General features: G+C 53.6%; 4 protein-coding genes across 4 annotated transcripts; 2 read left to right on the top strand and 2 right to left on the bottom strand.

Moving 5' to 3' along the window:
* Positions 1 to 43,144: 43,144 nt before the first annotated feature.
* TEKT1 (tektin 1) lies at positions 43,145 to 56,470 on the top strand. Its single transcript, XM_004594879.2, has 8 exons — positions 43,145 to 43,302; positions 44,573 to 44,779; positions 45,580 to 45,745; positions 48,402 to 48,530; positions 48,742 to 48,885; positions 50,431 to 50,653; positions 54,779 to 54,975; positions 56,221 to 56,470. Exons 2-8 carry the CDS (start codon positions 44,590 to 44,592, stop codon positions 56,426 to 56,428), a joined length of 1,257 nt encoding a protein of 418 aa, XP_004594936.2. The 5' UTR covers positions 43,145 to 43,302; positions 44,573 to 44,589; the 3' UTR covers positions 56,429 to 56,470.
* A 12,200-nt stretch (positions 56,471 to 68,670) lies between these two features.
* On the bottom strand, positions 68,671 to 71,466 carry FBXO39 (F-box protein 39). Its single transcript, XM_004594878.3, has 3 exons — positions 70,339 to 71,466; positions 69,278 to 69,454; positions 68,671 to 68,823 (listed from the first exon to the last, which is right to left on the bottom strand). Exons 1-3 carry the CDS (start codon positions 71,362 to 71,364, stop codon positions 68,695 to 68,697), a joined length of 1,332 nt encoding a protein of 443 aa, XP_004594935.2. The 5' UTR covers positions 71,365 to 71,466; the 3' UTR covers positions 68,671 to 68,694.
* Positions 71,467 to 74,792: 3,326 nt separating this feature from the next.
* Positions 74,793 to 84,028, bottom strand: XAF1 (XIAP associated factor 1). Its single transcript, XM_012929714.2, has 6 exons — positions 83,946 to 84,028; positions 82,373 to 82,505; positions 80,890 to 81,109; positions 79,676 to 79,761; positions 77,328 to 77,642; positions 74,793 to 74,945 (listed from the first exon to the last, which is right to left on the bottom strand). Exons 1-6 carry the CDS (start codon positions 83,984 to 83,986, stop codon positions 74,889 to 74,891), a joined length of 852 nt encoding a protein of 283 aa, XP_012785168.2. The 5' UTR covers positions 83,987 to 84,028; the 3' UTR covers positions 74,793 to 74,888.
* A 22,917-nt stretch (positions 84,029 to 106,945) lies between these two features.
* SLC13A5 (solute carrier family 13 member 5) lies at positions 106,946 to 131,595 on the top strand. Its single transcript, XM_004594876.2, has 12 exons — positions 106,946 to 107,251; positions 115,018 to 115,146; positions 115,405 to 115,541; positions 116,093 to 116,280; positions 117,269 to 117,437; positions 118,713 to 118,835; positions 122,651 to 122,866; positions 124,925 to 125,025; positions 126,210 to 126,328; positions 127,190 to 127,351; positions 130,018 to 130,155; positions 131,284 to 131,595. Exons 1-12 carry the CDS (start codon positions 107,150 to 107,152, stop codon positions 131,413 to 131,415), a joined length of 1,716 nt encoding a protein of 571 aa, XP_004594933.1. The 5' UTR covers positions 106,946 to 107,149; the 3' UTR covers positions 131,416 to 131,595.
* The last annotated feature ends 679 nt before the right edge of the window (positions 131,596 to 132,274 follow it).

The following is a 132,274-nucleotide window of genomic DNA, read 5'->3' as shown; positions in this document are numbered from 1 at the left end:
GGGGACAGGGCACAATGGCACAGGGGGACATGAGCACAGGGGCACAGTGGGCAAGGGGACAGGGGGACGGGGACAAGGGGACAGTGGACAAGGGGACTGGTCACAGGGTGACATGGGCACAGGGTTCAGGGGAAAGGAGGTAAGAGAAACAGGGGGACAGAGTGACGGGGGACAGGGACACAGGGGGACTGAAGACGGGACAGCGGGCAGGGGGACAGGGGGTCAGAGGGACAGGGGCACAGAGGGACAGTTTACAGAGAGTCAGGGGCACAGGAGCACAGGGGGACGGGGCACAGCGGGTCAGAGGGACAGTGGGACAGGGTGACGGGGACAGGGGAACAGGGGCTCAGGGGACAGGGGACTGGGGACAGGGGCAGAGGGTCATGGGACAGGGCGACAGGGGGACAGGGGAGAGGGGAGAGGGAGTCGGGGAGACAAAGGGCAGGGGGACAGCGGCACAGGGGACAGGAGGTCAGGGGACAGAGTGACAGGGGGACAGGGGCACAGGGGGACAGGGTCAGGGAGTCAGGGCGACAGGGGGACAGGGGGACAGGATTATGGGGACTGGGGAGAGGTCTCAGGGGGACAGGATCACAGCGTCACAGGGGGACAGAGGACAGGGGGACAGGGGGTCAGATGACAGGGAAACAGTGACAGGGCGACAGGGGCAGAGAGGGACAGGGGGACAGGGGACAGGGGAAGGGGACAGGGGACAGGGGGAAGGGGACAGGGGACAGGGATGGGGGAAAGAATGACAGGGGGACAGGGGGACATGGGACAGGGGGACAGGGGGACATGGGACGGGGGACAGGGGCACGGGGGACGGGGAAGAGGGGCACACAGGACAGGGGACAGAGGCCAGGGGACAGGGGCACCAGGGGCTAAGGGGCTCAGAGGGAAGGGAGGACAGGGGACAGGGGGACGGGGAGACGGGCACAGCAAGACAGAGGACAGGGGAACAGGGGACACAGGGGGACAGAGGGACAGGGGACAGTGACAGGGGGACAGGAGCACAGGGGACAGGGGACATGGGACAGGGGCTCAGAGGGATGGGGCAGTGACAAGGGGACAGGGGCACAGGGGGACTGGGGACATGGGACAGGGGATGGGGAGACAGGGTGTCAGTGGGACAGGGGGACGGGGACAGCTCACAGTGGGACATGGGCACAGGGGGGACGGGGGACAGGGGTCAGAGGGATGGGGGACAGTGAGACGGGCACAGTCGGAAAGGGAGACGGGGATAAGAGGAACAGGGGGATAGAGTGACAGGGGGACAGGAGCACAGGGGGACAGTGGACAAGGGGACGGGGACAGGGGACAGTGGGACAGGAGGACAGTGGGACAGGGGGGACAGGGGGACAGGGGCAGAGGGGGACAGGGGCACAGGGTGTCAGGGGACAGGTGGTCAGAGGGATATAGGACAGGAGTACAGGCGGACAGGGGGGACAGGGACAGGGGCACAGGGCGACAGGGGCACAGGGCGACAGGGGCACAGTGGGACAGGGGACAGGGGAGAGGGGCACAGGGGACTGGAACACAGGCGGACCTGGGCACAGGGGGTCAGAGTAACAGGGGGATAGGGGCACAGCGGGACAGGGGGAACAGGGGGACAGGAGCACAGGGGGACAGGGAACAGAGGAACAGGGGAACAAGTGGACAGGGATCAGGTGGACAGGTGTACAGGGGGACAGGGAGACAGGGGCACAGGGACAGGGGACAGGGGCCCATGGCACAGGGGGACAGGGGGACAGTGGGACAGGGGGACAGGGGGACAATTGGACAGTGGGACAGGGCGACAGAGGACACCCCGCTCCTGCCCCGCTGGAACAAGCCTCCTCAGCTTCCTCTTTGCGCCCTCTGTTTTCAGCTCAGGGTGAAGAAGGAGCCCACTGGGAGGAGAAGCGCGAGATTACATCGCAGCCTTGTGCGGACAAAAACTCTAACCTGTTTAAAACGACGAAGGCGCCTGAGCCCTCGAGTGCCAGCGCAGGGGTAGAGAGGATGGCTGCGTGTGCCAGCTCGTGTGCAGGGACTTAGGCCCCGAAAGCTCTTCCTGTGCAGGGCCTGAGGCTCCCCGGCCTCCGTCGAAGCCCTCAGAGGCTCCCCAGCCTCCGTCACAGGCCCAGAGACTCCCCAGCCTCAGTCACAGGCCACACAGGCTCCCTGCCTCCCTCACAGACCTCAGAGATGCCCCAGCCTCCCTCATAGGCCCCACAGACTCTCCGAACTCCCTCACAGGCCTCAGAGGCTCCCTGGCCTCCGTGATACCTGCTCATGACTTCTGCCTCCTGAAGTACAAGGTCCCAAGGTCCCAAGTGTGCTCCAAAGCCCTGACCATCTCCTCGCATTGCAACACGGACAAAGCATGGCAAGCTGGCTCAGCTATCCCTGCTCGGCTCCGCTCGCCATGCTCGGCTCCGCTCGGCTGTGCTCGGCCGTGCTCGGTCCTGTTCGGCTCTGCTCGACTATGCGTACCTGCCCAGATGCCTCCCAGCACGGCAGAGGAAAGCCGAGTGCTGTATCACACTAACTGCCATCCCACACAAGCACAAACACACTAAGGCCTCTCCACAGCCCACCGTGAGCTGCTGCACTGGGTAAACAAAGCCCAGGCCTTGCCCCTCAGTTGCTCTGTGAGGAACGGGGGTAGTGGAAAGGTTTCCGGGGACCTCATCTGCAAAAGATCAGTGCTAGTCATCCGGTGTGTAACTCCAGCTCCCAGAGGGCCTGTGGGGATATTGACTTGGGACTTAAACTCCCAGGGTTCTTTCGGTTCCCTGACATTGTGCCCTGCTCTTAAAGGCACCCTGACAATTCCTATCACAGAAGCCCAGGCCGATGCTCGGTCCCAAGGGTCCTCCTTCCCTCCCGGGCCTTGGTATGAGGCCGTCCGGCCCTGGAGCCCTGATCTTCCAACCACATGTGTCCAGGATCACTGTCCGGGAACCCCACCTGAGCTTAGGACGGCTTGGGCTGGGCTGCTGGAGCTCAAAGGCCTGAGCCATCAAAGGTGGCGCCGTCTTGTGGCCACCAGCACTCACTGCAGGACGCTCAACCAGACTTTCAAAATCAGGGAAGCAGCCAGGCCCAGAGAGGCATTCTCTCTCAAGAACACACTTTTTAGAGCTTGCACACGAGTCCCATTACAGAAACCCTACCCACGCCCTGGGGGTCTGCATGGGCAGACAAAGCAGTCCAAGGCCACAGCACAGCACAGCACACAGCACACAGCACACTACCTCCCTCGCAGCAGGCCAGCAGCTTTCTCTTTCTTTCTGTATCTTCCTACCTGCCTGCCTGTCTCTCTCTGTCCTATTTGCTTGGAAGCACAGAGGAACAGAGAGGGAGAGACAGCAATTTTTCTGGCATCTGCTGGCTCACTTCCCCAAGGACCACCACCAGAGACAGCTGTGGCTGTGCCAGGATAAGCCTAGGAACCAGGAGCTTCCTCCAGATCTCCCACAGGGCCACAGGGCCACAGGGGCACAGGGGCACAAGCCTCTAACCAAGACCAGAACCCCTAACCCTAACCAAGATCCTAAACAAGACCCAGACATATTACCAAACTCTAAATCCTATACTAAAATTTAACCAATAAAACACTTACCTAAACCCTAACCCCTAAATAGCGCACACCCACCCGCCATCCCAGAACCCACTTACCTTGTCATGTGCCCGGGTCTCCAGCCATTTGTACCAGCGAGTCGGCCAACGTGGGGCTTGAACTTGCAGAGGTCCTTGCAGGCAGGGTGACTTCATGTGGCAAAGCCCCTGGGTGTGCCCAGCACAGACACACACTGACACCACCCATGACCCGTCACACCGCCCTTTGCCCACATCCGGCCTCAGCTTCCCCCAATCACAGAGGACAGGGCCGACAGCAACGCCCCGATAGTGGGATGGGGTTTGCACAACACCCGTCGAGATCACACAGCTCCAGCTACAGGATTTTCATGTGATGCGTAAAAATCAACCAACACTGAGGACACAAGCCTGCATGAGACAGTCAAGACCATCTGGCCACAGTGCGATGTCAGGAACAGGCACCTGGGCCCGGCGCCGTAGCCTAGCGGCTAAAGTCCTTGCCTTGCATGCCCGGGATTCCATATGGGCACCAGTTCTAATCCTGGCAGCTCCACTTCCCATCCAGCTCCCTGCCTGTGGCCTGGGAAAGCAGTCGAGGATGGCCCAAAGCCTTGGGACCCTGCACCCTCGAGGGAGACCTGGAGGAGGTTCCTGGTTCCTGGCTTTGGATCGGCTCAGGTCCAGCCGTTGGGGCTCAGTTGGGGAGTGAATGATCGGATGGAAGATCTTCCTCTCTGTCTCTCCTTGTCTCTGTATATCTGACTTTGTAATAAAATAAATAAATCTTTAAAAAAGAAAAGAAAAACAGGAACGCGGCATGAAGGTTCAGCCCGAGCCATAAGTCAATCACAAAACACAAGAAAATGAACTGGAAAAAGATAGCTGAGTCAGAAACGAGGAGGCCAGAAGCGGGACAAGGCACAGGGGGACAGGAGGCTCCTGACCCCCGTCACAGGCCTAGAGGCTCCCCGGTCTCCCTCACAGGCCTAGAGGCTCCCCGGTCTCCCTCGCAGGCCTAGAGGCTCCCCGGTCTCCCTCACAGGCCTAGAGGCTCCCCGGTCTCCCTCACAGGCCTAGAGGCTCCCCGACCCCTGTCACAGGCCTAGAGGCTCCCCAGTCTCCCTCACAGGCCTAGAGGCTCCCCGACCCCCGTCACAGGCCTAGAGGCTCCCCGGTCTCCCTCACAGGCCTAGAGGCTCCCTGACCCCCGTCACAGGCCTGGAGGCTCCCCGGTCTCCCTCACAGGCCTAAAGGCTCCCCGACCCCTGTCACAGGCCTAGAGGCTCCCCGGTCTCCATCACAGGCCTAGAGGCTCCCCGGTCTCCCTCACAGGCCTAGAGGCTCCACGGGGCCTGTGACGGGAGTCGGGGAGCCTCTAAGGCCTGTGCTCACCACCCTGGGCGAAAGGAGCCTCCCCCGCCCCTCATCTGGGGCCCCTCTGCCTGAGGAGGGGATGAGGGTTTGGGGTGCTGCAAAGAGGCCATCGCTGCTGTTTCCAACCCAGCTTTCTTGGGGAGCAACATTCTTAAAGAAAGGGGAAAAAACCAAGATGAATTCTACGGAGGGTCGTGGGAGAGGGCAGGAGGGAGCAAGCTCGCAATCTCAAAAGGTCAAGGGGAGAAAAAAAACATAAAAAGCACACATAGAAACACAGTAACTGCAGCTCGGGCTGGGGCGTGGTGTTCCAGGTCTGCTACTCACCTTGCAACCTCTCTCTAGGTTCTAAATGCTCTCCCAAGCCAAGAGCCTCAGCCCACGTGGCTGTGCACACGTGTAATTTGTTCAGGCACCCTTGAAAGGCGAGACACGGGATCCAGGAGGCGAGCCTTGGAAACCCAGGCCCTGAGCTGGGGTAAGCAGGTGAAGCAGAAGCAACAACGCACACAGGCCCGGGCTCAGAGCAGCCAGGCAGAGTCTGCGGGGGTGAAGAGGGCAACTGGAAGGCTAGGAGAGCAACCATGACCTCCACAATCCTGCGAATTCAAGGGACCTGCTACCCCAGGCCTAGAGGCTCCCCGACCCCCATCACAGGCCTAGAGGCTCCCCAGCGCCCCCATCACGGGCCTCAGAGGCTCCCCGGCCCCCGTCACGGGCCTACAGGCTCCCCAGCCCCCGTCACGGGCCTCAGAGGCTCCCCGGCCCCCGTCACGGGCCTACAGGCTCCCCAGCCCCCGTCACGGGCCTCAGAGGCTCCCCGGCCCCCGTCACGGGCCTCAGAGGCTCCCCGGCCCCCGTCACGGGCCTCAGAGGCTCCCCAACCCCCGTCACGGGCCTCAGAGGCTCCCCGGCCCCCGTCACGGGCCTCAGAGGCTCCCCGGCCCCCGTCACGGGCCTCAGAGGCTCCCCGGCCCCCGTCACGGGCCTCAGAGGCTCCCCGGCCCCCGTCACGGGCCTCAGAGGCTCCCCGGCCCCCGTCACGGGCCTCAGAGGCTCCCCGGCCCCCGTCACGGGCCTCAGAGGCTCCCCGGCCCCCGTCACGGGCCTCAGAGGCTCCCCGGCCCCCGTCACGGGCCTCAGAGGCTCCCCAACCCCCGTCACGGGCCTCAGAGGCTCCCCGGCCCCCGTCACGGGCCTACAGGCTCCCCGGCCCCTGTCACCGGCCTCAGAGGCTCCCCGGCCCCCGTCACGGGCCTCAGAAGCTCCCAGGCCCCCGTCACACACCTCAGAGGCTCCCCGGCCTCTGTCTTACCTGCTCATGACTTCTGCCTCCTGCAGTACAATGTCCCAAGTTCCCAAGTGTGCTCCAAAAGCCGGACCATCTCCTCGCACTGCAACACGGACATAGCACTGCCAGCCGGCTCAGCTGTGCCTGCTTATCTCTGCTTGTCTCTGCTCGGCTGTGCTCGGCTGTGCTCGTCTCTGCTCGTCTCTGCTCGTCTCTGCTCGGCTGTACTCGTCTCTGCTCGGCTGTACTCGTCTCTGCTCGGCCCTGCTCGGTCTCTGCTTGTCTCTGCTAGTCTCTGCTCGGCTGTACTAGTCTCTGCTCGGCCCTGCTGGGTCTCTGCTCACGTCTGCTTGTCTCTGCTCAGCTGTGCTTGTCTCTGCTCGTCTCTGCTCGGCTGTACTCGTCTCTGCTCGGCCCTGCTCGGTCTCTGCTCGTCTCTACTCGGCTGTGCTCGTCTCTGCTCGGCTTTGCTCGGCTGTGTATACCGGCCCAGACGCCTCCCAGGACGGCAGAGGAAGGCCGAGTGCTGTATCACACGAACTGCCACCCCACACATGCAGAAATACATGGAGGCCTCTCCACTGGGTGAGATGTTCCACTGGGTAAACAAAGCCCAGGCCCTGCCCCTCAGTTGCTCTGTGAGGAACGGGGGTAGTGGAAAGGTTTCCGGGAACCTCAACTGCAGAATATCAGTGCTAGTCATCCGGTGTGTAACTCCAGCTCCCAGAGGGCCTGTTGACTTGGGACTTAAACTCCCAGGGTTCTTTCGGTTCCCTGACATTGTACCCTGCTCTTAAAGGCACCCTGACAATTCCTATCACAGAAGCCCAGGCCGATGCTCGGTCCCAAGGGCCCTCCTTCCCTCCCGGGCCTTAGTATGCGGCCGTCCGGCCTTGGAGCCCTGATCTTCCAACCACACGTGTCCAGGATCACTGTCTGGGAACCCCACCTGAGCTTAGGACGGCTTGGGCTGGGCTGCCTGGAGCTCAAAGGCTTGAGCCATCAAAGGTGGCGCCGTCTTGTGGCCACCAGCACTCACTGCAGGACGCTCAACGAGACTCTCAAAATCAAGGGAAGCAGCCAGGCCCAGAGAGGCATTCTCTCTCAAGGACACACTATTTAGAGCTTGCACACGAGTCCCATTACGGAAATCCTACCCACGCTCTGGGAGTCCGCATGGGCAGACAAAGCAGTCCAGAGCCTCAGCACAGCACAGCACACAGCGCACAGCACACTACCTCCCAGCAGGCCGGCAGCTTTCTCTTTCTTTCTTTCTCTTCCTACCTGCCTGCCTGTCTCTCTCTGTCCTATTTGCTTGGAAGCACAGAGGAACAGAGAGGGAGAGACAGCAATTTTTCTGGCATCTGCTGGCTCACTTCCCCAAGGACCACCACCAGAGACAGCTGTGGCTGGGTCAGGACAAGCCCAGGAACCAGGAACTTAGTCCAGCTCTCCCACAGGGCCACAGGGCCACAAGGGCACAGGGGCACAAGCCTCTAACCAAGACCAGAACCCCTAACCCTAACCAAAACCCTAAACAAGACCCAGACATATTACCAAACTCGCCATCCCAGAACCCACTTACCTTGTCATGTGCCCGGGTCTCCAGCCATTTGCACCAGCGAGTCGGCCAACGTGGGGCTTGAACTTGCGGAGGTCCTTGCAGGCAGGGTGACTTCATGCTGACCTGGCAACGCCCCTGGGCGTGCATAGCACAGACACACACACTGACACCACCCGTGACCCGTCACACCGCCCTTTGCCCACATCCGGCCTCAGCTTCCCCCAATCACAGAGGACAGGGCCGACAGCAGCGCCCCGAAGAGGGACGGGGTTTGCACAACACCCGTCGAGATCACACAGCTCCAGCTACGGGGTTTTCACATGATGTGTAAAAACCAACCAACACTGAGGACACAGCCCTGCATGAGACAGTCAAGGCCATCTGGCAACAGTGCAATGTCAGGAACAGGCACCTGGGCCCGGCGCCGTAGCCTAGCGGCTAAAGTCCTCACCTTGAACACACTGGGATCCCATATGGGCACCGGTTCTACTCCTGGCAGCTCCACTTCCCATCCAGCTCCCTGCTTGTGGCCTGGGAAAGCAGTCGAAGATGGCCCAAAGCTTTGGGACCCTGCACCCTTGTGGGAGACCCAGAAGAAGTTCCAGGTTCCCGGCTTTGGATCGGCAAGCACCGGCCGTTGCGGCTCGGTTGGGGAGTGAATCATCAGATGGAAGATCTTCCTCTCTGTCTCTTCTCCTCTCTGTATATCTGACTTTGTAATGAAATAAATAAATCTGCTAAAAAAAAAAAAAAAAAAAAAAAAAAAAAAAAAAAAAACAGGGCAGCTTTGCGCGCCCTCTCGTGGCCACCAGCACTCACTGCAGGACGCTCATCCCAGGCTCTCCTGCCAAATCAAGGGAAGCAGCCCAGCTCCAGCTCAGAGAGGCATTCGCTCTCAAGGACACTCTTTTTAGAGTTTGCACACAAGACCCATGACCGGAAGCCCTACGCACGCCCTGGCGGTCTGCATTGACAGACAAAAGCAGTCTAGAGCCACAGCACAGCACAGCACACAGCACACAGCATGCTCCCTCGCAGGAGGCCGGCAGCTTTCTGTCTTTTCCTTCCTCCCTCCTGCCTCCCTCTGCCCTCTTTTCTTGCAAGCACACAGGAACAGAGAGGGAGAGACAGCAAGCTTTCTGGCATCTGCTGGCTCACTTCCCCAAGGACCACCACCAGAGACAGCTGTGGCTGGGTCAGGACAAGCCCAGGAACCAGGAGCTTCCTCCAGATCTCCCACAGGGCCACAGGGCCACAGGGGTACAGCGGCCACAGGGGCACAAGCCCTGGCAGCATCCTCCGTTGCTCTCCCAGGAGGATCGGCAAGCAGCTGGACTGCAGGGCAAGCACCCAGGATTCGAAGCAGTACCCATAAAGGCCATCCGCCTGGCAGGCTGAGGCTTGACCCATTCGGACAATACCCCGCACCAACACACCACACCACACCACACCACACCACACCACACCAACCCTTGCTGGACCCTTCAGCAGCTCCTTCACCAGGCTGCTGAAGGTGCCTGTCCCCATGGCTTGCACAACTTATGCCGTTGCGTGCTGTGAGAGCAGCCGCTACAGACGAGGGATCCAGGCATGTTGCTACTCTACCTGTCCTGGGGAGAAGGACCTCTGTGAAAAACAGACGTCAGCTGTTGGGATGTCTTGTGGAAGGTGGCACATCAGCGGCGGCCAACGGTCCACAGCTGACCAGCAGGAGAAAGAGTCTTGAATCCAGAAGGATCCCTGCTGAACAAGAGGGCAGCAGCATCTGGCTGGAGGCTGTGAGGCCAAATTCCTGCCTCCAAAGCACATGACAGGGATGGCTGACCCCTCAAGTGCTAGCTGGAGGTAGAAAGGGCAGCTTTGTGCACCCTGTCGTGTGCAGGCAGCACAGGCCCTGAAAGCCTTCCCTTGTGCGGGCCTTGGTGGCTCCCTGGCCATCATCAGATGTGCTGGGCAGCCTGGCTGCATGGTGCAGGGTGCTCTCCGCAGCAGCTAGGGCCTGGGACTTCCTATTGCAGATGGCTGCTGACCTCTGGTGCCTACTTCTCCATCCACCTGCTCCTGGCTTAGGAGCCCACATGCCCAGACACCACCCAGCTAGGCCGAGGAAGGCCGAGTAGTGTATCACATCACCCTAACCGCCACCCCACACATGCAAAAATACATGGAGCCGGGGCCCATCAGCGTGGCCTAGTGGCTGTCCGGCCTTGGAGCCCTGATCTTCCAACAACACGTGCCCCGGAATACTGTCCGGGACCCCCACACGACGCTAGGATGGCTCGGGTTGGGCTGTCTAGAGCTCAGAAGGCCTGAGCCAACCAGGGATAGAAAGGGCAGCTTGGGGCCCGGCGCCGTAGCCTAGCGGCTAAAGTCCTCACCTTGAACTCGCCGGGATCCCATATGGGCACTAGTCCTAAACCCGGCGGCTCCACTTCCCATCCAGCTCCCTGCTTGTGGCCTGGGAAAGCAGTCGAGGACGACCCAAAGCTTTGGGACCCTGCACCCTCGTGGGAGACCCAGAAGAGGTTCCAGGTTCCCGGCTTTGGATCGGCACGCACCGGCCGTTGCGGCTCGGTTGGGGAGTGAATCATCGGATGGAAGATCTTCCTCTCTGTCTCTCCTCCTCTCTGTATATCTGACTTTGAATTAAAAAAAAAAAAATCCATGAAGCCCTCTTGGCAGCCCATCGTGGAGCTGCTCCACTTGCCAAAGAACTCCCGGAGCTTGCATCTCAGGGTGCTCTTCGACGAATGGGGGTGGCGGTAAGGTTTCCCGGGACCTGATCTGGCAAAGTACAACCCCAGTCGGCTTGTGTAACACCAGCTCCCAGAGGGCCTCTGGGGACGCAGGCATGGGACTCCAACTCCCAGAGGGCCTCTGGGTACGTTGACGTAGGACTCCAACTCCCAGAGGGCATCTGGGGACGCTGACGTAGGACTCCAACTCCCAGAGGGCATCTGGGGCACACTGACGTAGGACTCCAGAGCCCAGAGGGCCTGTGGGCACGCTGACTTAGGACTCCAGCCCCCAGAGGGCCTGTGGGCACGCTGACGTGGTATTCCACCTCCCAGGCTTCTTTAAGTACCATGCTATTAAAGGCACCCTGACACTTCCTATCTCACAGGCCCACGCTGATGCTAGGCGCCAATCTACCTCCTCCCCTCCCAGGCCTTGGTATGTGGGCTGTTCAGCATTGGAGCCCTGATCTTCCAACAACACGTGCCCCGGAATACTGTTCAGGACCCCCACACGACGCTAGGATGGCTCGGGTTGGGCTGTCTAGAGCTCAGAGGGCCTGAGCCGACCAGGGGTAGAAAGGGCAGCTTGGGGCCCGGCGCCGTAGCCTAGCGGCTAAAGTCCTCACCTTGAACACACTGGGATCCCATATGGGCACCGGTTCTACTCCTGGCAGCTCCACTTCCCATCCAGCTCCCTGCTTGTGGCCTGGGAAAGCAGTCGAGGATGGCCCAAAGCTTTGCAACCCTGCACCCTTGTGGGAGACCCAGAAGAAGTTCCAGGTTCCCGGCTTTGGATCGGCAAGCACCAGCCGTTGCGGCTCGGTTGGGGAGTGAATCATCAGATGGAAGATCTTCCTCTCTGTCTCTTCTCCTCTCTGTATATCTGACTTTGTAATGAAATAAATAAATCTGCTAAAAAAAACAAAACAAAAACAAAAACAAACAAACAAAAAAAACAGGGCAGCTTTGCGCGCCCTCTCGTGGCCACCAGCACTCACTGCAGGACGCTCATCCCAGGCTCTCCTGCCAAATCAAGGGAAGCAGCCCAGCTCCAGCTCAGAGAGGCATTCGCTCTCAAGGACACTCTTTTTAGAGTTTGCACACAAGACCCATGACCGGAAGCCCTATGCACGCCCTGGCGGTCTGCATTGACAGACAAAAGCAGTCTAGAGCCACAGCACAGCACACAGCACACAGCATGCTCCCTCGCAGGAGGCCGGCAGCTTTCTGTCTTTTCTTTCCTCCCTCCTGCCTCCCTCTGCCCTCTTTTCTTGCAAGCACACAGGAACAGAGAGGGAGAGACAGCAAGCTTTCTGGCATCTGCTGGCTCACTTCCCCAAGGACCACCACCAGAGACAGCTGTGGCTGGGTCAGGACAAGCCCAGGAACCAGGAGCTTCCTCTAGATCTCCCATAGGGCCACAGGGCCACAGGGGCACAAGCCCTGGCAGCATCCTCCGCTGCTCTCCCAGGAGGATCGGCAAGCAGCTGGACTGCAGGGCAAGCACCCAGGATTCGAAGCAGCACCCATAAAGGCCATCCGCCTGGCAGGCTGAGGCTTGACCCATTCGGACAATACCCCGCACGAACACACCACACCACACCACACCACACCACACCAACCCTTGCTGGACCCTTCAGCAGCTCCTTCACCAGGCTGCTGAAGGTGCCTGTCCCCATGGCTTGCACAACTTATGCCGTTGCGTGCTGTGAGAGCAGCCGCTACAGACGAGGGATCCAGGCATGTTGCTACTCTACCTGTCCTGGGGAGAAGGACCTCCGTGAAGAACAGATGTCAGCTGTTGGGATGTCTTGTGGAAGGTGGCACATCAGCGGCGGCCAACGGTCCACAGCTGACCAGCAGGAGAAAGAGTCTTGAATCCAGAAGGATCCCTGGAGGAGGGTGAAGTACTCCCTGGTGAACAAGAGGGCAGCAGCATCTGGCTGGAGGCTGTGAGGCCAAATTCCTGCCTCCAAAGCACATGACAGGGATGGCTGACCCCTCAAGTGCTAGCTGGAGGTAGAAAGGGCAGCTTTGTGCACCCTGTCGTGTGCAGGCAGCACAGGCCCTGAAAGCCCTCCCTTGTGCGGGCCTTGGTGGCTCCCTGGCCATCATCAGATGTGCTGGGCAGCAGGGCTGCATGGTGCAGGGTGCTCTCTGCAGCAGCTAGGGCCTGGGACTTCCTATTGCAGATGGCTGCTGACCTCTGGTGCCTACTTCTCCATCCACCTGCTCCTGGCTTAGGAGCCCACATGCCCAGACACCACCCAGCTAGGCCGAGGAAGGCCGAGTAGTGTATCACATCACCCTAACCGCCACCCCACACATGCAAAAATACATGGAGCCGGGGCCCATCAGCGTGGCCTAGCGGCTGTCCGGCCTTGGAGCCCTGATCTTCCAACAACACGTGCCCCGGAATACTGTTCGGGACCCCCACACGACGCTAGGATGGCTCGGGTTGGGCTGTCTAGAGCTCAGAAGGCCTGAGCCGACCAGGGGTAGAAAGGGCAGCTTGGGGCCCGGCGCCATAGCCTAGCGGCTAAAGTCCTCACCTTGAACGCACTGGGATCCCATATGGGCACCGGTTCTACTCCCGGCAGCTCCACTTCCCATCCAGCTCCCTGCTTGTGGCCTGGGAAAGCAGTCGAGGACGGCCCAAAGCTTTGGGACCCTGCACCCTTGTGGGAGACCCAGAAGAAGTTCCAGGTTCCCGGCTTTGGATCGGCAAGCACCAGCCGTTGCGGCTCGGTTGGGGAGTGAATCATCAGATGGAAGATCTTCCTCTCTGTCTCTTCTCCTCTCTGTATATCTGACTTTGTAATGAAATAAATAAATCTGTTAGAAAAAAAAAAACAAAACAAAACAGGGCAGCTTTGCGCGCCCTCTCGTGGCCACCAGCACTCACTGCAGGACGCTCATCCCAGGCTCTCCTGCCAAATCAAGGGAAGCAGCCCAGCTCCAGCTCAGAGAGGCATTCGCTCTCAAGGACACTCTTTTTAGAGCTTGCACACGAGAACCATGACCGGAAGCCCTACGCACGCCCTGGCGGTCTGCATTGACAGACAAAAGCAGTCTAGAGCCACAGCACAGCACACAGCACACAGCATGCTCCCTCGCAGGAGGCCGGCAGCTTTCTGTCTTTTCCTTCCTCCCTCCTGCCTCCCTCTGCCCTCTTTTCTTGCAAGCACACAGGAACAGAGAGGGAGAGACAGCAAGCTTTCTGGCATCTGCTGGCTCACTTCCCCAAGGACCACCACCAGAGACAGCTGTGGCTGGGTCAGGACAAGCCCAGGAACCAGGAGCTTCCTCCAGATCTCCCACAGGGCCACAGGGCCACAGGGGTACAGCGGCAAAGGGGCACAAGCCCTGGCAGCATCCTCCGCTGCTCTCCCAGGAGGATCGGCAAGCAGCTGGACTGCAGGGCAAGCACCCAGGATTCAAAGCAGTACCCATAAAGGCCATCCGCCTGGCAGGCTGAGGCTTGACCCATTCGGACAATACCCCGCACCAACACACCACACCACACCACACCACACCACACCACACCACACCACACCAACCCTTGCTGGACCCTTCAGCAGCTCCTTCACCAGGCTGCTGAAGGTGCCTGTCCCCATGGCTTGCACAACTTATGCTGTTGCGTGCTGTGAGAGCGGCCGCTACAGACGAGGGATCCAGGCATGTTGCTACTCTACCTGTCCTGGGGAGAAGGACCTCTGTGAAAAACAGACGTCAGCTGTTGGGATGTCTTGTGGAAGGTGGCACATCAGCGGCGGCCAACGGTCCACAGCTGACCAGCAGGAGAAAGAGTCTTGAATCCAGAAGGATCCCTGGAGGAGGGTGAAGTACTCCCTGGTGAACAAGAGGGCAGCAGCATCTGGCTGGAGGCTGTGAGGCCAAATTCCTGCCTCCAAAGCACATGACAGGGATGGCTGACCCCTCAAGTGCTAGCTGGAGGTAGAAAGGGCAGCTTTGTGCACCCTGTCGTGTGCAGGCAGCACAGGCCCTGAAAGCCTTCCCTTGTGCGGGCCTTGGTGGCTCCCTGGCCATCATCAGATGTGCTGGGCAGCAGGGCTGCATGGTGCAGGGTGCTCTCCGCAGCAGCTAGGGCCTGGGACTTCCTATTGCAGATGGCTGCTGACCTCTGGTGCCTACTTCTCCATCCACCTGCTCCTGGCTTAGGAGCCCACATGCCCAGACACCACCCAGCTAGGCCGAGGAAGGCCGAGTAGTGTATCACATCACCCTAACCGCCACCCCACACATGCAAAAATACATGGAGCCGGGGCCCATCAGCGTGGCCTAGCGGCTGTCCGGCCTTGGAGCCCTGATCTTCCAACAACACGTGCCCCGGAATACTGTCCGGGACCCCCACACGACGCTAGGATGGCTCGGGTTGGGCTGTCTAGAGCTCAGAAGGCCTGAGCCAACCAGGGGTAGAAAGGGCAGCTTGGGGCCCGGCGCCGTAGCCTAGCGGCTAAAGTCCTCACCTTGAACTCGCCGGGATCCCATATGGGCACTAGTCCTAAACCCGGCGGCTCCACTTCCCATCCAGCTCCCTGCTTGTGGCCTGGGAAAGCAGTCGAGGACGACCCAAAGCTTTGGGACCCTGCACCCTCGTGGGAGACCCAGAAGAGGTTCCAGGTTCCCGGCTTTGGATCGGCACGCACCGGCTGTTGCGGCTCGGTTGGGGAGTGAATCATCGGATGGAAGATCTTCCTCTCTGTCTCTCCTCCTCTCTGTATATCTGACTTTGAATTAAAAAAAAAAAAAATCCATGAAGCCCTCTTGGCAGCCCATCGTGGAGCTGCTCCACTTGCCAAAGAACTCCCGGAGCTTGCATCTCAGGGTGCTCTTCGACGAATGGGGGTGGCGGTAAGGTTTCCCGGGACCTGATCTGGCAAAGTACAACCCCAGTCGGCTTGTGTAACACCAGCTCCCAGAGGGCCTCTGGGGACGCAGGCATGGGACTCCAACTCCCAGAGGGCCTCTGGGTACGTTGACGTAGGACTCCAACTCCCAGAGGGCATCTGGGGACGCTGACGTAGGACTCCAACTCCCAGAGGGCCTCTGGGGCACGCTGACGTAGGACTCCAGAGCCCAGAGGGCCTGTGGGCACGCTGACTTAGGACTCCAGCCCCCAGAGGGCCTGTGGGCACGCTGACGTGGTATTCCACCTCCCAGGCTTCTTTAAGTACCCTGCTATTAAAGGCACCCTGACACTTCCTATCTCACATGCCCACGCTGATGCTAGGCGCCAATCTACCTCCTCCCCTCCCAGGCCTTGGTATGTGGGCTGTTCAGCATTGGAACCCTGATCTTCCAACAACACGTGCCCCGGAATACTGTTCAGGACCCCCACACGACGCTAGGATGGCTCGGGTTGGGCTGTCTAGAGCTCAGAGGGCCTGAGCCGACCAGGGGTAGAAAGGGCAGCTTGGGGCCCGGCGCCGTAGCCTAGCGGCTAAAGTCCTCACCTTGAACACACTGGGATCCCATATGGGCACCGGTTCTACTCCTGGCAGCTCCACTTCCCATCCAGCTCCCTGCTTGTGGCCTGGGAAAGCAGTCGAGGACGGCCCAAAGCTTTGGGACCCTGCACCCTTGTGGGAGACCCAGAAGAAGTTCCAGGTTCCAGGCTTTGGATCGGCAAGCACCGGCCGTTGCGGCTCGGTTGGGGAGCGAATCATCAGATGGAAGATCTTCCTCTCTGTCTCTTCTCCTCTCTGTATATCTGACTTTGTAATGAAATAAATAAATCTGCTAAAAAAAAAAAAAAAAAAAAAAAGGGCAGCTTTGCGCGCCCTCTCGTGGCCACCAGCACTCACTGCAGGACGCTCATCCCAGGCTCCCCTGCCAAATCAAGGGAAGCAGCCCAGCTCCAGCTCAGAGAGGTATTCGCTCTCAAGGACACTCTTTTTAGAGTTTGCACACAAGACCCATGACCGGAAGCCCTACACACGCCCTGGCGGTCTGCATTGACAGACAAAAGCAGTCTAGAGCCACAGCACAGCACACAGCACACAGCATGCTCCCTCGCAGGAGGCCGGCAGCTTTCTGTCTTTTCCTTCCTCCCTCCTGCCTCCCTCTGCCCTCTTTTCTTGCAAGCACACAGGAACAGAGAGGGAGAGACAGCAAGCTTTCTGGCATCTGCTGACTCACTTCCCCAAGGACCACCACCAGAGACAGCTGTGGCTGGGTCAGGACAAGCCCAGGAACCAGGAGCTTCCTCCAGATCTCCCACAGGGCCACAGGGCCACAGGGGTACGGCGGCAAAGGGGCACAAGCCCTGGCAGCATCCTCCGCTGCTCTCCCAGGAGGATCGGCAAGCAGCTGGACTGCAGGGCAAGCACCCAGGATTCAAAGCAGTACCCATAAAGGCCATCCGCCTGGCAGGCTGAGGCTTGACCCATTCGGACAATACCCCGCACCAACACACCACACCACACCACACCACACCACACCACACCACACCACACCACACCACACCACACCACACCAACCCTTGCTGGACCCTTCAGCAGCTCCTTCACCAGGCTGCTGAAGGTGCCTGTCCCCATGGCTTGCACAACTTATGCCGTTGCGTGCTGTGAGAGCAGCCGCTACAGATGAGGGATCCAGGCATGTTGCTACTCTACCTGTCCTGGGGAGAAGGACCTCCGTGAAGAACAGATGTCAGCTGTTGGGATGTCTTATGGAAGGTGGCACATCAGCGGCGGCCAACAGTCCACAGCTGACCAGCAGGAGAAAGAGTCTTGAATCCAGAAGGATCCCTGGAGGAGGGTGAAGTACTCCCTGGTGAACAAGAGGGCTGCAGCATCTGGCTGGAGGCTGTGAGGCCAAATTCCTGCCTCCAAAGCACATGACAGGGATGGCTGACCCCTCAAGTGCTAGCTGGAGGTAGAAAGGGCAGCTTTGTGCACCCTGTCGTGTGCAGGCAGCACAGGCCCTGAAAGCCTTCCCTTGTGCGGGCCTTGGTGGCTCCCTGGCCATCATCAGATGTGCTGGGCAGCAGGGCTGCATGGTGCAGGGTGCTCTCTGCAGCAGCTAGGGCCTGGGACTTCCTATTGCAGATGGCTGCTGACCTCTGGTGCCTACTTCTCCATCCACCTGCTCCTGGCTTAGGAGCCCACATGCCCAGACACCACCCAGCTAGGCCGAGGAAGGCCGAGTAGTGTATCACATCACCCTAACCGCCACCCCACACATGCAAAAATACATGGAGCCGGGGCCCATCAGCGTGGCCTAGCGGCTGTCCGGCCTTGGAGCCCTGATCTTCCAACAACACGTGCCCCGGAATACTCTCTGGGACCCCCACACGACGCTAGGATGGCTCGGGTTGGGCTGTCTAGAGCTCAGAGGGCCTGAGCCGACCAGGGGTAGAAAGGGCAGCTTGGGGCCCGGCGCCGTAGCCTAGCGGCTAAAGTCCTCACCTTGAACGCACTGGGATCCCATATGGGCACCGGTTCTACTCCTGGCAGCTCCACTTCCCATCCAGCTCCCTGCTTGTGGCCTGGGAAAGCAGTCGAGGACGGCCCAAAGCTTTGGGACCCTGCACCCTTGTGGGAGACCTGGAAGAAGTTCCAGGTTCCCGGCTTTGGATCGGCAAGCACCGGCCGTTGCGGCTCGGTTGGGGAGTGAATCATCAGATGGAAGATCTTCCTCTCTGTCTCTTCTCCTCTCTGTATATCTGACTTTGTAATGAAATAAATAAATCTGCTAAAAAAAAAAAAAAAAAAAAAAAAAAACAGGGCAGCTTTGCGCGCCCTCTCGTGGCCACCAGCACTCACTGCAGGACGCTCATCCCAGGCTCTCCTGCCAAATCAAGGGAAGCAGCCCAGCTCCAGCTCAGAGAGGCATTCACTCTCAAGGACACTCTTTTTAGAGTTTGCACACAAGACCCATGACCGGAAGCCCTACGCACGCCCTGGCGGTCTGCATTGACAGACAAAAGCAGTCTAGAGCCACAGCACAGCACACAGCACACAGCATGCTCCCTCGCAGGAGGCCGGCAGCTTTCTGTCTTTTCCTTCCTCCCTCCTGCCTCCCTCTGCCCTCTTTTCTTGCAAGCACACAGGAACAGAGAGGGAGAGACAGCAAGCTTTCTGGCATCTGCTGGCTCACTTCCCCAAGGACCACCACCAGAGACAGCTGTGGCTGGGTCAGGACAAGCCCAGGAACCAGGAGCTTCCTCCAGATCTCCCACAGGGCCACAGGGCCACAGGGGTACGGCGGCAAAGGGGAACAAGCCCTGGCAGCATCCTCCGCTGCTCTCCCAGGAGGATCGGCAAGCAGCTGGACTGCAGGGCAAGCACCCAGGATTCAAAGCAGTACCCATAAAGGCCATCCGCCTGGCAGGCTGAGGCTTGACCCATTCGGACAATACCCCGCACCAACACACCACACCACACCACACCACACCACACCACACCACACCACACCACACCAACCCTTGCTGGACCCTTCAGCAGCTCCTTCACCAGGCTGCTGAAGGTGCCTGTCCCCATGGCTTGCACAACTTATGCTGTTGCGTGCTGTGAGAGCGGCCGCTACAGACGAGGGATCCAGGCATGTTGCTACTCTACCTGTCCTGGGGAGAAGGACCTCTGTGAAAAACAGACGTCAGCTGTTGGGATGTCTTGTGGAAGGTGGCACATCAGCGGCGGCCAACGGTCCACAGCTGACCAGCAGGAGAAAGAGTCTTGAATCCAGAAGGATCCCTGGAGGAGGGTGAAGTACTCCCTGGTGAACAAGAGGGCAGCAGCATCTGGCTGGAGGCTGTGAGGCCAAATTCCTGCCTCCAAAGCACATGACAGGGATGGCTGACCCCTCAAGTGCTAGCTGGAGGTAGAAAGGGCAGCTTTGTGCACCCTGTCGTGTGCAGGCAGCACAGGCCCTGAAAGCCTTCCCTTGTGCGGGCCTTGGTGGCTCCCTGGCCATCATCAGATGTGCTGGGCAGCAGGGCTGCATGGTGCAGGGTGCTCTCCGCAGCAGCTAGGGCCTGGGACTTCCTATTGCAGATGGCTGCTGACCTCTGGTGCCTACTTCTCCATCCACCTGCTCCTGGCTTAGGAGCCCACATGCCCAGACACCACCCAGCTAGGCCGAGGAAGGCCGAGTAGTGTATCACATCACCCTAACCGCCACCCCACACATGCAAAAATACATGGAGCCGGGGCCCATCAGCGTGGCCTAGCGGCTGTCTGGCCTTGGAGCCCTGATCTTCCAACAACACGTGCCCCGGAATACTGTCCGGGACCCCCACACGACGCTAGGTTGGCTCGGGTTGGGCTGTCTAGAGCTCAGAAGGCCTGAGCCAACCAGGGGTAGAAAGGGCAGCTTGGGGCCCGGCGCCGTAGCCTAGCGGCTAAAGTCCTCACCTTGAACTCGCCGGGATCCCATATGGGCACTAGTCCTAAATCCGGCGGCTCCACTTCCCATCCAGCTCCCTGCTTGTGGCCTGGGAAAGCAGTCGAGGACGACCCAAAGCTTTGGGACCCTGCACCCTCGTGGGAGACCCAGAAGAGGTTCCAGGTTCCCGGCTTTGGATCGGCAAGCACCGGCCGTTGCGGCTCGGTTGGGGAGTGAATCATCGGATGGAAGATCTTCCTCTCTGTCTCTCCTCCTCTCTGTATATCTGACTTTGAATTAAAAAAAAAAAAATCCATGAAGCCCTCTTGGCAGCCCATCGTGGAGCTGCTCCACTTGCCAAAGAACTCCCGGAGCTTTCATCTCAGGGTGCTCTTCGACGAATGGGGGTGGCGGTAAGGTTTCCCGGGACCTGATCTGGCAAAGTACAACCCCAGTCGGCTTGTGTAACACCAGCTCCCAGAGGGCCTCTGGGGACGCAGGCATGGGACTCCAACTCCCAGAGGGCCTCTGGGTACGTTGACGTAGGACTCCAACTCCCAGAGGGCATCTGGGGACGCTGACGTAGGACTCCAACTCCCAGAGGGCCTCTGGGGCACGCTGACGTAGGACTCCAGAGCCCAGAGGGCCTGTGGGCACGCTGACTTAGGACTCCAGCCCCCAGAGGGCCTGTGGGCACGCTGACGTGGTATTCCACCTCCCAGGCTTCTTTAAGTACCCTGCTATTAAAGGCACCCTGACACTTCCTATCTCACAGGCCCACGCTGATGCTAGGCGCCAATCTACCTCCTCCCCTCCCAGGCCTTGGTATGTGGGCTGTTCAGCATTGGAGCCCTGATCTTCCAACAACACGTGCCCCGGAATACTGTTCAGGACCCCCACACGACGCTAGGATGGCTCGGGTTGGGCTGTCTAGCGCTCAGAGGGCCTGAGCCGACCAGGGGTAGAAAGGGCAGCTTGGGGCCCGGCGCCGTAGCCTAGCGGCTAAAGTCCTCACCTTGAACACACTGGGATCCCATATGGGCACCGGTTCTACTCCTGGAAGCTCCACTTCCCATCCAGCTCCCTGCTTGTGGCCTGGGAAAGCAGTCGAGGACGGCCCAAAGCTTTGGGACCCTGCACCCTTGTGGGAGACCCAGAAGAAGTTCCAGGTTCCCGGCTTTGGATCGGCAAGCACCGGCCGTTGCGGCTCGGTTGGGGAGCGAATCATCAGATGGAAGATCTTCCTCTCTGTCTCTTCTCCTCTCTGTATATCTGACTTTGTAATGAAATAAATAAATCTGCTAAAAAAAAAAAAAAACAGGGCAGCTTTGCGCGCCCTCTCGTGGCCACCAGCACTCACTGCAGGACGCTCATCCCAGGCTCTCCTGCCAAATCAAGGGAAGCAGCCCAGCTCCAGCTCAGAGAGGCATTCACTCTCAAGGACACTCTTTTTAGAGTTTGCACACAAGACCCATGACCGGAAGCCCTACGCACGCCCTGGCGGTCTGCATTGACAGACAAAAGCAGTCTAGAGCCACAGCACAGCACACAGCACACAGCATGCTCCCTCGCAGGAGGCCGGCAGCTTTCTGTCTTTTCCTTCCTCCCTCCTGCCTCCCTCTGCCCTCTTTTCTTGCAAGCACACAGGAACAGAGAGGGAGAGACAGCAAGCTTTCTGGCATCTGCTGGCTCACTTCCCCAAGGACCACCACCAGAGACAGCTGTGGCTGGGTCAGGACAAGCCCAGGAACCAGGAGCTTCCTCCAGATCTCCCACAGGGCCACAGGGCCACAGGGGTACGGCGGCAAAGGGGCACAAGCCCTGGCAGCATCCTCCGCTGCTCTCCCAGGAGGATCGGCAAGCAGCTGGACTGCAGGGCAAGCACCCAGGATTCAAAGCAGTACCCATAAAGGCCATCCGCCTGGCAGGCTGAGGCTTGACCCATTCGGACAATACCCCGCACCAACACACCACACCACACCACACCACACCACACCACACCACACCACACCACACCAACCCTTGCTGGACCCTTCAGCAGCTCCTTCACCAGGCTGCTGAAGGTGCCTGTCCCCATGGCTTGCACAACTTATGCTGTTGCGTGCTGTGAGAGCGGCCGCTACAGACGAGGGATCCAGGCATGTTGCTACTCTACCTGTCCTGGGGAGAAGGACCTCTGTGAAAAACAGACGTCAGCTGTTGGGATGTCTTGTGGAAGGTGGCACATCAGCGGCGGCCAACGGTCCACAGCTGACCAGCAGGAGAAAGAGTCTTGAATCCAGAAGGATCCCTGGAGGAGGGTGAAGTACTCCCTGGTGAACAAGAGGGCAGCAGCATCTGGCTGGAGGCTGTGAGGCCAAATTCCTGCCTCCAAAGCACATGACAGGGATGGCTGACCCCTCAAGTGCTAGCTGGAGGTAGAAAGGGCAGCTTTGTGCACCCTGTCGTGTGCAGGCAGCACAGGCCCTGAAAGCCTTCCCTTGTGCGGGCCTTGGTGGCTCCCTGGCCATCATCAGATGTGCTGGGCAGCAGGGCTGCATGGTGCAGGGTGCTCTCCGCAGCAGCTAGGGCCTGGGACTTCCTATTGCAGATGGCTGCTGACCTCTGGTGCCTACTTCTCCATCCACCTGCTCCTGGCTTAGGAGCCCACATGCCCAGACACCACCCAGCTAGGCCGAGGAAGGCCGAGTAGTGTATCACATCACCCTAACCGCCACCCCACACATGCAAAAATACATGGAGCCGGGGCCCATCAGCGTGGCCTAGCGGCTGTCTGGCCTTGGAGCCCTGATCTTCCAACAACACGTGCCCCGGAATACTGTCCGGGACCCCCACACGACGCTAGGTTGGCTCGGGTTGGGCTGTCTAGAGCTCAGAAGGCCTGAGCCAACCAGGGGTAGAAAGGGCAGCTTGGGGCCCGGCGCCGTAGCCTAGCGGCTAAAGTCCTCACCTTGAACTCGCCGGGATCCCATATGGGCACTAGTCCTAAATCCGGCGGCTCCACTTCCCATCCAGCTCCCTGCTTGTGGCCTGGGAAAGCAGTCGAGGACGACCCAAAGCTTTGGGACCCTGCACCCTCGTGGGAGACCCAGAAGAGGTTCCAGGTTCCCGGCTTTGGATCGGCAAGCACCGGCCGTTGCGGCTCGGTTGGGGAGTGAATCATCGGATGGAAGATCTTCCTCTCTGTCTCTCCTCCTCTCTGTATATCTGACTTTGAATTAAAAAAAAAAAAATCCATGAAGCCCTCTTGGCAGCCCATCGTGGAGCTGCTCCACTTGCCAAAGAACTCCCGGAGCTTTCATCTCAGGGTGCTCTTCGACGAATGGGGGTGGCGGTAAGGTTTCCCGGGACCTGATCTGGCAAAGTACAACCCCAGTCGGCTTGTGTAACACCAGCTCCCAGAGGGCCTCTGGGGACGCAGGCATGGGACTCCAACTCCCAGAGGGCCTCTGGGTACGTTGACGTAGGACTCCAACTCCCAGAGGGCATCTGGGGACGCTGACGTAGGACTCCAACTCCCAGAGGGCCTCTGGGGCACGCTGACGTAGGACTCCAGAGCCCAGAGGGCCTGTGGGCACGCTGACTTAGGACTCCAGCCCCCAGAGGGCCTGTGGGCACGCTGACGTGGTATTCCACCTCCCAGGCTTCTTTAAGTACCCTGCTATTAAAGGCACCCTGACACTTCCTATCTCACAGGCCCACGCTGATGCTACGCGCCAATCTACCTCCTCCCCTCCCAGGCCTTGGTATGTGGGCTGTTCAGCCTTGGAGCCCTGATCTTCCAACAACACGTGCCCCGGAATACTGTTCAGGACCCCCACATGACGCTAGGATGGCTCGGGTTGGGCTGTCTAGAGCTCAGAGGGCCTGAGCCGACCAGGGGTAGAAAGGGCAGCTTGGGGCCCGGCGCCGTAGCCTAGCGGCTAAAGTCCTCACCTTGAACGCACTGGGATCCCATATGGGCACCGGTTCTACTCCTGGCAGCTCCACTTCCCATCCAGCTCCCTGCTTGTGGCCTGGGAAAGCAGTCGAGGACGGCCCAAAGCTTTGGGACCCTGCACCCTTGTGGGAGACCCAGAAGAAGTTCCAGGTTCCCGGCTTTGGATCGGCAAGCACCGGCCGTTGCGGCTCGGTTGGGGAGTGAATCATCAGATGGAAGATCTTCCTCTCTGTCTCTTCTCCTCTCTGTATATCTGACTTTGTAATGAAATAAAAAAAAAAAAAAAAAAAACAGGGCAGCTTTGCGCGCCCTCTCGTGGCCACCAGCACTCACTGCAGGACGCTCATCCCAGGCTCTCCTGCCAAATCAAGGGAAGCAGCCCAGCTCCAGCTCAGAGAGGCATTCGCTCTCAAGGACACTCTTTTTAGAGTTTGCACACAAGACCCATGACCGGAAGCCCTACACACGCCCTGGCGGTCTGCATTGACAGACAAAAGCAGTCTAGAGCCACAGCACAGCACAGCACACAGCATGCTCCCTCGCAGGAGGCCGGCAGCTTTCTGTCTTTTCCTTCCTCCCTCCTGCCTCCCTCTGCCCTCTTTTCTTGCAAGCACACAGGAACAGAGAGGGAGAGACAGCAAGCTTTCTGGCATCTGCTGGCTCACTTCCCCAAGGACCACCACCAGAGACAGCTGTGGCTGGGTCAGGACAAGCCCAGGAACCAGGAGCTTCCTCCAGATCTCCCACAGGGCCACAGGGCCACAGGGGTACAGCGGCAAAGGGGCACAAGCCCTGGCAGCATCCTCCGCTGCTCTCCCAGGAGGATCGGCAAGCAGCTGGACTGCAGGGCAAGCACCCAGGATTCAAAGCAGTACCCATAAAGGCCATCCGCCTGGCAGGCTGAGGCTTGACCCATTCGGACAATACCCCGCACCAACACACCACACCACACCACACCACACCACACCACACCACACCACACCACACCAACCCTTGCTGGACCCTTCAGCAGCTCCTTCACCAGGCTGCTGAAGGTGCCTGTCCCCATGGCTTGCACAACTTATGCCGTTGCGTGCTGTGAGAGCAGCCGCTACAGACGAGGGATCCAGGCATGTTGCTACTCTACCTGTCCTGGGGAGAAGGACCTCCGTGAAGAACAGATGTCAGCTGTTGGGATGTCTTATGGAAGGTGGCACATCAGCGGCGGCCAACAGTCCACAGCTGACCAGCAGGAGAAAGAGTCTTGAATCCAGAAGGATCCCTGGAGGAGGGTGAAGTACTCCCTGGTGAACAAGAGGGCTGCAGCATCTGGCTGGAGGCTGTGAGGCCAAATTCCTGCCTCCAAAGCACATGACAGGGATGGCTGACCCCTCAAGTGCTAGCTGGAGGTAGAAAGGGCAGCTTTGTGCACCCTGTCGTGTGCAGGCAGCACAGGCCCTGAAAGCCCTCCCTTGTGCGGGCCTTGGTGGCTCCCTGGCCATCATCAGATGTGCTGGGCAGCAGGGCTGCATGGTGCAGGGTGCTCTCTGCAGCAGCTAGGGCCTGGGACTTCCTATTGCAGATGGCTGCTGACCTCTGGTGCCTACTTCTCCATCCACCTGCTCCTGGCTTAGGAGCCCACATGCCCAGACACCACCCAGCTAGGCCGAGGAAGGCCGAGTAGTGTATCACATCACCCTAATCGCCACCCCACACATGCAAAAATACATGGAGCCGGGGCCCATCAGCGTGGCCTAGCGGCTGTCCGGCCTTGGAGCCCTGATCTTCCAACAACACGTGCCCCGGAATACTGTCCGGGACCCCCACACGACGCTAGGATGGCTCGGGTTGGGCTGTCTAGAGCTCAGAGGGCCTGAGCCGACCAGGGGTAGAAAGGGCAGCTTGGGGCCCGGCGCCGTAGCCTAGCGGCTAAAGTCCTCACCTTGAACGCACTGGGATCCCATATGGGCACCGGTTCTACTCCTGGCAGCTCCACTTCCCATCCAGCTCCCTGCTTGTGGCCTGGGAAAGCAGTCGAGGACGGCCCAAAGCTTTGGGACCCTGCACCCTTGTGGGAGACCCAGAAGAAGTTCCAGGTTCCCGGCTTTGGATCGGCAAGCACCGGCCGTTGCGGCTCGGTTGGGGAGTGAATCATCAGATGGAAGATCTTCCTCTCTGTCTCTTCTCCTCTCTGTATATCTGACTTTGTAATGAAATAAATAAATCTGCTAAAAAAAAAAAAAACAGGGCAGCTTTGCGCGCCCTCTCGTGGCCACCAGCACTCACTGCAGGACGCTCATCCCAGGCTCTCCTGCCAAATCAAGGGAAGCAGCCCAGCTCCAGCTCAGAGAGGCATTCGCTCTCAAGGACACTCTTTTTAGAGTTTGCACACAAGACCCATGACCGGAAGCCCTACACACGCCCTGGCGGTCTGCATTGACAGACAAAAGCAGTCTAGAGCCACAGCACAGCACACAGCACACAGCATGCTCCCTCGCAGGAGGCCGGCAGCTTTCTGTCTTTTCCTTCCTCCCTCCTGCCTCCCTCTGCCCTCTTTTCTTGCAAGCACACAGGAACAGAGAGGGAGAGACAGCAAGCTTCCTGGCATCTGCTGGCTCACTTCCCCAAGGACCACCACCAGAGACAGCTGTGGCTGGGTCAGGACAAGCCCAGGAACCAGGAGCTTCCTCCAGATCTCCCACAGGGCCACAGGGCCACAGGGGTACGGCGGCAAAGGGGAACAAGCCCTGGCAGCATCCTCCGCTGCTCTCCCAGGAGGATCGGCAGGCAGCTGGACTGCAGGGCAAGCACCCAGGATTCAAAGCAGTACCCATAAAGGCCATCCGCCTGGCAGGCTGAGGCTTGACCCATTCGGACAATACCCCGCACCAACACACCACACCACACCACACCACACCACACCACACCACACCACACCAACCCTTGCTGGACCCTTCAGCAGCTCCTTCACCAGGCTGCTGAAGGTGCCTGTCCCCATGGCTTGCACAACTTATGCTGTTGCGTGCTGTGAGAGCGGCCGCTACAGACGAGGGATCCAGGCATGTTGCTACTCTACCTGTCCTGGGGAGAAGGACCTCTGTGAAAAACAGACGTCAGCTGTTGGGATGTCTTGTGGAAGGTGGCACATCAGCGGCGGCCAACGGTCCACAGCTGACCAGCAGGAGAAAGAGTCTTGAATCCAGAAGGATCCCTGGAGGAGGGTGAAGTACTCCCTGGTGAACAAGAGGGCTGCAGCATCTGGCTGGAGGCTGTGAGGCCAAATTCCTGCCTCCAAAGCACATGACAGGGATGGCTGACCCCTCAAGTGCTAGCTGGAGGTAGAAAGGGCAGCTTTGTGCACCCTGTCGTGTGCAGGCAGCACAGGCCCTGAAAGCCCTCCCTTGTGCGGGCCTTGGTGGCTCCCTGGCCATCATCAGATGTGCTGGGCAGCAGGGCTGCATGGTGCAGGGTGCTCTCTGCAGCAGCTAGGGCCTGGGACTTCCTATTGCAGATGGCTGCTGACCTCTGGTGCCTACTTCTCCATCCACCTGCTCCTGGCTTAGGAGCCCACATGCCCAGACACCACCCAGCTAGGCCGAGGAAGGCCGAGTAGTGTATCACATCACCCTAACCGCCACCCCACACATGCAAAAATACATGGAGCCGGGGCCCATCAGCGTGGCCTAGCGGCTGTCCGGCCTTGGAGCCCTGATCTTCCAACAACACGTGCCCCGGAATACTGTCCGGGACCCCCACACGACGCTAGGATGGCTCGGGTTGGGCTGTCTAGAGCTCAGAGGGCCTGAGCCGACCAGGGGTAGAAAGGGCAGCTTGGGGCCCGGCGCCGTAGCCTAGCGGCTAAAGTCCTCACCTTGAACTCGCCGGGATCCCATATGGGCACTAGTCCTAAACCCGGCGGCTCCACTTCCCATCCAGCTCCCTGCTTGTGGCCTGGGAAAGCAGTCGAGGACGACCCAAAGCTTTGGGACCCTGCACCCTCGTGGGAGACCCAGAAGAGGTTCCAGGTTCCCGGCTTTGGATCGGCAAGCACCGGCCGTTGCGGCTCAGTTGGGGAGTGAATCATCGGATGGAAGATCTTCCTCTCTGTCTCTCCTCCTCTCTGTATATCTGACTTTGAATTAAAAAAAAAAAATCCATGAAGCCCTCTTGGCAGCCCATCGTGGAGCTGCTCCACTTGCCAAAGAACTCCCGGAGCTTTCATCTCAGGGTGCTCTTCGACGAATGGGGGTGGCGGTAAGGTTTCCCGGGACCTGATCTGGCAAAGTACAACCCCAGTCGGCTTGTGTAACACCAGCTCCCAGAGGGCCTCTGGGGACGCAGGCATGGGACTCCAACTCCCAGAGGGCCTCTGGGTACGTTGACGTAGGACTCCAACTCCCAGAGGGCATCTGGGGACGCTGACGTAGGACTCCAACTCCCAGAGGGCCTCTGGGGCACGCTGACGTAGGACTCCAACTCCCAGAGGGCCTGTGGGCACGCTGACTTAGGACTCCAGCCCCCAGAGGGCCTGTGGGCACGCTGACGTGGTATTCCACCTCCCAGGCTTCTTTAAGTACCCTGCTATTAAAGGCACCCTGACACTTCCTATCTCACAGGCCCACGCTGATGCTAGGCGCCAATCTACCTCCTCCCCTCCCAGGCCTTGGTATGTGGGCTGTTCAGCATTGGAGCCCTGATCTTCCAACAACACGTGCCCCGGAATACTGTTCAGGACCCCCACACGACGCTAGGATGGCTCGGGTTGGGCTGTCTAGCGCTCAGAGGGCCTGAGCCGACCAGGGGTAGAAAGGGCAGCTTGGGGCCCAGCGCCGTAGCCTAGCGGCTAAAGTCCTCACCTTGAACACACTGGGATCCCATATGGGCACCGGTTCTACTCCTGGCAGCTCCACTTCCCATCCAGCTCCCTGCTTGTGGCCTGGGAAAGCAGTCGAGGACGGCCCAAAGCTTTGGGACCCTGCACCCTTGTGGGAGACCTGGAAGAAGTTCCAGGTTCCCGGCTTTGGATCGGCAAGCACCGGCCGTTGCGGCTCGGTTGGGGAGTGAATCATCAGATGGAAGATCTTCCTCTCTGTCTCTTCTCCTCTCTGTATATCTGACTTTGTAATGAAATAAATAAATCTGCTAAAAAAAAAAAAAAACAGGGCAGCTTTGCGCGCCCTCTCGTGGCCACCAGCACTCACTGCAGGACGCTCATCCCAGGCTCTCCTGCCAAATCAAGGGAAGCAGCCCAGCTCCAGCTCAGAGAGGCATTCGCTCTCAAGGACACTCTTTTTAGAGTTTGCACACAAGACCCATGACCGGAAGCCCTACGCACGCCCTGGCGGTCTGCATTGACAGACAAAAGCAGTCTAGAGCCACAGCACAGCACACAGCACACAGCATGCTCCCTCGCAGGAGGCCGGCAGCTTTCTGTCTTTTCCTTCCTCCCTCCTGCCTCCCTCTGCCCTCTTTTCTTGCAAGCACACAGGAACAGAGAGGGAGAGACAGCAAGCTTCCTGGCATCTGCTGGCTCACTTCCCCAAGGACCACCACCAGAGACAGCTGTGGCTGGGTCAGGACAAGCCCAGGAACCAGGAGCTTCCTCCAGATCTCCCACAGGGCCACAGGGCCACAGGGGTACAGCGGCAAAGGGGCACAAGCCCTGGCAGCATCCTCCGCTGCTCTCCCAGGAGGATCGGCAAGCAGCTGGACTGCAGGGCAAGCACCCAGGATTCAAAGCAGTACCCATAAAGGCCATCCGCCTGGCAGGCTGAGGCTTGACCCATTCGGACAATACCCCGCACCAACACACCACACCACACCACATCACACCACACCACACCACACCAACCCTTGCTGGACCCTTCAGCAGCTCCTTCACCAGGCTGCTGAAGGTGCCTGTCCCCATGGCTTGCACAACTTATGCCGTTGCGTGCTGTGAGAGCAGCCGCTACAGATGAGGGATCCAGGCATGTTGCTACTCTACCTGTCCTGGGGAGAAGGACCTCCGTGAAGAACAGATGTCAGCTGTTGGGATGTCTTATGGAAGGTGGCACATCAGCGGCGGCCAACAGTCCACAGCTGACCAGCAGGAGAAAGAGTCTTGAATCCAGAAGGATCCCTGGAGGAGGGTGAAGTACTCCCTGGTGAACAAGAGGGCTGCAGCATCTGGCTGGAGGCTGTGAGGCCAAATTCCTGCCTCCAAAGCACATGACAGGGATGGCTGACCCCTCAAGTGCTAGCTGGAGGTAGAAAGGGCAGCTTTGTGCACCCTGTCGTGTGCAGGCAGCACAGGCCCTGAAAGCCCTCCCTTGTGCGGGCCTTGGTGGCTCCCTGGCCATCATCAGATGTGCTGGGCAGCAGGGCTGCATGGTGCAGGGTGCTCTCTGCAGCAGCTAGGGCCTGGGACTTCCTATTGCAGATGGCTGCTGACCTCTGGTGCCTACTTCTCCATCCACCTGCTCCTGGCTTAGGAGCCCACATGCCCAGACACCACCCAGCTAGGCCGAGGAAGGCCGAGTAGTGTATCACATCACCCTAACCGCCACCCCACACATGCAAAAATACATGGAGCCGGGGCCCATCAGCGTGGCCTAGCGGCTGTCCGGCCTTGGAGCCCTGATCTTCCAACAACACGTGCCCCGGAATACTGTCCGGGACCCCCACACGACGCTAGGATGGCTCGGGTTGGGCTGTCTAGAGCTCAGAGGGCCTGAGCCGACCAGGGGTAGAAAGGGCAGCTTGGGGCCCGGCGCCGTAGCCTAGCGGCTAAAGTCCTCACCTTGAACGCACTGGGATCCCATATGGGCACCGGTTCTACTCCTGGCAGCTCCACTTCCCATCCAGCTCCCTGCTTGTGGCCTGGGAAAGCAGTCGAGGACGGCCCAAAGCTTTGGGACCCTGCACCCTTGTGGGAGACCTGGAAGAAGTTCCAGGTTCCCGGCTTTGGATCGGCAAGCACCGGCCGTTGCGGCTCGGTTGGGGAGTGAATCATCAGATGGAAGATCTTCCTCTCTGTCTCTTCTCCTCTCTGTATATCTGACTTTGTAATGAAATAAATAAATCTGCTAAAAAAAAAAAAAAAACAGGGCAGCTTTGCGCGCCCTCTCGTGGCCACCAGCACTCACTGCAGGACGCTCATCCCAGGCTCTCCTGCCAAATCAAGGGAAGCAGCCCAGCTCCAGCTCAGAGAGGCATTCGCTCTCAAGGACACTCTTTTTAGAGTTTGCACACAAGACCCATGACCGGAAGCCCTACACACGCCCTGGCGGTCTGCATTGACAGACAAAAGCAGTCTAGAGCCACAGCACAGCACACAGCACACAGCATGCTCCCTCGCAGGAGGCCGGCAGCTTTCTGTCTTTTCCTTCCTCCCTCCTGCCTCCCTCTGCCCTCTTTTCTTGCAAGCACACAGGAACAGAGAGGGAGAGACAGCAAGCTTTCTGGCATCTGCTGGCTCACTTCCCCAAGGACCACCACCAGAGACAGCTGTGGCTGGGTCAGGACAAGCCCAGGAACCAGGAGCTTCCTCCAGATCTCCCACAGGGCCACAGGGCCACAGGGGTACAGCGGCCACAGGGGCACAAGCCCTGGCAGCATCCTCCGCTGCTCTCCCAGGAGGATCGGCAAGCAGCTGGACTGCAGGGCAAGCACCCAGGATTCAAAGCAGTACCCATACAGGCCATCCGCCTGGCAGGCTGAGGATTGACCCATTCGGACAATACCCTGCACCAACACACCACACCACACCACACCACACCACACCACACCACACCACACCACACCACACCAACCCTTGCTGGACCCTTCAGCAGCTCCTTCACCAGGCTGCTGAAGGTGCCTGTCCCCATGGCTTGCACAACTTATGCCGTTGCGTGCTGTGAGAGCAGCCGCTACAGATGAGGGATCCAGGCATGTTGCTACTCTACCTGTCCTGGGGAGAAGGACCTCTGTGAAAAACAGACGTCAGCTGTTGGGATGTCTTGTGGAAGGTGGCACATCAGCGGCGGCCAACGGTCCACAGCTGACCAGCAGGAGAAAGAGTCTTGAATCCAGAAGGATCCCTGCTGAACAAGAGGGCAGCAGCATCTGGCTGGAGGCTGTGAGGCCAAATTCCTGCCTCCAAAGCACATGACAGAGATGGCTGACCCCTCAAGTGCTAGCTGGAGGTAGAAAGGGCAGCTTTGTGCACCCTGTCGTGTGCAGGCAGCACAGGCCCTGAAAGCCTTCCCTTGTGCGGGCCTTGGTGGCTCCCTGGCCATTATCAGATGTGCTAGGCAGCAGGGCTGCATGGTGCAGGGTGCTCTCCGCAGCAGCTAGGGCCTGGGACTTCCTATTGCAGATGGCTGCTGACCTCTGGTGCCTACTTCTCCATCCACCTGCTCCTGGCTTAGGAGCCCACATGCCCAGACACCACCCAGCTAGGCCGAGGAAGGCCGAGTAGTGTATCACATCACCCTAACCGCCACCCCACACATGCAAAAATACATGGAGCCGGGGCCCATCAGCGTGGCCTAGCAGCTGTCCGGCCTTGGAGCCCTGATCTTCCAACAACACGTGCCCCGGAATACTGTCCGGGACCCCCACGAGACGCTAGAATGGCTCGGGTTGGGCTGTCTAGAGCTCAGAAGGCCTGAGCCAACCAGGGGTAGAAAGGGCAGCTTGGGGCCCGGCGCCGTAGCCTAGCGGCTAAAGTCCTCACCTTGAACTCGCCGGGATCCCATATGGGCACTAGTCCTAAACCCGGCGGCTCCACTTCCCATCCAGCTCCCTGCTTGTGGCCTGGGAAAGCAGTCGAGGACGACCCAAAGCTTTGGGACCCTGCACCCTTGTGGGAGACCCAGAAGAGGTTCCAGGTTCCCGGCTTTGGATCGGCACGCACCGGCCGTTGCGGCTCGGTTGGGGAGTGAATCATCGGATGGAAGATCTTCCTCTCTGTCTCTCCTCCTCTCTGTATAACTGACTTTGAATTAAAAAAAAAAAAATCCATGAAGCCCTCTTGGCAGCCCATCGTGGAGCTGCTCCACTTGCCAAAGAACTCCCGGAGCTTGCATCTCAGGGTGCTCTTCGAGGAATGGGGGTGGCGGTAAGGTTTCCCGGGACCTGATCTGGCAAAGTACAACCCCAGTCGGCTTGTGTAACACCAGCTCCCAGAGGGCCTCTGGGGACGCAGGCATGGGACTCCAACTCCCAGAGGGCCTCTGGGTACGTTGACGTAGGACTCCAACTCCCAGAGGGCCTGTGGGCACGCTGACTTAGGACTCCAACTCCCAGAGGGCCTCTTGGGCACGCTGACGTAGGACTCCAGAGCCCAGAGGGCCTGTGGGCACGCTGACTTAGGACTCCAGCCCCCAGAGGGCCTGTGGGCACGCTGACGTGGTATTCCACCTCCCAGGCTTCTTTAAGTACCCTGCTATTAAAGGCACCCTGACACTTCCTATCTCACAGGCCCACGCTGATGCTAGGCGCCAATCTACCTCCTCCCCTCCCAGGCCTTGGTATGTGGGCTGTTCAGCATTGGAGCCCTGATCTTCCAACAACACGTGCCCCGGAATACTGTTCAGGACCCCCACACGACGCTAGGATGGCTCGGGTTGGGCTGTCTAGCGCTCAGAGGGCCTGAGCCGACCAGGGGTAGAAAGGGCAGCTTGGGGCCCGGCGCCGTAGCCTAGCGGCTAAAGTCCTCACCTTGAACACACTGGGATCCCATATGGGCACCGGTTCTACTCCTGGCAGCTCCACTTCCCATCCAGCTCCCTGCTTGTGGCCTGGGAAAGCAGTCGAGGACGGCCCAAAGCTTTGGGACCCTGCACCCTTGTGGGAGACCCGGAAGAAGTTCCAGGTTCCAGGCTTTGGATCGGCAAGCACCGGCCGTTGCGGCTCGGTTGGGGAGTGAATCATCAGATGGAAGATCTTCCTCTCTGTCTCTTCTCCTCTCTGTATATCTGACTTTGTAATGAAATAAATAAATCTGCTAAAAAAAAAAAAAAAAAAAAAAAAAAAAAAAAAAAAACAGGGCAGCTTTGCGCGCCCTCTCGTGGCCACCAGCACTCACTGCAGGACGCTCATCCCAGGCTCTCCTGCCAAATCAAGGGAAGCAGCCCAGCTCCAGCTCAGAGAGGCATTCGCTCTCAAGGACACTCTTTTTAGAGTTTGCACACAAGACCCATGACCGGAAGCCCTACGCACGCCCTGGCGGTCTGCATTGACAGACAAAAGCAGTCTAGAGCCACAGCACAGCACACAGCACACAGCATGCTCCCTCGCAGGAGGCCGGCAGCTTTCTGTCTTTTCCTTCCTCCCTCCTGCCTCCCTCTGCCCTCTTTTCTTGCAAGCACACAGGAACAGAGAGGGAGAGACAGCAAGCTTCCTGGCATCTGCTGGCTCACTTCCCCAAGGACCACCACCCGAGCCAGCTGAGGCTGGGTCAGGACAAGCCCAGGAACCAGGAGCTTCCTCTAGATCTCCCATAGGGCCACAGGGCCACAGGGGCACAAGCCCTGGCAGCATCCTCCGCTGCTCTCCCAGGAGGATCGGCAAGCAGCTGGACCGCAGGGCAAGCACCCAGGATTCGAAGCAGCACCCATAAAGGCCATCCGCCTGGCAGGCTGAGGCTTGACCCATTCGGACAATACCCCGCACCAACACACCACACCACACCACACCACACCACACCACACCACACCACACCAACCCTTGCTGGACCCTTCAGCAGCTCCTTCACCAGGCTGCTGAAGGTGCCTGTCCCCATGGCTTGCACAACTTATGCCGTTGCGTGCTGTGAGAGCAGCCGCTACAGACGAGGGATCCAGGCATGTTGCGGACTCTACCTGTCCTGGGGAGAAGGACCTCCGTGAAGAACAGATGTCAGCTGTTGGGATGTCTTGTGGAAGGTGGCACATCAGCGGCGGCCAACGGTCCACAGCTGACCAGCAGGAGAAAGAGTCTTGAATCCAGAAGGATCCCTGGTGAACAAGAGGGTGAAGTACTCCCTGGTGAACAAGAGGGCAGCAGCATCTGGCTGGAGGCTGTGAGGCCAAATTCCTGCCTCCAAAGCACATGACAGGGATGGCTGACCCCTCAAGTGCTAGCTGGAGGTAGAAAGGGCAGCTTTGTGCACCCTGTCGTGTGCAGGCAGCACAGGCCCTGAAAGCCCTCCCTTGTGCGGGCCTTGGTGGCTCCCTGGCCATCATCAGATGTGCTGGGCAGCAGGGCTGCATGGTGCAGGGTGCTCTCCGCAGCAGCTAGGGCCTGGGACTTCCTATTGCAGATGGCTGCTGACCTCTGGTGCCTACTTCTCCATCCACCGGCTCCTGGCTTAGGAGCCCACATGCCCAGACACCACCTAGCTAGGGCGAGGAAGGCCGAGTAGTGTATCACATCACCCTAACCGCCACCCCACACATGCAAAAATACATGGAGCCGGGGCCCATCAGCGTGGCCTAGCGGCTGTCCGGCCTTGGAGCCCTGATCTTCCAACAACACGTGCCCCGGAATACTGTCCGGGACCCCCACACGACGCTAGGATGACTCGGGTTGGGCTGTCTAGAGCTCAGAGGGCCTGAGCCGACCAGGGGTAGAAAGGGCAGCTTGGGGCCCGGCGCCGTAGCCTAGCGGCTAAAGTCCTCACCTTGAACGCACTGGGATCCCATATGGGCACCGGTTCTACTCCCGGCAGCTCCACTTCCCATCCAGCTCCCTGCTTGTGGCCTGGGAAAGCAGTCGAGGACGGCCCAAAGCTTTGGGACCCTGCACCCTTGTGGGAGACCCAGAAGAAGTTCCAGGTTCCCGGCTTTGGATCGGCAAGCACCGGCTGTTGCGGCTCGGTTGGGGAGCGAATCATCAGATGGAAGATCTTCCTCTCTGTCTCTTCTCCTCTCTGTATATCTGACTTTGTAATGAAATAAATAAATCTGCTAAAAAAAAAAAAAAAAAAAAAAAAAAAACAAAAAAAAAACAGGGCAGCTTTGCGCCCTCTCGTGGCCACCAGCACTCACTGCAGGACGCTCATCCCAGGCTCTCCTGCCAAATCAAGGGAAGCAGCCCAGCTCCAGCTCAGAGAGGCATTCGCTCTCAAGGACACTCTTTTTAGAGTTTGCACACAAGACCCATGACCGGAAGCCCTACGCACGCCCTGGCGGTCTGCATTGACAGACAAAAGCAGTCTAGAGCCACAGCACAGCACACAGCACACAGCATGCTCCCTCGCAGGAGGCCGGCAGCTTTCTGTCTTTTCCTTCCTCCCTCCTGCCTCCCTCTGCCCTCTTTTCTTGCAAGCACACAGGAACAGAGAGGGAGAGACAGCAAGCTTCCTGGCATCTGCTGGCTCACTTCCCCAAGGACCACCACCAGAGACAGCTGTGGCTGGGTCAGGACAAGCCCAGGAACCAGGAGCTTCCTCCAGATCTCCCACAGGGCCACAGGGCCACAGGGGTACAGCGGCAAAGGGGCACAAGCCCTGGCAGCATCCTCCGCTGCTCTCCCAGGAGGATCGGCAAGCAGCTGGACTGCAGGGCAAGCACCCAGGATTCGAAGCAGCACCCATAAAGGCCATCCGCCTGGCAGGCTGAGGCTTGACCCACTCGGACAATACCCCGCACCAACACACCACACCACACCACACCACACCACACCAACCCTTGCTGGACCCTTCAGCAGCTCCTTCACCAGGCTGCTGAAGGTGCCTGTCCCCATGGCTTGCACAACTTATGCCGTTGCTTGCTGTGAGAGCGGCTGCTACAGACGAGGGATCCAGGCATGTTGCTACTCTACCTGTCCTGGGGAGAAGGACCTCTGTGAAAAACAGACGTCAGCTCTTGGGATGTCTTGTGGAAGGTGGCACATCAGCGGCGGCCGACGGTCCATAGCTGACCAGCAGGAGAAAGAGTCTTGAATCCAGAAGGATCCCTGGTGAACAAGAGGGCAGCAGCATCTGGCTGGAGGCTGTGAGGCCAAATTCCTGCCTCCAAAGCACATGACAGGGATGGCTGACCCCTCAAGTGCTAGCTGGAGGTAGAAAGGGCAGCTTTGTGCACCCTGTCGTGTGCAGGCAGCACAGGCCCTGAAAGCCCTCCCTTGTGCGGGCCTTGGTGGCTCCCTGGCCATCATCAGATGTGCTGGGCAGCAGGGCTGCATGGTGCAGGGTGCTCTCCGCAGCAACTGGGGCCTGGGACTTCCTATTGCAGATGGCTGCTGACCTCTGGTGCCTACTTCTCCATCCACCTGCTCCTGGCTTAGGAGCCCACATGCCCAGACACCACCCAGCTAGGCCTCTGTGAAGCCTCAAGCCCCTTCCTTGAATTTATACCCCAGATAAGTCACTGATTGTTTGCAGATCTGTGCCTTCTTTGCACTGGCCTGATAACCCAATCTCCCCAACTCTTCAAACAAGTCTCTAGTAGCCCTCTGGCAATCTTCCAGAGTGGTGAGGAGTAAATCATCTACATATTGCAGCAGGATCACTGCGGGGTGAGCCTGCCCATATGGTTCTGGGTCTTGGCTAAGTGCCTCATTAAAAATGGTCGGCGAGCATTTGAATCCTTGGGGGAGCCGAGTCCAGGTAAGCTGATCAGTCTTGCCTACTTCGCACCACTCAAAAGCGAATATTGGCTGGCTTAGTGGGGCCAAGACTATACTGAAGAATCATCCTTCAGATCAAGAGTTGTATACCAAACATGTGAAGGAGGGAGGCGGCTTAGAAGAGTATATGGATTAGGCCCTGTGGGATGGATATCTTCCACTCTCTCATTCACTCTCCTCAAATCTTGGACTGGGCGATAGTCCTGCCCATTTGGCTTTTTCACCGGGAGCAGTGGCGTGTTCCATGGAGAGTGGCAGGCCTTAAGAATACCAGTTGCTATCAGCCGGTGAATGTGGGGCGCAATGCCTTGGCGAGCTTCATCTGGCATGGGGTACTGCTTTACCCGTATGGGTTGTGCATTGGCTTTAAGTTCTACCACCACTGGGGGCCGGTGTGCTGCCAATCCTACTCCTGCAATCTCGGCCCAGACCTGGGGGCAGGCCCTAAGCCAGTAGTCCATGTCCTTATCCCAGGCTGCAGGGGTCTTGGAAAAGAGGCGGGAGCACCCAGAGACACAGTGAGTACATGGAGCGGCTGCCCCTGTCAGTCACCTCTATTCCATTTGGCTCTAAGTGAATGCGAGCCCCAATCTTGGTGAGCAGGTCTCTGCCCAGTAGTGGTGCCGGGCTCTCTGGGACCACCAGGAACGAATGCGTGACCTGATGCTTTCCTAGGTCCACCTTTCTATTGCTTGTCCATGAACAAACTTTCGTCCCTGTTGCTCCTTGTACTATGCTAGTCTTATCAGTGAGGGAGCCTTCGGCTTGGTTAAGTACAGAGTACTGGGCTCCCGTGTCCACCATAAACCCTATTGGTTTCCCCTCCACATATAAAGTTACCCAAGGTGCAGGGAGGGGATCCGAGCCCCGACTTTCCTAGTCTTCCCCTGCCAGCATTACTCGGGCTGTGTTCACTGCCTCAGCCCTCTCCCTCTCTCTGATTCCTTCTGAGCTGTGGGCATTCCTTCTCCCAATGTCCCAACCCACGGCAGTGGAAGCATTGTTCTCTGTTGAACCTGGACTTGTTCCGGCGGGGGCTCCCTCCCCTCTCCTGGGATCTAGGAGGTCTCAGCCCATCCCTGACCTCAGCCAAAAAGATTCTTGCCATTTCCTTCTGCTGCTTCCTATTTTCTCTGCTTTGGAACTCGTGATCTTCCTTCCTGATTCTTTCTGCTTTTTCTTCAGGGGTTTCTCTGCTATAGAAGACTTTCTCTGCTACCTTCATTACATCCCTAATACTCATCCCCCCAGCTCTTCCTGCTTGTAAAGTTTTCTTCTGACATCTGGAGCTGCCTGGTGGGTAAAGGACATAATTACTGCTGACTGGTTTTCTTCAGCCATGGGGTCTAAGGGAGTATACTGCCTATAAGCTTCATAAAGGCGTTCAAGGAAAGCGGCCGGGCTTTCATTTTCTCCCTGCATGATAGCTTTTACCTTGGCCAAATCCGTGGGTCGGAGTGCCGCCGCCCTGAGACCTGCCACAAGAGTCTGGCGATAAACTCCCTACCTTCCAGGGTCCCCAAGTCCCAATCCGGCCGCCGCAAGGGGAAGGCATTGTTAATGATATTCTGGAGGGTCGTGGGTCTGCCATTTTCCCCGTTCACATTTTTCCGGGCTTCATTTAGGATCCGTTCCCTCTCTTCTGTGGTGAAAAGCGTCTTGAGCAGCTGCTGGCAATCATCCATGTGGGTCTGTGAGTGTTCATAATCGATTCCACCAGGTCAGTTAACGCTCTGGGGTCTTCAGAAAATGGGGGGTTCTGAGTTTTCCAGTTATAGAGATCACTGGAGGAAAAGAGTCAATACTGATAAGTTAGGGCTCCTCCAGGGCCAGTCTGCCCAATGGTGTGCACAGGCAACAGTGGAACAGAATCTCCCGAACAGCTGGGCCGCTCCTCTCTCTGGCGGCGAGGTCTCAAATTCCTCCCAAGATCTAGTGGCGGCGCCAGGGGTGGCGCGGCTGCTCCTGCAGCTGGCTGCGTCAGGAGGAGCTCTCGGTTGCCATGCGCAGCAGCCCATGCGGGGAGTGCGGGTTCGCAGGGGGCCCAGGCTAAGCAGTGGGACTGCATATGGGGGAGGATTCTCTCCCCCTGGGCTGACATTAAAATCCAAGTCTATTAGGGAAGGATATAGTCCGGGGTCCTCCTGAAAGACTGGCTTCTTTTGGGCAGCAGCCTGCCCCTCCTTCTTGGCCTCACCCTGTGAGTCCTGGACAACTAAGGCTGGAAGCACCGAGGTCGGCACTCCCCCGTCCGGGGATCCTGGAAGGAAATGTCTAAGCCAATTAGGAGGGTCCTCTACTAAATCCTGCCACAAGAAAATATACGGAGTCTGGTCCGGATGTCCTGCTCTCCCCGATCTGGTTATAACTGCCTTGACTTCAGAAACGGGGACCAGCCAACCCCAAATTTGGGCCATTCCACAGAGCAGAGGGAATTCAACTTACCCTTCTTGATCTCCAAGCCCATGCCGCGAGCCCTCTTCTTGATCTCTGAAAAATGGCTCAGGAGGAGAGACTTGGGGGTGACTAAACTCTGCCCCATATTTTTCCCTAATACAATTAATCAAGACAGGTAGAAAAACGTAGAACACAACCAGCAATATAGCGAGCCCACAAAGTTTCACAACAATTCAACTCTCACTCGGACCAGTCCTTTCATGCACTCCTACACACACACTCACCACTCTCCTGATCCAGATCCTTACTCGGAAGTACTCCAAGGCGTCCACTTGGACTGCCAACGATCAGTGAGCTCAATGCCTTCTGCCAGGAGTAATCCTGCTCCTGCCCTGCAGGTCCTTTCTTACGTTACTTACTTACTCGGGATGGCCAAGACCCGCCTGCGGTCACCGGAGCCTGGCTTGCTCCCCTGAAGCCTCCCTGGCTTCCCTGGCTTCCCTGGAGCGCTCTTGCCCCTCCTCAGGGTGATCAAGTACCGCTCCAGCGATACCTGGGGCCTCACTCGCACCCTCTGGAGCCTCTTGCTCCCCCTCGGGTCCAACCCAAGCCCTCGAGGAATACTTAACTCTGATACCAGTCGACAGTTTGGTCACTCTAAAAGGGGGTCGACAATCTCGCTGGGGCCTCCAAATGTTAGAGTCCGGGCCAAAGCCCCTGGACGTCAGGGTGCGAGCTAGTCAACCCCCAAAGAATGACAAAGAGTCTCACTGGTAATGCAAACAGCAAACAGAGTTTATTGCGCCAGCATGCTGGGGTCGGACCGCACTTGGGGCACACAGGCCAGCCAAGCCGGCGGTCAGACCCCGAATAGCCCAAGACAGTAGCTTATATAGGCCCTTTGGGGCTGGGAAATACATCAAAAGTAACAACCTTTTACATGTTCATTATTTTATGGCCTTCAGGCACAGGGAGCCTGTTCCGTTCCCATACCCACTATCTTTATGGCTCATCCCATTCTCACACCCTTATCTTCCTCTAGTTCCTGGGACCGGAGAAGAATTGCATCCTTGCTCCACCCCACCCCCTGCACCTGGATTACAAAGTTGCAAGGCGGCAAAGAACAGCTTTATCACTAAAGCGGAATCCTCCCAAAGTCCAGGCACCTCCTGGCCTAGCAAAGTAGCAGTTTTCTTTAGCACAAGGGAATCTCATACTGCCCAACAAAAACATACTGTTTTAGCAAACTAATATACTATCATAGCATTAACCTATACTCCAACATATTCTGGGAGTGAGTGAGTGGAATTTACCAACACTCTCTGGTACACCTTTGTATCAGGATAGACAATGATGGAGAGCGGTGGGGGTGGGGATGGTGGTGGAGGGTGGGGGGGAGAGATGTCATTTCCAGTGTTCTCTAACCTATGGGAAACGTGTAGGGAAAGTAGCATGCTGCCTAACTCTAACCCTAACCCTAACCCCTAACCCTAACCCCTAACCACTAACCCCTAACCACTAACCCTAACCCTAACCACTGATTCCTAACCCCTAACCCTAACCCCTAACCCTGACCCCTAAATCTATCCCTAACCCATAACCCTAACCCCTAACCCTAACCCTAACCCTTATTCTAACCCTAACCCTAACCTGAAAAAAATATTTGAAAAGCAGAGAGAGAGTGACAGAGAGATCTTCCACCTGCTTGTTCCCTCCCCATTGCGGAGGTTGGGCCAGGCCAAAGCTGGGAGCCTGGACGTCCATCTGGGTCTCCCACGTGGGTGGCTGGGACCCAGCTACGCAAGCCTTCACCTGCCACTTCCCAGGCTGTGCTAGGCGCTGGGACGGGAAGGAGAACTGGAAGTTCAGCTCAGGCACCCTGCCCACTGGGACCTGGGCACTGTCCCAGCTGCGTGCCAGACACCCTCTGAGTCTAATCTTAAGATTCTCATCACAACGTCAGGGATCAAACACGTGCTCCGATGCCTGGCTTTTCCCAGGGTCCACTGCCCCCTCCTGCCTTCAGAAACTGGGCCTTCCGATCCTGAGCCTGTGCTCGATGAGGTCACCACAAAGAATGGCAGACTATACCTCAGGGTAGCATTACTGTGATAAAACCTGCTAATTATGAACTTCATGGGTTGGCGCTGTGGCATATGAGGTAAACATGCCACCTGCAGCATGGGCATCCCATGAGTGCAGGTTCAAATCCCGGCTGTTCCAATTCTGATCCAGCTCCCTGTTAAGGTGCCTGGGAAAGCAGTGGAGGATGGCCCAAGTGTTTGGGCCCCTGCACCCACATGGGAGAGGCAGAGGAAGCTACTGGCTCTGGTCTGGCTCAGCCTTGGCTGTTGCAGCTATCTGGGGGTGAACTGGCAATGAAAGACTGCCTTCTCTAGCTTCCCCTCTCACTGTAGCTCTGCTTTTCAAATAAATCTTAAAGAACGAGGAGGAGGAGGAAGAGGAGGAAATACTAACAAGTGGAAACGTTTCCAATTGCGGCGTTTAGGGTGAGGTCTCCGGGAAGTGGGAAAATTGGATTTGGTCTTTGGGCTGGTGGAGTCCCCCGGTGGTTCCTAATGATAAAGACAGACAGAAGGTGGGTGATATGCTGTGTGCTCATCTTTGTATTAAAGATTTATTTATTACTTTCTGTTTGAAAGGCGGATGTTTACAGAGGAGAGACAGAGAGAAGTCTTCCATTTGCTAGTTCATTTCCCAAAAGGCCACAATGGCCAGAGCTGAGCTGCTCTGAAACCAGGAGCTTCTTCTGGCTCTCTCACACAGGTGCAGGGTCCCAAGGCCATAAGCAGGGAGCAGAAAGGGAAGTGGAGCAGCCGGGACATGAACCATCATCTGTATGGGGTGTCGCGCTTGGAGGTGAAGAATTAGTCTGTCCCGCCTCCCCGCCCCTCCCCCCCCCCGCCCCGTGCTCATGTTAAAGGTGAACAAACTGAGAGTAAGTGGGGAGGACCCAAGATCGGCTCCTGCTACCCAGCTAGGGTCCGAGGCGCAGGCTGGAGGGCTCACCTCAAGCACCCCACACCCACGGGCCCGTTTCATACACTGCGAGGACTTGCGCACCTCTTCAACCTGCAGCTTGGGGCCCCCCGGAGCATCACCCCCACCCACCCCACCCCACCACACACCTGGGAGTCGGGGACGCAGGGGCGGCAGCATGGCCGAGGTGGCCTCTGTCTCAGGGTTGAGCCCATTTGCACGTCTCCCGACTCCCATCCTGACACCTGCTGGGTGTCCCGCGTGGAGAGGGCGTGGGCACCTGCGCCTGCATCCAGCTCCCAGGGCAGGTCACCGCGTCCCCAGCACCAAACCAGCGCGTGCGCAAAGCCTCCTGCGAGCCCGCCCTCCGTAGGACCCGCCCCCTTGACTCTGACGAGGCGTCTTTGGTTGTCATGGAGACCACTGTTTCCACAAGTTCGGAGTGCCCGCGCGGGTAAAGGAAGCTGCATTCCGAGCTTGTGGGATAGTTACTCGCAGCGCAGAGGTAAGCAGAGCCCCAGCCCACCAACCTCTGGCCGTGGCCCTCCGCGTTTCCCTCCAGTCTTGGACCCACAAGCATTAACCAGCATCTGGGACCCGTCTCTCTAGGGGGTGCTCCCTCCCACCTACCCGGGAGTCCTGGTTAAGTTTGGAGCCTCCTGCTCACACCAGCTTGCCAGAGGCCATAGGAGGGCCGGGTCTTGGAAGGCACAGGGCTGAGCCCAGGGTTTTGAGGGGAATATGATTTGCTCGGCTGAGTCAGGGCGGACCCCAGCTCTCTCCCCTGGCTGTCAGGATGGGAGCAGGGAAGGGTAGGACCTGCAGGAGGAAGGGTGTTCTGTTCATCACTCAACCTGTCAGGGCTCTGCACCACATACAAACTGTGAGGTGCAACTCTAACAAATCACACACGTGCGTACAGGAGTTCCCCAAAAGCCACCTAGGAGGACATTGCATGTTCCCACCGAGGTAACCTGAACGCCTGCCCTCAGTAGAAAGGACAGGTGTTTGGTATCTTGCTCATGCGTGGCACAGGGCACAGCTATGTCAGCGACAGGATGCATTTCACAAACATCAAGTGGAGTGAAAGAAGTCAGACCCCAAAGGATATATAGGTATATACGTACGACTCCATGTCTCTTGAGGTCCAAGCCAGCAAGTTGGGAGTGAGAAAGGAAGGATGGAAGGAAGGAAGGAAGGAAGGAAGGAAGGAAGGAAGGAAGGAAGGAAGGAAGGACGAACGAACGAACAGCCAGGACGGGTCTCTGCTGGAGGACTCTGGGTGGCGCTCAGCCATGGGAGAGGCCTCAGGTGCCGGTAACCCCTTTGCTGATCTGCCTGCTGGCTGCTACCCAGATAGGTTCATTTTGTGCACAGCTCAGAACTCGTGTGCTGCTCAGTGTGCCACACTGGAGCAGGAATTGATAGTTACAAAAAAAAAAAAAAAAAAAGACAAACTGGGTCTGACACAAGAGTCTCAAGGTTAACACGTCTGTGTCTCAAGCTGGAACCCCTGGGTTGGATGCCCAGTCGGGGCTCCCAACTCCAGCTTCCTGCCCTTCTGCACCCCGAGAAGCGGCACGTGATGAGTAGTTACGGTTTTCCAGCCACCCGCGGGAAAGGGACGTGGATTGCGCTTCTGGTTCCGGAGGGCGGCTTGCCCCTGCCGCAGCGCTCATGGGCGTTTGGGGAGCGAGTGGAGGACGCGCACATGCGCACGATCCCTCCCTCGCTTTCTCCATCACTGAACCTGAAAAACGTTTGCCTTTGACCAGGTCGTTGGAAACCCCAGATGGCCAAGCTACTGCAGTCTCCGCCTAAGTCCCTGCCCTCGGAGTGGCATGTGGCTAACAAGAACCAGTACCACAGGGCCGAGGCCCAGCGGTCCCGATCCGAGCGCCTGGTGGCTGAGAGCCAGAGGCTGGTGGAGGACATCGAGAAGACCACCAGAAAGTCTCAAAGCGACGTGAACAAGAAGCTCGGTAAGACCACCCGCTGGGTGAGGCTTTGCTTTAGCATTGTGTTCAGGTGCATCGGCATGCGTCCTCAAAACCTCAGGGGGAAAGATGTGTATTCTCCAGGGTCTATGTGTGAGATCACACGAGAGGCAGGAAGTTCTACACCTTAAACTGAGCCATTAGTACAGGAAGTTGAAGAAGTTGTAACCGAATGCAGGGATAGATCGTTACTGGAAAATCCAGAGTTTTTAAGAGATGTCAATTCTCCCTAGATTCATCTAGAGCTTGAACACAATGTCACTGAAAATTCCTGCTAATTCTGGTGGATAAACAGCTTCTTAACTTCATGTGAGAAGGCAAAGCATCAAGAATAAACCTGGCTATCCACTCTCCAGGTGGCTGCAATGGCCAGAGCTGAGCTGATCCAAAGCCAGGAGCCAGGAACTTTTTCCTGTTCTCCCATGCAGGCGCAGGGTCCCAAGGCTTTAGGCCATCCTCTACTGCTTTCCCAGGCCACAGCAGGGAGCTGAAAGGGTAGTGGAGCAGCCAAGACAAGAACCACCTCATGTATGGATTGCCAGCACCCGAAGGTGGAGGATTAGCCTGTTGAATCATGGCGCTGGCCCCAGAATGCTAAATTTGATGTTGAACATAAGGCTGGTCACCATTCCACTCCTTCAATAAACACCCACTGGGACAGCAGATGTCTTAGCAGTGCAGCTCCATCAGGGAGAGAGGAGCCGGATGGTGGGGGTTAATGACCACCCTCCAGGATCGGATCTGGGAGCTGGTTGCCCCAGGGCTCACTTCTCTGCATGTTCTAGAGCAGCGACTCGAGGAAGTCCGGTTCTGGAAGAAGGAGTTAGATGGGAAACTTGAGCAGCTCGTGTATGAAACGGAGGATCTGCTCACGTACAAGAGCCGGCTGGACAAAGCCCTGGAGGACTTCAAGGAGCCCCTGCGCATCACCGAGAGGTGCCTCATCTACAGGTAGGGGACACAGCACGGGGCAGTGCAACTACAGGGCAAGGACAGTACAGTGTGGGCAGAGCAGGGACAGTGTGGGCAAAGCAGGGACAGGGCAGGGACAGTGTGAGCAGGGCAGGGACAGTGTGGGCAGGGACAGTGTGAGCAGGGCAGGGACAGTGTGGGCAGGGACAGTGTGGGCAGCTCAGAGACAGTGTGGGCTGGTAGAGTGCAGGGACAGTGTGGGCAGTGCAGGAACAGTACAGGGACTGTGTGGGCAGTGCAGGGACAGGGACAGGGTAGGGACAGGGCTGGCTGTGCAGGCAAATGCGGCACTGTTGCTTAGGACAAGGCTGTCAGCATGTGCTTTTTCAATTATTATTATTTTTGAAGTATTGACTTATTTCTTTGAAAAGCACTGTGACACAGAGAGACGTGGACTGCATCTCCTCGCTTGCTTCCCAAAAAGCTACAACAGCCAGGTCTGCGCCAGCCGCTCCATCAGGGCCTCCTACATGAGTGCCAGGGACCCACACATTTAGGCTGTCCTCTGCTGCCTCCCAGGCAGGGAGCTGGATTGGAAGAAAGAAGTAGCCAGAACTCGAATCCAGCACTGCACTAAGCGATATGGCGTGCTGGTGCCTCAAGTGGTAGCTAAGCCCACTGCACGTCAGACCCACCCCGGGGGTGTTCTATTCCAGCTTGTCCCGGGCACTGGGCGTGGGAGGAGCAATGGGCTGACTCTTTGCTCTGAAATAGTACTGGGGACTAGTTTTGGTTGTGAATATCAGAAAATGACAAGACAATATTAGGCTGAAATAGTTTGTTTCCCCCTCAAACATTCAGGGAATCCAGAAACTTTCACTTCAGCCTGGCACAATGTACCACAGTTTGGGGCTCCAGGATTTTTTGCTTTTGCTGCTGCGCTACATGCAGCTTTCACTCCCACAGATTTCAAATATTCCTTTGCGTCAGCTAAACATCTTTAAACAAAGATTTTACTTACCTGAAAGGCAAAGGGACAAGGCAGGAGTTGTGGCAACAGTGGGTAAAGACACCGTTTGCAAGGCAGGCATCTCATATGGGCATTGGTTCGTGTCCTGGCTGCTCCACTTCAGATCCAACTCCCTGCTAAAGTCCTAGGAAATCAGGGGAGAATGAATGGCCCAAGTGCTTGGGCCCCTGCCACCTAAATACCCCCTAAAATATCACAAGTATCTCTTTACTTCTGTTTTCCACGAACTTGTTGAATTCTCTGCCTTAGCTCTGATACACAGAGCCACACGGCTGTGAGGCTGTGGTCAGAGTGAGCCACACCTTAGGGTGATGTTCCTGCCACAAGTCCTCCCACCAGCAGGGGTTGCTCCCCTGTGCTGCACGCCTGTCCCCTGTCCCAGCCCCTCTGGCTGCCAGCACAGCCCCTCCGACCCAGTGCACCTGTCACACTGGTTGTTGAGGTAACTCTTCCAGATGCAGTTCCCAGAGGTCACTCTCATGGGTGACAGTTTTTGTTTTTTGTGTTTTTTTTTAGATTTATTATTATTGGAAAGCCAGATAGACAGAGAGGAGGAAAGACAGAGAGGAAGATCTTCCATCCGATGTTTCACTCCCCAAGTGAGCCGCAACGGGCCGGTGCGCGCCAATCCGATGCCGGGAACCAGGAACCTCTTCCAGGTCTCCCATGTGGGTGCAGGGTCCCAATGCATTGGGCCGTCCTCGACTGCTTTCCCAGGCCACAAACAGGGAGCTGGATGGGAAGTGGAGCTGCCAGGATTAGAACCGGCGCCCATATGGGATCCTGGGGCGTTCAAGGCGAGGACTTTAGCCGCTAGGCCACGCCGCCGGGCCCATGGGTGACAGTTTTTAACAAGCACACTATCCCTGGGAACAGGGGGACCAAGTTCAAACCTCCTAGCCTCACCAACAGGGTCCACCTCCGTGGCCTCCGTGGGCTCTCGTGTCCCCTAGCATTCCCAGGAACGTGATGTGCTCTGGTGGGCAGGCTTCCTAGAGTCCTGTTCCCTCCAGGGACCCCCATGCCCAGTCAGGTTGAGAGAGTGTGTAAAGAGTAGTAGTGGCCATTCAGGGAGGCCAGCACCAGCTGGGACAGGTTCAGGTTCAAGGGCGTTACAGTGGAGAGGTGAAGTTTACTGAATGTGTGCTGGCTGGCAGGCACTGTACCTTATGTTTTCCCATCTAACTTGTTCCTTGCTGCACTCTGAAGAACTGGCAATTCCTGCCCATTGGTCAGAGAGAAAAACAACTCAGAGGAAATACGTTAGCGAGGTAACATGCCTGAGCACAGGCGGCGGGCGGGTGGGGGAGCCTTCTGCCCAAGGGCTGTCACACAAGGCAGACACAGCCTAACAGAGCGGACCAAAGCAGGTACAGTGCTGGATTCAAGGTCTCCTAGGACAAACAGGATTAGAACAAAGGAAGAAAACACCCTCTTTGGAATTAATGCTCCCACAGTACACACTGCAGACCCAGAAGGTCCAACAAAGCTGGCAGAGGCCCATCTGGCATTTCCCTACCAAGTCACCTGTCCCCAGGGGGTTCCAGCTCGCCGTGTTCTGGATGCTTCCATGTGGCACAGTCCCAGCCACGGCACACCCCGCAGCACCCACGTGGAGCAGGTGGGATTCAGGCTGTGACTGTCTGGCTCACACCTCCCTGCCAGGGACAAGCGCGTGGGGATCGACCTGGTGCACGACGAGGTGGAGCAGGAGCTGCTGAAGGAGGCCGAGATTATCCGGGGTGTTCTGGCTCTGCTGACCCGCACCCTGGAGCAGGTTACCGAGCAGATCAGGTGCGGTGGGGGTGCTAGGAAAGGCCGGTGCCCTCTGGTGGCGGACGTGGGTAGGGCCGTTGTCCTCGGCTGACAAATGCTTCGTCCTTGTCACCAGGCATCCCCAGGGCCCTTGTGCACGTTGGGGGCGGGAGACCCCCGGGACGGAGGATTGCCCCCAACAAGAACGGGACAGCCCAGAACGAGGACCCTGCCTCCCCGCCTCCTTCAGGCTGAACCGCTCTGCCAAGTACAACCTGGAGAAGGACCTGAAGGACAAGTTTGTAGCCCTGACCATCGACGACATCTGCTTCTCACTCAACAACAACTCACCCAGCATCCGCTACTCTGACAATGCCGTCAGGATCGAACCCAAGTGAGTAGTGGGTCTCCTCCCTGCGGGTGATGAGCCCACATAGCCTTCTTGCTGCCCACTGGGAGCCGGGAGCCACCTGTGTGGGCCCCAAGCAGGTGCTGAGCCAGGAGCCACCTGCATGAACCCCAAGCAGGTGCTGAGCCAGGAGCCACCTGCATGGGCCCCAAGCAGGTGCTGAGCCAGGAGCCACCTGCATGAACCCCAAGCAGGTGCTGAGCCAGGAGCCACCTGCATGGGCCCCAAGCAGGTGCTGAACTGCCCCTTCCCAGACAAGGGACCCCACAATAGAAAACCTCTGTTTAGAAGTTTTCCCTTCATCAATTTATGTTTTTAGTAAGTAGACAAATAAGACATTCAAGGCAAGTTAAACATTTCCCCCAACTACATCACCCCATGTATGCCCCAAGATACCTGGTGTTCCCTGCATGTTCATACTAACAGGTACGTACTCACACAGGTCACTTGCTTAGTCTGCAAAAATTATACTATCCACCTTGCATCTTTTTAGAGCAAAAATTTATTTGAAAGGCAGATAGAGATCGTTCTTCCATCTACCGTTTTAATCCCCAAATGCCAGTAACAGCCAGGACTTTGCCATCTTAACTTGTGACCTAAACACGAGCTCAAGCGGCCACCCCTGCCTCCTTTTTGAGATTAAGAGTCTCATGCTCTACCGACTGAGCTAGCCGGGCCACATCCCTGCCTCCTTTTTATTAAACAGCATTGCACACTTTACGGTCAATGTGTGCATCTAGGTGAACCCAATGGTTGAGATTCACTCATGTTATATAAGACAGTTCCTCTTAAACTAACTGTTTATGCAACTGACTCCTCAGTGTTGGCTCAGGGCTTCCTGTTCAGTGCTGTCTCCCTTTGAGACTCAAGCTGTCCCCCAGCTGTGTGATGGAAATCTACCCAGTGACTTCGCTTTTCTGAACCTCCATCTTCCTGTAAAGTGAGGGGTTGTAAGGGTTAACTCTCGGTGAGGTGCTTAGCATGGCAGTTGGGATGCTGCTTGTGGCTCTTGCATCTCGTACTTGAGCCTGGTTCTGCTTCCGATCCAGCTTCCTGCTGATGCGCAGTACCCGGAGACAGCAGGTGTTGGTTCACATCCCTATCACTCACACAGGAGACCCAGATGGAACTCTGGGCTCCTGGGCTTAGCTTGGTGGTTATAAACATTTAGAGAACAAATCCATGGATGGAACATCTCTGCATCTTTCAAGTCCACCAAAGGGTAAAAGTTAACTTATTCGACCCTTTGAGGACTGAATGAGGTAACATCTGCACGATGCCAGCTTGGCACAGAGTAGGAAGGATTTGCAAAGGGACAGCTGTGAGGACAAATGTTCCAGGTGCTTCCAGCAGTGGAGGTTAGATGGCTAAGGCATGGGACCCTCACCTCTGGGGTAAGAGTGTTCTGGCTGGGGTCCCAGCACCAGTTCAGTCCCTTGCAGCGCATTTCCAGGAGCCTGTGCCTTGCCTCCCGGCAGGCTGTGCTGTGCCAGGCTGGCCTGTGATTGAGCGCGTGTGGCGCCATTGCAGCTCTGTCAGCCTAGATGACTGGCTGGATTTCTCCAACACCAACGTGGAGAAGGCCGACAAGCAGCGGAACAACTCCATGGCTCTGAAGGCCCTGGTGGACCGGATCCTGACCCAGACGGCCGACGACCTGAGCAGACAGTGCCGTGTGGTAGACACGGCCTTCAGGAATGGGCTGAAGCAGATCAAAGATGCCCGTGACAAGCTGGCGCTTCACCTGGCCAAGGTGAGTCCTGGGGTCTGGGGCCAGGGGAGCACAGGGGAACACACAGTGGCGAGGTCTCCTCATAGGAGGTAGGGGGTGCCCTCTGGGTTTGTGTCTTCAGTGCCTCCGGGTGGGGGTGGCTGCACCTCTCCGTCTTTGCTACAGGCTTTAGGGGCTGCAGTGGGACGCTGCCACACACCCAACCACCTTTGTTATTGCTGCAGAGGACAGGGCTCTGAGGTAGAAGCCGGGAGGCACGGGGTCTGATGTTAGGGGGTCCCGTCCTCTCTGCACGTCCTCAGGTGACAGGTGCAGATGGGTCAGCTGGTCTGGACATCCATTGATGTAATTCGTTTCTCCAGACCCAGCTGCCACTTTGGGACCCCGGCCTGTTTTCCCTCCCACTTTATGTCATGGTGTGCTGGTAACCCAGTCCCCATTTCACTGCAGCTCCAGCTTTCTGTGGTGTATGTCCAAGGTATAATTTCCAGCTGTCACAATCACAGCTCCAGCATGCCGCTCTCAACCCACCTCCTCCCAGTGCCCTGGGCAGCTCTGACAGCCTTGGGAATGGACCCCAGAGGAATGAGGGAGACATGACGGGGTAGGGGAGACATAAACACGTCCCACCTGCTCTCCTCCCTCAGCTGTCACCCCATAATGATAGCTCCCAATGTGACAGCGGTCAGCTCACCCCCACATCTGACTGCTCCTAAGACTGAGACCTGTGCTAACAGCCACTTGCATGTATCATCAACACAAAGAATTAGTAACATCTTCCATTCTTTGTCGTTTTTACTAAGGCTTTGAGTCTGACACATATCTGACTCTAAGGCCGTTGGGCCTAGGCACATTTCACAAGTTCAGGAGCCACGTGGGATCTACCCCTACTCACTCTGTCCACGCCCTCCCTCCACCCTGTGGCCACAGCTTTGGGGTAATGGCATCTTTTTGCATAATGGTGGAGAAGCTTCCTATTGGTGGTGCTTACGAGATGGTGCTTACAAATCAGATGGATGGAACCACACAGGAGAACCAAAAGTTATTTATATATTTTAAAAGATTTATTTTTTTTTTATTGGAAAGTCAGATATACAGAGAGGAGGAGAGACAGAGAGGAAGATCTTCCGTCCAATAACTCACTCCCCAAGTGGCTACAATGTCTGGAGCTGAGCCAATCTGAAACCAGGATCCAGGAGTTTCCTCCGGGTCTCCCAGGTGGGCGCAGGATCCCAAAGCTTTGGACCCTTCTCCACCGCTTTCCCAGGCCACAAGCAGGGAGCTGGATGGAAAGCGGAGTTGCCAGGACCAGAACCAGCGCCCACATGGGATCCAGGGCGTGCAAGGCAAGGACCTTAGCCACTACGCCACCATGCCGGGCCCGAGAAGCAAAATTTAACTTGAAGCATCCTTACATTCAGGAGGGTGGCGGACAGCCCCATGAAAGGCTGGCAGGGTCTTGTGTGGTTCTGAGGCCCCAAGGACCCACGGGGAAGTCTTCCTGGATCCTTCCAGAACAAAGATCCAGCGGTGGGGCCTAGGCACCTGGCTGCAGGGCTGTGAGCATGGGAAGGGAAAATGAGGCGGAATGTGAAGTTGAACTGGGGGGCTCTCCACCCATGGGGTTCCATAAGAAAATGATCCATTGGTTGTCATCCAGCTGGGAACCTCCCTGGGCATGAGGCACCAACCTCCACCATAGGGGCTGTGGCAGGTCACCTTTTTAACCCCCATGGACTTAGACTGTCTTAAACATGGCTATATTTAATTTTTTTTTTTTTTTTTTAAATTTTTTTTTTTTTTTTTTTTTTTTAAAGATTTATTCATTTTATTACAGCCAGATATATACAGAGGAGAGACAGAGAGGAAGATCTTCCGTCCGATGATTCACTCCCCAAGTGAGCCGCAACGGGCCGGTGCGCGCCAATCCGATGCCGGGAACCAGGAACCTCCTCTGGGTCTCCCACGCGGGTGCAGTGTCCCAATGCATTGGGCCGTCCTCGACTGCTTTCCCAGGCCACAAGCAGGGAGCTGGATGGGAAGTGGAGCTGCCGGGATTAGAACCGGCGCCCATATGGGATCCCGGGGCTTTCAAGGCGAGGACCTCAGCCGCTAGGCCACGCCGCCAGGCCCGGCTATATTTAATTTTAACACAGAAGGTCAGGTAGTGAATATTGTAGAATTTGTGGGCCATGAAGCAAAGTTGAGATTATCCTCCCCTCCTTTTTTTCAAATATTTATTTTTATTTGAAAGAGAGAGATCTTCCATGCACTGGTTCACTCCCTAAATAGCCACAATAACCAGAGCTGCGCCAACTGAAGCTGGGAGCCAGGAGCTTCCTCCAGGTCTCCCATGCGGGTGCAGGGTCCCAAGGCTTTGGGCCATCCTCAACTGCTTTCTCAGGCCACAAGCAGGGAGCTGGATGGGAAGTAGGGTTGCCAGGATTAGAACCGGCACCTAGGTGTATGGGATCCCAGCATGTCCAATGCAAGGACTTTAGCCACTAGGCTACCGTGCTGGACCCTAAAACATTTCTTGTTGCACAGGCTGTCCAAAAACAGGTGGCTGACTAGAACTGGCCCATAAACCATAGGCAGCTGATTCCTGTCCTGCCGATAAGTTTTAACAAATCTATATTAAAAATGTAGTTTAAACTTATTGGATAATGGATTTAACCCTATGATTTTAAGTTGAGATTTTATTCAACTTGAAGACTCAATATGTGGGATACCAAGAGATTTAAGACCTTGGAAGTCATCATTTGCCCTTGCTAAGTTGGCGAGATCTATTAGAGAAATGCAGAAGATACTGCTTGGGGATTCAACATAACGCACCAGGCTTATACGTGCTGCTGTAACCAAGTGTTCAGAGCATCTCAGTGAAGCTTGAAGTAGGATCAACTACCAACATCAGTTTAAAGTGATTGTTAATATTTGCTAAATTTAAATAGTCTAGTATCTTAGGAACTGGACCCAAGAAAAGTTTAAGGAATGTTAATAAGAAGTTCAAGAAAACCAGAAAACCAAGTACAATGCACAGATGAATCTCACTTGGGTTCTAATTTGAACAAGCCAACTCTTACAAAAAAAAAGGGAAAAAGTAAGTATAAAGTGATATTCAGAAGTGCTCTCCCTCCCCATCCCTGTTTTCTGTGGGATAATAAACGAGTTGTACTTATGTTACAAAAAGAGAATCCTTTTAGAAATGCAGAGTCGAATGTTTGAGACTGGACTAGTATGTCTGAGCCTTGCTCTGAAATAATTGAGCCAACAGGCAGGGGTAGGGAGGGGGTGCAGATGACGTAGGACTGGCCTTGTCTTGCTTGTTACTGAGGTGGCCGGGGACGTGAGGGCCATTGTTCTTCCTGTGTTTGTGCATACTTGGAGATTTCCATGGTGCAGAGTTAATAGGTTTAAGGAGATTTAACTACACCTCAATCTAAAACACCCAAGTAACTTATAAGTAATTTTTTTTAAACATAAAACCATCCTCAAAAAATACCAACCGAAGGTCAAGGTCTGGTGTTGTAGTGAAGACACCAGTTGGGGTGCCCACATCCCATGTCCAAGTGCCACGGTTCAGGTCCCCGCCTGGCTCCAGACTCCCGCTGATAGATACCCCTGGGAGGTGGCAGGTGATAGTCCAACTACTGAAGCACTTAGACTCGGCCTGGTCCAGCCCTGGCTGTTGGTGGGTGTTTGGGGAGTGAACCAGCAGATGAGAGATCTTTCTTTGCTTCCAAATAAATTTTTAAAATGCCAATCAAACTCATTGTGAGTACTCCCAGTGTTTCTCCAGGCTTCCAGAAGCCAGAACAGGCACTGGTGGGTGGGAACGGTAAGGAAACAGACAGCTGTCTGCTCTGGCTTCGAATGTGCTTTGCAGTGAGGTCAATCGGGATTGTTGAACTCTGTGTGAGCAAGGACCTCTTATCTGTGTAGGAGACAGGGCAACAACGGTCAGTCCTATGCCTTCCATCTGGGAGGTTCTAAGGTTGGGTGGACAACATTGACCACTAGTAATCGCTGGGTTCCTGCTTCAGTTCAAGTCCAAGGTCTCCTCTTCCTCACTTCACATGTAGCCTAGATCTGCTGCGGAGTTCTGAGGGTTACATCTGGCTCACCTACTCCAATCCTTTTTGTAAGGTCATGGAAGAGATCGCATCCCAGGAGAAGAATGTTACAGTGCTTGAGAAAGCCATCCTAGACCAAGAGGGACCTGCCAAAGTGGCTCATACACGCCTGGAGACCAGGACGCACCGGCCTAACGTGGAGCTGTGTCGCGACGTGGCCCAATACCGACTCATCAGGGAGGTGCAGGACATCACCAACAATGTGGCAAGGTGCGCTGGGAGCTGGCAGGGGGCGGCAGCGCCGGCTCGGTCCCAGCCAGAGTGGCTAGCAAGGCCTGTGCGGTGGCTTTCCAAGGAGGAGTTCTTACTTACAGGGGAGTCGTCAACTCCAGTTAGACCTGCTGTCACACAGGAGGTTGAACCTTTGAAAAGACAAATCTGAATGCTTAGTAAAGCTTTAGGGGTGGGCATTGGGCCTCGTGGTTAAGATGCCATTGGGACATTTGCATCCTATGTCACAATCTCTTGATTCATGTCCCAACTCTACTCCAGTTTCCCACTCACACAGACCCTGGAAGGGCAGTAGGGATGGGTTCCTGCCACCAGTGTGGGAGTCCTGAGTGGGGTTAGTGGCTCCTAGCTCCAGCTACTGTGAGCACTTGGGGAGTAAGCCAGTGGATGGGGGTTCACTCTTTCACCCTCACTCAGAAAAACTTAAAAAAAAATTACCTGCAGTTTTTTTTTAAAATGCAGCTTTTTGACTTTTATCTTCTATTTTATAGTACAATTCCATAAGGTCTGGAATTTCCCCAGTCCTCCTCCTCAAGCCCCTCCCCCAACTGATTTCCACCACATTATTACAATAGTACAGTCCTTCATAAGCAGTCATAAGTGCATCATTCTGTTATTGAAGTGTGTCCTGACATTGCTGATACAGACAATGGCAGACAGCCCAGCATCCTGTTACCACGATATATTCAACAATTTCATTGGGAGTCCATCTGGTTTTTTAAAGATTTATTTTATTTTTCTTGGAAAGGCAGATTACAGAGAGGAGAGACAGAGAGGAAGATCTTCCGTCCAATGATTCACTCCCCAAGTGAGCTGCAATGGCTGGAGCTGAGCCAATCCAAAGCCAGGAGCTCTTCCAGGTCTCCCACGCAGGTGCAGGTTCCCAAGGCTTTGGGCCGTCCTCGACTGCTTTCCCAGGCCACAAGCAGGGAGCTGGATGGGAAGCAGAGCTGCGAAGATTAAAACTGGCGCCATTTGGGATCCTGGTGTGTGCAAGGTGAGGACTGCTAGGCTACTGCGCCAGGGGCCTTGTTACCTGCTGTTTTAAGTGTTACCATTTTGTGAAGATCTCTGGCCCAGGGCGCCAGTCTGAAAATCAATTTTTGGAGGACAGAGCACTTGTCTGTTAGACTTCCTCCCTGAGTACCAGGCACCCTGCTCTGCTTCAGGAAGTGATGATGAGAGAAAGATTAATTGCCCATGTCTTCCTCCTTTCTCTCTCAGGTTAAAGGAGACCTTAGCCCAAGCCCAGGTGGAGCTGAAAGGACTGAATCGCAGACAGCTAGCCCTGCAGGAGGAGATCCAGGTGAAAGAGAACACCATCTACATCGATGAGGTGCTGTGTATGCAGATGCGCGAATCCATCCCACTGCGGGACGGCGAGGACCGCAGGGACTGGGCGGGCGGCCTGCGCCCCGACGCTGTCTGCTAGTGGTAGTGGAAGGGCGGATTCTCATTAAATGCACGCATTGCAGAAGAAACGCCTGGGACTCAACTCCTGGGGAAAAGGGGGCAGGCAGGCTGAGGGGCCGGGCAGAGCTGCAAGGGCTGGGCCAGGACTCTGCGCAGAGGGCGCGATCCGGGTTGAGGTTCTGCTCTTGCAGCTGGGGGCGCGATGGTAGCTCAGCGGTTAGGTTCTATGGTGAGCTTGGCCATCACAGTCTTGGGAGAGGAGCTCGAGGCGCTTCAATCCGAATTAACTGCCTCCACTACTCTTCCTGTGCCCGCCTGGTTCTGTTTCAAGAAGCTGGCAGTCGCATGGATCCCAAACGTGCGCTTTTCCCTCCCACCAAGCCAGCAAACAGTGGTTTTGTTTTGATTTTTTTAAAGGGAAAGGTTAGCTGCCGGTGGCGTTCGGAGTCCAGTCAATTGAGGGTTGAGCAGGTGTCCAGGTTCTGTTCCAACCACGGCAGTCCATCTGGGAGAGCCTGGGCGTCAGCCAGGTGGAGTGTCCTGACCGTGACACTCAGCTGCCCACCACTGCTGGCCGTGTACTTCCTCTGGGTGTGAGGTCTGCCTGCTGGGCCGTCTATCTCTCAGCAGGCTCCCAAGAATCCTGGGTGATGCTCCGCACCAGCAGCTGGCCCGTGCATGCCAGGGTGTGAAAAGGGAAGCAAAGATGCCCTCATTAGGGTTACAGGTTTCCCTGACTGTGTTTGGCAAAGTGGGTTGAGTCCTCACCTACAACACCAGCATCCTGTAGGAGTGCCTGTTTGAGTCCTAGACATTACATTGTGAGTCCAGCTCCCTGCTAATACACCTGGGAAAGCAGTGGAAGATGGCCCAGGTACTTGGGCCCCTGCCACCCGTGAGGGATGAGGATGCTCCTGGCCATTTGGGAATAAACTAGCAAGTGAAGATCTGTCCTTCCCCGTCTTTGAAACACAGAAGTCTTAGAGTAATTCCCCAGTCAGTTGTCCTTTCCATATCCACGGAATAGGGGTGTTGATTCCATTCTAACAAAGTCCTACTCATTTGAGGTCAAGTGGGGGATCATTAGAATGACAACTTTTAGGACCTCAATGGCTCATCTGCTATGCAAGTGCTGGGATCCCATATGGGCGCCGGTTCGTATCCGGACACCTCCAGTTCCCATCCAGCTCCCTGCTTGTGGCCTGGGAAAGCAGTCGAGGACGGCCCAAAGCCTTGGGACCCTGCACCCACGTGGGAGACCTGGAAGAAGCTCCTGACTCCTGGCTTCAGATCAGCTCAACTCTGGCTATTGGGGATTGAACCATTGGACGGAAGATCTTTCTCCCTGCCTCTCTTCTAAGTTAATCTGATCTTCCTTTCCAATAAAATAAATAACTTTCTTAAAAAAAAAAAAAGAAGAATGGATAATTTTGACATGTGAAGTCAACCTCCTTCAGTTTCCCCCTCAGGGGGGGGGGAGCAAGTCAAAGACATTTGTTAACTTAGATATTTGCATATAATATGATGACTTTAAATCCTGTATAAATTCCCAATAGCATTTAAAAGCGTTAGTGATAATTTTAAGGGTAGACCTGATTCCAGATGGAAAAATGAACTTGAAAACCAGTCTCCAGCTCTTTGGGGAAGGGGTTTTGCTGATCTAGTCTGTCATAGCCAGGTTTCCTGTCCCCTAGCTTCATCAGCACTCAGCTACACCTGGAGTGTCGTTACTGTAAGCACAGCAGGGAGAACTGGCCACCATATATTCCCCCTCTTTCCCCGTCCCCCACCTGCTGGAATGCAGTCTATCCTGTTGTCTGAAACTGCCTAGCCAGGGACTCTTGAATCTAAGATTTGTAAACATGTTAGCTATTTCATTAGCTAGAACAGGTAGAGTCTCACACATTTCTTAGTACATGTTGGTGGGTGGGCCACATCTCATCAGGGGTGTCCTAAGATGTTCATCTCCGTTTGGTATCCCTGCAGGAAGGTCACAGTTACTCTAGAAGGGTTTTAAAGAGCTAGTCCAGTGCCTGGTTTTATCAGGCTTCCACGAGGAGAAAGGGACAGTCGGATGATCGAACAGGCAAAGTCTCCCAGCCCATCAGCCATTAAGGCTTTCAGAAGTCCAGGATGGACTTCATGACCTCCACAAATGATCAGATGTCCTGAGGGGGCGCCACGAACTCCAGATCCATCATTCATCAAGTACAGAGTCCTTTGGTAAATCTTTAAGGACTGGGTGACACCACGGGTCAGTGACTGGTCAGTGCATCTCCAGAGAGGTGGTGCTCTCATGTTGTGTTTCCACAAGACATTGTTGAACTGTGGCAACCTGGGTAAGAGCTCAGGTGCACCGAGTAGGCGTTTGTACCTACAGTAAGGAGCACTTTGTTGGGTCCAGCCAGCTAGGAGGAAGACCTCTGTGGTCATCGGTGAGTTTGAGTTCAATCATCCCAGTACAGTAAAACTTGGCCTTGAAGAGTGAAAAAACCAGAAGTTGCTTGATCAAGGTGTTGCTAAGTGGCGCATGACATTTCCTGACTTGGGCACGTAAAGCAAGTCCTGTCCTGTTCGTTATGAGGGTCAAGGAAGAACCCAGAACAGGTGTCACAGGGTTGTGATTGACTCTTTTCACTCTGTATGTTTCTGAGGGAGCCTTCTGTAGTATTCTAGGTTAAACTTAGACACAGAAGAGAACAGTGGTTATAGCAATGACTGAAGAGCCACCATGGTCCTGTCTGTGAGGCCTTGCTTATCAGAGTCTAAAACCACTTTTTTTCTCCTCCTATTCTTCGGTGCTGCTGTCTGGACAAGAATTGTGGCCTGTTCCACCTTTCTCACCTCTGCCTCGTTAGAAAGCTATATCTACCAGGTGGGATGGACCTATTCCAACAGTCCCTCCTACCTTGTTTTCTAAAGCTTGATGAAAAAACATTTTTCAGAGTTAATGTTTAGATAACTAATAACAAAGCTAAGTGTTTCCCAGGCAGTCATTAAGTGAGCCAGTAACCTTCCTGTGGTTCCTGGAGTACCACCACCATGTGGCAAGTTACCCAAGCGTGAACTCTCCCTCCTGCATTACATCATATGCACCTGTTATTTAACATACAGCCAGCCTCGGTTAACACTATCCAGATGTGTAAAATTTATGTGTTGAAAATTTTCTGGAGTCAGTACGCTTAAGTCCTAGTTCTTGCTTCCCGATTATCCAAAACTCAGAAAGCTAATTTCAGGTCTGACACCTCCAGGACAGGTCCTGTCTTCAGGGTCTGCACAGAGGCTTAGAAGTGTAAGGCACAGCCATAGTCTGGGTGCCTTTGAGGGTGGCCCGTGGTGGAGGCTGCAGCTCTGGCCCGATGGTGATAGTTTCCACCAGACAGTCACGCACAGGCATCCTTCTCTCCTAACCTCCGGCCTTATGTTTCAGTTCAGGACTCACACTGTGACGCTATCCTAACTCCTGGATTTCTCCCTCGTCTTTTTTTTTTGACAGCAGTGCTGGCCAGTCATTCTGCAGCTAGGCTCTATATTTGTTGCCAGGATGAACTTGGTCTTGGTGATTTGGTCATATCTGGTCCCATTTTGCAGGGAAAAGATCAACAACCAGGAGGCAGGGTCAGAAACCCTCTGAGTCACATGTAGGCATAAGGTAGAAAGAGGAGGCCTTGGCTGTGTTCACTGCAAGTCTACTGTTAAAGTGCACATTGAAACCAGTAAGATGGAGCTCCGGTTCCCATCCAGCTCCCTGCTTGTAGCCTAGGAGGGCAGTCAAGGATGTCCCAAAGCCTTGGGACCCTGCACCTGTGTGGGAGACCTGAAGGAAGCTCCTGTCTCCTGGCTTCAGCTTGGCTCAGCTCTGGCCGTGAAGCCATTTTGCGAGTGAACCAGTGGATGGAAGATCTTTCTCTGTGTCTCTTCTTTTCATAAATCTGATCTGCTTTTCCAAGAAAAAGAAAGAAATCTTGAAAAAAAAAACCAACGTAAAAAGATCACATTTGCATCCTAACGACAGTAGAGTTACAGGTGAATAGAGGACACAGTTGGTTATTTGATTAAAATACAGCAGGAAATTTTGATTTACTAGACAGTACCTCAGATTTGGAACACCATTCCAAGTTAGTAAGACCCAAAAAAACTTACAACTTTAATGACTTTTCCGAGGTCAGACCACTTGGTCTTTGTAAAAGCCCGCATGAAATCTTTGTTCTCAAAACTGTGACCAGATCTGATTGAAGATGTTCTCTCAAAGATTTTAAAACAGGCGGGGGATGTTAACTTCTTTAAGATTTAATTCACAGGGCTCGGCAGCGTGGCCTAGTGGCTAAGGTCCTCGCCTTGATCCCATATGGCTGCTGGTTCTAATCCCGGCAGCTCCACTTCCTCTCTGTCTCTCCTCCTCTCAGTATATCTGACTATGTAATAAAAATAAAATAAATCTTTAAAAAAAAAAGATTTAATTCTCAGGCCCAGCCCTGGTTCTTATGCTCACCAGTGGGAACTGCAGCCCATCAGAAAGGTGCCCATCCTTTTCCTACTGAGTCCACTCCCAGTCCAGGATCTTGTACTCTCCAGGTGCATCTGTGATCTAGCCTGACAAGATTTGTGCCCCGCCCCAGCATTTGTCACTGTATGTTGGGGCAAAGCCCAACCAGCCTGCCTGGCCTCATCTATACCCGGTCCCAGCTCTCATGCTCATCAGTGGGAGCAGTAGCTTAGCAGAGGAGCCCCCTGTAGCCCACCTACAGAGCTTGCATCCCCACCCCCCAGGTCTCATGTATGTTGGTGGGTGCTATGACCCAGTCTGGCATGGCCCTCGCCTCGGCATCTGCCAGCAGGTGCTGTGGCCTGGCCTGGCCTGGTCTACCACTGGTTCCAACTCATGCTGGTGGGTACTGGAGCATGGCCCAGTCCAGCCAGCCCTTGTCCCAGCCCTGATGTGAACTGGCTGGTTCTGCAGCATGACCCGGCCTATTCTACATCCTATCCTGGTTCTCAGATTTGCCAGTGGGTGTTATGAACTGGCTTAGCCTGGCCTGCTCCCAGACCTGACCCCCACATGTGCCAGTGGGTACCGTAACTTGGCCTGGTCTGGGTAGCTCCCAGCCACCTGCAGGGACTGAGAAATAACTAACTCCTTTATATACAGAGAAAGAAAAGCCAGCTGCACACTGTAGGGAGCTGGCCACCAAAGCGTTGTTCATTCCGGTATCCATGAAGACACGAGGGAAGCAGAGGCAGTCTTACCAATCGCCTTAGTCCCAAGCTCAGCAAGGACCTCAGTCCCATGAGCATGACAAGTCTATCCTGCAAGTCCGTGTTCAGCAGGTCAGTGGGCGTGGCCGCTCAGACCAGCACTATGGTCATGACTGGATCAAATCTTTCTTGGCTTGTCCCCTGAATGTACGTTACCATTGGAGAACAGCCTTAGAAACTTAGACTTGGCACTAGCCTTTGTTTGTGCATGAGCACCCTTGAGCTGCTTCCCCTACACGTGATGGGTCCCATGGCATCAGAGCAGCTGGGGAAGAGGGGTCGTTCTCTGTGGACTCTCCCCTGAAAAGCAGCTCCTCATTTCCCCAGGCCCAGCTCTCCTGCTGTGGCTTTGCCAGTCCTGCCACATCCTTGGGCCATCCCGAGGTAGCAATTATGGTGGCCATCCCAACTGCCATGTCAAACTGGCTGGCTGCAGCACGTGTGCTCCTAAAACCAGTACACGCACTGTGTAGGAGTAAGGAGACATGTCATGTGGGGAAACTGAGGCACAGCCACTCACTTGTTGGCAGTAACGCAGTGTCAGATTTAGGGACTGACTTTACACTCTCCAAATCAACCTGAGACTAATCTCTTTGTCCTTTCCTGGGATGACTTCTGTGTTCTCTGCCTCTAACGTCGCAAAGGGGCAGGTGGCTCACTGTGATTCACGCTGAGGCATCCCAGCCAGTGAGCCAGCTGCCCAAGTGTGCAAAGGAAGTAGTTGGGTGATTATGAAGTCTGTACCGGGAGCTGATTTGGTTTATGAGTTTCCTGATCACCCTGCATCTGTGGGCGTGTGTTAGCCCTGAGTGTGGTTTTGGGGCTTCTTCCTGTTAGCCCCAAAGGGGTGAGGTCCCTGGAGAACCTGCAGACTCCCATGCCCTGGAGGGAATGGAGGAGACAGTCTGACAGGCTTGCCCAGTCTCCCCCACACCCAGTTCCCTAGAGAGCTCTGTGAATGAGCTCAATTCACGCCGTTGACAGATAGGGGGTGACTGTGAGCCTCAATTCTGGACATGAGGAGAACCCATAAGGCACCAGAAAATTTCTGGAAAATACTTGCATACCTAGTCCTGTCCCTTTCTGTCCCTTGTCCTTGGCTGAGGTACTTGCAGCCACAGCAGCTACTGGGAAGCGTGAAACCACGCCAAGAGGAGCACAAACATCAGTGCCAATCCCTAGGGTCCCTGAAGCAGAACCGACAGACCGGGAACTCCAGACTTCCCACCAACAGGAAGGGAAGCTGGGCCTGTGGCCTCTGGGGCAGAGACACTTCCAGACCTCGCCCCGTGTCAGAGCCCAGGTGTGCACCTGCAGGCTGGTCAGCTGGCCCAGGGAGTTGCTTCTTTCTCTCCTCTTTCTCCCTCAGACTTTATTTTTTTTAAAAGAGATTTATTTACTTATTTGAAAATCAGATATACAAAGAGGAGGAGAGACAGAGAGGAAGATCCTCCATCCAATAATTCACTCCCCAAGTGACTGCAATGGCCGGAGCTGAGCCGATCTGAAGCCAGGAGCCAGGAGTTTCTTCCAGGTCTCCCATGTGGGTGCAGGGTCCCAAGGCATTGGGCTATTCTTGACTGCTTTTCCAGGCCACAGGTAGGAAGCTGGATGGGGAGTAGAGCTGCCGGGATTAGAACCGGCACCCTTATGGGATTCTGGCGCGTTCAAGGCGAGGACTTTAGCCGCTAGGCCACCGCGCCGGGCTTTGTAATTTTTTTTTTAAGGTTACTTACTTTTCAAAATTTTTGCTTTCTTTTTAATCGAAAGACAGAGAGAACGGGGACAGAGATCTTCCGTATGCTATTTCCCAGTTTTGTGCAACAGCTGGGGCCGTGACTCAGCCTTGGTCTCCTCCATGGGTGGCAGGACCCAAGCCATCACCTGTTGCCACACAGGGCGGGCAGCAGCTGGGCACTGGACTTTGGAACGGGGTGAGACTAGACTCGAACCCAGGCCCTCTGTTATGGGATGCAGCTGTCAAGCGGCTCTTATCTCCTGCCTTTGGCCTCAAAGTATTTTTCACCTGGGCATTCCTCCATGAATCTTAGCAAGACTTTTTTTTTTTAATGTAAAAATGAAGATGACTTTGACAGCTGCCCTTGAAGTAGGAGGGATTTGCTTGTTCATCCAACTAGAGCTGGTTTATAGCAAACCTTCCCTGGAGGAAGCCAGGGTAGAGCTCAGTGCCTCCAGCCACACCCCTGCACAGAGGAGTGCTTTGTCTCCAGCCAGTCAGCAAAGGCTTGCATCCCACACCTGCAGCACTGGACTTGTGGCTGTGGTGTGTGTGTGGCAGGGGGCAGGAGGAGAGGAGGGAGATAGCTCGTGTATTCATTCACACAACAAATAGTTACCTGGCTTCCCCTGGGTGCTGACACCAGTGGGGCGTAAGGCAGAGCTCTCCCACCTCTTCTTCAGTTCAGAGGTAGCAGAACATGTCAAGTTCAAGGCCACCCAGATGGTGAATAAGTGCCCCCAGTGGAAACCGGATGAAGCAAAAGCCAGGGTCAATGAGGCTGGAGAAGGGGAACAAACGGAACTGGGCGAGGTGAACCAGGCTCAGACCGAGCAAGGCCAGGCAGACCCAAGTGGAATGCACGAGGGCTTCTGGACCGCAGGCGAGGGTCCACTCAGCCCATTCACCAGCGATCTTCCCCGGTGTGAGGGGCGTAGGCGCTTTGGCCAATCAGAGGCTGGAGGCGAGGCCAGACTCGGGCCCTTTGGCACTCGGCCCATGGAGTTGGTTGTTCTGTTTCCTTGGCAACCTGCTGGCTCGGAGGGCAAGAGTGGCCAATGAGAGGGCGTTTCTGGCTCCCACCTGCCAGGACTGCTTTCCCAGCGGGCTGTCTAGGCTGGGATGGGGCCAGGGAGCCCTAGCGAGGAGCTTGGCGAGACCCGAGCGGCGGGAGAGGCACTGTCAGCGACTGGCTCCGTTGAGAGGGTCGAACCTTGACAACCTTCACTCGAACCTTGACCCCGAGAGGACTGCTCAGTTCTTAAAGATGCTCGCAGAAGTGGAAGGGCAGATCTCTGCGACTCTGCCCAGCCCAACCCTTAGCGTTACTACGCATGGATTTCATTTTATTTCATTTTTAAAGATGTGTTTATTTGAAAGGTAGAGTTGTAAGGTGGACAGAGGGCAAAGAGAGAGAGAGAGAGAGAGTGAGAGAGAGTGTGTGTCTTCCATCCACTGCTTCACACTGCAAATGGCTGCAATGGCCATAGCTGAACCAGTCTGAAGCCAGGAGCCTGGAACTCCATTCAGGTCTCTCACCGGGGTGGCAGGGACCCCAGCACTTGGTTATCCTCCGCTGCTTTCCCAAGTGCATTAGCAGGGAGCTGGATGGGAAACAGAGCAGCTGGGACTCCGACAGGTGCTCAGATGTGATGGTGGCATTGCCACTGCAGGTGGAGGCTTAACCCACTACACCACAGTTTTTAAGCGTTTTAGTGGTATCATCTGTACGTGTTCCTCTGAAAGAGCCATGCTGTCCTTTCACTACATGGTCTCGGGTGATCCAAACAGGAAGATCTGCCCTACTCTTGAAGTTGTTAAATTACCAGAACTTGCCCGTTCTCCCCACCCCCATTCCCCAGGCTTCCAGGAATCGTCATCCCTTCAGGAATCTGTACTTCTCTAAGGTGGCTTTATTCATTAATCACTGGGAAGCTGTGGATTCCATAGATGGACAAGATCATCCTGGGATCTAGAAGGATTCTGCTGCGGGGGAGAGACTTGGGTGAAACCCCAGTGAATGGCTTTGGCTGACAAAGCATGCAAAAGCAAAACACGTTGTGCTTTGGGTCTCGGCTCCACCTGTACCTTGTTGGAGATTGGCAGGTGAGTCCCTTCCCCTCTTGGGGCCTTGTTTTTCTCACGTTGGGGAAAAAGGACATTAAGGGAATGCTAAGACATACTGACCAGGGGACAGGTTTTCTTCTGGTTGAAAATACCTTGAATGTGGTCAAAAAGTGCTCAGTACAATCTGCTGAAATAATTGTATAGCTGTAGCAGAGTCCTAAATGTTATATTCTTAATAGCAGCTTTAAAAAGGTATGTTTGGGGCCCGGCGGCGTGGCCTAGCGGCTAAAGTCCTCGCCTTGAACGCACGGGGATCCATATGGGCGCCGGTTCTAATCCCGGTGGCTCCACTTCCCATCCAGCTCCCTGCTTGTGGCCTGGGAAAGCAGTCGAGGACGGCCCAAAGCCTTGGGACCCTGCACCCGTGTGGGAGACCCGGAAGAGGTTCCAGGTTCCCGGCTTTGGATCGGCGCGCACCGGCCGTTGTGGCTCACTTGGGGAGTGAATCATCGGATGGAAGATCTTCCTCTCTGTCTCTCCTCCTCTCTGTATATCTGACTTTGTAACAAGTTGAATATTTCTTTAAAAAAAAAAAAGGTATGTTTGGGGCTGGCATTGTGGCACAGTGTGTTAAGCCACTGCTTATGATGTCAACTTCCCATAGGAGTGCTGCTCCATCCCAGCTGCTCCATTTTGTATCCTTGGATCCAGCTCCCTGCTAATGTGCCTGGGAAAGCAGCCAATGAGCGTTCAAGTGCCTGAAGTACTGGCGTCCCATATGGCAACAGTTCTGGTTCTGGTGGATCCACTTCTGATTCATCTCCCTGTTTGTGGAGGATGGTGCCTGTCCTTGGGACCCTGCACTCATGTGGGGAACCTGGAGGAGGCTCCTGGTTCTGGATCAGTTCAGTTCTGGCCATTGTGGCCGTTTGGGGAAGTGAACCAGCAGGTGGAAGATCTCTGTCTCATTCTCTCCCTGTAAATCTGCCTCTCAAATAAAAAAAAAAAAATTTAAAAGACCTTAAAAATATATAGAGAGACGAGGGAGCAGCATTGCCTTGTGGATAGGATACCCGCATCCCTTATAGCGTGCTGAGGTTGAATCCTGACTCTGCTCCAGGCTCTAGCTCTTTTCTAATGGGGAGCCTGGGAGGTTACAAGTGATGTTTCAATGTTAGGTCCCCGATATCACCCATGTGGGAGACCTGGATGGAGTTCCCAGCTCCCTGACCAAGCCTGAGACCTAACTACTTAAGGCTTTTGGGGAGTGAGTGAATCAGTGGATGGGTCTCTCTGTCTCTTTGCCTTTCAAAACAAAGTAACCACCACTCTCTGCCAGAAAACAAAACAAAACTGTAGAATGAATCCATTCTTTCAAGGAAAATATGCTCATGAACATGTTACTTATGCCCACCTGTTTTCCATGAATGTTCTCTGCGTTTAGGCTGTATTTCTGAGATGAGAAGAACTGGTCCCCATGACAAAAATCAGCACAGCAATCCATGGAGCAATGGGCGTGGAGATGTGCTGTGACATCAGGCTCGTCTCCTCCCTTCTGGTGCACACAGCATCACCCTGCTCACCAGGACCCTGCGGTTTGCAGTGCATTAGGGTCCTGAAAGCTGCCTTCTCCCATCAGACCTGGGAGCTCCCTGTGCTGGAAGGGCCGTGGCCTTGGCTGGACTGGTCTTCTCTGATCCAGGGTGGCACACACACCGTGTCTGAGCAGCAGCAGCAGAGGGAGAGGTGGGTAAGTCAGTGGATGGGAAAGGCGTTGGATATTGAAAAGCACCCGACAAACATGAAAAGGCTAAAAACATGATGGCTCCAGCACACAGAAGACAGCGTGAGCAAAAGTTCACTGGAAGGTACCCTGCGGCCTTTGAGAAAGAGAACTGGATGCAACTGTATTTTCAAAAACTTCACATGGTGGTGCAGCAAGCTCATCCTCTGCCCCATATTGCACCAGCATCCCACGTGGGCACTAATTTGTGTTCTGGCTGTTCTGCTTCCCATCCAGCTCCCTGCTTGTGGCCTGGGAAAACAGCTGAGTATGGCCCAAGGCCTTGGGACCCTGTACCTTCGTGGGAGACCTGAAAGAGGCTCCAAGGTCCTGGCTCCTGGCTTCGGATTGGTTCAGCTCTAGTTATTGTGGCCATTTGGGGAGTGAATCAGAAAGAAGATCTATCTCCCCTTGTCTTGAAAAATTTGCTTTTAGCATGGAAAAAAAAAAAAACAAAAAACCTCAAAGGACCACCAGCAACAAAGCCAACAGCAAGGGCCCAGGAATTGACAATAATTCCTTCTCCCCTAAAACAATGCGTTTTTCCTTAATTGCAAAACTAAAATAAGGTCAGTGTAGAAAAATGGAGAAATATGAAAAAGCAGAAACAGGACATTAAGAACCACTTATAATCCCACCACCCAGTGATGGCCAGTAACATATTTAGTGTGTATCTCTTTTGTTTGTTTGTTTCTGTTTTATATGAGTGAGCTTGCAGAAAATAGACAGTTTGGGGTGCTGTGTTTTTGTGCCACTTAACATGAGATTGGGAACATTTGTCTAACAGTCAATATGTGCAGTGGCCACTTCCTGGCGCTGAGTGCTCACATCAGGCTGGGCCCAGTTCAGCCCCTGTTAGGAAGCGAGGAGCCACGCATGGGCAAAGCTGAGGCAGGACAGCCTTGAGGCCAATGGGCCAGGAGTCTAGCTCACTCTGTAGGAGTTCTGGCTCTAAACAGGTTCCTGTTGACACTGGGGACACGCCAGGGTGTCCTTTGCCAGGGTGGGGCTGGCGGGCTCCCAGGCATGTGCCACCCAGTCACCCGGCCACGTCAACATTCAAATACCCTAACACCAAGCTCAGCCGGCTATCCAGCAGTTCTAAGGCAATCACGTGGCTCAGCAGCCAGCTGGCCTAGCTGCTCCCTGATGCAAGTTGATGGGAACATGGGTGAGCAGGGGGCAGGGCCCCGCATGAGGAACCACCGTAAGTGGCCTGGTGTTTTCTGCATTGCGGCACAACCACGTGACAACCAGAGAAAGGTAAACACAGCACCTTCAGACCTCCTGGGGTCTCAGCAGCATTAGCAGCGCCGGCCTTGGTGGGCAGCTCATGTTGGCAAAGGGGGCTGAGACGGGACAAGGTTCCTTGGGTACAGTGGGATGAGAAATGATTTCAAGGCCAAAGTGTTCCTAGTTTTGTTCCTCTGGAGAGTGCTGATTACATCATGGGGTAAGCGATGACAAAATAGTTCAGCTCTGAATCAATCAGGTTTCTGTACTTCCTGTAAATTTCCCGCAGAGTCCTGTCCTCTTCGTTCGTCTCGTATCTGTTCGTATAAATTCTCACCTGCGGCACAGAGCACACATGTCACACACATGGGTGCTGTGTTAGTTAGGACCCCACTGATCTCCACGTGGAGCCTTGTTGGTAGCATTTGCAGGAGGGATTGTTCCAGAACCTTCACAGAGTCCCACACTTGCAGGTGACACAAGTCTCTTAAGACAAATGGCATGGAATAGGCGTTTGATCTATGCACATCAGCCTGCACTTGAACTCATCTGTAGATGACCTACAATGCAAGCGCTGTGCCGTGCTTGCTCTACTGTTAGTCTGTAACGATCTGGCGCAGTCACATTTCTGAACCCAGGGAGACAGAACCATGGCTATGGAGAATGACCCTGTCAAGAAAGCCAGCTGTCAATTCCCTCCTGCAAAACTGGGCATGGCCAACGGGCAGGTTTCCCCAGCCCCTCCCCATGCCTTCCTCCCTGGACAGCCCAGCTGTTGGTGAGGCCCTCACCTTGAGTGTGCGTAGGGCACATTGCCCTTCCTCCTGGCTCTTTAGAATCCGCTCCACAAACCTGACATCAAGGAAAGCCCAGATTTTGAAGTAAAACAGCTTCCGGCAGGATAGGATGAGGAGGTGCAGCTCCTCGTCCAGGGACTCGTGGTTGTTGTTGAACTCGAAGGTTAGTTTCTGTAAAAACACAGGAGAGGAAGGAGTGGGTGGGCAGTGGTGCCAGGAGTGGCTGGGCCGGTCCATGGCATTCCCGGGACCTGGCTTTGTGATAGTGAGCTTGGGGTTCTTGGAGGTAGAACTGACATCTTCCCCTTGTCCCCTTGAATCAAGTTTACTGGTGGTTTCCTCCAGTTTGTGAAACTGGGAATCTGGAAGCAGGTGCATACCGTGGCCCTGCAATGAACTGGCTTGGCTACCAAGGGTAGCTATAGACCCCAAGTTCTCCTGTTGGGGTCGCTGGTCACTGTATGTCTGCCTTGCCTGCCTCCATGGGGCAGGGGGCCATATGAATACTCCCCAAGCTTTTAGTGCCCTACAGCCATCTATGTCAGTTGTAGTATTTATCCGTTTTCATAGCAACTGCTACCAACACTTCCGAGTGCTTCCAAGGGTCAAATGTTCTGATTTTATACACAACAAAGCTGCCAGATTAGGGAACAATCTGGAATCTCTCAGCTCTTCAGTAACTCCAGTGCAGCTTGACAAATTTTGTTCAGTTTGTTCATCTCCATTCTGTCTCCCCATTTCCAGGCTCTGCTGTAATCAGATGGGTCCCTGGCTTAGGGCCAATGACAGGAGTCACAGGGTCTCCTGGGCACTGCCATGACCCTGTGGTAGGGCAGGAAGAGGCTACCCTCTGCACCAGGCCTATATGCCTGCACCTTGGCTGACAGCCACCTGGAAAATCCCCAATACCCCTCTAGGCAGCAGTGTTTGCTGTTTGCTGTGGTCTTACAGGGTGGAGGCTCTTTTAGTGTAGTGTTATTTCCTAGCACTTCCAGTCAGGGTTGAGTGAGTGTGTGTGGGCTGGCGGGTGCCCGCATCCCTCCCTCTCTGCCCACCTGTAGGGTGTGCCGGAAGGTGGGCAGCAGCTCTGTCAGAGTGGGCCGCATGGACCAGTCGGGGTCGCTGAAGTAACAACTTCTCAGGCTGATGCTCCTCACGGGGATCTCCTGCAAGAGGATCCGGGCCAAGCGCTCATACTTCATGACCCGCTCAAAGAAGAAGTTCACCTTCAGATTGGGGGCCTGGCCAGCCAATCTGCCCCAGGACATGCCCCAGATAACCTGCCCGTGGGGATCATGAATGTGGCACTTGATGTTGAGGGTCCACAGGGTGCCGGCATTGTTCTCACACAGTGACTCAAGCAGCTCATCGGAGATGCAGTTGTAGTTGAGCGTCAGGGACTCCAGGTTGTGGAACATGGCCATGGTCTTGTGGAACTGGGGGCTGCTGTAGACGGCCAGGTGGTGGCTGAAGAAGTCTTCGATGTTGAGCTCGGAGGCTGCGTTCTTGTTCCTTAGGTAGCTCAAGGAGTTGAGTATGTGGCAACCTTGCTCCACGGTTAGCCTGGCACTTTTCAGGTTCAAGTAATCCAGATGTCTTCCCATCTTCTTTAAGAAGAAGCTCAGGCTCTTGATGAACGAGGCCCGGATGCTGGTCCTCCAGACCAGGCGGTCCAGCTCAAGGTGCTGAATGGACAGCGACTTCAGCCGGCTGTTGTTCTTGCCCAGACACGACAGGAGGCCCCGCATGGTGACCTGGAACTTCTTAGTTAAGACTGCGTTGTAAGGGTTCAAGAATTTGATCTCTAGGTGTTCTAGGTAGCGACCGAATTTCTTCACGTACCAAAGGGCAGATTCAAACTCAGAGGCATGCACCCGGGAGGGCCTCCCACTGAAGGTGATGGTCCTGGAGCGCCAGAGGTCAGCCGAATACATGATCTGGTTCCACTTTCTGCAAACAAGGGCCGCCCTGGACCTGTCCCTGTCACCCAGCCACCAGAAGATACGGCGCAGACACACATCAGGCAGAGCGGCCCAGCAGCACTGGTCTTGGAGCTGCACCTGTTCATTCTCTGCATCCATCAGAACCCCAGGCTGGACTGTCTGGTGCAAGCCGTGGAATGGGCAGGGCGTCCACAAATGAGGGAATAAAAGCAATCACTTGTTTCCTATGGGGGAGAGGGAAGGAAGAGCCGTTGCCTCTCAACCGAAAATGCAATCCACCCAAATTCTTTTTGTGGAGCATTGCAATGGCCAAGTGCATGTGGCTGTGAGATTATCACCCTTCCAGTCACACCCGTGGGGCTGTGCCTTGTGGCCTATCCAGGGCCATGGACCAGCATTCATTACAGGACAAGGGAGCAAGCGAAGGGCCAGGCATGTGCATGATAAAGGGAACACACACACACACATACATGGTTGACAGGGATCCCTGTCTATCCGGGTAAGGAGGAGGCAGAAAGGGCTACCTAGAGAAGGGGCATCTGAACTTGGTTTGAAGGGATGAGTGGGAGTTGTAAGGCACACTATGTTGGCTGGGGCACTCCAGTATACCACACTTGCCGGGCCACAGAACTGTGAATGTGTGGGACATGGTCACAACCGGGGAACCAAGAATGGTTTGGTGTCTGGAGTTTAACCTGTAAGTGGACCAGGAGTGGAGGTGCTGGATCCAGGGTGATGTCAGGAAGGCCATGTCTTACAGACCAGGGGTTCCCTCGAGGGTTCCCTCAGTTCGCCCCTTCCTGGGATCAGGGCCACTGTATGTCTTAGCCAAAGCCTGACTTGATGTCCAAGGGGAACAGCAGCAGGGGAAGCGGGGAGGAGCCTTGGCTGATGTCATGAAGGGCTAGGAAGGTCCAAGCATCCCAGGTCTGTGATGATGTCAGTCTTGGTAAATCAGGGCAGGTGGAACTGGGGAGGCAGCAAAGGTTTCTGACTCAGCTTGTGGATTGCAGGTGACAGTAGCCGGATCCATGGGGCACCCAGTGGGTTTTGCTGATGGCCAAGGATCCCCTGCTTCCACACTGCCCTCCTGTGGCAATCTCACCTGCGGCTCCCATTGTACAAGGCCAAGCCCTACCACTTTCCGAAGCTTCTGTTGGCTACTTGACCCAAAGAGCCCAGCACGACTGATTATGGCTGCTACCATGGCAGGGCTGGCAGAACCCCGGGGGGATGATTTCTTTACAGCTGACTCCCTGAAGCCCAGAGAGGGGCAGATACCTGCTGTGGTCACCCAGTAGGTTTAAAACAGGGCCCAGGCGAGGATGGGACCTCCCTGACTCATTGCTGTTCCAACCCCATCATGGGTGATGGTTTTGTTTGCACACAAGCTCACCACACATGTGTGTCTGTCACATCTATCCTCCCACTGTGTCTATCAATTCAACAGGACCTGTGGGGATTTTTCTCTGCCTTTCTTCAATCCTGCCTCTCTTGTGATGGCCCCCGGGCTGCCTCCCCCTCCCACCAATGCCGTGGTAGCAACGAGCACCCTCAGCAGGCTCCTGTGGGGACCTTGTCCCCTTGACCACCCTCCACCATCACTCGTCCTCATTGTCCCAGTAGCAGTTCAAGCCCTGCCTCCAGCGGGCCCTCCCATCTCCAATGTGGACGTTTTGCATATGTTACTGTCTCCACATTCAGCTTGGCTCCTTCTCTCTCACCAGTGTGTGCAACCCACAGTTTAGTCTGCGTCTTGCTTTTCTCTCCCAAAGGAGCCGCCTACACGCTCCTGAGGCTGGCTGCACCCTCATTCTTGTTCCAAGTAGGCGCTCACATGTCTCACACAGGGAGAACGCAGGATGTCGCTGCAGTCACTGGGGAATTCACCCGGCACTGGGGGGCCTCCAATGCCCTTGGTAGGCATCGGGACTTCTAGAAAAGCTAAACCCGGTGGTACAGCTAAACAGAATCCTTTGTTAGGGCCAACGAGTCGGATCATGCAATGCTGAAGAGGAAGAGATGGGGTTAGAACAGTGTGGCTCTTCTTGGTGGGCTGCAAGGGCTGCTGCAAGGAGCCCCCAAGGCACACTGAAGGCTGGCAGCAGCACCTGGCCAGCCACTCACAAGGCAGAGGCAGTGTGGTCTGGTTGCTGGATCCTAGCTCCATCTTTTCGTAGAAGTTAATGACCTCCCTTTGTGTCTCAGTGCTTCCATCTGTAGGTAGGGCTTAGGCTGTCTTTTTCCTGGTATTGGAGGATTAAAGGAGCTGACGTGTCAACGTGGGAAACACCAGAACTGGGCTTGGCACATGATAAAAAAATCTCACTGCATAGTGTAGGTGGCCATTAGGGAGCTGGTGCCAAGTGCCTTCTGCACGATCCTCCTCAGAAAGGCAGGATTCTACTCCTCTGACAAATGTGAAAACCGAGGTGTGGAAGGTTAAGGGTTTCCTGGGGAGAGGTGGGATTCGAACCTAGGCCAGTTTTGCCCTATCGCCTAGGCGTTAAACACAGAGGAAAGGAAGCAGTGGCCAGGGAAACTCCTTCAGCCGCAAGCTCCCAAAAGCAGGAGGGTTGGACTCCCCACGCGCCCTCGCTGCGGGGCTGGTTACCTGCTGGCGTTGCGTCGCCCCTCCGCCTGGGCCAGCTTTGAGCTGCGGGCCTGCCTCTTCCGCCGCCGTGGCGGCTGCTCCGATGCCACCAACTCCGCCAGCGCCAAGAGAGGATCTGCGCTCTGCTCTCGCTCAGGCTAAATGCCAAGCACTGGACCTCCTTTGTGACGTGCGGCCACCGCTTGCAGGTGCCCAAACTTGGGAGTTGCCAAACCAGAGGATCCTGTGGGCAGGATCCAGCCTCCTTACAAATGCAATCCAGGAAGGTGCGCTGGCTGGGAACTGGGAGGCAGGGACACGTTGCACGCTCCCCACACGTTCCACTGAGTGCAGGGAACATGTGCTGTGGCCCTCCCCGTCCACCTAGTGCTGCCCTAGCCCTGTGTGCCTCTCCACTTCTTGCGAGGCTACCCGGCGTGCTCCACCCTGGGGTCCCGCACAGACTAGAGGGCCCCAGGTCAGCCAGTGGTGTGAGAAACCCGCTCCACCTTTTGGTAGGACAGTTGGGACACCTAGCTTTCCACCTTGCTTGCCTGCCTCTACCCCTACAGGAGCTGGTGCACTAGGAGGCTTCCCAAAGTTCAGGCAGAAAGGCTCGTGGCCTCAACATTCGGTTTGCAAGGTTTGCAGGTGGGTGGGTAGCACACCTGTAACTCTCTGGTTCCCCAGCAGGGGTGTGCGCTACCTAAAGCCTTCAAGACCTCCCATCACCTGCCGTCCTCATCCCTGCCATCTCGTGTGCTGATATTCCAACGAGGAAATGAAAGAAGGGGACCTGCAGCTTTCTAGGAGGGGGAGAGTTTTTATTATTCAGGGATCAGGCCCAGGCGTCCTGTGTGCTTAACGCGCGAGAATTGTCCTCCGCCCCCTGCCCCCACCCATTTTGTTCCCTCCTGGGTGGCCGTAGGTCTTGTTCACAGCAAGGTCTCTGCTCAGCAGAAGAGAGGCAGACGTTAAATTGAAACCGTCTGAAGTCTCAAGAATGAAACGCAGGCCATTAAAGCAGCAGGAAAGCTTCCAGACCCGGGGTAGCTTCTCATTCCCCAGTCTACCTGGGATTTCTCACTTGCCTTCCTTTCAAGGATGCTAACTGCAGGCATCTCTCCTAAAGGGAGGGATGAGAAAAGGTGCATCAGACATCAAGCTGGAGGATTTCTGGAATCTCTTTGATTGCTGCTGACTCCCATCCCCCATTCAAGTGTGAGCCTTGAGCTGCAGGTGCCAGACTGAAGTAGGGTAATACAGAAAAGGCCTGGAGTCCCCTGTTTGCTCCCTGGCCCAGCCAGGAGTGTCTGGGAGGTATGAACAGAAAGCCTAAAGGCCCATCTTCCCGAGGAGACAGAGAGAGGATGAAAGAACACTCACACCGCAGACTCTCTCACGGCTGGTAAAGAAAAAGCTGCTTTGTTTGACTGTGGTGGGAAAGGGATTGCTGAATCTTAACATGAAGATGCAAAGAAGCGTGTATCATAGGATTCCAACTGTGTCTAGATACTTTCAAAGAAAATTTATTTATGTAGAGTTAGAAAGAGAAGGCAAGACAGAGAGATCTTACATCTTCTGGTGTATTCCCAGGCTGTAATGGCTAGGCTGGACCAGGTCAAAGCCAGGAGCCTGGAGCTCCAGCCGAGGCCTCCATGTGAGTCCAGGAGCCCAAGGACTTCAACCATCTTGCACTACTTTCCCAGGCCATTAGAAGGGAGCTGGATAGGAAGTAGAGCAGCTGGGACTTGATTCCACGCTTATATAGGATGCCAATATTGTAGACATTGTTTAACCCACTGTGCCACAACACTGGCCCTATGAATAGTTGTGTAATAAATAAAAGGATACCCAGTCAAATTCCAGTATCAGAAAAACAAAGAACTGGGGTCAGCGTCTCGTGGTGAGGTGGGGTAAGCTACCAGCTGTGACACCAGCATCCCATAAGGGTACTGGTTTGTGTCCTGGCTATCCCACTTCTGATCCAGCTCTCTGCTCCTACACCTGGGAAAGCAGTGGAAGATGGCCCAAGTGCTTGGGTCTTTGCCACTCATATTGGAGACCCAAAGAAGCTCCTGGCTTTAGCCTGGCCCAGCCCTGGGTATTGTGTGGCCATTTAATGAATGAGCAGTAGATGGAAGAGTTTCTCTTTCTCAATGTCTCTTTCTTTCTCTGTCTCTGTAAATCTGTCCTTCAAATAAACAAATCTTAAAAGAAAAAGAACTATTATATGGGACATACTTATACTAAAAAAAATATCTTTCTCTAAAATTTGGATTTGCCTGTGTCCTGTATTTTTTAGTTGCTACATCTAGCAACCCTGCTATATAAGGGTGGAGGAAAGGGTGGTAGGAAGCAGACCACACTGTGGATGGCCAGCAGGGAACCCTCCCTCTCAAGAGACTACCACATACTTATAAATATGCCTGAAAAAATTAGAAAAACAGTGCATATCAAATATTACTCAAAAATGCTAGGTGCCCGAGTAGTGCATATAGTCAGGTCGTATGTTGAGGGGAGAAAAGCAATCACAAGCTCATAACACTTGCTCAGGCTTGTGTGAGCAGAGGTAAAAAGCTGGTAAGAATGCCCAGGAGGCTGTTGAAATGACTGGAGCTGGTGGTGGGGACTTTTGTCCTCCTTTATGTAGTATTGTATCAAGTCATTGCAACAATTCAGTGTTTTTGAGTTTTGAAAATGATCAAATAAATAAAAAACACATTTTTTTAAGTGAAGTCTCCAGCTGACAGCCTAAGCTTTGGAGCCCTGTGCACACACATCACAGACTTTTTACAACTCTAATCACACAATCCTGAGAAAGCTGCTCAACCTCACTGTCTAGTTTCCTTGTCTGTGACTTGGGAATGAAGCACCTGGCCCTTGTTTAGATTGTGTATGTTATGTTATGTTATGTTATGTTATGTTATGTTATGTTATGTTATGTTATTATGTTATGTTATGTTACAGTCACAAGGAGTTTGGCATGGTAAGCAGCACACAGCAGCTCATTGCCTCCAGTGCCGCTTCCTACAGTTAGAACAGAATTTAAGATGTGTAACTCAGGGTATTAGGAAGGTAACCGTCAGAGCACCCTGGTCCACTTGTGGTTGACTTTGATCTGCTAGAGACAAGCTAGCAGCAGCTGACTTAGGATGTCCATCAGTCCATGTGGTCACTGCTGTCCCGTCTTTACCTCGGGAGGTAGACTGGATCCCGTCTGCTTCATTCATGTACTCAACAGCTTTGGAGTGCTTGCCATGTGCCAGGGCCTGGGCTAGGAGCTGGAGGATGGGGACAAGAGATCTGGCTCTGTCTTCAAAGGCGAGCCCGCCTCTGGGAGCAGATGTAAATCAGCAGGCAGAGAGAGCTTAGAGGAGAACGCACATGTACTCGGACACACAGGCAATGAAGCGGCAGGAAAGAACCCTGGGCCGCTGCCTTTCAGACGCTGCCCAGAGCTGCCCAGAGGGATCGCAGTGGTGAGGAGAGAACAGAGGCGTGGTACCTGGTGGTGAGTCAGGGTTGGCAAGGGGAGGAGGATGCCACACTGAGAACACCTCCTGAGGATGTCATAGGCCATCTCGTCCGCTGTGGTGGAGGCAGCCCCGCCCTGGAGCTCTGACTTCCAAGGCAGATCCTTGATTCTGGCTTTGCTTCTTGCTGCTTGCTTTGCTGAGCCTTTTTTGGGAGGGGGCAATTCGTTCATCTGCTTTGACTTTGGGCGGACGTCTCTGCTTGCCTTGGAAGATGGACGATCAACCGTCTGACTTGGGCGGGATGGAGGAAGGCTTTTTGACTTAATGCTTGGACCACATATATCCTGCAGTTGGGTGTAATGCATCTTGTTTAACAAAGACTTCATGGTTGGACAATACAGTAGAGTAAACCACTTCCAAGCATCCCACAACACACACCTAAGAATGCTGGGCAAAAGATGGCTGGACAAAAGTCCTTCAAGTTCATGTCCAGCCTACCAAGCAGGTAAGAAAACCCATGCTCCAGGAATAAAAGCCAGGCTGGCTGCTGTGCTTTGAATGGGTTCCTCAAAAATTCAGGGGCTGGGGCTGATGCAGTGGTGTAACAGGCTAATTTTCCACCTGCAGCAACAGCATCCCATATGGATGCCAGTTCAAATCCCTGTTGCTCTACTTCCCATCCAGCTCCTTGCTTATGGCCTGGGAAAACTGCAGAGGATGGCCCAGGCCCTTGCACCCATGTGGGAGACCCAGCCATTGTGGCCATTTGCAGGGAGTGAACCAGTGGATGGAAGATTCTCTCTCTCTCTCCTTCTTTCTGTAAACCTGCATTTCAAATGAAAGTAAAAAAAAAAAAATCTTAAAAAAAAAAATTCAGGGTCTACCAAGGGGTGGAGTCTTTAGAGGACAGTTGAGCTGGGAGGGCTTCTCTGTGAAGGAGGTTAAGGGCTTTATAACAGGGGCTTCATACAGCACTCGCTGGCTTGCCCTTTCCCGTTCTGCTATATGAAGATGCATTGGCAAGATCCTAATGCACACCGAATGCCAGTGCCTTGTCTGGAGTTTCAGCCCCCCAGAGCTGTGAGATATGTTTCTGTTTCTTCCACGTCACCCAGTCAGCACTCTGTTGTAAGATGTGAGTGAAGCATGTGAGCTTAGTTTTGGTTATCTGGGTGCCATCTCAAATCTGTGGACTCTGATAAGAGAGAAGTTCTGTCTCCTGCAGATGTGGGACCCTCCTTCCCCTGCAAAGGTCTGGGACTTCTAGAGAGTAAATTATAGTAAGGAGGAAAAAAAAAGCAGTTACAGGTACAGTTGAGATGGACAAGTATGATCAATAGAAGGCCCCAAAGAGAGGGTAGAAAAGAACAGTTGTTATTATCAAGGTGTGGGATCAAGGCATTGAGGGAGCTGGAAGGTGAACCAAGACAAGTGTTTATCATCAGATGGCTGCTTAAACAAAATACAGTAGGGTCATTTTAAAAAGCCATAAAAGAAACAAAGGGCTCCAGCTACAACATGCATGAACCTTGAAAATGCCATGCCAAGCAGGAAAAGCCATTCTTATAAGACCACATGTTGCACAATCCCATTTCTAGAAAATGACCATAACTGGTGGGTCCACAGAAACAGAAAGCAGATCAGTGAGAAAAGGGGAAGTAGAAGTAGCTACTAATGGGCATGATGTTTCTTTTGCAGGGCAGGGCGAGGGTGATAAAAAATATTCTAGAACTCAGTTGCACAATTCCATGCATATGCTCAAGCTCATGAATGATAATGTTTATATGTATCTTAACGCATTAACTTAACAGAGCAAAGACCTGGATCATTTCTAAGGTCCCGTTAATTCTGATATGAAATAGTCCTATGAACTGAAGGTTGAAGAAAGGTGAAGAGTCTTGAGGGCTCCCAGAAAAAGTCAATCAGCTTCACTATTGCACTTCCAGAGCCCCCTTTTTACACCCAGCCCTGATATCAGGGAAATGAAAAAATTTACTTTAGCCAAAGAGCTCAGAGTCTATTAGGAAAGACTTCCCTAGGGAACAGAAAACAGTGAGACAGGCCTCTGTCTTATTCCAACTGGGTATCGTATTACAAGATCCAGGGTTTGAAGGTGGGAGAGGCCAGAGGAGACCAGGGACACCAGGAGCGGTCAAGGAAGCACCTTGAAAGACTGGGCACAAATACAGACTAATTACAGAAGCTGAACTAACCTGTGACAACTCACTGAAGTTTTTTCTGGATGGAGTTCATTATGGGAAACTCTGATATCCATGCTTTTATAGAATTGGACACTGAATGCATCTTTCCTAGCACATTTTTTTGGGAATATGAACTAGTTATTGGTACCATTAGAAAATGACTAATTGTTACTCACCAGATGGTGCAAATAATTATTCTCTGGAATCATTTGGTTGCAGCCATCACAGCATGTTGTTCTCTGAGGAGCTGAATTTTCCCCCCCTGAATAAGCACAGACACAACACCACAAATGAATGCCCTTGACAATGGTTAGCTCAGCTCTCTGATACCTGCCTGCATGACCAGTACCCACAAACCTGAACTACCCTAGGCATGCCTGGCCTTGATTCTCCTGGACTACTCCACCATCCTCAGCTATACAAACTGTGGCTGAGTCACCCAGTTCCCTAATGGCCATGGATGTGACATGCAGGCAGGGCTGCATGCAGCCCTAGCTGGGAGACATCTTCCTGGAGCAGGACTTGTCTCTAAGCAGATGAGTGAGCTGCAATGATAGACATGAATGCAGCATAACTAGTCTCTCTCATGCTACCTGTTCGCAAGCTCCATCATCAAACATGGTGTTGACAGTGCAAATTTTTGTTGATTGTATTGAAGGTGTGTTGCATTGATGTACCTGTGTGACAGTCTGCTGGTTATGCTGAAATCCAGTCATCCTGAAAGGAAGGCTACGTGCATGAACCTCACACTTACCAATATTTCAATGGGCACATCTGACCTTGCGTAGATTGTTACCAGGAAAGATGACCCTCCAAGGAGTTTCAGGCTGCCTCCAGGCCACCCAAACAACCAGTGATATCAACTGAACATCTGCTCCAGAAATGGCTGTGTCCCCAAGTGAACCTACCCTCATGATGAGATAACCAGGTCAAGTGAGCCTGAGATGGCACCGGGGAGACCAGGAGCTCCAGCTGGATCCCTTCTGTCCACTGTTGATGGTGGCAAAAGCTCTAGATCTGGTCTAGTCATAGGTCAGACTCACACAAGTCTTGAGTGCATACTCTGGCCAGGTTTGAGGGAGTCACCACTTCCCTCCATGCCAGTGTGTCATGTCAGGCTGGGACTGTGGCAGGGGAGCTCAAAAAATAAAAAAGTTTGCCAGATTTTAGGCTTCCCTGTGGCTTCCTTACTCACTGGCTTCTGAGTCACCTTGGACTAGTCATCTGAAAGCCAGAGTGGACACATAAGAAGGTGATTCTAGAGTATGGTCTATAACAGGGATATCCCGATACACTCAGACATCCACAATACACCTGCACTTCCCCTCCTCTATCCCTCCATTCCCACCCCAGGAGAGAAGTCTCTCTTCCTCCCAGCCAAACTGCCTACCTTTCCTGAGACTGAGAGCCTGTGTGCTCCAACAGGTGCCTTTGTGCTGGGCCAGCACAGAGAGCATGACAAACTGGCCACAGTTCGGGCAGCGCTCGGTCCGGGCCCCACAATGGTACTCATGGGTCTGCAGCTTGTTGAGTTGCACAGCCAGCTCACAGAACTCACATTCCACGAGCTGCTCCTGGGACTTGTCGGGCTGTTCCGGGCACTCCTCAGCCTGGTGGCAGAAGGTCATGGGAAGGAAAGGGAAGCTGATTAGAGGAAGCAGGGGGCAAGGCTAGTGTGTGTGTGTGGTAGGAAGCCACTGTCTTAGGGAAAGATGAGCTCCCTTGGGCTCAGGGACTGTGGAAAGCTTTTCTGAACAGTGTCAGCGCAGGTGCACCTGTGGGGTACGTGTGGCACTGTGGGAGGCGGGTTCTCACTGCTCTTCAGGCCCACCTGAGCAACGAAGGAGTGGCATCTTCAGATTTGGCCTCTCTTCTCTTCTCACTCTCCTTCCCCCAAGGTGGCCTGGTTGGTGTCTATGAGAAATCATAGAGGGACTTGCCTCCAACAATTCTAATGGTCTGGTGACCCATGGTACAACTGACCTAAGCCAACGTGGACTCTATCCCTTGGCACTCCAATATGGGCTGCAGCCATCTCAAGCAGTGTCTTTGCTGCTGTGCCAACTGCCCACTCACTTTTAAGGAGGTTTTTATTGTATTTGAGAGACATGTACCCATGATCCCTCTCAAGACTTTCTTTTTCATTTCTTCTGCGTCATTCAGTAGCATATTATTTAACTTCATGGTGTTTTTAGTTTCTTTTTTTCTTCCTGTTGTTGATTATATTTTGTGGCTTTTCATTTAAGGGAATATATAGTAACTGTGTAATGGAGACTATCATAAACAGATATGAGGATACAATGCAGTATGCATCTCTACTTCCAGATCAAAGAGGGACTCCCAATGAAACTGTTAATTATATCTTGACAATGGGATGCTGGACTCTCTGCCAGTGTCCATGCCTGCAATGATGAATATGTGACTTTTATGAAAATCCATACTATAGTAATAATATAGGGGAATTCAGTGAGGGGGTGGATGGAGTAAGGGAAATCCCAGGGCCTGTGGAACTGTATCATAAAATGATAATAATAACAAAAAAAGAAGAAAAAGTAGATGTGTGAGCTTGAGGATTCCAGAAAGACAGATGGGGGGGGGGGGGGCGGCCCAGAAGGGATGGATGTGGAGAGCGGGATCTGGAAGCCAGTAGGGGCGCTCCTGTCACACCTCCCTCCTTATGAGTCTCCAAAGAACAGGTGGCCCTTTCTGAACCAGAGGATGCGTTGCCCTGGTCACATCTGCATGTCTATAGGGAAAGGACTGGAAGCAAGAAATTGTCCTTGCCACAGACAAGGGCTGAATGGCAAGCCATGGCTGAAGGGAGGGCCAGATACCTGTCACGACCCCCAGGCCCCATGCCACCACCTCCTCACCTGCTGGTGCTCCTGCAGGTGCTCCGGCATGCTTGTGCGAGGCACGGGCTCCTCACACTGTGGGCAGAGAACCAGGAATCGCTGGCAGTAGGCCTCGTGGGTGATGAACTGGGCAGAGGCCACGCTTCTTTTGCTGCAGGAGCAGGGGAAAGTGCCACAGGTGTGGGTGTGGGATCCAGAATTCCAGCACGTCTGATTTCATATCTGGATCAGCTGTCAGAGACCCTCCACACCACAGGCATATGGATGAGGTCCCCAACCCAGCTTTGCCGGTGCAGGTCTGAGCTGGAGCAACATGGCATTTTAGGATGGGGATGCTGTGCAGAGTCCTCGCAGGGGGAAGGGGCGCTTACAAAGGTGACTTTTGAGGGTGATGACTGTGGGATGGTTTATACAAGGCATCCAAGTATATTACAAAAATATGCAGTTTATTCTCAGTCATTTAGATTGCAGTAAAGCAATCTTTTTCTAAGATTTGTTTATATTTGTTGGAAAGGCAGGTATACAGAGAGAAATTTTGTATGAGAGATTCCATCTGCTGATTCATTGCCCCCCACTCTCACCCCAACACCCAGAAAGCCAGAACCCAATCCCAGTCTCCCACATGGATAACCAGAATTCAGGTATGAGCCATCCCCTGCTGCCTCCCAGGATAGTAAAATTGTTTAAACAAACAAACAAACAAAAAAACAACAGGTTCATACATTCATTCCTGTGTCCTTGCTGATGGCAGCCTGGGAGGAAGGCCACTGAATAGCTTGCAGCCTTAAGGACCCTGGGATCACAGAGCAGAGCCCAGCCAAACCCCTACCCTGGCATGCAGGGCACGCCATGGAGGGAAGTGGTGACTCCCTCAACAGGCTGGCAGCAGTTGCACTGCTGAGGCAGATACAGGCTGGCGGGTGACTTCACTTTCCTTTCTTCTTTTTTCTCTGTTCTTCCTGGCCTGGCCCTTCTGCTATCCTTCCAGAGCCTGTTCAATACCCGGAAGATCAACAGGCTGTGATCAGAGCAAAGCTGTCCAGGAAAGTCTTCCCCGGGTCCCTGTCCCAGTTAGGGTGCTTGGAGAGTAGAGCTGTTCCTAGACCAGGTGCCCCTGGGTTACAGGTGCGGTCACTCCTTTCTCATTCCTCCCACTCCACCCTACAGGAGGGTAGAAGTGGTCCTGGAAAATCTGCAGGGACCCCTATCTTCCTTCCTTCCAGAGATCAGTATGGAGATCTCAAGGAGGGTTTTCAAAGCCGCAAGCCTGTATCCAGGAGAGCCCTAAGCTAGTGCTCAGGATCTGATACGGAGGGACCCTCAGCTTCACTGTTGAACTTTGGGCTGACCCAGAAGGTCTACGGGCTGCAGGAGGAGGACATGCAGTGAAAGCCATGCCACCCAGCCTTATTCAGGGATAGGGAAGCCGGTGCCTTCCTGCCCCAGTGGCTTCTTGTCCCCTCCCACAGCCCTCTTGGGCGTTCTGGCAGGACTGGTCCTGCCCTACCCTGCATAGAAGCAGCCCTGAGCCGCGTCTGCCCCTTTGTCCCCAGCCAGCCGGGGTCCCCGGCAGGAGAAAGTGCCTGCTTACCAGTTCCCGCACACCTGCACATCGCCCTCCATGCCCTCCATGCTACAGTCTCTTGAGTCTCCTGATTAGGTTTCCTTTCTACAGAAAACAAAACTGAAAGTTGGAGCGGTAGCCCAGCCCACAACTCCCCGGAGGGAGGAAGGGAGGGAGGAAGAGGGGGAAGGGCTATTAAGTTCTCCCTTCAGAGACCGGACACCAGGAAGTTTCCAAGTTTCCATCCCTTTTCCTAAACCACCACCTCCTGCCTCTGCCCCCTTCCTCCTGCTCTTTTTTGCTTTAGTGTCTGAAGGACAGAGGTAGTTTGCTTGGTTGAACTTGAGGATTACACCCTGAAAAAGCAGCTCCTGGACCTCCTCCACCTTGAGTGGTCAGTCCTAGGGAACAATGACTTTGAAAACATACAGTGTGAAGGTGAAGGGCACCTCCAGGGGGTCCTGTTAGCCTCACCCCAACTTCAGCTGGAGAAACCGGAAACCTAGGCACACAAGAGCCCTGTGCATCACACCAGTCTCTTGGCCCCTGGGCATCAACAACCAAGGCTTTGGACTCAGGCAGTGTTGCCACTGCCAGTTTGTCTCTCCTGGAATGGCCACAGCGTTGAGAGATCTGAGTTCAAATCCTGGCCATGTCAATAATGACTGCAGTGTGAGTCACCTGGGCCTCACTGGGCTGCCATGTTTCCTTGCTTTTTGGTTCACATGGGGGGTTGGAGGGAGCATACCAGGAGTGCAGCACTCCCAGGCACTTATACCAAGCTTCCCTCATACACCTCATACTCCTATTCTTAAGGAGGCACCAGTATTTTTACTGGATCCATGACCCCAGATGGGTGGGACCACTAGACTCGTTGACTCCCAAGTTTCTGAATCCACAGAAATGAAAGAAACCGGGCCCGGCAGCGTGGCCTAGCGGCTAAAGTCCTCGCCTTGAACGCCACGGGATCCCATATGGGCGCCTGTTCTAGTCCCGGCAGCTCCACTTCCCATCCGGCTCCCTGCTTGTGGACTGGGAGGGCAGTCGAGGACAGCCCGGGGCTTTGGGACCCTGCACCCACATGGGAGACCCGGAAGAGGTTCTGGGTTCCCGGCATCGGATCCGCGCAGCACCAGCCGTTGCGCTCACTTGGGGAGTGAATCATCAGACGGAAGATCTTCCTCTCTGTATATCTGACTTTGTAGTACAAATAAATAAATCTTTAAAAAAAAAAAAAAAAGAAATTAAATAAACCAAGAAAGATTGGTCCTTGCGTGGGGCCAGGATTGTGGTGTAGTGAGCTAAGTCTCTGTTTGAAGTGCATGCATCCTATAAGGACACCAGTTCAAGTCCCCACTGTTCCACTTCTAATGCAGTTCTCTGTTAATGCATCCTGGAAAGCTGCAGAGGACGGCCCAAGTGGGCCATCATGTGGAAAACCCAGATGGAGTTCCAGGATCCAGGTTTCAGCTTGGCCCCACATTGTCCACTGGAGTCATTTGGGAGTCACTTTGAAAGCAATCTGCAGTGTTTCAGCAGCTCCTACATCCTGAGTTTCCCTTGACTGATTGCAGCAGAAGCCCCTGCTGAGGGCCTGACTCCTTCGATCTGAGCAAGTGCACCAGGTGAGGTTTACACAAAAAGCTGTCAACAACATATTTCCCAGAATGCATCCCCACTATTAAGTGACACAAGAACTCATTCTAATGCACGTAGAAGCACCTGGGTAATGCTGACTTTTCCAAAGGGTGCTTTGCATATACTCCTATTTCTGCTTCCCAAAATTTTATACATAAAAACAAAACAAACAAGCCATGGGCAGGCATGACACTGCAGGTTAAGCATCCCCTATCAGAGCGCTGGTTCAAGTCCTGGTTACCCAGCTTCGAATCCAGCTTCCTGCTCATGTACCTGGGAGACGGGGACTGGAGGTCCTCATTCTTTGTTTCCTGCCACCCATGCAGGAGACCCAGATGGAGTTCTTGGTTTCAGGTCTGACGCAATCCCAGCTGTTGCAGGGATCTGGAGTAAATCAGCAGATGGGAGAGCTCTCTCTCTCTCTCTTTCTGTCTTTCTTTCAAACAAATAAGAAGCAAATAAATCACTTTTTATAAAAGTTTGTTTATTTTTATTAGAAAGGCAGATACACAGAGAGTGGCCAAGTGGCCGCAACGGCTGGAGCTGAGCTGATCCAAACCAGGAGCCAGGAGCTTCTTCCAGGTCTCCCACGTGGGTGCAGGATCCCAAGGCTTTAGGCTGTCCTCCACTGTTTTCCCAGGCTACAAGTAGGGAGCTGGAAGGGAAGTGGAGCATCTGGGACACCAACAGGCACCCATACGGGATCCTGGCACATGTAAGGCGAAGACATAACCCACTAGGCTACTGTGCCAGGTCCAACAAATAAATCTTTCAAAAAATCAAGTCAGTCTTTTACATAGCTTCAACACTCCCCAGGATTGTTTATACACACAAGATGGTAGTGTGTTCTTGGAGAATTCTGGCTGTCATGTTACCCATTTGTGCCAGCATTTTAATGAGCTTCTGATAGGTCGTGGCTTCTCAGCACTTCATGAAGAAGTGCTCTCTGATACTTAGAATGCCCACAGCTATGGAATCCTCACTGTGAGGATGGACAGTGAGTGCTTGATGCATTTATTGCATCCAGAGTCTGGCCATTTACTGAGGCCCATGGTGCTTGGGGTGTGAAGACAGCAGCGTCTATCCTTGTCTGTACATTGGGGAGTTTAACAGAAACAACGGCTGCCTGCTCACCACAGACAGCGTTCTCTCGAAGGAGTTTGTCAACGTCTCAGGTGACACAAATGTGCAGAGAAGTTGGGAGCCCAGGGTTGGTGGGGGTGAGGGGTGCAGGGGGAGAGGGAAGAGCTGTATACCTGGAGAAGAAAGGGATGGGACTGGAGGCATCTTCCTGAAGGTTCTGGAAGTGGAGCGTGTTGGGTGGGGCTGTATACCTGGCATGCATGGAAGGAAGGCTGAGGCTGACCTGGGACTGGGAGGAACTGGTGAGTTCCCAGGAGGCCTGCCGGGTATGTAGGGGGAGTTGAAGCAGGGGTGGAGAGGTGGCTATCCCAGGGGTGAGGCAGGGAGGGCCGAGGAGGCAACGAATACCCAGGCCAAGTTCAGGGGCAGCTCACTGAAGCCGAGGGGCGGCAGGTAAGCTGTGTACTTGAGCCAGACCGGGTGAGAAGAAGTGGGTGCCCTGGGGATGTGGGAACAGGATGAGGAAGTTGCCTTCATTCTATTCTGGCTTGAGAGAGCCACTCCAGTGGGTGTCCCCACTGCAGGGAGCAGAGGTTGGGGGCTGTCCCAGAGTCCAGGAGCAGCTGTGCTCCCACATGGGGTCCAAATCTCTGTCTTGTGCAATGACGAGCAGGCACCAGGAATTTCTGTGAGGTCTGGAAAATGGGTTGGGAACAGCTTCTCTGAGGAAGACAACAGGGTTAGAACATGCCCCATCTGGGGCTGCAGCCTCCAGAAAACTAGAAAATTCAGGAACTAGATGAGAGACAGTGCCTGCTAACAAGCATCAGAACCAGAGGGGGCCCTCACAGTTCCTCCGTCTCAGGGGCTGTGCTTGTGTGAGACAGCCTTGCTGCCGTCCACCCAACAGCACAGGTGAAGAGGTGTTAGCCCCTTTTTGCAACAGGCACAGAGCCAGCACTGCTGCCTCCCAGTGGAGGCATTGTCAGGAAGCTGGTGTCGGGGTGGGGCTGATGTGACTCAGGGCTTGTGTATGTCACTGAGCTATCATCTTCATTTGATGGTGAGGGTGGTGGGAGGTGGCGAGATCAAGGTTGGCATGCTCTTCCTCACTGAGTCCCTGAGGCCTTCTGACCTTGGCTTCCTTCCCACACCTGTCATTCTCCAGGCAGGTTAGGACCATCCACAGTTCTAACACCAGGGGTCACAGGTGTTTCCTGCTGAGACAGACACCTAGGGGTAGAACTGTGTGGGAGAGGGACATTCTAGAGCACAGAGACTTGAGACGGAGCCATGGAGCAGGATCAGAAGGGACTACGAGTTTCTTAATCTGCTTTAGCCTATGTATTTGAATGGGGCGGGGGGGGGGGGGAAGAGTTCTCATTCACTAGTCTACTCCACAAATACTGGCAATGGCTGAGGCTGGGCCAGGCTAAAGCTGGGAGCTGGGAATTCAACCCAGCTCTCTCACGTGAACGTCAGGGACCCCAGTGCATGAGGTCTTGCTGCTGCCTCCCACGGTGCACACCAGCAGGAAGCTGGGCTCGGGACCAGTGCTGGGACACAAACTCAGCTACTCTGCTACGGTGTGTGGGTGTTCCACCTGCAGGCCTGGATGCCTTCCCCTCGGCCACATCTTAATTTTCTCATGTATTCCCTTGCTTCCCTTCCCAGTCAGTATACCAGCAGGTCTTTAAGACAACTCATGCATGACAACCCATACAAGGTCCAAATCAGTCCTCTTTATTGCTGACCACTTGCCTGTCCACCTGTTGGGCTCCATATCCCCCAACCCCACTGCAGGTGCAGGTGGCAGAACCAGCTCTGTCTGACCCGTCCTCCCCAGGGTCCTAGGAGGCACCCACAGGCCCAGAGGCTGGCAGTCCAGCATGCTAGCTATGCTGCTATCGGAAGTCGAGTGTTGGCTGTCCTGAGTGAACGTGGAAGGCTGTGTGTTTGAGATAAGCACCCTAGGGTGCTCAAGTCAGCAGTGAGGACCATTCTCTTTTGATGTTGAAAATAACTTATAATTACAGAGCTGGTGCATGACAGTGCATGCTTTGAACACACACACACACGACAGTACAGATAAAGCAAAGTTTCTCTGGGACCACAGCGGCCACTCCTGACTTCCCTACTTCTAACGGGAGCATGTGTGCGGGCACATTTCAGTCAACACAAAAGCTTGTCCCCATTCCCACTATGACATGAATCAGCGCTGTGGCCTTGCAGGATTTCATCACCGGGCCACCCGCCTTTGGCTGGTGGCCAGTCCCTCCCCAGTCCCAATCCTGTACAAAAACCACAGATGAGAAATGTTCTGTTGTGGGCTTAGAAGTTCTTTCTGGGACATCGTGGCTACCCACTGGACTCTTGCCAGGCCTTTCCAGCAGTTGCTTTGTGTGGGCCTGTGGGTCAGGGGAGGGGGGTGAATATTGTCACCCAGAACCGTCCCTTAGATGGGATTTGGCTAGGCTATCCCCTATTATCTTTTTTTAAAAGATTTATTTTATTTTCATTGGAAAGGCAGATTCACAAAGAGAAGAAGAAACAGAGAACTTTCACCCACTGGTTCATTCCCCAAGTGTTCAGAACGGCCAGAGCTGAGCCAGTTCGAAGCCAGGAGACTCTTCTGGGTGCAGGGCCCCAAGACTCTGGCCCATCCTCGACTGCTTTCCCAGGCTACAAGCAGGGAGCTGGATGGGGAGTCAAGCAGCAGGGACACAAACTGGTGCCGGTATGGGTTCTCAGTGCTGGAAGGGGGAGGATTAGCCAGCTGAGTCGTTGTGCTGGGCTCTATTTTTTTTTTTTTAAGATTTATTTTATTTATTTGAAAGGCAGAGTTTTATACACACACACACACACACACACACACACACACACACGGCACTTCTGTCTACTGCTTCACTCCCCAAATGGTTGCAACAACCCAGGCCTGGGGCTAGCCCAAAGCTAGGAACTTCCTTTACATCTCCTGCAAGGGTACAGGGACCCAAACCCTTGGGGCGTCCTCTGCTGCTTTCCCAGGCACATTAACAGTGAGCTGGATCCAAAGCGGAGCAGCAGAACATGAAAGGGCGCCCATAGAGGATGCTGAAGCTGCAGGTGGGAGCTTAACGTGCTCCCATGGCCACCACACCTCTTTCCCGCACCATTACCTTTTCACAGAAGCAAGGCTCAGACTGGGTCAGGAGGCAGGAGTACTTACACATCGACACGTTATTTTGGAGAGAGAAATGGTGCGGCATCCTATGGATGCTGAATGGGGCCGTGTTGGAACATTATTACAAGGACATTGTTGGAATAGTTGGCTTTGGGTAGGGCTCTTAGTTGGACTTAGTTCTTTCAAGGGATGGCTAAGTTAAGAGAATGATGTAGCAGCAGAAGCATTTCACGGCCCAGACAGAAATTACACGGTGGGAACTGCACGCCCAGCGCAGGCCTGGAAGGACGCTGCGGTCAGAGCGAGCTGCGCTCCGGGAGTCGGGATGAGGCAGACGGCAGACCGCAGGAGCGCTAGGCGTTTGAGTGGGAGATTCCCTGCCCCCCGCCAGACCGCAGGCAATTGCTAGGCTCTGGATGGAATTCAAGCCTTGGGGGTAGCTGTGATTGCGTTTGTTCAGGACAAACTCCAGGCTGGGCTGGCTGTCCCCCCAGCTCCTGCCTAGCTGGCATGTGCACCGCAAGAACCTGATCATTAAGCCCTTGGGCCTGCTGCAGCAGCTGGTGGCTGCCGTCTGGATGTACCACAGGCCATCAGCCACCGGCTGTGCTTTCTCTGGGTGCTCTCTGTTGGACATCTGCTTTCACACATTCCCAACTTGTGTCCTGGTCCCTCCTTATCCACTCCACCCAGACCCCTCTACCATGCAGTCAACAATCCCAGCCCAAATGTCCAGGAGGATATTTCAGGATCAGCAGTAGGGCCTTCCTCCCTGTTCCAGGTGATGTGTGTGTGTGTGTGTGTGTGTGTGTGTAAGATCTACAACATGCTGCGCCCTCCTTGGTTGTAGCCAAATCTCACGGAATCTAGGACAGATGACCACATTGTATATGACATTTCTATCCCTCTTGGGGTGGGGTAGAGATGGGAGAAAAAAAAAACTCCAATTCTGGGGTGTGTTTGACCAGCAGATTTTGGAGTAAGCTCATGGAAGTGGCCTGACGTGCCACCATGCGGTCCTGGTTGGTGCCTTTCAGCGGTGAGTGGCAGAAGCTGATGGTCTCCAATAACAACATCCTGCTTCGCTCCTGGCCCCATGAGCGTGTCTTCTTCCCCTGTCCTTGACATCAAGGCCCAAGGTGACCCTAACACCTTGTGGTGCCCCTCTCCCTCTGAGTTTTCTCAAAGTCACTGCATTTACACCATGGACATTGACAATGCCCCAACCCTGTGCTCGGCAGTCCAGAGAGCTTGGTTTTAGACATTCAACAGGACTATGTGCTTTTCCAGCTCTGTGACAAGGTTCTGGATAGGGGACTCACTGCAAAATGAACAAACAACAAAACTCCCAAAGACAGAGAGGAAGTTTATGGCCCTTTAATGTTTATTGGGATTGTGTTTGCAGGAGAGGGGATAGGTGAGCTTTGCTTTGATGTGTAAGCTTATTTCCACCACCCCCTCCACCAGAAAAAAAAAGTGTGTTCAAGAGGGAGTGTTAACTTGTGGGAGCAAATAGATCTGTCCCAAGCGGTCAGGCCGGTATTTAACAAAACAGGGCCGCATCCTTGTCCTATTCAAATTAGTTATTACAGATCACAGTCAGTAAGGTATCACCTACCACATTCAGCAATTAATTTTCTGTTTTAATTAATGCACTTGATAGCCAAGTGGCCTCCAGACCCCTGGTGCAGAGATTAAAGCCATGAACAAAATACAGTCCCAGCTCTCTGCGAACTAACAGGGCAAGATATCATCTCACCCAGGACAGTGAACAGAGATTTGACTCACCAGGATCCAGATCGGACCACCTGCATGGGAAGTTAGATTTACAGAGAGAAAGATCTTCCATACACTGGTTCACTCCCCAAGTGGCCGCAATGGCCAGAGCTGAGCTGATCTGAAGCCAGGAGCCAGGAGCTTCTTCTGGGTCTCCCACATGGGTGCAGGGCCCTAAGGCTTTGAGTCATCCTCGACTGCTTTCCCAGGCCACAAGCAGGGAGGTGGATGGGAAGTGGAGCTGCCAGGATTAGAACCGGTGTCCATATGGGATCCCGGGACATTCAAGGAGAAGACTTTAGCTGCTAGGCCATGCCGCCGGGCCCTAGACAGGTGTTTTAAACAGCAAAGCAGAGGGGCCAGACGGGCACTTGGAGAGAGCTTTTCGTTCCATGGATCACCGAGAGGCTAGGGAATCGGAGGCACTGATTTCCACAGCTGTGGGAGTAAGTGTAGGGCTGACAACTCGATGATAAGCTGACAATCTACAGAAATGCCAGCTCAAGTCCTCCACCCCCTTCATAGAAGGAGATGGGAAGTTTATTTCTGCAAAACTGAACAAGAAAGGTCAGGGCTTCAAGCCCCAGGGAAAGATGGTGATGACCTAAAGCTGGCTTGTAGAAGAGAGAGAGCCTGCCTTTCCATCCCCATGTGATTCCCAGGCTCACAGCCACAGACAGGCATTTGAGAACTCCTCTTCTTTGAGGAGTTCTAGGAGAACTCACCTGCAGATGCTGGCTTCTGGGGCTCCTCAGTGAGAAAAGTCGACCCCACACTCAATATTGTACACTGAGTTGAGTTAGCACTCCCTTGTACCAGCCAAAGGTCACTGCATGCTGGACAGGAGTCTGGTGCAAACTAGGAAAAAAGAGGGGGTAGTAGGCCCAGTGCGATGGCTCAGTAGTTAAATCCTCACCTTGCACATGCAAGGATCCCATATGGGGGTCAGTTCGTGACCTGCAGCTCTGCTTCCCATCCAGCTCCCTGCTTGTGGCCTTGGGACTCTGCACCCACATGGGAGACCTGAAAGAAGCTCCTGGCTCCTGGCTTCAGATCAGCTCACCTCTGGACATTGTGACCACCTGGGGAGTGAACCAGTGTATGGAAGATCTTTGTCTTCCTGCAAATCTGCCTTTGCTATAAAATATAGTAATATAGGATGTAGTGTAGGATGTAGTGAAACCCACTGTCACAGATCTGCCTAATCACGAAGTCAACCAACTGAGGCTTCAAAATATTAGGGAAAAAAATGAGTGTTTGTACCAAATACAGACAGATCTTTTTCTTGTCATTATTCTCTAAATAATACAGTCTACAACAACTATTCACACAGCATTTATGTCAGATTAGGTATCAGGTAGTCTTGAGAAGATTTGAAGTATAGAGGGTGTTATGCCCAGGTGACAAGCAAATACCACACCCTTGTATACATGGGGCTCTAGTGTCTGTGCATTTGAGAGTCCCGGAGGGGCTGGGGGTCTTGAACCCCAGTCCCTTGGGGGATAACAGTGGGCATTTGTGAAAGACTTTGAGAGGAAGCAGAGACAGAGAAGAAAACAACAACAAAAAGCCCCAATTGCCACCTGCAGTAATTAACATCCTCAGAGAGAGTGAAAGGAAGCAAGAGACTATATAAAAAGAAGCACAATAACAAAAGGACGTTTGGAAACTAAAATAAGATCATGGGGGTAGGTGCTTAGCCTAGTGCCTGAGATGGCTGTGAAGACACACGGGAACCCCATCAGAGGACAGGGTTCAATTCCCAGCTCTAGCTCCCTGCTCCTGGAAGTCAGTGGGCGATCGCTCCAAGGGTTTGGGTCCCTGTCACCTACCTGGGATACCTGGACTGTCCTGCCCTGGCCCTGTCCATCCTTGGGGCTGTTGCAGGCATTAGGGGAATGAAGTAACACATAGGAGTTCTCTCTTTTTCTTGGCTTCATAACCCCAAAATTTAACAAACAAATGCAATGGAAGCTGTAGAAAATAAAGCTGAGGGAGTCCTCCAGAACAAAAAATTGAATAGATAATGATGAAAGAGGGAAACTGCTCGTAACTTCAATCTAAGAGGTTCAGTGACAAATCCCTGGGAAGTTGAGAAGCAGGCAAACTGGGGATAAAGGAAAACAGAAATGATTCGAGGACATTTCTCAGAATGCAAAGAACTACAGGAGAGGCTCCAGCCAGCCGTCAGCAGAATGATCAGAAAACAATGATTTTTTAAATTTACTTATCAGAAATTTATATTGAGTTATTTTCTTCAAAGAAAACTCATCTGAGAGGGAGAGAGAGAGAGAGAGAGAGAGAGAGAGAGAGAGAGAGAGAGAGAGGAAAGGAGTGGACACAGAGAGTCTTTTATCTGCTGGTTTATTTCCCAAACAGCCACAGTGGTCAGGACTGTGTCACACTAAAGCCAGGAACCAGGAAGCCCATCTGGGTTTGTCATGTGGACATCAGGGGCCCAAGTACCTTGGACATCTTCCATTGCCATTCGAGGTGCATTGATAGGGAACTGGCTTGAAAATGGAGCACCTGGGACTCAGAGCAGCATGTGTATGGGACGCTGGCATTGCTTAACTCACTGTGCTGCTGTGCCAGCCCCTGAACTTTTCAAAGCTTTCAGAGAGCGCCATCAGGTCACATATAAAGAATGAGGACTAACCAATAACCACAGAGACTCTCACCTAAACACAGCAATGACTTCAAAATCCCGAGTGAAATGATTTCCTACTTAGAACTCTATACCTACCCAAGCGATCAGTCAGGTCTGGGAAGCCCCTGCAAGACGCATACTGTACACAGTAGAGAGGCAGCCAAGAAAAAGTATGGTAGAGGCTCCAGGAGTTAGGGGATCCAATAGTGGGGGGCTTTCAGGATGATGACAAAGAGAACCCTCAGATGACAGCTGTGCAGACAGATCTGGGAATTAGTGGTTCAGATGCAAGCCGAATGGGAGCTCTGGGGAGAACGATGTTTACTTTTGGTTAGAAAGAGAAACAGGTATTATCTTATGTGTTTGGCCACGTAGAAAATTATATTGTCAGCCTGTTTGTAAACACAAAAAGAGAAAGAATCAATGGGTCGGGGCTTTAAAACCTTATGTGAATGAAAAACAAGTACTAGCTCTAAGGAAAATTTTAAAAACTGCAAGAAATGAAACATAAGGTCAGCTTTGTGGTACAGTGGGCTAAGCTGCTACTTGCAGCACTGGCATCCCCTTTTGGAGAGCTGGTTTGAGTTCCAGCTGCTGCACTTGACATTCAGCTCCCTGTTCATGCATCCTGAGAAAGCAGCCCATAATGGCTCAGGTAGTTGGGCCCCTGTCACCTGGCGAGAGATCTAGCTGCAACTTCTGGCTTCAACTTGTCTGTATCCTGGCTGTGGCTGCCATGTATGATTGTGAACCAGTGGATGCAAGATCTCTTTTTGTCTTTCTGTTACTCCGCCTTTCAAATAAGCAAGTAAATATTTTCTTTTAAAAAAAGAATCTTGGTCATAATATTTGTCTCAACAGCTCATTGTTCTAACAACTTAAATGCCATTTTACCCAAGATGTTTATGTACTGAGAAGATACAGGAAAGGAAAGGAGAAGTGAAGGATCCAAATACTCTTATGATAGGAAGCCAACAAATAGTTTCTAACTTGGAGAAGACATGAAATCATAGGCTCCTTATTCTATTTAGCAATGGGGAAGTTTACACTGAAAGAAAATGTGGGGGTGCCGCTGCCAGCTCCCCTCCAGGGAGTGAGTGGGAAGAGGTGGGGTGGATGGAGTGATGTGCTTGCTGGAGAGATGATCAGTGTGCTGAATGCTGCTGAGATCTCTCTTTAGTCCCTTTCTGGCCCATTTCCACCTTGTCTGTTGGCACAGGAGAGACGCCAGCTGCTCCAGTGGCCACCGTGAGCAGCCAGTTTGGAAAGTGTTATGAGAAGGAATTCTGTTCATCCCTCAGCATGTTCATACAGAGATGTGACACCGAAAACAAGGGAGGGAGGCCATGCCAATCGGGCTGCACTGGCCTATGTTACTCCGACTGTATCCCAAGTTGGCAGGAGCATCAGTTGCTCAGAGCAATTCCAGGGCACGTGGTGGAAAACACTCAGATGTAGAACTACAACCCAAAGCTTGTCCCTCTGCCTCCTTTCCCCTGTCTAGTCAGATTTCCAGTTTGTCTCTACCATTCTGAAGGCAGAGGACGCATCTCAATTTCGAGATTAATCCGAATAGCTACCCTTCGGGGATTTCCAGAGAGGATTTGATTTTAGCATGCTACGAAATCTTACCTCTGCTTGCATAATTTCCCTTCATTGCAATTCACCTTTGATTACTTTTGTATAGTCAGGTACAGGAGGTCACTGTTCCATTTTGGTTAGAATGAAGCAAAGCTTGGCTATTTCATCAGTGACAATGGTTTGGTGACATCTTCCCTGTTACCTTTGTAGTTCTATTCTAACTTTTCTAACAGAGACTTAACTTTCCCTTCCTGTTTATATTTTAAATAACACTTGATCTTCTTACAAATTTTATTTTTGAACAGTCCTCTCATTTATTGTTAAGTAAATAAAACTATCATTATTATTATGGTACTACATTAAAACCGTTTAGGTGTAATACATATTTCTTCACCTAGCTCATATGAGAAACAGTGGTTTCCTATGTTCTGTAATTTTGCTTCCAGGCTTCCTGAATATGGAGCTTATTCTGTGCTTGCATGACTTTAACACATAGATTACATATGTGTGGCCCCATAAACAACATACAACATAGCATTTGCATGTGGTGTAGCTGACATTGAAATGGGTATGTCTCTCCACACCTGGCTTTTCTTCTTTAACCTTGTATTTTTGACTCACCAATATTCAACCATATGACTTGACTTTATTCATTTTAGTTGCTGTAAGATAGCCAATCATATAAGGATACCTCCATCCTAAGTTCCTAATCCATTCTCCTATGAGTGAGGAGTTAGGGATTTCCAGTTTTTTGGTCATTACAAATAATACTTGATGAAAACTCTGTGTAAGAATCAAAGTTTATATACTCAAAGATTTCTTAAAAGATGTTTCCTGAAAGAAGAGAATGCTATTCAAAAAGACTGAAGAGAACCTAGCAAAATAGCTTAATAGCTAAATCCTTACCTTACAAGCACTGGAAACCCATACAGGCATCCATATTCCGGGTGTCCTATTTCCCATCTAGCTCCCTGGGAAAGCAGCGGAGGATGGCCTTAATCCTTGGGACCCCGCACTCACATGGGAAAGCCAGAAGAAGCTCCTGGCTCCTGGCTTCAGATCTGCTCAGCTCCAGCCACTGTGGCCATTTGGGGGAATGAACCAGCAGGTGGAAGATCTTTGTCTCTGCCTCTCCTTCCATTTGTACGTCTAATCTGCCTTTCCAATAAAAGATAATAAATCTTAAAAAACAAAAAGCAACAAAGCTTCAAAAAGACTAAAGAACAAAAAGGCAATGTTAGAAGTTTAAAAAAATGGCATAAGTAAAATGCTGTTCATTGAAGTTGAGAAAATTTCCCCAAAATAAAGCAAAAAGCAAACAGAAAGGAAAGATAGGAAAGAAGCTCGAGGAGGATTTTTCAAACTTGTCTCCTGTGATTGTCAGGGCTGGGAAGTCCAAAGCTTGCACAGTAGGCTGACAGGCTGAGGATACAGCAGAATCCAATTGAAGCCTGAATCCAAAGGCAGTTTGCATGCAAAACTTCTGCATTAAAATTTCGGTCTTTTCTCTTAAGGCCTATGACTAATTGGACAAAACCAACTGAGACTACAGAAGCTAACCTGCTATAGTCATCTGCTCCGAGTGTTTTTCACCCAGCGACACTGACACATAAAATTAACTATCACATTTCCCAAGGAAGTACAGATATCAAAATCACAAAACTCTTTAAATCAGCCATCTATGGATCCCCCCAAAAAAGCCAAAAGAAATCTTGGACAAAGAATTAAAAACATCAGGAGAATGATGGTTTGATCAATACAGACTATTAGGACAGATAGAAATTATTGACAGAAACTGAATAGAAATGTTAGAGCTGAAAAGTACAAATGAACTGGAAAGCTCACCAAAAGGTTTCAGCAGATTTTAGCAGGTGGGAGAAAGGACTAGAGGATTAAATTTTTTCAAACGCATTTAATTTCATGTCTTTTAAAGATTATTGACTTGAAAAAACGAGAGATCCATCTGTTGGTTCATTCTCTCAATACTTAAATTACTTGAGTTGGACTGGAACCACAATCAGGGATAGGAACACAGTGCAGGTCTCCCACGGGGGGCAGCAACCCAGCTACCTGAGGGTCTGGATAGCAGAAAGCTGACCTTGGGAGCCAGAGCCAGGAATTGAATCCAGGTGCTCTGATGTGACACATGGCATCTTATCGCTAGGCCAAGCATCCATTCTCAGAGCTTACAGTCTAATACGGGAGAGAAAAACCCTCAAATATACCATTACATAAACCTCATCAGGAGGTAGTATGAGTTATGGCAATAAGCAAAGCATCAAAGGTGGTTGCTTGAGGGTGATATTAGCATAGGGTGCACATAAAAGCTCTCTTGTAACGTGGATTTGGCTTCAGAGGACCGGATGGTGTGAGAGAGGCCTCCTTCTGGGAATCTTGAGGAAGGCAGTTCTGAATAAAGAAACAGCACATGCGAAGGTCCTGAGGTGGGAGCAGGTAGGTCCATCTCAGCATGAACAAGGAGGAACAGTTGCAGCAGAGTGCAGCAGAGAGCAAGGAGAGCCTCCGAACGAAAGGAGGCGTGGGGAGGTCTTACCAAGTCATACCATGACAGCCTGGACTGACTTCCTTGACTGCACAGCAAGCGAGGAGGAACCCAGTGGAGGGTTTGGAGCAGAGAAGTGATGTGGTCTGATTTGGGAGGTTGTCTCTGGGGGCCATGCTGAGAATACACCGAAGAGATCTAAATGTATAAGCGGGGAGACTGGAGAGAAAGCCAGGGCTGGGGACTGGGCTCAGGTGGTAATCAAGGGCGATAAGGATGTGTTTCACAGGCAGAGATCACAGAATTGCTGATGGGCTGGAGGTCAAGGCAAACTCCAGGCAGGAATTTTGGCCCGGGCAATTGGAAAAATGTATTTGCTGTGCACTAAGATAGGGAACTCCACAGGGGAGCAGGTTATCCTGGAGAAGGTCATTTGTTGTTTTCGACATTTTAAGTGTGAGAAATTCATAAAAAAGTCAAGTTGAGCCATCAAGTAGTGGTTGGTGATGTAAACCTGGAGAAACTGGGGGAGTCTACGACCTGCCTGGAGGCATACACTAGAGAGTACTCACCATAAACATGGTATTTATTTATTAAATCTATTTATTGGAAGGGCAGAGTGTTGAAGAGAGACAGAGGAGAGAGACCTTCCATCTGCTGATTTACTCTCCAAATGCCAGCAACAGCTGGGGTCAAGCCGGCTGAAGCTAGGAACCTGGAGTTCCATCAGGTTTGCCGAATAGTTGCCAGGGACCCAAGGAGTTGGACCAACACCTGCTGCCTCCCAGGCACATTAGCAGGAAGCTGGATCAGAAGCAACGGTAGGATTTGATTCTAGGCACTAGGATACAATCTTCAGGTATCTGAAGCTGTAGCTTAACTCCCTGAACTTTTGCCTGCCCTGTGATAATGGTATTTAAAGCAGCAAGACTAGACACAATCAGGATGAACTGAGCCTTGGGACACTCTACTAGTTATGTAGGAAGCACTAGCAAAGGAGTCTAAGAAGCCACCCAGAAGGTGAGGGGAAGCAGGGCGTGTGGTGTCAGGAGGCCTGTGCTGCTGAGGAGCAGGTGAGAGAAAGACCAAGTAGCCAACATCAGCACCACTCACTGGAAGGCCCCAGCAAAGACTGACACAGTGTGGATGGGCAACAGGGACAGAGTGCTGACTGGCAGGGAGTCAAGAGAAAGTGAAACGATGAGCTCCACTGGACTTTAGACTGTGCGTGGTAAACGGCATGGAAAGATCAGCTTATTTAGCACACAAGAGTATGTAATGCCTGCATAGCTTCTCTCCTAGGCTGTATTTCCATGAACATTCTGAAGGCCCTCATACACACCACTCTTCCCAAGGCCCTGAGAAGAATATGGCCCTACGCAGGGAGGAGGAAGGAAAGGCTTTGCTGAGACAGGCAATGTCATTAAATGCTTAGATGCTCGTTGGGAATCTTCCAGTAAGGAGGCTTCCTCGTAGATCTCTCACACCAACCCCATTCTTTCAAAGCTAGTGCGATTGTCTTATTTGGGGTTCTGGTTCTGATGAGCTTACTCTTTAAAAATTATTATTATCTTTCAAAACTGTATTTATTTGTTTGAAAGCCAGAGTTATACATATCTATCTATATATATATACATACATAGATAGATAGATAGATACATAGATACATAGATAGATAGATAGATATCTTTCATCCTCTGGTCCACTCCTCAGATGGCCACAGCAGCCAGGGTTGGGCCAGGCTGAAGCCAGGAGCCAGGAGTGTCATGTAGGTCTCCCACATAGGTGACAGGAACCCAAACACTTGGCCATCGTCTGATGCTTTTTCCAGGTCACTGGCGGGATCCGGATTAGAAGTGGAGCAGCCTAAATTTGAACCAGTGCCTCAATGAGATGGTTAGCATTGTAAGAGGTGGCTTTACCTATCATGCCACCATGCTGGCTCCTAAAAAATTATTTCCAACTAGATAAATATTATTTTAAAAGGGCTCTACCTTTGGAGTTTATTCTTGGATTCTCTTTTCTTACCCTACTTCTGTTTGCATCCCTAAGAAAAACATGCATTGCCAGTTTGAAATATTTAAAATGCTATCATACTGTAAAGGCTATTGGATAATTTATTCTTTCACTAGATATGAAATGTTTTCACTAAATATTTCAGATTTCTTTCCTCATTTATGTGAATGCCTGTAACATGGTTTTTAAAGATTTATTAATTTTTATTGGAAAGGCAGATCAGATTTACAGAGAGAAAGAGACATAGAGAAGGTCTTCCATCCACTGGTTCACTCCCCAAATGGCTGGAATGGCTAGAGCTAAACTGATTCAAAGCATGGAGCCAGGAACTTCTTCCAGGTCTCCCACACAGGTGCAGGGTCCCAAGACTTTGGGCCATGATCTGCTGCTTTGCCAGGCCACAAGCAGGGATTTGGAATGGAAGTGAAGCAGCTGTGACATGAACCAGTACCCATATGGGATTCTGATGCTTCTAAGGTGAGGATTTAGCCATTGAGCCATTGTGCCAGGCCCAACATCTTCATTTTTACTACTCAATAAAAAATTCAGCATAAAAAATTCTCCATTTTATTTATTCATTGTCCTGTTATCGACTATTTTTTTTCTCTTGCAAGCACCATTACTGTAAATTCATCACAGCATGTTACAAATGGACAAAGACCCATGTAACCTCTTGAGATGAGCCTCTTGCACTCAGCTTAATGCCCTGGGGATGCATTCGGGTGTGTTCTGGCTCAGCTGTGGATGCTGCACAGTATATTATCCACCTGTCCACGGAAGGACACAGGAGTTATTTCCACTTCAGTGTTATTGTAAGTTACACTGCGATGAACATTAACATGCAGCTTTCATGAGAATGTAAGATTTCATGTCTCTAGGATAAAGAGCCAGGAATGTGATATTTTTTTTTCCCCTCTGGATCCTAGGGCCAATGTGTGTTTAACTTCACGTCAAGCTGTTCTTCAGGGTGTGCTGCTCTGCATTCCCTCCAGCGATGTGTGGTGGAAGCATTTGCCTCACTTCCTTGTCAGTGTTTGGTGGGTTGGCTTATCTATTTTCAGACATTCTAATGGTTTGCATATATATTGTAATTTTCAACAAAATTTGATGCTCAATGTCTTTCTGTCCCTTCATTCTCTATGGAACACGGTAGTGCTTGGCTAGGAAATAGATACAATTAAAGAAATGAACTTGGCATTCCACATCTATTTAGCTATTGATAGAGACAGGACAGATATTTGTGGGTTTTTTTTTAATTATTGATTTATTTAAAAGGCAAAATTACAGAAATAATGGGGAAAAGATCTTCCATCTGTTGGTTCACTCCCCAAACAACCACAACAGCCAGGGCTGGGCCAGGTCAAAGGTAGGAGCCTGAAACTCCATCAGGGTCTTGCATGTGGATGCTGGGGGCCCAAGCACTTGGGCTGTCTTCAGGTGCTTTCCCAGGAGCATTAGCAGGGAGCTGGATCGGAAGTGGAGCAGCAGAGACTTGAGCTGGCACCCACATGGGATGTTAGCATTGCAAGCAGCATTTTATCAACTGTGCCACAATGCAGGCACAACAGATTAACACAGCAAGGGAGGGAGGGATCCTATAGGGGTCCCAGGAAGAATAATACAATCCCAGGCTAAGGTCAGCCAAAGGCCCTGATCACAGTGGACCTGTTTGTACACTCTGTCAATCTCCCTATGCAAAGGAGCTACTCTAGCTCTGCCCTCTGACTGGCTCCCAAAGAAGCGCTTCAGTTCACCTCGTTGGTAAAATCTGTGCTTTAAAGGTGATTCTGGCAGCTGTTCTTTGAATGGCTCATAGGTTTCCACCTTATTAGCATATATAACCACCAATCATGGAAAGTTCCCCACTTAAAAACATATAAAACTCCCTTTGGTAGCTTCCCTATTTGGGATCTCTCCCAACAAGCCAGGAGTTCTCTCTTCCGCTTTCTCTGTGGTTTAATCCGTTTCCTTCTCAGGGCTCACACTGCCTGGTCCGAGTAAATCTTCGTAGTCATCAAATGCAGAACCTCGGGGGAGAAAGAGCTGTAACAAGAAAGGCGGTAGCATTTCTGAGAGTTCAGCAGACACATCAGCAGCACAGCCAACAGTCTATCAGCGCTCAAAGAATCATCCATGATTTCCCAGTCCTCGCACTGAACAATCCCAATTCTTAGGCATTTTCCCAAATTGCCTCTGACGAACACGTGACCCTATAAAAATGCTCAGCTTTCGTAACACTGTTATTCCTCCTCTGCTTTTTTTTTTTTTATAAATAAGTAGTGGGTGCATTTTTAGAGGCCGCTTTGTAAATTGATGCTTTTGTTTGCAACTCAGTGACTACTAGGGACACACGTGTCAGACCCAGCATGGCCTCCGTGTTCTGCTCTAAGTTTGCAATTTTGTGGGTAGATTTTGACTGTATTTGTGTCTCATCTTGTTTCCTCAGAAGCTCGATCTGCTGCATTGCTGTCTCTGAGAGAAGTTCCAGCTGCGCTTTCACCAACGTCTTCATTTTTATTGATTAGAAACGTATACCTGGGATGGATGCTGTGGCATATAACGTTAAGCCTCTGCCTGCAATGCTGGCATTCCTTATGAACACTGGTTGGAATTCCCTATCCAGGTCCCTGTTCATGTACCTAGTTCCTAAGACTCTGCTACTCATGTGGAAGACCCAGGTGGAGCTCCTGATTTTGACCAAGCCAGCCCTTGTTGTGACCACTGGGGGAGTGACTCCCAAATGAATAATCTCTCTCTACATATTGCTGTAACTCTGCCTTTCAAATAAAGAAATCTTAAAACAATAAATACATACTAAACTGACCCTTTATCAGAAATAATAATTAAATGATTAACCTATCAATATTGATTTGGCAAATGAGGTCAAATGAAAGAGACATGGCAAAATTTAAAAACCAGGGGCCCTGCATGGTACTCTAATGGCTAACATCCTTAGTTTGCACGCACCGGGATCCTGTATGGGCACTGGTTTGTACCCCAACGGCTCTGCTTCCTATCCAGCTCCCTGCTGTGGCCTGGCAAAGCAGTTGAGGATGGCCCAAAGCTTTGGGATTCTGCATCCATGTGGGAGAACCAGAAAGAAGCTCCTGGCTCCTGGCTTCAAATCAGCTCAGCTCTGGCTGTTGCAGCCATTTGGGGAGTGAATCATTGGATGGAAGATCTTCCTCTCTGTCTCTCCTCCTCTCTGTATATCTGATTTTCCAATAAAAACATAAGTAAATCTTTTTTAAAAATTTAAAACCAAATATTTTTAGAAACTTTTATGTTCTGTTCATCATTACCATATTTTTTTAAGTTACAGAATTTTTCTGTGCTAAGAAGCATAGCCTAGCACTATGCTCAATGGCTAAATCCTCACTTTGCATGTGCTGGGATCCCACATGGGCACCAGTTCATGTCCTGGCTGCCCCACTTCCCATCCAGCTCCCTGCTTGTGGCCTGGGAAAACAGTCGAGGACAGCCCAAAGCCTTGGGACCCTGCACCCACGTGGGAGACCTGGAAGAAGTTCCTGGTTCCTGGCATCAGATCGGCTCAGCTCTGGCCATTGCAGCCACTCGGGGAGTGAATCATCGGATGGAAGATCTTCCTCTCCATCTCTCCCCTCTCTATATATCTGACTTTCTAATAAAAATAAATATTTTTTAAAAAGCTATGAATACCTGCTAACATATTAGAAATCTTGACTTTCCTGTGTTTGTGGGGCACACTGGGAGAATATCAACTTGTCTATGTTGCCAGAGGTGAATTGACCCAGCAGCTCCAAGTGGGCTTTAGGCAGCCCACAATCCCCATTGTATGTGGTCCAGGGGCCTAATGTTAAGCTCCACTCTGTTTAAGTTTTATTTATTTATTTATTTTGGAAAGTCAGATTTACAGAAAGAAGAAGAGACGGAGAGAAAGATCTTCCATCTGCTGGCTCATTCCCCAAGTGGCTGCAACGGCCAGAGCTGAACTGATCTGAAGCCAGGATCCAGGAGCCTCTTCCAGGACTCTCATGCGGGTGCAGGGTCCCAAGGCTTTGGGCCGTCCTCGACTGCTTTGCCAGGCCAAAAGCAGGGAGCTGGATGGGAAGTGGAACAGACGGGACTAGAACTGGCACCCGTACGGGATCCCACTTGCAAGACGAGGACTTCAGCTACTAGGCTACTGTACCGGGTCCTTACTCTGCTTTTTCTATTTCCGCCAATACCTGATAAGCTGTCAATCATTATAACTTGGTCAGTCATGAAATACAGAAGTTTCCCCTCCTTCTTCCAGAATTGTCTCAATCACTTTCACTACTTGAAAGCTAAAAATCCCAACAAGATTTTTAACATAGAGATGGGTGTGAGGGGGAGGGGCCCTGACCGATCTTGCGATTTTTCTCACCCATTTCAACATTTTCTTTCTCATTCATTGGTGATTTTGACTACACCCCCAGCCCCCCCACCAGCTGCTGTGTGGGAAAGTTAGTGCCCTTCAAGTCCCAGCTGGAGTGCCACCTCCTCCATGAAGCCTTCCTCCTTGGCTTTAGACAGATATCCCAAAGCCTCTGGTACCCAGAGTATTTTGCACAAAGTCACTGGAGCCAGTACTTACTGGTGGCCGACTGCACTGAGCATGAACCCGTAAGCCTTGGGAAACAATCTCTGGAAATCCGAGCTGGTGCCCCCTTCTTCGCTGATGAGAGAATGAGCACAGGTGGGTATCTGAGGCACTGAGCCAGGAGGAGGTGGAGCCAGGGGACAAATGGTGGCTCTGTGTGACAGCCCCTAGCCAGCAGGTGTGTTTGGGACCACGACGGTTTCCTTCACACATTCAGGGGAAAACTTGTGCAGTGCACACCCCAGGCTGACACCAGCAAAGGTGTTGGCTGCCCTGAGAGGCAGCAGGTGGGGTTCGAGTGGTTGGCTGCCGGCCAGCTACAGAGCAGACCTGGCCCAGTCCCTGAAGTCTCTGGCATTTAGAGAGTGAACCAGCAGATGGGACCTCTCTCTGCAGCTCTGACCAATGTTTTTTCACAAAGTGGAAAAATGTACTGGTTGGCCATATGATGAATACAACAGACATTAAATAGAAACTGCCCAGTAAACATGGGCACTGGGAGAATGAAGCAGTGAGGAAGCCCAGAGTTAAACAAATGAGAATTACAACGGAGGAAGACATAAGAAGCTTGGGAGGGTTTGGGAGGGGTTTGTGTTGCCTGGGATACAAGATACAGGAAGAGAACCTCAACTTGATCCATGCTGTGCTGGGGCTTAGGACCCGAGTTGCACCCAGGCTGTGAAAGGCTGGACCTTAGGAGCCTGAAGAATCTGTTTCAGGACCCCTGGCCTCACATTTACATAGAACTCAGCATACCCTCCCTGTAATCACCTAGAGGCCAGCTTTGTGGCACATCGGGTTAAGCTACTGGCTGTGACACAGTATCCCTCACAGATGCTAGTTCGAGTCCCGACTACACTTTCCATCCAGCTCCCTGCTAATGTGCCTGAGAAAGCAGTGGAGGATGGCCCAAGTGCCCCATATCCTGCACCGGCATGGGAGACTCTGAAGATGCTCCTGGCCTTTGTCTGGTCTGTTGTAGTCATTCAGGGGCACAAATCAGTGGATGGAAGATCTCTCTCTCTCTCTCTAACTCTGCCTTTCAAACAAATACATCAAATAAATAACAAAGTAACCTCTAGTTGACTTACAACACCCAATTAATGTGTACCCCGTTGTTAAACTGTGTTGTTTAGGGGATCAAGACAAGGGAAAAAAAGGTTTGCACGTGCTTCCCGTAGGGCAACCACTGCAGATCAGTATCAGCTCCTGGTGCCCTTGGCAGGGGCTGGTGCTGGAGTCCACAGACAGCACCCGAGGCAGGGAGTCATGGAGATGACTGGTCTCGGGCGTGCATCGCGCTGGCTGGCAAGCAGCCGAGAGAATGAATGACCCTCAGTCCCTGCCTTTTCTTCTGGAACCCGGCCATGCCGACCTGAGCAGGGCAGGCTGCAACGGACTGCAGCGGCTTAATGTGGGCCCTTCCAGGAGGCCTTGAGGGCTGGGGCGTCTGCTGGGGGGCGCTGGGACTGCGGAGGACGGTGGTCTCGCCCCCTCCGGTGCCCCCAGTGCCCCAGGGTTCACTGGGTAGTAGAAGCTGCGCCTGGAATAGGGGGGAACGCCGAGCGGGTAGCCAGGAGAGGAGAGGGGCGCGGGGCACCCGTACAGCCTTTGAGGCAGTCCCCGCCCCGGGATGAGGAGGGTGTAAGGACTGAGCGATGAAGAAGAAAAGGGAGGCGGACCGGTAGACGCGGGGCCCCTCCGGAGCCCAGGAAACAGCAGGTGAGGATACGGGAGGGGAGAGCACGCGGAGTGGGGAGAGGGAATGACAGTTAAGCCCGCTAGGTCATGCCCAGGGCGGCGCGCCTCTGCCCCAGGGTAGCCCTGGGGCGCTGAGAGTCTGGGGGCACCCTCCCTGGCGCGCTGAGGGTCTGGGGGTACCCTCCCTGGCGCGCTGAGAGGCTAGGGGCACCCTCCCTGGGGTGCTGAGGGTCTGGGGGCACCCTCCCTGGGGCGCTGAGAGGCTAGGAGTACCCTCGGAGAGTCACCGGCCGCAGACACCCTCGCCACCGCCGGGTGGCAGCTCTGGGGACAGGCGGCCCCACGGACCCCAGGGGTAGCCCCGCCCCTGGGCCCGCGGGGAGGCCGGTCCGTGGGGGGAGGAGTCGTCGCCGCCCCCACTCCCGGGGGCGGGTGTGGGGTGGGGGGAGTCCGTCCCCTTCTTAAGCCCGCCGAGCCCGAGGCTGCCCCTCACTCGGTCTCTTCCTCCCGCGCGATGGCCTCGGCTCTGAGCTATGTCTCCAAGTTCAAGTCCTTCGTGATCTTGTTCGTCACCCCGCTCTTGCTGCTGCCACTCATCATTCTGATGCCCGCCAAGGTCAGTTGCGTCTCCGGGCAGCCCCCGAAGAACTGGGGTGCCCTGTGTCCAGGAGCACTGAGCTGGAGCGCACGGATCCCCTGGGCGGGAGGGGACAGCCTCCCTCAGGGGCCTGCGCGGGCACTCTGGGAGGTATACTGCAGAGCATCCTAAGGAGTGTGAAGACGCTAGCGTGAACGGACCGTGGGGCTCACAAATCCGGGGCGCAGGAACCGCTCCGGCAAGCACAGAGACCTAGAAGCACAGACCGCAGCCACACAGACTCGCCCGCCCCAGGCTCAGACCTTAGCTAGAATCTCCCGAGTGCATCACCACCCGCCCAGTTCAGGAGCCACCCCCCAGTCCCGCAGCAGCCACCGCCCCCCCAGGCCAGCAGGGTCCCCCTAGACCAGTAGAGAGCTCTGCTGCTGGCCCCCCTTTCCTCCACTCCTGTCTCTTCCACTCACCATGGAGACTTGGGTGCTGTAAGGGGCTTCTGTCAGTCGAAGACGTAAAGGAAAAAGCTGTCATCTAACTGGTGCCCAAGGCTGCTTTGCCATTCTCCAGGAGCCTTCTAGGGGCCTCAGTTTCCTTAACTAGGAGACACATCTCTGTCCACTTCTGCAACACGCAGAGCCTCCTCTGAGTCCTAACCGTGCTCCGGGCTGCGGGGCAGGCTGAGGTTGGTCTGCTCTGCCCACGTCCTGCTGCCTGCTGCGGCTGGGAGGCGGGACACACTCCCAGAGCTCACGCCTTGGGTGGCACAATCCTGGGTTGCAAGGAAGCTGCATCCCATGGCCCAGCTGCCTAGTGCTCCGGGAGGGAAGGAGGGAATGAATGGCCTTGGCCATGGGGTGGGGGCGGAGCTGCACCCTGGCCCAGACTAGCCAGCCTGGCAGAGGCCCGAGCCCTTTGAAGCTTTTTGTGGCTGCTGGCTGCTCCTTCCTCGTTCCCCAGCTTCAGCCCCTTTCACTCTCAGCCCAGACAGGAAACCTCCGGCTCCCTCCCCACCACCGTTCCTTGCCTGGCAGGTTTAGAGAAAAGAGACAGTCTTGGGGGGGGGCAGTGCACTGGGAGGCAGTCCTAGAAGGGGGCACAGACAGGGACATCAGGAACCCCACCTGAACCAGATGCACGCCTCCATCATCCATGCATCCCTGCGACGTCAATCTGATCCCCAAGCTTTCTGGGCCTCAGTATTCTCATCTGGATAGTGGAGTTAAGCACCTTTGTTCCGAAGGCGTGGGAGGGGGAGGGGAGCTCTGAGGTGGGCTCTGCATGGTACCTGGGGGCACCACAGCCAGCAGGTGGAACTGTGGTAGCTCTTCAGTTGCTGCCCCAATGGCAAGCAACTGTGTTTCTCTGTAGAAAGAGCTTTGGGGGCTGTTCGCAACCGTGGAAGGCTGAACTTTGATTTCAGTCCCACAGGCAGGGAATGATGTCCTGTGGAAAATTTATAGTTAGTGTGGTTGGTCTTCCTGCACCTGAATAGTGCCTCAGGGCCTCAGGGTCCCCCGCCACACACCCCAGGTTGCAGGGGTCCCAGCATAGACTCACCTGTTCACATGTGTGCTGTTAACCTACCCTAACCACCAACCAGAGGCTGCCTTCCAGCACCTCATTCAGCCTGGGCCTCAGTCTTCTTGGGTTCTCCCTGGATGTGTCTGTCTTGGTCACCTCTGAAGCATCTTGGCCCCTCCTCTCCGCTGGCGCCCCACCGTGCAGAGACCCCGAGGGACTTGGCCCAGGCAGAGCTGTGGGGCCTCTGCCAATGCCTGGTCCTCTTCCTCCAGCCTGTCTGGTCCTCTCCCCACCAACTCACTGATTGCCCTCCTGGCCTCCTCTCGTCTCTACTTTCTCTACTCGTATTCTGAATCCTTTCTTTTTAAAATGTAACTAGAATAAAATAATAAGCAGATTAAAATATAAATTTTATTAAAATTGTCCAATGTTTATGCAAGTTTGCGAAGTATAAAGCAAACCTGAAATTCAAATCTTATGATTTAAAATATCGTGAAGGGCATCTTTGCCAAAAAAAGCAACCAATCTCTCTGTGTCTCTCCACACATACACAGTACAGATGATTTACCTACATTTTCTCATTGAGCATTGCGGTAGGGATATCCCTATTAGTTAATACAATTATGTCACTTAGTGACATTTTAGCCCACGTGGTTTGAGACCACGTGTGCGACAGTGATATTCCCTTCAGGTACCTTTGGGACATGGTGGTCATTGCAGCTTGGGAGAGGTCACCCTGTAAGGGCCACACCGTGAGGACAGCTCCTGATATATTTCTTGGCATGTGTGCCTCTGATGAAGCAAGGCCTGGCTGTAACTGCGTAGACACAGGGAACCATGGTCTGTCCAGTCCATCACGGGCTTGTGCACCTGATCTGCTGGGTTCCATGCTGGATCCCTGCATTCGCTTTTACCTTCAGTCTGTCTCTCTATCCAGCCACTGTAGTTGGGCACCAAAAGCAGTTCCTTCTTTTTTCCCTGTCATCTTGCTCATTCCAGACCTTGTTAGCATCTCCCTTCCCATTCTGCCCCCACCCCCACTGCCCATTCTTTGGGTCATGCTGCGTGGGGGAGGGGCATTGACTGGTGTTACTGACTCAGGGATGAGGACGTGTGGGCCTCCTGACTGTGGGACGGAGGCGAGGTGGATCGGTGGGTCTCCTGTGTCCCCTCCTCGTCTCTGATGGCTGCGTTGCTTCTCGGAGGACTGGCTGTGAGCACACAGACCACCTCCTGCTTTGGCCTCTACATTGAGACGGTCAGGCTAGGGTTTGGTGCCGTGGTTCAGTGGCTGCTTGGCACATCCACATAGTGTTATGGGAGTACCTGGTTTAGTCTCAGCTGCTCCGCTTTCTCTCCAGCTTCCTGCTGATCCCTCTAAGAGGCAGCAACTGATGGCTTAAGTATTTGGGTCACTGCAACGCCTGCGGTAAATCCAGATGGAGTTTGGACTTGTGGCTTGAGCATTTTGGCAGTGAATAAGCAGATGAAAGATCACTGTATCTCTCTCTCCCTCTCTCTCTCTCTCTCAAATACAAAATGAAAAATAAATTTAGGGCCTGGTGTGATAGCCTAGCAGCTAGAAATCCTCGCCTTGCACACGCTGGGATCCCATATGGGTGCTGGCTGTAATCCCAGCATCCCCACTTCCCATCCAGCTCCCTGCCTGTGGCCTGGGAATGCAGTGGAGACCCGCGTGGGAGACCCGGAAGAAGCTCCTGGCTGCTGGCTTTGGATCGGCTCAGTTCTGGCCATTGCGGTCACCCAAGGAGTCAATCAGTGGACAGAAGATCTTCCTCTCTGTATATCTGACTTTCCAATAAAAATAAATACATCTTAAAAAAATAAATTTAGACAATAGCAAATGACTGAAGACTTTCTCTCTGTGCTACCCACTAAGAGTGGGCACTGTACATCCTCAGTCTAGCAAACAGGACACAAAGCAGGGGGTTGGAAGAGTCAGGGTGGGAAGCAATATCAATGTAGCAGTTTAATCAATGACACTGAGGTAATGTTGATTTACCAGTTACAGAGAAGTCATTTATCAACTGCATTGTTTACAGAGGCTGCCACGTGACTTTCCGATAGTATTTTTTCTACCACGGCACCCTCTTTTTTATTGTTAATTATTTTTATTTTTGATTTTTACATAGTTGATTAGGGTGATAAGGGTCAAGGGCTGCAGGCAGGCGGGTGAGATCACCATTTCCACATTCTCTTTTTTTTCCTCCCTGTATCTGGGAGAAGGGGGGAGACAAGGAGAGAATCCACACCCAGCCTCCCAAATGCCACAGCACCTTCTTTTTTAAATATTCATTTATTTTTATTGCAAAGTCAGATGTACAGAAAGGAGGAGAGACAGACAGGAAGATTTTCCATCCATTAATTCACTCCCCAAGTGGCTGCAATGGCTGGAGATGAGCCAATATGAAGCCAGGAGCCAGGAGCCTCTTCCACGTCTCACATGCGGGTGGAGGGTCCCAAGGTTTTGAGCCATCTTCTGCTGCTTTCCCAGGCCACAAGCAGTGAGCTAAATGGGAAGCGGGGCCACCGGGATAAGAACCGGCGCCCTTATGGGATCTCGGCATGTTCAAGGTGAGAACTTTAGCTGCTAGGACACCGCGCAGGACCCCATAGCACCCTCTTAAGGCCCGACCCTGAAGGGCATTCCTCCCCAAACCTGTTTCTATGGGACACTCCCAGAGCAACTGGTGACTGATGAAGGCCAGGGAAAGGGCGACAGGAGTGGACAGTGCCGGATGTGTGTGTGTGAGGATGTGTTTGTGTGCCTGTGCGCACATATATGCACGCTCACGTGAAAGCCTGCCTTAGAAGCCACACATGGTAAATGACATGCCTGGAGGTAGTTGTGGAGTGAGCATGCCCAGCAGCCCAACATGAGGCACAAGCTCCCAGGGGAGCTGGAGACTGGAGAGGACAAAGCCAGGGTTCAGGGGAAGGATAGAGGGTGGACAAACACACAATGGCCTGGGACGATGTCTATTGTCGTGGGTCACACCAAATGGATTGATTGTAAATGCCTCTCTTTGGGAAGTTGAATGGTGCAACCTGAAGATGGTGAGGTGCGACAGAGTGCATGCAGGTGTGTGGACGGATTTGAGACTCTCTTCCCGTGATCTGAGTTAGTTAGACAGCAGAGGGGGACCTGAGCTCCCTGTTTTCGTCCTTGGCGGATGGGTCTGCACTTCAGGCAGTGGAGGAGCTGTGGGAGGAGAGCCTCTTCTGGCACCTGTGGCTCTCACAGTCCTTTATTTAGAATAAGCACCAAACAAGGGGCCACATCCCAGGACTCCTTCCATTCTTGCCCCTCACTGCAGCAGGCCAGTTCTGGCACAACCTGCAGACATTTCTGTTGAAACCACTGGAAAGAGTGCCACTGCATCTCTTGGGCAGAGGCCAAGGAGGGTGGTAAAGCTCTGCAGGGCACAGATCCTCCCACCAGGAATGCCTCTTCCCAAAGTGCCCCCGACTGGGTTGGCAAACCCAGTCGGAGACAGGAGGGAGGTATCCTGGGTTGTTCAAGGGCAGTAGGCATGGACGTGATTTTTATAACACCTATGAGCTCGATGAGGCACTTTGGAGTTTGGTTGAATGCTTCTTGGTGATCTGCAGGGATGGGGGTGGGGAAGCCTCATTTTTAGTGGTGCCATCACAACCTGATTTGGGACAACACAGTTAGCACTTGCTGAGCCTGTCCTGGGGGTTGGGACTTGGCTGGGAGCAAACCTCACATACCATTTGTGCTCTCAGATTGTGTGCCATTTGGTGGCATGGGAGGAAAGAAAGCAAAGGAAACCATGACAATCCAAGGTGCCAATTGCTGGGGTCCTGGGTTGGAAGAGGGGGCATAGGACAGAGTGTTATGGAGGTTGGGGAGAGTCAGGATTGGCATCCAAGAAGTGATGCTGAGCTGAAGTTCTTGCTCCAGATAAGGGAGAAGTTTAGACAATGGGGCTGGGAGAGGAACAGTGTCAGCTTTGAGACTCAGTGCTGTGGGACAGCTGGAACCTGGGATAGGAGATGGGACTGGGTGAGTCAGCAGGCCTGAGCCATTGCAGGGTCTTGAAAATTTTGCTAAGGCATTTGGGTTCTGTCTTTAAGGCAACAGGAGGGTTTTAAATAAAAGGGGTGATGTGATCAGATTGGCAACGACGGAGAGGGAGCATGGTGTAGGTGGTTGGCAAGGAATGGACAGATCACACCAGTATGGCAATACAGGCAAAGGATACACACAGCCCAAACAGGGGCAGCAACTGAAGTATGGTCCAGACATGAAATAATAATGTGTGAAGTCAAAGTCCTGGTTTGAATTCAGTAGACAATTCTAGAATGCAGCAACACTTCCTTCCATGAAATGGAGTAAGCATTTCTCCCGCAGGACTGAGCTCAAGAACTCAGTTTTTACAGAGAAGGGCATGAAAGAGCAGGAAGGAGCTACCAAGAGGTGATGGGTCATTTTAGAGTCACTTTCTTTGCAAGGCTGGGACAGGGACAGAGAACCATAGAAAATGGAGAGAAGGGTTTGCATCACTTGCTGTTTGGAAGGATTAAAGCAGAAAGCTCACCAGGTCCCTTGCAGCTGGCCTGTTGGGAAGGCAGCACCAGCGTCTCTCTCCAGCTGTCTCCGATGCTCAGATGAGAAGTTTGTTTGGGTTTTATGCCAGAGAGCTTCAGTGTGTGTGACTCTGTTTTGATTTCTTTCTTTTTTTAAGAGTTTTTTATTTTTTATTTGAAAGGTAGATTTAAGAGAAGAAGAAGAGAGAGATCTTCTATCTGCTAATTCACTCCCCAAATGGCCTCAACAGCCAAAGTTAGGAACTTCTTTGGGTCTCTCATCTAGATACAGGGTCCCAAGGCCTTGGACCTTCCTCCACCACCTTCCCAGGCACATTAGCAGGGAGCTGGATCAGAAATGGAGCAATTGGTACTCAAACCAGCATGCACCACATGCAGAGGCTTAACCTACTACACCATGGTGCTGGCCTCTCCATTTTTATTTCCAGTGTGGCCTATTAGGGCCAAGAATAGGAGCTTGGTCTACCACGTTGGCCTCCCATTAACTTCATTGCAGAGGACGGCAGTGAGAGCGGGGCTGAGAACAGGGGCAAAAAGCATCAGGTTTTGCCATAGCTGCAGGAGGATGGGATGAAGGAGAGGGCAAAGTCTGGTCAAGTCACCCAGATGAAATCTAAAACAGGAAGGGAGGAGATAGTACTCACCATGCAAACTGGAGGCTGAGGTGGGAAAGTTACTGACCCCAAGTCCTGCAGTCAGTACTTGCATCCAAACCACAAGAGCCAGTGGCCAAGTGGTTGGCGCATGTGGACAGAGGACCCAAGTCACATGTGGGGGAAGTCAAGTTAGAAACTTGGTCATGACAGGAATGCCCACAAAAGCACCAAGCACCAAGTACCAACAATTGTAACCAGCAAAGGACCCAAACCATGGGAAAGACCAGTGCTGCCAACGATCTGGATGAGCAGGTGGGACAGGCACGTGTCTGGGAGCAGGGACAGTGGGAGCTGAACCTTTAAGAAAGAAAGGAATCAGGAGGGGCCGCTGTGGTGGCATAGTGGGCCAGTCACCCACCTGTAAACACTGGTATGCCAAATGGGTGCTGGTTCAACTCCCAGCTCCTCCACTTCAAATCCAGCTCCCTACTTATGGCCTGGGAAAGCAACAGAAGATGGTTCAAGTCCTTGGGCCCTTGCGCCCATGTAGATAGGAAACCTGGAAGTGGCTCCTGGCTTCTGGTTTCAGACTAGCCTAGCTCTGGACATCACAGCCCTGTGCTAAATGAATCAGCAGATAGAAGTGCTCTCTCGCTCTCTCTAAAAAAATAAATCTGAAAGAAAGAAAGAAAGAAAGAAAGAGAAAGGAAGGAAGGAAGGAAGGAAGGAAGGAAGGAAGGAAGGAAGGAAGAGAAAAAGAAAGGAATCGGGACTGGGAACTGGGAATTTGAGGAAGTGCTTCTAAACGCTTCTCCAGGAGCCTGTGTCGTGGTTCTAGGAATCCCCTGTGGGTCTCCCTTAAGGGTGGTAGGGGCACAGTTACTGGGGCTATCTCTGGTCATGGAGCTGCAGCCCTGAGGACAGACGGGAATCCACCTCTCTGTGCGAAGCCAGAGTGACTGTGCTTCTCTGGGCCCAGGCTGTCCCTTCTGGCCATCCCCACCATTGCCATTGCCCCCTCCCTGCTGTGGGGTAGAGCGGCAGCCTGCTGTGGCCTCAGGACTGTCTCTTCAGTTTGTCAGGTGTGCCTATGTCATCATCCTCATGGCAGTCTACTGGTGCACTGAAGTCATCCCTCTGGCTGTCACCGCCCTCTTGCCAGTCTTACTCTTCCCACTCTTGCAGATTCTGGACTCCAAGCAGGTGCGTAGCCTTGGGACGGGATTGGGGGTGGGAGGAGCGGTCCCCCCATGGACTCCTTCCCTGCAGCCCTCTCAGAGCTGACTAGGCCCAGGGGTGGCCAGATGAACCATGCTAGTGGCAACTCTCTAGTGTGGAATCTCGCACCTGCAGCCCCACTCCCAAGACGGCTTCCGGTCTGTCTCTGGGAAATACTGGTGGCCTCAAGCTCCAGCAGCGTGTGGGCCAAGGGACAACTCTGACAGGGCTGTCACCATCCAGGTATGCGTGCAGTACATGAAGGACACCAACATGCTCTTCCTGGGTGGCCTGATCGCAGCCGTGGCCGTGGAGCGCTGGAACCTTCACAAGAGGATCGCCCTGCGCACGCTCCTCTTGGTGGGGGCCAAGCCCGCACAGTAATTATCCCTTCTCCCTCTTGCCACGTAGTTGGAGAGGTTGGGGAGAGAGGCGTGGCACAGACCCAGCTTAGCCAGGGCTGGGCCCTTGCATAGGTGTTGGTCACTGGGTAAGTCACCCTTTCTCGAGCCCCCTCCTGGCTATTCTCCCCCTGCAGGTTGCTCAACTGGGAAGAAGCAGGGGAGGGGTGAGAGATGGCCTGCTGGGCATGAGCAGGAGCTGGGGCAGCCTGCACACTTTCCAGGTTATTGCAAGGCACACTCCATATTGAGTTGGCCCTACCTAGAAGCTACATGGGGAGCTCCTGAGGACCCCGGCTGGGCCTAAGGTGACCCCAGGAGCCAGCAGAGAGCATCAGTAATGTTTGTGGAGAGGGATGAAAGGGAGACGAAGGAGGGCAGCAGGGAAGCCACTCAGACTATACTCTTCCCTCTACCCCTGCCAGGGGAATGCCCAATTCAGGACTGGCTCCAGCACCTTTGCATGCCCTTGGGGGAGGCGGGGGTGGGCTAGAACATCCTCTGGCTTCCCTCCCACCCATCCCCTGCAGGCTGATGCTGGGCTTCATGGGCGTCACAGCCTTCCTGTCCATGTGGATCAGCAACACAGCCACCACGGCCATGATGGTGCCCATCGTGGAAGCCATGCTGCAGCAGATGGAAGCCACAAGCGCAGCCACCGAGGCCAACCTGGGGGCCCTGGAGATGGCAGAGAAGGGCAAGGCCAGCGAGCTGCCAGGTGAGCCCTGGATCCAGCCCGGCAGTGGCCAACCCCTGTGCTGCCACATGTGTTGGCTGCCTCCTTCTCCCTGCTTGCCTCCTGAATTCCTCCTCCTATCAACACGCGCAGAGGACCATGCTTAAGAAATGCTGTCGTCAAGGGTTTTAGAAATGTGAGGCTTACACAGAAGGCAGATGCTTCAACAGCACTTAGAATGCTGCGTTTCCTACAGTACCTCTCACAAGGTCCAGCCATGGGTTCATACCAATCATAGATATCAGTGAGTGCTCATTGGAGGATGCCTTCAGGTAGCTTTTGAGCATCTGTCCTCACATCCTCAAGGAAGGCCTCTCTGACTCCTTGAGCAGGAAATCCATCCGCCTCACTACCACCATCACTGTTTCTTGCCTCTTGCTGGTCATCCTCCTGCTTGGCATTGGCCTTGGCTTCTTTGCTAGATACCAAGCTCAGGGGAACATAACACAGCATCTGCTGTTCTCTTCGCCAGTTTCCTACCCATCCCAGGGATACTCAAGGCCCACAACTTGCTAGCTGCCTGAGTCAGACACTGAGCCAGCTCCTGAGGCCTCAGGGACTGAACCAGGCACACTTGTCTGCGGACGCTGGGAACCTAACTGGACCCCTCCATCAAATCCTGTGCCCTGCGGGAAGCTTTGAGAGAGCTGCCAGGCAGGTTGACAAGCTCAGGAAAGGGAGAGGACCTGCTGGGAGGGAAGAAAGAATCCCAGACCACAGCAAGGAAGTAGGGAGGTGTGCTGAATTCAGAAGAAACAGCCTCAAGGCAGACACAGAGGGGGAGAGGGTATCTGGAGGAAGGCAGGCAGGGTCTCCATGCCTTTAGCTGGAGGCTGAGCAGTACATGTGGAAGGATCCAACTTGGCTGGGAAGTGACTGTCCTCTCCAGGACCTGGGGCTGGGATGCCTCCTCTCCTGCCTCTTACCCTACCCAGACTAACTTAGTTAACATCAGTTGTCCCCACTCCAGGAAACCAAGTGTTATTCGAAGGCCCTGCCGTGAAGTCAAAAGCAGACCGCAACAGGAAGAACATGAGCAAGGCCATGACCCTGAGTGTGTGCTATGCGGCCAGCATCGGGGGCACCGCCACTTTGACGGGCACGGGCCCCAACGTGGTGCTGGCGGGACAGATGCACGAGTGAGTCACTGGGCCTCCTGCCCTGCCCCTAGGGACTGGGAGCATCTGCCCACATCTTCCTCCTCTTCAGCAGGACTCTGGGAGCCTGGCAGAGGGGGAAGAAGTCCTCCATCCTGAACCCCTGCCCCCACTGGAGGCCCACAGAGGGAAGGATCCATCCCAGATTGCTCTATGCCCTGGGGTGACGCTCACTTTCTCCCCCCCTAGTCTCAGAGGGGAGCTGAAGTCATGGTTGGGCGTGGGGTGGCAGTGCAGTCATCCTTGGTTAGAACCCACACAAAATAGCATGACTGGAGGACTCTCTCTCCCTGGGTCCCTGCCCACGGTTGTCAATGGTAAGGGGCCAAGATGCTGGAGGTTGACTCAGCATAAAGGTTTGAGTCTGGCCACCTGGTGCCTCAGTGTCTCCTGTGTAGCCCCACGTCCCTTCACGAGGCCCCAGATAGACCACAAAGAGAACTGGGAGTTCTCCAAAGGACACAGGCTGTGGGGACGCCCATGTCTGCGGCTGGCCTTGTGCTGGGTGGAGCCGGGCTCACCGAAGTAGGGTGGGGAAGTCTGGGCCCTGCCTGGTGGGAGCAGGGTTGGGGTGGGGCGGTAGGCTCAGGGTCTGGCATGTGGTGCATGAAATGAGCAGGAACCAAAGTCACGGGGTGCCCATAGCAGCTTGCAAAAGGCTGGGTGGGAAGAGACCATCCTAGAACCCTGCCCCGCCAAACTTGAGGTTCAACCACCAGGTTGTTTTGATCCTGAGGGTGTTGTGCTGTAATGATATCCTTAGGGTTCTCCCTGAGTTCCTTTGGGGAAAGCAGTCTGTCTGGGCTGACTCTAGAAGATTCTATGTCTGCTTTGGGGTTGGGAGAGCAGGCTGGGGCCAGGCGTGGGGCTTAAGCTTGGGAGGAGTGGGGGCTGAAGTGATTCTCTCCCACTAAGGAAACATCTTCTGGTCTCACCCTGGAAAGCTTTTAAGCTTTATCTTACCCAAGGAGCTCTAACCTTGTAGAGACCAATCGAGTGAGGGTCCTGAGGCATCTCTGGGACCCTGCAGGGTCTAGTCTGGCTGAAGGATAGAATGAGAGGTATTTCTGCAGTGTTAATCCTGCAGCTTGTGGTATTCTGGGTCTTGCTGGGTGATGGACAGGAGTGGCTGGCCCCTGAGGTGGACCCTGTGTCAGGGTGCCTCTGCAGTCACACTTCTGTCCACACTCCCCCAACCCAAAAACACACCAGCGAAGGTGTGCACATTGAGGTGGGGGCCAACGTTTGTTCTTTCAGATTATTTCCTGACAGTAAAGACCTCGTGAACTTTGGGTCTTGGTTTGGATTTGCTTTCCCCAACATGCTCATCATGCTGCTGTTGGCTTGGCTGTGGCTCCAGTGTATCTTCATGAAATTCAAGTAAGTGGGAGCGCCCGGCAGGCTGGTCTAGGCCAGCCATGCCCTTGCCAAGAAACTGCACTCTCCACAGGGGAATCTACCAAGCTCTTGGGGTCTGGCCCTGACTGGCCACCTGCCCCTCCCGAGCCCCTCACCCCCAGGTGCTCCCTGTGCCTTTGCTTCCACTCTCCGCTCCTCCTGCACTGCCATTTCCTGCCACCTGATCTGCCCAGCTGTTGAGTCCTCAAGGCCAGTTCAAATGTTCTTCCTGAGCTACACCTGCCTAACTTGCCTCCACTTCCACTGCACCATGGAGGAATTCCTTGGCTCTCCCACTCTCTTGGTTCCTGCGTTCCTGCTACCCTGCCCCCTGTGCCCAGCGTGGCTCCCGCCTAGGAGAAAGGGCAGGTTCATCATCACTGGGGGAGGTGGCAGGGTTAAAGAGAAGATTGTCCCTCTGTCAAATCAGCACCACTGGGTCCATGAGGCCAGGTCACAGCAAACCCCACGTGAATGCCCAGATCTACCCAAAGCCCTGACCTTTACGGAACACCTGCCAATGTTCCCAGCACTGGGTCCTAGGAAGGTCACTGTCCAGTTCCCAGCACACTGGCAAGTTCCCCCAGAGTTAGCCGGGCCAGCTGCCGGACTTTGGGCAGAAGCCATGCCACATGGTTGGCTTAATAAAGACTCTGTGTCACCAGGGTGGTTCTGCCCAACCCTGAAATGGTAAGGAGCAAATCCCAGGTGCTGTGTGTCTCCATCCCTGGTGGAAACAGGGGGACAAGGCACTCCAGAGTTTATAAGCAAGTGACTTCCTGGGGCAGAATGGGGCATTTCTCTAAGTTTTCTTCTAGAGGGCAAACTCTTTTGAATGCTGCTGGTAAGAAGTTGCTACTCAGGTTCAAAGCAGCCATAATCATGACCTTGATGTTGGTGGGCATCATTCACCCCCATCAACCCAGAGTTTAGGCCCCACACGGAGTGTGCTTCTGACACCAACACCCTTCACCCTGATCCTCAAATCCGTGCCGGGACCTGAGTACTGTTCACTCACTGACACACTGTCTTGTGTATGTCCAGCAAACCTGTCGGGAGATGGCCCCCAGCACCTGCTCCAGGCGGGCAGGCGTGACTCCCCCCAGAGCAGTAGAGATCACCCCGGCTGGCATTTACTGAGTGGTTATTATTGCCAGACACTGTTCTAAGCTGTCTGTGTCAAGGAGCTGAATCAGTCCTTACCACAGCCCCTGAGGCAGGCACTTTTTGTCTTAGCCCCCATTCATAGGCTGCGCCCTGGTGAGGCTGAGTGCCCCCTTGGATCGTGTCCCATAGAAGTAGTGGGGCTGAGACTGAAGCCCAGACGGTTTGGCCCCAGAGTCTGTGCCCTCAACCCAGGACAGGCACCACATCCTCTCTGGGAGAGGCCGTGGGTTGTTGCCTTGGACTGCGTGGAAGTGTGCACGTAATCACCTTCAGGAACATTGATTATGCCCTGGGGTGGGGTTGGGGTGCCCCTCAATTTCTAAGACCCACCAAGCAAGAGGAAGAAACTGACCTGGCACCAAGAGTACAGGGGGATTCCTCAGCCTCCCGTCTGCAGTGGAGGTGGACGCCAGACCCCTCAGAACTCAGCAGCAAGAACCTGAAGCAGCAGTGGTGTCCCCAGCCTGGAATGGTCTCCAACAGCTCCCTGTGCCTGCCAGGGGTCTGAACAATAAGACCCTTCCAGAGTCAGCATGTGATGGGAGTGGGTGCAGGCAGGCCCCATGTCCAATTTCAACATGCCAAAGTGCAGTGGGGCTCCTGGATAGCCTTGCTTAAGTTCTAGATCTGGAAGACAGAGGACAGCTTTGTACACTCTGAATGGTGGGCCAGGGCTCTAGCCCAGGGCATGACCTGCCACAGCCTGCCACGGCCTGCTAGACTGTCCCACCTGAGGCCAGGACACGTGTGTTAGCTTCTACAGAACAATGCCAAGGTCTTGCTGAGCCTGTGGGCAGCTCCCTAGGCTGCAGCCAGTCACAGCGGCCACAGGACCACCCAGAGCCACTAGAGCTATTGCCTGTGGCTTGTACTCCATGGCCCCAGCCAGGCTCACCCCCTTGGAATAGGGGCAAGGGTTCTTCCACCCCCTGCCATCACAAGTGGATTCCAGGAGCCTTGCCCCTCTTCTTGGCTCTGAATCAGATTCAGTCCAGGGTCAGCCTAGTGCATCCTGGTGAAAGTCATTCTCCTACTAAAGGACACTGGGATGCCCACAGGTCTACTGGACCATTGGCCCGCATCTCGGGCAGCCCGGCAGTAAGCAGGTGAAAATCGATCTGTAGATGAGCTTGAACCCCCTGAATGAGAGAGGGTTGGATGGCATGATTGCAGGAGACAGGGCAGCAGTACTAGTTGGTTGCATATTTGAGGTATCCCTAGAGATGACAGTGACTGAACGAGGGACACGTGACCAGCACCAGACAGGAGCCTGGGCTCCTTGTAACCTATCCTTTGCTGGGCAGCTCCCAGAAACTTGAGATCCTAGTCTATTGTCTAGGGCAACAGCTGATAGTAATCAGTGTTGGGATGAGCTAGTGAAGGCAGAGACCTCTCTCGCACCCAAAGGGTCATCCATACACCCCAGCATCAGGGTGCTGGCTGGATGTACAGTAGGGTCCAGGGCCTTGCCCCTTTGTCCAGCACAGAGATCATGGCCAACTGTGAAGACCTGAGACCCCACCAGTGCCACTTCCTTTGCTGACCGTTGTCACCGCAAGAGGCTGTGTCTTAATGTGGTTCAGTGCCCTGGGCCATGCCTAGTCACTGGTATGGTGGCTCATGCCAGAACTGGCTTCAGGACTCTGCAGCTCCTCCAACAACCCCTACTTTCTATGAGTCTTGGGACAGGGACTTGGAAGGACTATAACCCCTTCAGACCGTGGCTGGCAGGAATACATAAATGGGATCCTCCAAGAACATCCCAGGGTCTGCATCCCCACCAATGGTCCTTGTCTTCTCTTTCCCCTGTCTGAGTTGTCTCCTACATATCCTCTTTCTGCCCCTCATACCCATACTGTTCTAGGGGAGTCCTACAGGGCACCCTAATGTACCCATCCAATTATAGGTTCCAGGTGAACTTCTTTCTTGCATCAGCCATGCCTGCTAATACTCCCAGGGTCTCCTACACTCCAGCTCCCATCCAGACACACAAGGATCTAGCTTTCCCCTGCCTGGCCCTGTCTTCTGAGTTTCGTCTTGGCTCCCCATGCCCTCCCAGCACCAGCCAAGGCAGCCACAGGCTGCGGTGGGAAGCTGAAGACTCATGGAGTGCATGGGCAGCCCTGGTCTCTACCACAAGTGGTCCCAATAGTAGACTGTGACTATGGAATAGCCAGTCTCCAGGTGCCATGGCACCTGCCAGGGCTCCCTTGCCAGGGATGTTTCTGCAAACTGGCCCCCTCTCCCTCACCCTGTTCTGCTCAGCCCCCAAGCCTCCTGGCTCCACTTTCCCTGGTGATCTGACTGAAACCAGCCATCACATTAGCCCATCTTAGAACTGCTCTGGGGACACCCCTGTCAGTGCTGAGGGTTCTCCTAGGTTGTGCCTGGGCATTCAAAACACCACCTCTCAGCCAACTTCTTTGCATCTGTCCCGGTCCCAGGAGGCAGGTGAGAGAGACAAGGAGGGGACTTGTCTGTTGCAGGTTCTGTTGCAGGTGGGAGGCAGTGCCCTGTGTCTGTGCTTAGACAATGCTTGAGCTTGTCGCACTGGCACCTCTAGAGCTCGCCAGCTGGTCGGCTTGCCTGCCTGCCTGCCTGGCGTTCTCTCATCTTTGCATTTTTTCTAGTTTTAGGAAATCGTTGGGCTGCGGGCTGGAGAGGAAGACCAGCGAGAAGGCAGCCGTTAAGGTGCTACAGGAGGAATACCAGAAGCTGGGGCCCTGCTCCTTCGCTGAAGTCAATGTTCTCGTCTGCTTCATGTTGCTGGTCGTCCTGTGGTTCTCCCGCGACCCCGGCTTTATGCCTGGCTGGCTGTCACTCGCGTGGGTGGAAGGGGAGACCAAGTAAGTGGTTGGTTCTACCCAGCCCCCAGCATGGGAGGTTGCTGCCTGAGAGGCATGTTGCAGCACGAGGTATCCAGGCTGGACTGCTCCTTCATCTGGGCGCTGGGTATCTGAAAGATTACTGCTGCATTTGTGGTTCACTTTCTGCCTGAACAATCATCACAATAAAACCCCAGATGTGTCCTTGCAGCCCACTGCTCTCTCCCCATAAACTGAGTGAAAAATGTGCTGGCAGAGACAGGTGACTAAAACCATAAGAAAAATATGCTAGGCTAGGAGGAGGAAGGAGGATCCTAAAGTTTGGTTTCATTCTTTCTTCTTCTTCTTCTTCAAATTATTTATTTATGGGGAAAGACAGAATTACAGAAAGAGATAGAGAGAGTGCACTCCCCAGATGGCCGCAATGGCCAGGGCTGAACCAGGAGCCTGGAACTCCATCAGCATCTTGCACGCAGGTGGCAAGGACTCGGGCGTTTGAGCTGTCTTCTGCTACTTCTTCCAGCCACATTAGCAGGAAGCTGATTCAGAAGTGAAGCTGCTGCTAATAAAATCTAGGGTATCCTGGCATCACAGGCAACAGCTAAGCTTGCTGCACCACAATGCCAGCCCTTCTATCTTTCTTTGGATTCAGGCAAGTCCCTCCCAAGACACACATCTCAGGGTCCAGAAGCTTCTTATACACGTTCGAGAGAAACTGAGTGTGTATAGTTTCTCTCTTGGCTTTGAGGTGGTATGTTCTGGAAAAGACAGGAGTGAGGCTGGGTGTTGTAGCTCAGTCAGTTGCCTGTGACACTGGTATCCAATAGGGGGTGTTGGTTTGAGTTTCAGCTGCTCCACTTCTAGTCCAGCTCCCTGCTAATGTGCCTGGGAAAGCAGCAGAGGACAACCCAAGTGCTTGAACCTCTGCCAGTCATGTGGGAGACCCAGACGGAATTCCAGGTTCCTGGTTTCACTCTGGCTCTTTTTTTTTTTTAAAGAAAATCCCCTGATTTGTGTTTCAAAATTTAAAAAAATATATATTTATTTATTTATTAAGATTTATTTATTATCTTTATTGGAAGGACAGATTTACAAAGAGAAGGGGAGACAAAGATCTTCCATCTGCTGGTTCACTCCCCAAGTGGCTGCAACAGCTGGAGCCAGGAGCCAATCCAAAGCTAGGCGCCAGGAGCTTCTTCTGGCTGCAGCGTCCCAAGGCTTTAGGCCATCCTCGACTGATTTCCCAGGCCACAAGCAAGGAACTGGAATGGAAGTAGAGCAGCTGGGACATGAACCAGCACCCATGTGGATCCCAGCACTTACAAGGCGAGGAGTTAGCATCTAGAGCAGCACACTGGGCCCTATTTATTTATTTGGAAGAGCTATCAGAAAGAAAGAGAGAGACAGAGACACAGAGAGACCTCCTGTCTGCTGGTTCACTCCTCAAATGCTGCAACATTGGACGCTGGGCTTCTCTGCACAGCCAAGAGCTCCTTTGGGGTTTCCGATCTGGGTGTCGGGTCCCAAGGACTTGAACCATGCTCTACAGCTTTCCCAGGGCATTAGAAATGGAGCACCTGGGACTAGAACCTGTGCCCATATGGGATTTCAGCATCAGAGGTAGCAGCCCTATCTGATACGCAACAATAATGGGCCCACTTTTTTAAAAGAAGACAGTAGCAGTGGGTAGGGAAAAGGCTGCTATTGCTGGCTGTTCTGTCGTGATGGTCTGTGTGGTTCACGCCAAAGTCACCTACCCCAGTGAGCTTGGCCTCCCAGCGAACCTGGTTAAAAGGATCTCACCCCTGGAGCAGTGCACCTTCAGAGAAGCAGATTGGCTCCTTGGTGGTGGTGACCAAGCTTGTGGGTGTCTTGGTTTCCAGCCCGACCTCTGTCTCGCACACGATCCTGCCGGGATGTCTCGCACACAATCCTGCTGGGAGCTTGGGGTGGCTCTGGCTTGCCTACCAAGCTGAGCCCGTTTCTGCCCTAAGGGTGTTTGGATGGAGCTACCCAAGCACAGATCTGGTGATGACAGCTGGGCTGGGCTTCAAACATCTGCTCTTCCCCACCCCCCAGGTATGCTTCTGACGCCACTGTGGCCATCTTTGTGGCCATCCTGCTCTTCATTATACCTTCCCAGAAGCCCAAGTTCAACTTCTGCAGCCAGACAGAGGAAGGTAAGCAGTGCTTCTGTCCTGGGGTGGAGATCCTGGCACCAAGGAGCTCCTCCATGGGCTTCCCAAGATCCCAAATCCCACTCCACTGTAGAGGACCAGCTTCCTTACAAAAGTCCAGGGTTGGGTGGAAGGGATCCGTGATTTTCCAGCTGCTAGCCAAGCTATTCCGTGTAAAAATCTCTTCTTTTCCAACACTTGAAATCTTATTCATAGTCAAGCAGCAACAGAACGTGTTCCAGAGTCCTAAGAATGTTTCCAGCATCTTTTTTGTTACTGTCTCTGTCCCTCCCATCTTTGTGAATATGTACATGCCGATGGCAGCAATCAAAACACGTGCACACAGCGTGAATCCGCGCTCTCAGGTTCTGGGTGTTTGCCTGGAATTCCCACGAGGGCTACGGTCTCCAGGTTTATTTTCTCTAAGAATGGCATTGCGTTGCCGGGAGGGACCCTTTGGAATCTGTCATTACTAGAAGTTCATGTTTTCTCCTGCAGAGCTTTTCTCTAGAGAGAAGGGGCATTTCTGGAAGTCATAGTGCTGGGGTAAAAGGATATCAATGTCTTAATGGCTCTTGGAATGTGTGGCCAAATGGCTTTGCCAAAAGGCCGTCTGGGTTTCACAGTGCTGTATGTGCAGTGGGATTACAGTCATGGCGCAGGTGGTGGCTTTTCTTTTCTTTTCTTTTCTTTTCTTTTCTTTTCTTTTCTTTTCTTTTCTTTTTTTAACATTTACTTATTTTTATTGGAAAGTCAGATATACAGAGATGACAAGAGACAGAGAGGAAGACCTTCCATCCGATGATTCACTCCCCAAGTGGCCACAACGGCCAGAGCTGAGCTGATCCGAAGCCAGGAGCCTCTTCCTGGGTACAGGGGTATGTGGGTACAGGGTCCCAAGGCTTTGGGCCATCCTCCACTGCTTTCCCAGGCCACAAGCAGGGAGCTGGGTGGGAAGCGGGGCGCCAAGACACAAACCGGTGCCCACATGGGATCCCAGGCATGCAAGGCAAGGACTTTAGCTGCTAGGCTGCCACACCGGACTTATGTGTGGCTACCTTTCAAGGCAAAACTGGCACCCCCATGAACCTCGTGCATTTTCTGGTCCCTTGATGACATCTGTCTTGTTATTTTCTAACACTGTGCTGTTGTGCGTGGGGGTTTGTGTGTCTGTTTTCTCTTCTCAGAAAGAAAAATGCCATTCTATCCACCCCCGTTGCTGAACTGGAAGGTGGCCCAGGAGAAAGTACCCTGGGGAATTGTGCTGCTACTGGGGGGCGGGTTTGCTGTGGCCAAAGGATGCGAGGTAACTCCCCCTTTCCTCACTGCCCAGGACCCCCCTTCCTCCACCAAGATGGTGCCCTAAGATGGGCCTCACTCCTCAATCTCACCTGTCCGCAACCTCTGGCCTTGTGCGTCTCCGTGTCTGCCTCTTTCACCTCACTGCACATTCTTCCAGCTCAGGCATTGCATGCTCATCTAGAAAACTTGCACCCCAAAAAGCAATACATGCAGGGAGCCACCCCACCTTTATATTCTTTCTGCTCCTGGCCCCGAAGACACCAGTGTCTCTAGCTTTCCTGCCAACTTTGTTCCTGCTCAGCTGCTGATGCTCTTCTGTTCTCACCCTAAGAAATGAGCATTCTCCCTCCAAGGTCTGTCCTGGGCCTCCTCTCATAGCTCTGCCTGGACCAGCTCTTCTCTGCCCAAAGCCCCCAAGCTGAGTCCCCAACTTCAAACACAAATCACTTTCCTGGGCTTCCAGCACTGTGGAGAACTGAGAAGAGGTGGATATGAAATTTGAGGGGGTGATCTATGGCTTGAAGGAAACAGAGACCCCAGCAGGATGACTCCCAGTCATCCAGGTTGGACAGCAGGTGGGTGGTGAGTCCACCCTCAGACTGGGGAGCAAATGAAGGAGAAGCAGCTGAAAGGACAGAAGGAAGGAGTTCAAGTTGGGGTGTACAGAGTCTGATACGCCCTTGAGATATTTGGGCAGAAATTTTTAGAAGGCAGAGTAGGTTTAAATCCACACAGTGCACCAGCAGGGCTGGAAACGTGGAATTAGGGGACAGCAGAGGGACAATCGGGATTAGATTGTTGTTATAGGTCCCAGAGGAACCACAGTTAGGAGCCCACAGGTGACTGCCCTCCCAATGCTCCCCAGGCCTCAGGGCTGTCCGAGTGGATGGGGAAACAGATGGAACCCCTGAGCATGGTGCCCCCCGCAGCCATCACGTTGATCCTATCCTTGCTCGTCGCGGTGTTCACCGAGTGCACCAGCAACGTGGCCACGGCTACCTTGTTCCTGCCCATCTTCGCCTCGATGGTAAGGGGCCCTGCTGCTGCTGGCTGGGTGGGGACTTGGGCACTGTCTCCCAGGAAGTCGTCAGACATGGACCCTGTGCTGGGTCCTCCGAGAGAGGGTGAGATTGGCGGCTAGAGCCTAAGTGAGCATTGGGTCTGGTCTCAGCTCCAAACCAGACTGCTGTACCCTAGATGAGCCTGGCCCTGTGGTCCTCACTGCTGGGTTGACTCCTCTTCGTACCCTCCCCTGTGCTGACTAAGGCACCAGACATGGACCCGGGGCTTCATTTCGTAAGTCAAAAGGCATTCTTTTTCCAGCTCTTGACTTTGGCTAGAAAAGAGATCTGGGACAGTGGTCAATGTGTATGCAGAGTAGGGAGACACTGCCAGCTGGGTCCTCCTCCACCACCCATTCCACCAGGGAGAGGTGTTGGGAGAAGCCCGGCTTCAGAATGACCAGGAGGTAGGAGGGCATAGTAAGAAGATGGAGCAGCCCAGGTTAGGAAAGCAGAGTTCTTGGCTAAGAAGCCCTGGAAGCCTTGCTGAGGCCAGGGAGGCCACTGGCTGGGGAAGAGGGTCTCATGTCTGGTTCTGCAGCACATGTGTGTTAGGGCTGGGAAGAGAAGCCAGCAGAGCGTACAGGGGAATCCACTGCCATCTTTCCTCATGCTTCCTTCAGTCACTGACTGTACCCACAGAACCTACCCCCAGACTTGGACTCAGAAAACCTGACTTCCCTGAATGTGTCCCTTGAGTTCTTGACTCCTAGAAGTGTGCAAGCTGAGGGCTATGAAAAGCCACCCCCGTGGCCTGCAGAGGGGAGTATGGGTGGGGCCGTTGTTATTCTGGACCTGGGAGAGACTCACACAGGGCCTTAAACATGGAGTTGAAGTTGGTAAATTTCCATTCGGTTCCCTGGATGCCCATGTGTATAAAAAGCAAAGCTAAGTGGTTTCCCCTTCCATTCCAAGCAAAGATGAAAAGTGATAAAAATAGCAGGGTGGCTGGCTCCTCCTTGCCTGTGCGGCCCAGACAGGTGCCAAGGAGGACCAAGGGGAGCGGAGGGGCATGTTGGCTGTGGGCAGTGCTGGTGACATGTCCTCTCCCATAACCGAGGCCCCGGCTTGGTTATCTCCAAGCGCAGTCACGGATATTCAGGCCCCTATGAGACAAATGCTCGCTCTAGCAAAACAAGCTTTTCTAAAGCCAGCAGGCCCCAAGCAAGTTTCCCCAGAGCTGCCTCAGTGGTTCTTATACCCACAAGTTGGAAGGGAAAGGGGTGATCATCCAATGGCGTCACTGAGCACCATGGTCCTCAGATACCAGGGTGATACCCAGAGCCAGGAGAAAGGAGGTAGGTGGGATGTCAGGAAAGAGCCGAGTGCCCACTTGGGACCCACCCAGTGACACCTTTACAGCACTTTCAGCCAACAGGAACCTTAGCCATAGACCTGTTCCTGCATGTCTTATAAAATAGGCAGAGGTGGGCCCGTCGTGATAGCATAGTGGTTAAAAGTCCTTGCCTTGAACGTGCCAGGATCCCATATGGGTGCCTATTCTAATCCCAGCAGCTCCGCTTCCCATCCAGATCCCTGCCTGTGGCCTGGGAAAGCAGTCAAGGATGGCCCAAAGCCTTGGGACCCTGCACCCGTGTGGGAGACCCGGAAGAGGCTCCTGGCTTCAGATTGGCTCAGCTCCAGCCGTTGGGGTCACTTGGGGAGTGAACCATCGGGTGGAATTAGGCATTTAGCTAGTTGTGAAGGAAGCTTGGAATCCATGTGTTCATACTCTTCAAAAAGTCCATGAAAAATGCCCACTATGAAACCACATGTGCAGAGTTCAGAATTTTCACACCAACACAATCTTCTCCATTTCCATGAACTTTTGGAAGTCCCCTTATAATATATGGCACAGAATTATCATGCAAACATGCCCACAATCGTAGGGGATGAGCTACATAAATGGTCGTATATTGATATAAAATGCTCTTGGGCCATTAAAAAAGTCACAGTTTTAGAGTATAGAATACATAAAATGGGAACCCATGGGTTCATAGTGGTTACTTGTGTGTGTGTGTGTGTGTGTGTGTGTGTGATTTATATGTTTATTTGAAAAGCAGAGTAAAAGTGAGAGAGAGAGACCTTCTGTCCACTGGTTCACTGCCCAAATGGCCACAATATCCAGGACTGGGCCAAGCCAAAGCCAGGAAGCCAAAGTTTCATCTGTGGATCTCTAATATGGGTGGTAGGAAGCCAAGTTCTTGGGCCATCCTCTCTTGCCTTCCCAGGCACCTTAGCAGGAAGCTAGGGACCAAGTGGTGAGAAGGCACAGTCTCTCCCTCTTGGGCTGTCTATGGCAGGACAGACTGACACACACGTGTGGCACTGAGGGCTTCAGTGCAGTTTTGCCTTCCACTATGATCTCTGGCACACAGTAGGGGCCGAGGATGTACATGGTGAATGCATGGAGGGGGTCGGGGTCAGAAAGGCCACCGGGGACTGTGGCCTCTGAGCTCAGCCTGCGGTGTTCCATGGCACTGGTGGCTGGAGATGTGGGACCAGGTAAAGGCCCTCATAGGACTGGGACCTGGAGGTGGGACTTAGCTGGTGCGTTCAGGGACTGTGTCACTGAGTGGCAGCCTGGGTCACCGTGAGTCACAGCACTGTGTGTGTGTGTTTTTTTCCCCAGTCTCGCTCCATCGGCCTCAACCCACTGTATGTCATGCTCCCCTGTACTCTGAGCGCCTCCTTCGCCTTCATGCTACCCGTGGCCACCCCACCCAACTCCATCGTGTTTGCCTACGGACACCTCAAGGTTTCTGACATGGTAACTCAGCTGCGTTCATGTCATCTGATCAGATGGTGGTGCTGTTGTGATAAGGGGTGCCTCATGGATGAGTGCGGCATGAGTTTCAAGAGGGTATTCCACGGTTCTAGAATGAACTGGAACATACCAGACCCATGCTCATGGCTTATGTCTGTAATACGGGCCTTTGTTCCTTCTTGAAATGATCTCAGATGTCGTAGGCTGTCGTGTTCTCTGGAGGAAATTGTAAGTGCCTCCCACCTGAGCAAAGTTCTGTGGGTACCGTGGAAACACTTACTGAGCACTTGGCAGGGATGGCGACAGGGACCCTCATGGCCAAGAACAGACTTCATGGTGGAACCAGAGCCAATGAGGGCAGGGGGCTTAGATGAGGGGAAGGGTGCAAATGATGACAATCCAAGACATTTGTAGGGATGTCCCAAGCCCTAGAAGCTGCGATGGGACGACATCATGCCGGGGGCGTATGCAATGCCTTGGCAACCAATGTGGGCAAAGGAAAAGCTCTTCGTGCCAGTTGGTTTGATCACCCCTGATGGCACTAGGGTGGAGGAGGGGTGAGTGTGAGAGCCCAGAAACTCCACAAGGAAGCCCCTGACTTTGGAACCAGCCAGATATCTGCTGTCCCAAAGTCTCTGTCTGGTAGCTGCTGCAGCAGTTTCACACAGAGGGGTGAACCCCAGAAAGAGCGGGATGGAAGCCTGACTCAGTCCTCTGAAACATATCTGTAGCAAGGTCTGAGAGCAGCAGTTTGGGCTCATCAAAGGGAGTCGCAGCCCAGGGTTGGCCACTGGTTCCCTAAGCAGCCTTGGCCGTTACCTCCCATCGCTTTCCTGGGGTCATTTCCCAAATGCAAAATAGATGCTGAGTACCTCTCCATCCTGCCTCCTCCCCTTCTGGAGCATCAAGAACACTTAATGGACTTGTGGCTTTACCTAGGACTGGGACAGGGGGTGCCCCATAAAGCCTCTCCCCTGGCAAGAGAACTACCCCCGTGACCCGTCTGTGCGTGTATGTCAGACCTCCCGCGACCCATCTGCATGTGTTCTGACAGATCCCCACATCCCATCTGTGCGTTTTTTGACAGCCCAGTCAACTCAGCTGAGTCTGACATGGTTTTCTTTCTTCCAGGTGAAAGCAGGATTCGTGATGAACGTGATTGGAGTCTTTTGTGTGTTTTTAGCGGTCAACACTTGGGGACGGATCCTCTTTGATTTGGATCGGTTTCCCGACTGGGCTAACGTGACCCACATCAAGACTTAGGAAGAGGCACAGGATCACCAATGCAATCATGCCCTCCTGAGGACCAATGAATCTTCCGGCACGTCTTGCACAGATTTTGGGGGCTCCCTACCCCAAAGTCACCCAACGATCTCTACACCCAACCAAGACCCCGCTAAGCAGGCCACCTCTTCCTTCAGACTTGGATTCAGAGCCAGGCGAGGGTGGACCAATTTTGAGAGCAGAGTCTCTCACCAGGACAGGGGACTCACGGTTTCCAGGCCCTGCTGCAATGGGCAGGAGGCAGAGGGACTGGGGCGCAGGTGTCTGCACCTACTGAGTCTTGCGCAGCCACCTGGCCAGCCCCCGCTGGACTCTGGTTTTCACTCGCTCTGTCCCAGGGGGTCTGACTGGGGAGCAGATCCCAGGTTGGGAGGTGAGAGAGCAATTGACGGTGCCTGTGCCTCCCTTGCTCATCTTGGGCCGACTCAGGTCACCTCTGCTGCTCTTCAGGGGACAACCCAGCCAAAGGACAGGAAGCGAGAGTGGGGTGGAAACTTTCCAGGGGGTCTTGGAACATTGCATGGTGCCACTACAAAAGGATGAGGAATTTGTAACGCTCACATCAGCCCACCACTGGCTCACCTGCTCCTTGCCCAAGCTCAGGCCTTCTTAGTTGGCAGTTTGGACCCTGGCCCGGCTCTCCAGCCACCCTCAACTTCTAGATCCCTTTGTTCAGGCCTAACATTTGCTGAGATCCCTGGAGTCCCCCTGCTCTCCCAAGCAGGTCATTTTGGCTCTCCTGAGAGGTGCTTTTACCCATTCTCACTCTACCCCATGAGCTGGACTCATACCCCAAGGATGGCCTTTAGGAGACCATGGTCCAGAGAAGACCCAACAG

Source organism: Ochotona princeps, chromosome 17, assembly GCF_030435755.1.
Source record: "Ochotona princeps isolate mOchPri1 chromosome 17, mOchPri1.hap1, whole genome shotgun sequence".
Taxonomy (NCBI): domain Eukaryota; kingdom Metazoa; phylum Chordata; class Mammalia; order Lagomorpha; family Ochotonidae; genus Ochotona; species Ochotona princeps.
The sequence above is the reverse complement of the archived record's forward strand: the minus strand, read 5'-3'. Positions and strand labels throughout refer to the sequence as shown.

What these genes read in the sequence shown, in the direction of transcription:
- TEKT1 (XM_004594879.2), top strand. Translation starts at nt 44,590, where the DNA reads ATGGCCAAGCTACTGCAGTCTCCGCCTAAGTCCCTGCCCTCGGAGTGG. An exon ending in GAGAGGTGCCTCATCTACAG is followed by an intron (nt 45,746 to 48,401) that starts GTAGGGGACACA and finishes CCTCCCTGCCAG; the next exon opens with GGACAAGCGCGTGGGGATCG. An exon ending in GCCGTCAGGATCGAACCCAA is followed by an intron (nt 48,886 to 50,430) that starts GTGAGTAGTGGG and finishes GCGCCATTGCAG; the next exon opens with CTCTGTCAGCCTAGATGACT.
- FBXO39 (XM_004594878.3), bottom strand. Translation starts at nt 71,364, where the DNA reads ATGGATGCAGAGAATGAACAGGTGCAGCTCCAAGACCAGTGCTGCTGG. An exon ending in CCTTCCGGCACACCCTACAG is followed by an intron (nt 69,455 to 70,338) that starts GTGGGCAGAGAG and finishes GTGTTTTTACAG; the next exon opens with AAACTAACCTTCGAGTTCAA. An exon ending in GTGCCCTACGCACACTCAAG is followed by an intron (nt 68,824 to 69,277) that starts GTGAGGGCCTCA and finishes TCTGTGCCGCAG; the next exon opens with GTGAGAATTTATACGAACAG.
- XAF1 (XM_012929714.2), bottom strand. Translation starts at nt 83,986, where the DNA reads ATGGAGGGCATGGAGGGCGATGTGCAGGTGTGCGGGAACTG. An exon ending in ATAATTATTTGCACCATCTG is followed by an intron (nt 77,643 to 79,675) that starts GTGAGTAACAAT and finishes ACCCAACTGCAG; the next exon opens with GATATATGTGGTCCAAGCAT. An exon ending in CAACCCTGACTCACCACCAG is followed by an intron (nt 74,946 to 77,327) that starts GTACCACGCCTC and finishes CCCTCCCTTTAG; the next exon opens with GAGAGATGCCTGCAGTTAGC.
- SLC13A5 (XM_004594876.2), top strand. Translation starts at nt 107,150, where the DNA reads ATGGCCTCGGCTCTGAGCTATGTCTCCAAGTTCAAGTCCTTCGTGATC. An exon ending in CAAGGCCAGCGAGCTGCCAG is followed by an intron (nt 116,281 to 117,268) that starts GTGAGCCCTGGA and finishes TCCCCACTCCAG; the next exon opens with GAAACCAAGTGTTATTCGAA. An exon ending in CTGTGGCCAAAGGATGCGAG is followed by an intron (nt 126,329 to 127,189) that starts GTAACTCCCCCT and finishes AATGCTCCCCAG; the next exon opens with GCCTCAGGGCTGTCCGAGTG.